Source organism: Haematobia irritans, chromosome 5 (genome assembly GCF_050003625.1).
Source record: "Haematobia irritans isolate KBUSLIRL chromosome 5, ASM5000362v1, whole genome shotgun sequence".
Classification (NCBI taxonomy): Eukaryota; Metazoa; Arthropoda; class Insecta; order Diptera; family Muscidae; genus Haematobia; species Haematobia irritans.
In genome coordinates, this window is record NC_134401.1 from 104,614,320 (window position 1) to 104,743,522 (window position 129,203).

General features: G+C 32.6%; 1 protein-coding gene across 1 annotated transcript; it reads right to left on the minus strand.

The window, feature by feature from the left end:
• Positions 1–23,778: 23,778 nt before the first annotated feature.
• sca (scabrous) lies at positions 23,779–112,427 on the minus strand. Its single transcript, XM_075312808.1, has 4 exons — positions 111,361–112,427; positions 86,108–86,525; positions 32,981–33,571; positions 23,779–25,204 (listed from the first exon to the last, which is right to left on the minus strand). The coding sequence occupies exons 1-4, from the start codon at positions 112,068–112,070 to the stop codon at positions 24,245–24,247; spliced, it is 2,679 nt and encodes an 892-aa protein (XP_075168923.1). The 5' UTR covers positions 112,071–112,427; the 3' UTR covers positions 23,779–24,244.
• Between the last annotated feature and the right edge of the window lie 16,776 nt (positions 112,428–129,203).

Below are 129,203 nucleotides of genomic sequence, written 5' to 3' on the forward strand. Positions count from 1 at the left end.
TATGAGTCGATATGGACCAATTTTTGTGTGATTGGACCAATTGTTGTATGGTTGTTAGCGACCATATACTAACACCACGTTCCTAATTTGAACCCAATCGGATGAATTTTGCTCCCCCAAGAGGCTCCGGAGGTCAAATCTGGAGAACGTTTTATATGGGGGCTATATATAATTATGGACCGATATGGACCAATTCTGGCAAGGTTGTTAAATATCATATACTAACACCATGTTCAAAATTACAACCGGATTGGATGAAATTTGCTTCTCTTGGAGACTTCGCAAGCCAAATCTGGGGATCGGCTTATATGGGGGCTATATATAATTATGAACCGATGTGGACCAATTTTTGCACAGTTGTTAGAGACCATATACCAATACCATGTACCAAATTTCAGCTGGATCGGATGCAATTTGCTTCTCTTTGAGGCTTCGCAAGCCAAATCTGGAGATCGGTTTATATGGGGTCCATATATAATTATGGACCGATGTGGACCAATTTTTGCACAGTTGTTAGAGACCATATACCAAATTTCAGCCGGATCGGATTAAATATGCTTCTGTTAGAGGCTCCACAAGCCAAATCTGAGGGTCCCTTTATATGGGGGCTATACGTAAAAGTGGACCGATATGGCCCATTTTCAATACCATCCGACCTACATCGATAACAACTACTTGTGCCAAGTTTCAAGTCGATAGCTTGTTTCGTTCGGAAGTTAGCGTGATTTCAACAGACGGACGGACGGACGGACATGCTTAGATCGACTCAGAATTTCACCACGACCCAGAATATATATACCTTATGGGGTCTTAGAGCAATATTTCGATGTGTTACAAACGGAATGACAAATTTAATATACCCCCATCCTATGATGGAGGGTATAAAAATGCATGAAATTATACATATTTGTTGATGGGAAAAAGCCCAAAGCAAATTTTCACAAAGTTTGTATTCCTTAAAATGGATTATTAAAGAAAAGTAATCGTGAAAAAATTACGTTTTTAGCGGCTAATCTCGAACTTAATACCCACCTTTAACATATAATAAAGGGTGATACGGTCAAAATTTGGTCAAGGGAAAACGCGTGTAAATCGGTGAAATCGTTTATTTAAAAATCAAATTAAATTTCTTTTTCAAGTTCAATTAGTATAAAATTCAGGAAAAATATTCAGTTAGGCTTTCGCTTTTCCAAATCCGAATTGCCGGGCCTCACGCTTGACACCTGCCATCAGATTTTGTACAGCCACCTTGTCCACCTTCTTTGCCGCAGAAAGCCAGTTTGCCTTGAACTGCTGCTCGTCCTTAGAAATTTTTTTAGTCTTCTTTAGGTTCCGCTTGACACTAGCCCAGTATTTCTCAATTGGGCGGAGCTCTGGCGTGTTGGGAGGGTTCTTGTCCTTGGGAACCACCTGCACGTTGTTGGCGGCGTACCACACCATGGCCTTTTTACCGTAATGGCAAGATGCCAAATCCGGCCAAAACAGTACGGAACAACCCTGTTTCTTCAGGAAAGGCAGCAGACGTTTATTCAAACACTATTTCACGTAAATTTCTTGGTTGACAGTCCCGGAAGCTACGAAAATGCTGCTTTTGAAGCCACAGGTACAGAGGGCTTGCCAAACCAGATATTTCTTTGCGAACTTTGAGAGTTTTATGTGCTTGAAAATATCTGCTACCTTTCCCCTTCCTTTTGCCGCATAAAACTCCTGTCCCGGAAGCTGCTTGTAGTCGGCTTTGACTTAGGTTTCGTCGTCCATTACCACGCAGTCAAACTTTGTCAGCATCGTCGTGTACAGCCTCCGGGATCGCGCTTTGGCCGTCGTATTTTGTTTATCATCGCGATTTGGAGTCACTACCTTTTTGTAAGTCGATAGTCCGGCTCGTTTTTTGGCTCGATGCACGGTTGTAGACGATACACCCAGCTTATTTGCGGCATCGCGGAGAGAGAGGTTAGGGTTTCGCTTGAAACTACCGGCAACTCTCTTTGTCGTCTCAGCTGCTTCCGGTTTTCGATTTGCCCCCGATCCAGACTTCCCGGCTGTCGACAAACGTTCCCCAAACACTTTAATTACATTTGTAACGGTTGATTTGGCAACTTTTAGCGATTTTGCCAGCTTTGCGTGCGAGCAGCTCGGATTTTCGCGATGCGCGAGCAAAATTTTGATACGCTGCTCTTCTTGCTTGGACGGCATTTTGACAACTGAAGAGTGAATTCCAAAATAAAAATAGGAGCAACATTCTACACACACACCTTCAAAATGACCCCTCAGTTTTTTAAATGCAAAATTGAAAGAAATACGTCAAGTTTATATTGACCAAATTTTGACCGTATCACCCTTTAGTATCCCCTTCGTCGCAGCGGTTTACTAGAATTTTCGGAATTTTAAGAAAACACTACCTCAAATACTACCTTGCCTATAAAAATATATTCTGTAGATTTTTCGCCCATTATTCGAATGAATACGAAATGTAAAATCGGGAAATTTTACTTTTAATTTCAAACAATTTGGATGACCTTCTATCAAGGTTGCCACTCGACCCATAAATAACCTACCAAAAATTGGAGAAAATGTTACTAAAAAATTAACAAACAAAAAAAAATGTTATTTTGTAAAATTTCATTTATATTGAAAATTTTGTCAAAATTTTATTTTTATAGAAAATTTTGTCAAAATTTTACTTTTATAGACAATTTCGTCCAAAATTTTATTTTTGTAGAAAATTTTGTTAAATTTTATTTCTGTTGAAAATTTTGTCAAAATATTATTTCTATAGAAAATTTTTTCAAAATTTTATTTTTAGAGAATTTTTCTTTTCAAATTTCTATTTCTATAGAAAACTTTGTCAAAATTTCATTTTTGTAAAAAATTTTGTCAAAATACTATTCCTATAGAAATTGTCAAAATTATATATTTATAGAAATTATATATCTATTTGTGAAGTACCTCTTAGTTGGAGAGGAATATTCTGCAAAATCTACGAAAGCATCAAGAATACTACCAATCTGCCAAACAGTAAAAAATCTACAATTTCTGGTAGAATTCTACCTATTGTGGCAATTGTAACAGGTTAGCTGATAAGTCCCCGATCTGACACAAAAAATGCATATTTTTATATAGTACCAACTTTCAAATCATTCGTGTCAAAATTTGACGTCTGTTAGTCAGTTAGTTTGTGAGATAGAGCGTCTTTTGTGAAGCAACTTTTGTTATTGTGAAAAAAATGGAACAAAAGGAATTTCGTGTTTTGATAAAATAGTGTTTTCTGAAGGAAAAAAATACGTTGGAAGCAAACACATGGCTTGATAATGAGTTTCCGGACTCTGCCCCAAGGAAATCAACAATAATTGATTGGTATGCAAAATTCAAGCGCGGTGAAATGAACGCGGAGGGCGGTGAACGCACTGAACGCCCGAAAGAGGTGGTTACCGACGAAAACATCAAAAAAATCCACAAAATGATTTTGAATGACCGTAAAATGAAGTTGATCGAGATAGCAAAGACCTTAAAGATATCAAAAGAACATGTTTGTCATATCATTCATCAATATTTGGATATGCGGAAGCTCTGTGCAAAATGGGTGCCGCGCGAGCTCACATTTGACCAAAAACAACAACGTATTGATGATCCTGAGCGGTGTTTGCAGCTGTTAACTCGTAATACATCCGAGTTTTTCCGTCGATATGTGACAATGGATGAAACATGTCTCCATCACTACACTCCTGAGTCCAATCGGCAGTCGGCTGAGTGGACAGCGACCGGTGATCCGTCTCCGAAGCGTGGAAGGACTCAAAAGTCCGCTGGCAAAGTAATGGCCTCTGTTTTTTGGGATGCGCATGGAATAATTTTTATCGATTATCTTGAGAAGGAGAAAACCAGCAACAGTGACTATTATATGGCGTTATTGGAGCGTTTGAAGGTGAAGAAGAAAAAAGTGTTGTTCCACCAAGACAGCGCACCGTGCCACAAGTCATTGAGAACGATGGCAAAAATTCATGAATTGGGCTTCGAATTGCTTCCCCAACAACCGTATTCTCCAGATCTTGCCCCAACGACTTTTTCTTGTTCTCAGACCTCAAAAGGATGCTCGCATGAAAAAAATTTGGCTGCAATGAAGAGGTGATCGCCGAAACTGAGGCCTATTTTGAGCCAAAACCGAAGAAGTACTACCAAAATGTTATCAAAAAATTGGAAGGTCGTTATAATCGTTGTATCGCTCTTGAAGGGAACTATGTTGAATAATAAAAACGAATTTGACAAAAAATGTGTTTTTCTTTGTTAGACCGGGGACTTACAGCCAACCGGTTAGTTTCCTTCAAGAGCGATACAACGATTATAGTGTCATTCCAATTTTTTGATACCATTTTGGTAGTACTCCTTCGGTTTTGCCTCAAAATAGACCACAGTTTTGGAGATCACCTCTTCATTGCAGCCAAATTTTTTCTCTGCGAGCATCCTTTTGAGGTCTGAGAACAAGAAAAAGTCGCTGGGGGCCAGATCTAGAGAATACGGTGGGTGGGGAAGCAATTCGAAGCCAAATTCATGAATTTTTGCCATCGTTCTCAATGACTTGTGGCACGGTGCGTTGTCTTGGTGGAACAACACTTTCTGTCTTCTTCATATGGGGCCGTTTTGTTGCGATTTCGACCTTCAAACGCTCCAATAACGCCATATAATAGTCACTGTTGCTTGTTTTCTCCTTCTCAAGATAATTGATTAAAATTATTCCATGCGCATCCCAAAAAACAGAGGCCATTACTTTGCCAGCGGAGTTTTGAGTCTTTCCACTCTTCGGAGACGGTTCACCGGTCGATATCCACTCAGCCGACTGTCGATTGGACTCAGGAGTATAGTGATGGAGTCGTGTTTCATCCATTGTCACATACACGCAAAGAAAAAAAAAAACGTTTGGAAAACGTGTACCGAAAACGTTTTTCGTTTGTTAGACTTTTTTGAACTGCTTCGAAAATTTTACACTTTTATCACCAAAACAATTCATTTGTAACAAAATTTTTATTTTTTCAATAAAAAAAGTTATTTTTGAAACAACCACACAGTCCATTTCGTTTATATAAAACACTGTTCTTTTCTGATTTTAGGTCTATAATAAGACACATTTTACAGTTCAAAATTTAATATACTACAACGTAATGTTGAACATTTTTTCGGAATCTTCCGAACATATCTGAAAATGAAAACTTTGGTCGAAGCAGGGATCGAACCCACGACCCTTGGCATGCAAGTCGGACGTAGCAACCACTGCTCCACGGTGCCAAACTAAATGTTTGTTTCTGTTAAATAAACTTTGTTTATTCGGTTCGTGGGCGCCGCAAGCTATGCTATATAAATGTAACTTATATGGATATTTATCTATTGATAACCATAACAGGTACATAGCTCAGTGGTTAGTGTGTTGGCTTACAAAGTGCATGGTCCGCGGTTCGATTCTCCGTCCAGGCGAAAGGTAAAAAAAAATTTAAAAATGTATAAAATCCTATAATTTCTTCTACATTGTTGGTATTACAAGAAAAGGTGTTAAGAACTAAAAAACCTCGTGGATGTGAGAAAGATGTGATGGAAAATGCAAGTTGCAAGAAACCAATTTTTTTTTGAGTTAGTCATTTTGAAATTGTTTTTACACCCTGGAAAAGAATATACGTTTATCACAAAAGTATGTTACTTTTCTTCCAAATACACTTCCTTACAGCAAAAAGCAAATGAGAAACGAACTTTGTTTGTCTAAAATTTCGTTTTGGAGGAAATAATTATTTTTTTTGCGTGTATCGACGGAAAAACTCGGATGTATTACGAGTTAACAGCTGCAAACACCGCTCAGGTTCATCAACACGTTGTTGTTTTTGGTCAAATGTGAGCTCGCGTGGCACCTATTTTGCACAGAGCTTCCGCATATCCAAATATTCATGAATGATATGACCAACACGTTCCCTTGATATCTTTAAGACCTCTGCTATCTCGATCAACTTCATTTTACGGCCATTCAAAATCATTTTGTGGATTTTTTTTATGTTTTCGTCGGTAACCACCTCTTTCGGGCGTCCACCGTCCTTCGTGCTCATTTCACCACTCTTGAATTTTGCATACCAATCAATTATTGTTGATTTCCCTGGGTCAGAGTCAGGAAACTCATTATCAAGCGAAATTTTTCTTCCACCGTATTTTTTCCCTTCAGAAAACAATATTTTATCAAAACACGAAATTCCTTTTTTCCATTTTTTTTCACAAAAGTTGCTTCACAAAAGACGCTCTATCTCACAAACTAATTGACTTACATACGTCAAATTTTGACACGAATCATTTGAATGTTGGTACTATATAAAAACAAGAAAGTAAAGTAGAAAGTCGGGCGGGGCCGACTATATCATACCCTAAATCACCATTACAGAATTAGTAATCATAAGCATTTGTGGGGTAACATATAGGTCTGGGAGATAAACTGCAGTTTCATATTTAAGAAAATTAAGGGGTACATGTCTATAGGTGCTTTGTGTCAATCTGACTATAGCTCATAGTCAATGTTGCCACGGAAAATGTTCGGTTTACCCTACAAGGACAAAAAAGTTCCCTACTTTCCCATACATTCCCAAACAATTTTCCCTACTATATTTTTCGTTAAATTTAAAAAATTTTATAAAACAAAAATGGTTCTAAGTACTTTATTATCTTAAAACATGAATATGCAACGTATAACATATAACTTAGAATATAAATTTGTATTACCACCACGATTGCCACAGTTGGTAGAATTCTACCCAAATTAGTAATCTTTTTGTTAAATCTCTATAAAAATAAAATTTTGGAAAAAGTTTCTATAAATAAATTTTTGTGAGAAATTTTTCTATAGAAATACAATTTTGACAATAAATTCTATAGAAATAAAATTTTGAGAAAAAATTCCACAGAAATAAAATTTTGAGAAAATTTTTTATAGAAATAATATTTGGAAAAAAATTTCTATAGAAATACAATTTTGACAAAATTTTCTATAGACATAAAATGTTGACAAAATTCTCTACAGGAATAAAGTTTACCAAACATTGTTAAAGATCAAGCCTTACCGGCTTCTAATTTCCTCCTCTAGAGCCACCAAAATGTAAAAATTATTACAAATTGTGTTGAGTGGAAATGTCCTACATTGTGGCCCTACGTCCCTACAAGACGCTAAATATGGGAAAAACCCTACATATAGGGAATTTCCCCTACTTCTAGTAACACCGGCTGTGTTGATATTGCGCCTACGGGGTTAGTATGCCACTAATATTGAGCCCATTTTAAAAAAGAGAAAATCGTTAAATTAGTGTAGGTAATAAATACAAATTTGTAAACATCGAGCAATAATAATAGTACGATCGGCAAGTACAGCAAAATTTGAAATTTGAGTAACATTGGTTAATAAATAAGAGTACTATGGCCAAATTTGGGAAAATCGAGCGGTGCATATACAGTATGTCAAGAAAGTCTTTTGACATTGCCAAATATTTAAAATTCCAGAAATAATTGAAGTAAAAATCGAGTTGTTAATTCGTTTTGAGAAAAATAAAATATGTATACTTTGCAAAATACATAATAAAATATTTTTTAAAATTAAATTATATTTAATTTTGGAATAAAACATAATTTTTATCCTATTGTCAAAACACTTTCTTGACATACTGTATATGGAAGCTATATATAAATCTGAACCAATTTGCATAATAATTTGCGAGATTGATTAATACCACAAAAGATTACCTTGTGCAAGATTTGAGTAAGATCAGTTAAGAAATGAGGCCTGTATGGTCAAAAATAAGGTTATTAGGGACGAATTTTTCAAAATCGGGTGATACATATATGGGAGCTATATCTACATCTGAACCGATTTCGATGAAATTTTGCACATATAGTTAGTACTATAGAGGACTGGATCTAGCCAACTTTTAGTAAGATCGGTTACTAAATAAGGGTTCTATGGCCAAATTTGGGAAAATCGGGCTATACATATATATGGGAGCTATATCTAAATCTGAACCGATTTCGATGGTTTTTTGCACATATAGTTAGTGCTTCAGAAGACTACATTGAGCTAAATTTGGGTAAGATCGGTTGATAAATAAGGGTTTTATGGCCAAATTTAGAAAAATCGGGAGGTACATATATATGGGAGCAATAGCTAAATCTGAACCGATTTCGATGATTTTTTGCACATATAGTTAGTGCTATAGAAGATTATATTTAGCCAACTTTGAGTAAGATCGGTTGATAAATAAAGGTTTTGTGGCCAAATTTGGGAAAATCGGGCGATACATATATATGAGAGCTATATTTAAATCTGAACCGATTTGGGTGAAATTTTGCAGACTTGAAGGGCGATGGAAAAGATTACCTCTTGCCAAATTTGGTGACGATCCGTTTGAAAAAACGCGCAACGTGACCCCATTTGTCGAAATCGGGCGATACATATATATGGGAGCTATATCTACATTTGATCCGATTTCTTCCAAATTCAATAGCTTTCGTCCTTGTGCCCAAAAAACTCCCTGTACCAAATTTCATCAAAATCGGTTAATAATTGCGACCGGAATCCTGTGAACAACAAATACATGGACAGACGGACGGACGGACGGACACCAAGCGCTAGATCGACTCAGGAGGTGATTCTGAGTCGATCGGTATATATTTTATGGGGTCTAAAATCAATATTTCTGGTAGACACATTTTTTGGCCGATCAAACTTATTATACCCTGACCACTATGTGGTTTAGGGTATAATAATATGCATTTAATACTAGCGACGCCATCTATGTGTTAGACCGGGGACTTATCAGCCAACATGTTATGGTGAATAATAAAAACGAATTTTGACAAAAAAATGTGTTTTTCTTTGTTAGGCCGGGGACTTATCAGAGTAGAAATCTCTTGGTAGTAGAAACCTCTTGGTACCAACATTTTCCTTGTAAAATCGAAAACTTGTAATAATCATTTAAGTTTTCCTATACTTCTAATACAATGTGGATCTTAGTCTTCCGAGTTTGTTTAAAAAGTTAATTGTATCAATTAATTTATTCTTTGAAAAAAAAAAATCAAATTCAATAAACTTTTTTTAATAAATTGGAAATATTTTGGTGATATTTTTTCTGTGTACGCAGTCGATGGTGGAGGGTACATAATATTCGGCCTGGCCGAATTTTCGGCCGTAGTTACTTGTTCTATGATTTATGAACTGACAATCAGCTTGTCGTAATTTGTAGTTACTTCGATTTATGACTAAAACATCATCATAAACACTCGTATCCCAGTTTTGTTTTTCTTCCAAAACTAACATTTGTGCAAAACTTTCCAAAAACCAATTTGGAATATCGATGTTCGAATTTGTTGTAACTTTTAACTCCATTTACAGTTATTTAGTCATGTATTTAACGATACCTAAAATAGAAGGAGACAAACTTTTACTACGTGATGAAAATTTTAGTGTGTGACAAGACTAAATATAACTCTCTTTTTTTATGAAATACTACAATAAGTTTTCTATTTTTACCTCAAATATTTTTATAAATTGTAGGAATTTTTTTAAGAAAATATTTATCTAAACGTTTGAACAGAATATGTTTGAAAAAAATGTACTAATACGGGCTACTTCTAACACGTGTGGATGTGTGGTAAGAAGTTTCAAAAATAAATACTCCCACAGCATATCCTTGTAAATATAAGCGAAGAAGAAAACAAAAAAAAAACTATCACCCAAAAGTGCATAGTACTCGAAAAAAAAAAAATATATTTAACTTCTGATTTCACTTCAAGGCAAAAGGGAATATAAAAACATCCCTGTAGTCCATATTCTCCCAAGTGGGCGCCACTGCTATTTTATAGAGTGAAACACACAAAAACCATTTCGATGTCTTGCAGCGGTCTTTGGCAAAAGTTTTCTTTTGGTAACAACTTTCTGTTAAACGGAAACGGAAACATATTTGCCGTCTGCTATGACTACAACAAACTTCTTTTGGGGCAATTTTACCATTTCCTTTGCTGTCTTTAGGAATTGTTTTCTTTGTTTTGCCATGAATACAAATAACGGGAAAAGAGCTCTTCTTCCACTTGTTTCTCTTTTTTTTCAACAAAAGCATCACCAGCACTAAGGATGTTTTACCGAGGAAGAAATACACATTGTAGATTATCAATTTGCTATCATTATTGGCTATTTTATGTTCATCATGATTACTTGGAATGCAAAAGAGCTTAGCAAAAATTCTTGGAACATTTTCTATAGGATGTTCAAATGAGCTTTTTGTATACAAAGTAACAAATACGAAGTACTACCAACTAACAAACAATTATATAAGGCCGTAAATTCGACGGATTTTGGGGGGATTATAAAGATTTTTATACCCTCCACCACTACTGTGTTACAGGGCATAATAAGTTAGTGAATATGTTTGCAACACATAGAAGGAGACGAGATAGACACATGGTGTCTTTGGCAAAAATGCTTAGGGTGGGCTCCTGAGTCGATATAGCCATGTCCCTCTGTCTGTGAACACATTTTTGTAACCAAAGTCTAGGTCGCAGTTTTAGTCCAATCGACTTCAAATTTGGCAAAAGTATGTGTTTTCGCTCAGAATAGAATCCTATTGAGTTTGGAAGAAATCGGTTCAGATTTAGATATAGCTCTAATATATATCTTTTGCACAATATGGACTTCTATGGCCCCAGAAGCCAGAGTTTTACCCTAATTTGCTTAAAATTTTGCACACGAAGAACAATTGGTACTATAGTCAAGTGTGCCAAATTTTATTGAAATCGGTTCAGATTTAGATATAGCTCCCATATATATCTTTCGCCCGATATGAACTAATATGGTCCCAGAAGCCAGAATTTTACCCCAATTTGGTTGAAATTTTGGAGTACAATTAGTAGTGTAGTCAAGTGTGCAAAATTTTATTGAAATCGGTTCAGATTTAGATATAGCTCCCATATATATCGTTCGCCCGATTTATATTCACATAACCACAGTGGCCAATATTTTACTCCGAACTTTTTTACAGGGAGTAGAATTAGTGTTGTAGCTATGCCTGCCAAATTTGTTTAAAATCGATCCAGATTTAAATATAGCTCCCATATATATGTTTCTCTGATTTCGACAAAAAAAAGGATCAAAATACCAACACTTTCCTTGCAAAATCGCCACTGCTTAGTCGAAAAGTTGTAAAGATTACTCTAATTTTTCTAAACTTCTAATACATATATATCGAGCGATAAATCGTTGTTTCAGATTTAAATGTTTCCCATATTTTTATACCCACCACCTTAGAATGGTGACGGGGGTATAATAAGTTTGTCATTCCGTTTGTAACACATCGAAATATCGATTTCCGACTATATAAAGTATATATATTCTTGATCAGGGAGAAATTCTAAGACGATATAACCATGTCCGTCTGTCTGTCTCGTCAAACTCGTCTTTTGTATGCAGGCCAGGTTTTGATATAGTGCCCATATAAACCGACCTCCCGATTTTACTTCTTGGGCTTATAGAAACCATAGTTTTCATCCAATTTGCCTGAAATTGGAAATCTAGAGGTATTTTAAAACCATAAAGAGGTGTGCCGAAAATGTTGAGTATCGATCCATGTTTTGGTATAGCCCCCATAGAGACCGATTTCCCGATTTTACTTCTTGGGTTTCTAGAATCCGTAGTTTTTATTCAATTTACCTGAAATTGGAAATCTAGAGGTATTTTAGAATCATAAAGAGGTTTTCCGAAAATGTTGTTTTGGTATAGCCCCCATATAGACCGATATACCGATTTTACTTCTTGGGCTTATAGAAACCGTAATTGTTATCCAATTTGCCTGAAATTGAAAATCTAGAGGTATTTTCGAGCCATAAAGAGGTGTGCCGAAAACGGTGAGTATCGCTCCGTGTTTTAGTATAGCCCCCATAAGAACGATCTCCCAATTTAACTCATTAGGTTTGTAGAAATCGTACTTTTTATCCGATTTGCCTGAAATTGTAAATATTCTGGTATTTGAGGCTCACAAAACGTGTATCGGATTAAGTTTTTATCGGTCCATTTGGTAGTGCCTCCATATAGACCGATTTCACTTCTTGAGGGTATAGAAGGCTCACTGATCATGAAAACTGCTTGAAACTCAATGCAAAATTTCCAGATTTTACTTCTCTGGTGAAAATCTACAGATTTAAGATTTCAAATCAAGACATTTTTTTATAATTTGCTTGCACACTTACAAGAGATGTTAATGATTCCTCTAAAACTCAAACAAAAATGGTTCTTATAAATCCAGAATCTGAAATAGTCTTCATAGGTAAAATCTTTAAATTTATCTTCGTGAAGTGTACTGGTTGAACTGCTCTGCTTGATCTGTCCTCAAACCCCCTGAAATTTCAAAGGAAACCCTAATATTTGATTCATGGTGGTGGGTATTTAAGATTCGGCCCGGCCGAACTTACTGCTGTATATACTTGTTATACCCTGCGCCACACTGTGGAACAGGGTATTGTAAGTTAGTTCATATGTTTTCAACACACAGAAGGAGACGAGATAGACACATGGTGTCTTTGGCAATAACGCTCAGGGTGGGTCCCTGAGTCGATCTAGCCATGTCTGTCTGTCCGTCCGTCCGTCTGTCTGTGAACACATTTTTGTGATTAAATTCTAGGTCGCACTTTAAGTCCAATCGCCTTCAAACATAGCACAAGTTCCTGTTTCAGGTCAGAATAGAACCCTATTGATTTTGGAAGAAATCGGTTTAGATTTAGATATAGCTCCCATATATCTTTCGCCCAATGTCACTTAAATGGCCCCGGAAGCTATATTTTAACCTGATTTGTTTTAAATTTTGCACAAGGAGTACAATTGACAGTGCCGTAAAGTGTGTCAAAATTCCGTTGAAATCGGTTCAGATTTAGAAATAGAGCGAAAGATATATATAGGAAATATCTTTCTCCCGATTTACACTCATATGACCACAGAGGCCAAACCTTTACTCCCATTTATGTGTACAGTCAGTAGAATTGACATGCTTACTATGCATACCAAATTTGTTTGAAATCGGTTCAGATTTAGATATATCTCCCATATATATCTTTGGCCTGATTTACACGTGTGTAACCACAGAGGCCAAAGTGTTACACGCCGAGCTATTTGCCACCATTTGAAACTATCATTTATAGCCCCCATATAAACCGATCCCCAGACTTCTCTTCAGGAACCTCTTGGAGGAGCAAATTTCATCCGATCATTTGTAATTCGCCGGAGGATCCAGAAGTTTAAATGGGGGCTATATATAATTATCGACCGATTTGGACCGATTTTTGCACGGTTGTTAAAGGGCACGTGCATATATGTATATAAACGTACCACATTTCAATCGGATCGGATGGAATTTTTTCTTTCAAGACGAACGCAATTCAAATCTGGGGATCACATAGTTGTTCCAAATCACTTTTTATACCCACCACCATAGAATGGTGATGGGGTATAATAAGTTTGTCATTCTGTTTGTAACACGGCGAAATATAGATTTCCGACTATATAACGTATATATTCTTGATCAGAGAGATATTATAAGACGATATAAGCATGTCCGTCTGTCTGTCTGTTGTAATCACGCTACAGCCTTCAATAATGGTCCCTAAAATTTGGAACAGATTCGTCTTTTTTCTACAGCAAGTTAGAAGATGGGTCATATCCAAGCAGGTAGGTAGTCATTCGCTGATGCAACAAAAGCTTTTATGGACACACACACACACATCGAATTATTTGGGTTGCGGTAACACTTGCCGATGACAAGGTATCTTAAAACTTCTTAACATCGTCTTCTAAATTGTATGTTAGTCCATGCGGGGTATATATTACACAAAAAAGGCCGATAAAAGGACGTATATTATTCAGTTTGACAAAATTTTCTATAGAAATAAAATTTTGATAAAATTTTCTATAGAAATAAAACTTTGACGAAATTTTATATAGAAATAAAATTTTGACAAAATTTCATATAGAAATAAAATGTTGGTAGATTATTTTTGGCGATTTGGACCAATTTTTGTATGATTGGCCATCGGCTATATATAACTATAGACCGATATGGACCAATTTTTGAATGGCTGTTAGCGGCCCTATATTAGCGCAATGTACCAAAATTCAACCGATTCGGATGAATTTTGCTCCTCCAAGAGGTTCCGGAGGTCAAATATGGATATCGATTTATATGGGGGCTATATATAATTATTGACCGATATGGACCAATTTTTGCATGGTTGTTAGAGACCATATACTAACACCACATACCAAATTTCAACCGGATCGGATGAATTTTGCTCCTCCAAGAGGCTCTGGAAGTCAAATCTGGGGATCGGTTTATATGGGGGCTATATATAATTATGAACCGCTTTGAACCAATTTTTGCATGGTTATTAGAGACCATATACCAACACCACGTACCAAATTTCAACCGGATCGGATGTATTTTGCTTCTTCAAGAAGCTCCGGAGTTCAAATCTGGGGATCGGTTTATATGGGGGCTATATATAATTATGGACCGATATGAACCAATTTTTGCATGGTTGTTAGAAACCATATACTAACACCACATACCAAATTTCAACCGGATCGGATGTATTTTGCTTCTTCAAGAAGCTCCGGAGTTCAAATCTGGGGATCGGTTTATATGGGGGCTATATATAATTATGGACCAATATGAACCAATTTTTACATGGTTGTTAGAAACCATATACTAACACCACATACCAAATTTCAACCGGATCGGATGAATTTTGCTCCTCCAAGAGGCTCCGCAAGCCAAATCTGGGGGTCCGTTTATATGGGGGATATACGTAAAAGTGGTCCGATATGGTCCATTTGCTTAGATCGACTCAGAATTTCACCACAACCCAGAATTATATCTTAGAGCTATATTTCGATGTATTACAAACGGAATGACAAAGTTAATGTACCTCCATCCTATGGTGGAAGTTATATAAATATTCCCAATTTCTTTTATTCAAAATTAGGGTTTCTACCTTAGGTTTACGACTTCTGCGACATACGTATTATACCGTCGTAAACGTATGTCTCAAAAGTCACAATTTGCGACAGGCCAACCCTGTGCACATGACGATCCTGCAATATTAGTTGGCGCACAGCATCAATGGTTTCCTGAAGAACAACTGAGTTTGGACGACCTTCACGAAATTTGTCCTGGAGTGAAGTACTACCTCGATTAGGGGAGTGTGCGTGAGTAAAATTTCACTCACGCACATTCACGAAGAAATATTTTTACTCACGCACATTCACGCAGGACATGTGGGTAGGAATTCACACTCACACACATTCACGAACTGAAAAGTCATACTCACGCACGAACAACGTTCAAGGCCTCTCTCTCACGTACGATTCACGACAATTTTCCTAATTAACGAAACAATTCGGAACACGACAATTCTCGTGACTCACGAAAATTCTAGTGATTAACAGAATTTCTCGTGAATGACAATAATTCTCGTGACTCACGACAATATTCGTGATTCACGAAAATGCATTTATAAATGCATGTTCGTGACACGAAATTTCGCATGATTCACGAAAATTCTTCTGATTCGCGACAAACCTCATTGCTCGCTCTAATTACTCATGAATAAGAAACATTTTTATTTTCACGGAACCATTAGCAAAATTAAAATATTGTTCACATGCGTACACTGTTAGAAAAATATGTTTTTCATATGTTCCGATATAAACAAAATGTGTTTCGGGCACAATTTTTAAACACAATATATTTAAGTGCAAACATGTAATGTTCCTAAACTAACACAAAATGTTTGGGACACATATGTTAATATGTTAGAATATATTATGTTTGGGGCATGAATGTTTCATAAAAATAATATGCGTGAATGTAAACATATATAAATTTACAAATTTCGAGTAAACATATATATGTTGTGATACTTTATTCAGAGAGCGACAGAGAGAGAGAGAGTTAGTATAGAGAAAGAAATAGAGATGGAAACCGGGAGGGTTGAATAAAAAGATATCAACATAACACAGCGAGAGAATGAAATGAGAGCAATTTCTGTGAAACCGCTTGTATGTTGTTTCGGAAAACTGTTTTATAATATGGCCAAAAATTTGGTATGCTTAAGTCTAAATATTATTTAATTTGAATAGTAGATTGAGTATTCGGAATAAAGAGAATAGACATTCGGAACCAAGAAAATAGACATTTGAAAAAAACAGCATATTTGTATTACAGAAAAAGATGCGAAGAACTCAAAAATTTCGTGGAAGTTAAAAATATGTGAGGGAATGAACACAATCTTCTTTGGGGAATTATTCCAAGCATATACTATTTTTGGACTCAAAATGCTTCCAAACATATAATATGCTCACATAAAACAAACATATTAATGTTTCGGCGGTATCCAATAATATATGTGCTTCCTGCAAAATATGTTTGGAACATATGTTAGAGAAGCGATTTTTTTTGAGTGTGTACCATTAAACCACTGACACTATTGAAATCTTAAGCGTGAGAATTAATTTAATCGTGGAAGTGAATATGTTCGTGAGTGTGATTTTTCATCATGAGCGTGAATTTTATGGTGAACATGAAGTTTATGGTGAACGTGAATTTTATCGTGACTACACACGCACATTCACGACCAGAATTTGATTTTCACTCACGCACACACACGACATATTTTTGTTTAGACCCATTCACGCACATTCACGAGATATATAGTTTAAATTCCATTCACGACTCACGTGATTCGTGTCACGAGCACACCTCTAACCTCTATAGAATTCACCTTACCATCGATAAACACTGGCCCTTAACGGAACTTCATCACCAAAAACTGAATTAAGTTCATCGATGCTCTGTTGTTGAATTACTCCACGTCGAAAGTTGCAGAAAATAATGACACGAACAGTTAATTCCATTTCTTGGGCGAAATAAATTCTTGAAGATGCTGTAAATAATACCAAAAGCGCTTGTCAAAACTTTCTAAAAAATGTCAAGCACTAGGGTTGGCCAATCCCGAAATATAAAAGGCAAGCCTCGTATAAACATTCCCACATTTTTCTCTAAACAGTCCATTCAATAAAAACAAACATAGGATTTAGATTTTTTTATAATTATTATAATTCCGATTTTTTTAGGTTTGCAATTATTTTTCATTTAATATTTGGCTTTGAATTTCATATTATAGTTTTTTGTTTATTTCTATTATTTATAAATACTATCAATATTATTGTTATAGTTTTAGTTTAGTTTTTCGTTTGTTTTTTTTTTTAATATTTTAAATTTTTTTCCATTAGGTTTTTGTTTCATACAATTTTTCTTTAATTTTTGTTCTTACTTATTCACTTTAAGTACAGATACACATAATTATAATTATTGTTTTTTAGTTTTAGTTTTAGATTTGATTTTTACATTCTACTTATATTTATATTTTAATGATATAAAAAAGTTATTAACTTAAATGTAAATACTCTATAATGCTATTTACAATGATGTCTTCCAGTGGCCCTAATTAAGAACTAAAACTTTGCATTCATTAAATATTTCACAGCACTAAGAAGTGTGTGTGCGTTAAAAATGTTCTGTGTGTGTGTGTGTGGCTATGTTCAGTTTTTCTTTGTATTTAGCATGTCCATGTTGTGTCTGCATCTATGTGTTAGTTTGATTTGTTTGCTTTCTTTGTGATATTTATTGTTTACGCTCTGTAGCACATTTAATTGCCGTGACAATGGTAGGAGGCTTAGTTCGTTAGAAAAGACTCTGCAATGATAATGGCAACAATTTCTATTAAACCATTTAAATTCTATCTAATATGTCTATATTTCTTTGATTTTTAATTTTCTGAATGACATGAATATCAAACGGGTTTCAAAATAAGAACTGGTTTCTACTTGCAGCAGATCATTAAAAGTGAAAGAAATATTACTGAGAAAAATTTAAGTCATTTGAAAATATTGCCAATAAATTTTGCAAAATAGATGGAATGGATGGGAAAAACAGCTTGTCTGTTTTCCCATCCTTACCAACATTGTGGTATGGGTGGGATAAATATGGATTCAACAGCTATATGTATGTATATGTGGATTTTGCGTTCTCATACATAAGCTTTCATTTCTATTAAAAGTTTTGCAAAATTTCCATTTGCTATTTAAAAAGTTTGTAAGAATTATGTATTTAAAATTTTTTATACATTTTTTTTAGAAATGAAAACTAACTTTCTATGGGAAATTTTGTTTAATTTTTTTTTTTTAATTTTTTGTCAAAATTTAATTTTTTTAAATTTTTGTCAACATTTCATTTCTATAGGAAATTTTGTAAAAATTTCGTTTCTTTAGGAAATTTTGTCAAAATTTAATTTCTACAGGAAATTTGATCATAATTTCATTTCTATAGGATATTTTGTAAAAATTTCATTTATATAGGACATTTTGTAAAAATTTCATTTATATAGAAAATTTTTCTTAAATTTTATTTCAATAGGAAATTTTGTCAAAATTTTATTTTTTTTAAGATATGCTGTAAAAATTTAATTTCTTTAAGAATTTTTTTAAAAATTTCATTTCTTTAGGAAATTTCTTCTATAGGATATTTTGTAAAAACTTCATTTCTATAGGATATTTTGTAAAAATTTCATTTATATAGGAATTTTTTGTCAAATTTTATTTCCATAGGAATTTTTGTCAAAATTTTATTTTTTTTTTTAAGAAATGCTGTAAAAATTTAATTTCTTTAGGAAATTTTGTAAAAATTTCTTTTGTTTAGGAAATTTTTTAACTAGCTTACTTATGATATTATTACTTGCATCGATTTTTATGATAATAAAATTAGATTTTCCTTTCCAGATTTCGAATGTTTATTATTTTTCGGAAACACCGGTTGAAAAATTAATTTATACATATATGGACATTATGTCAAAATGTTTTTTCCATACGATTTTTTTTTTCGAAATGTCATTTCTTTATGAATATTTTGTCAACATTTCATTTCTATAGGAAATTTTGCTAAAATTTCATTTTAGGAAATTTATTTCAAGGATTTGTTCTTTAAATGGAATCGGTCTTGCGTTATCTTATATATTATTTAAGTTGATTTCTATGATAAAAAAATAGATTTTACTTTTTATGTTGAACCGGCTAAACCGGGTATATATTAAAAAAAAAAACAAAAAAAGTATATACGGCCGTAAGTTTGGCCAGGCCGAAGCTTATGTACCATGGATTGCGTAGAAACTTCTTCTAAACACTGCCATCCACAATCGAATTACTTGAGTTGCGGTCACGCTTGCCGATGGCAAGGTATCTTAAAACCTCCTAACACCGTCTTCTAAATTGTAAGTAAGTCCATACGTGGTGTATATTAAACCAAAAAAAGATCGATTAAATACGTAAAGAATTCAGTTTGACAAAATTTTCTATAGAAATAAAATTTTGACAAAATTTTCTATAGAAATAAAATTTTAACAAAATTTTGTATAGAAATAAAATTTTCACAGAATTTTCAATAGAAATAAAATTTTGACAAAATTTTCTATAGAAATAAAGTTTTGACAAAATTTTCTATAGAAATAAAATTTTGACAAAATTTTCTACAGAAAAGAAATTTTAACAAAATTTTCTATAGAAATAAAATTGTGGTAGATTATTTTTGGGGAGAGTGGCAACCATGATTATGAACCGATATGGACCAATTTTTGTGTGATTGGAGATCGGCTATATATAACTATAGACCGATATGACCAATTTTAGTATGGTTGTTAGCGGCCATATACTAAAGCCATGTACCAAATTTCAACCGGATCGGATGAAATTTGCTCCTCCTAGAGCATCCGCAAGCTAACTCTAGGGGTCGGTTTATATGGGGGCTATACGTAAAAGTGGACCGATATGGCCCATTTGCAATACCATCCGACCTACATCAATAACAACTACTTGTGCCAAGCTTGTTTCTTTCCGAAGTTAGCGTGATTTCAACAGACGGACGGATGGACGGACATGCTTATATCGACTCAGAATTTCACCACGACCCAGACTATATATACTTTTTGGGGTCTTAGAGCAATATATCGATGTGTTACAAACGGAATGACAAAGTTAATATACCCCCATCCTATGGTGGAGGGTATAAAAAATACCATTGTCCGAGGGTTTGAAAAAGTAATCCGAGAAAAAACAACTTACAAAAGATCGGTGTTTGGATCACTCTACTCTACGTTGTTGCATTATTTCAGCTACTTATGCATTAAAATTGGCCGTTTTTGCTCCTTTTCGAAATTTTATCAAAATGTCATCTCTATTGAAAATTTAGTCCAAATTTTAATTTTACAACATATGTAAGTTTTTTGAAATTTTTATTTCTGTAGGAAATTTTGACAAAATTTCTTTTCATTTGGAAATTTCTTCAAAATTTCTTTTCTAAATGAGAATTTTGTCGTATTTTAATTTTTATAGGTTATTTTGTAAAAATTTTATTTGTATAGGAAATTTTCTTACAAATTTTATTTCTCTATAAAATTTTGCCCATATTTTATTTGTACAGAAAATTTTCATTTTTACAAGAAAATTTTTTAATGGGAAATTTTCTATATAAGAATTTTGTCAGACTTTAAACTTTTTTAGGTTATTTTGTATAAATTTCATTTGTTTAGGAAATTTTTTAACAATTTTTTTTTCTATAGGAAATTTTCTCCATAGTTTATTTGTACAGAAAAAAATTCATTTCTACAGAAAATTATTTTAATGGGAATTTTTTGTCATAATTTCTTTTGCATAGGAAATTTTGTCAAAAATGTTGAATTCTTTGTTTCTGTAGAAATTTTTTTCTAAATTTATTTTCCATAGAAAATATTGTCAAAATATCTTATGTTTAAAAATCTTTGCCAAAGCTTAATTTCTACAGATTTTTTTTTTTAATTTTTTATGTCTGTAGGAAATTTTATTAAAATTTCTTTTCAATAGGAATTTTTATCAAAATCTCATTTTTATAGGAAATTTTGTCAGATTTTAATTTTTGCAGGTATTTTGAAAATTTAATTTTTATAGTAAAATTTATCTGGAGTAATTTTAATGGGAAATTTTCTATATAAGAATTTTGTCAGACTTTAAAATTTTTAGGTTATTTTGTATAAATTTCATTTGTTTAGGAAATTTTTAAAAATTTTTTTTTCTATAGGAAATTTTCTCCATATTTTATTTGTACAGAAAAAAATTCATTTCTACAGAAAATTATTTTAATGGGAATTTTTTGTCATAATTTCTTTTGCATAGGAAATTTTGTCAAAAATGTTGAATTCTTTGTTTCTGTAGAAATTTTTTTTCTAAATTTATTTTCCATAGAAAATATTGTCAAAATATCTTATGTTTAAAAATCTTTGCCAAAGCTTCATTTCTACAGATTTTTTTTTTTAATTTTTTATGTCTGTAGGAAATTTTATTAAAATTTCTTTTCAATAGGAATTTTTATCAAAATCTCATTTTTATAGGAAATTTTGTCAGATTTTAATTTTTGCAGGTATTTTGAAAATTTCATATTTATAGGAAAATATATCAAAATTTCTTTTCATTAGGAATTTTTATCGAAATTTCATTTTTATAGGAAATTTTGTCAGATTTTAATTTTTGCAGGTATTTTTAAAATTTAAATTTTAAAGGAAATTTTTATGACAATTACCATTTTTACAATTAAAATTATATACCTATACGCAATTTCTCCCATATTTTATTTCTATAGGAAAATCTCATTTCTAATGAAAATTTTGTTTAAATTTGATTTTAATAGTAAATTTTGTCAAAAAAAAATCTTTTTCAAATGAATTTTGTTTCAAAATTATTTTCTTTTCTGTAAACATTTTTATGAAAGTTTTATTTCCGTATTTTTTGTAGGAAATTTTGTCAAAATTTCTTTCCCTTAGGATTTTGTAATATTTCTATAAGAAATTTAGACGATATTTCATTTATACAGAATAATCTGTTTAAATGTCATCTTAGTAATAAATTTTATCAAAATTTCTTTTTATTGTTTTCCTTGATTTTTTTCGACCTTTTTTATGTTATAATAATAAATTAATGATTTTTTTTTTCTTTTTCTTCTTCTTCTTCTTCTTTTTATTGAAAAAAAATCATTAATTTATTATTATAAAATTTCTTTTTTATAGGAAATTATGTCCGATTTTATTTCTATATGAAATTTTACCTGTATTTTATTTCTATAGAAAAATTTCATTTGTACAAAAAATTTTATTTAAATTTAATTTTAATAGGAAATTTTGTCATAGTTTCTTTTTCATAGGAAAATTGTTCAATTTTTTTTCTATCGAGAATATTGTCAAAATTTCTTTTTTGTACACAAAATTGTGTTTAAATTTCATTTTAATATGAAATTTATTCATAACTTCTTTTTCATAAGAAAATTGTTAAATTTTTATTTTCTATCGAGAATATTGTCAAAATTTCTTTTTTGTACAGAAAATTGTGTGTTAAATTTAATTTTAATAGGAAATTTTGTCATAATTTCTTTTAATAGTAAAATTTGTCAAAATTTTTTCTATCAAGAATATTGTAAAAATTTCTTTTCTCTAAAAATGATTGTCAAAGTTTAATTTCTTTTTTCTAGGAAATTTTACCAATGTTGCATTTCTATAGGACATTTTATCGTAATTTCATTTCTACAGGAAATTGTGCCAAAATTTCTCTTTTTCTTTGAAAAAAAGTTTAATTTCTATAAAATCTTTTGTCGAAATTTTGTGCCAATAGAAAATTCTATGGGAGAGAGAGCAAGTCAAGCTGTTAGGCATAAACAAAATACTCCCAAAACACGTAGACCGACATGTTTAAAATTTTTAAGGACCGCCGAAGCTGGTGTTTCCTCTGGTGTCAAAAAAAGTCCAAAAGGCGAATAATTTTATGAAAATTCCTTAAAATTATAAAAAAAATCTACTTCGACCATTTCAAAACTTGAAATCGAAAGTCAAATTTTGCAAATGTGTAAAATTGTATATTTCTAGAATTTTAAAAATATATTATATTTCCAGAATTTTTTAAAAATCAAAATAAACTTTCTCATGTTTCCAGGTGTCTTTGATTGATAACAAAATCTTTAATTTTTCTCAATAGCCACCACATAAAACTGTCCACCATCAATAGCTCTTATCCTATAGCCCTTTGAAATATAAATTGCTAAAAACCAAATCAAGTAGTAGCGAAATTTTTGGAAAATTTTTCTATTTGATATCATTTTCTGCTTCTAGTATGAGTAATGTAAATTTCAAAAGTATTGGCATAATTTCTACTGAACATTTATTTCGACATGATAATTGTTATGAAAAAAAACGAAGACCCAGAATGTTTTATGAAATTGCCTTTTCTTCGAATTTTGTAGCCTTTGGCATGTGCGCAGTTCTATTGAATGTCTGTTTATGTTACAAATTAAACACACAAAAAAGAAAATATAAAAGCACTTATCTTATAAGCATTCTTACATTAGCTCTTTTTTCTCTTACTATGCTATTATTTATATGATAAGAATGAAAATGAGAAGGGGAAGGAGAATGGGAAAAATTATGATTCTAACGGTTGTTTAAAATGACATGACTATGACTATGATGATGACATTATTGACTGTTAATGGACGCTTATGGTTATTATTATTATTATTATTGGCTTATTGTAAAAAATACATACATTTATATATTGTTTGTGGTTATATACGTGTAATTAAAATTGAAACAAAGAAAAAAAAAAGAAAAACATTTATCTCTTAATGAAAATTGATTTATATACAAAACAAAACTTGGAATATGAGTTATGCATTCAAATAAGCTTGTGACAATACATTTCAATGCATGCTTTAGCTGACAGAGAGAAAGAGTAAGAGAGACAGAAATGAAATTATTCCATTTCTAATTCTCCAACTCTCCCCAGCTTACGCTTCTCTTTCCTCCATCCATACTCACACTCACACACAATCGTACTGTACCGCGAACTATAATAAGGTATGGCTTTGGTGGTTCTAACTCTAACAAGTTTTACGACAAATATACGACTAAACGCTCATTTTTTGTTTGTGTAAAAAAATGCCCTTATCCTATAAAGAACTTAAGACAACGAGGAGGCAGATTTCCAGTTGGTGGGCATGGGATGATATGTCATGGGATGGGATAGGTTAAGGGAATTTGGAAATCCTCTGGATGGATAATTAGGAACATGTGTCATCTTCTACACTGACTCCATGGAAAAATCCAAACTCGGTCTTAAGCTATTCATCAAGGGTATCGACTTGTTAGAGTTTATTGTCGCCGATGTCGATGACGCTCGATTCGCTGTGATTGTCGCCGATGCCGTAGTTATTGTCGTTGGCGTCGTTGCCGGCATTGTCAATGATTCGGATGTTAAATCACTCACATAATTACATGTCTCAGATGACTGACGTTTGATCATCATTTGACTGGATTTTACGGCAATCCATTCATTGCGCTGGGCATCAAACCATGTCAGGCCCAGATTGTAGCGTCCATTTAAATTTGCATGCTGACAATGGGAGAACCACCACCCACCCTCATAGTTAGCAGCACAGTGCGTTTGTGATATGTCACGATCCACATCAATGGCCGAGAATTGCATACCCTGCTGATAGTCCAATGCATCGGAGGCATTGCCACTATAGCCCCCAATATGCAAACGATAGCCATCGGAGCGTGACGATATGTAAAACTGGCCATATTCGGCCAGCCACACATTGTCGTAAATATCTTGCATGAGCACGCGGAGTCGAGTGCAATTGTTTAAGGTCAAATGATGCAATTGTTCATTGCCTATCCAAAATTCACCGGCGGGCGAACCGAATCCATTTGCATAGTCCTCCCATGAGCGATTGAAATCGGCACTGCCATCGTAACGCCTCTGTACACTTGTCCAGCCATCTGGGGTACAATGTGCCATCTGAGGATGATGGTCACCAGCGGGAGCAATAAGATAGAGACCATCATTGTTTGATGGAGTTTCCGTAGGTGTCACCACCTCACTGCAGTCCTTGGGTAGCTTGGCTATTATTGATTCAAATTGTTGTTCGACATCTTCCAATTTTGCCACCAATGACTGGGCATTTTGTGATGGACTATTCTCAGTGGCTTTGTTGTTGAAAGTTGATGATTTATTGTCATGATGATGTTGGAATTTCTAAAAATAAAAGAACATAGAAAACACCAGATATGAGTCTAAGTTTCACACATATTTGCCATTACAAGAAATGGTTGTTTAGAAATTTCTTTAGCAGTAAACCAAAGTAAAATTTAAGTTTTTTTCTTTTTTGGATTTATGTAAGTACGAAACCAAAAGTAGATGAACATTTCTAGATACAAAGGTCAAAAAACCAAACATTATATTTTCCTAATTTACCAACCAGCCACATCCTTAACACTAACAGCTGAGCCTTGAAGTATGCCATACATTTTGTTCTAAGACCTTCAGCAGCATGAGCTTTATTCTTTCAAATGGATTTAATTTAGCTTAATAGGAACTTAACTCAGTTTAACAGACTCAAATGCTTTGTTACTGTTTCTATTTAACAACTTAATTTTGGGAATTACAAAAATTAACTTTTCTACACAATTGCCAGTAGAAATATTTTGGGATCTGGCTTAGGAAAGGATATTTAAGTACTTATTTCCAAAGGCTTAAAGTTTTCACAAATTTCAAAGTATCATAATTTTTTATATACGACTACTAGCAATATTAAAAGAATTGTGAATGAAATCAAACACCGAATAAAGTAAAGGGAACACCTCCCACTAAAAGTGCATTTAAGATTTTTTTTTTAATATTTCATTTCTAAAAGAAATTTTGTTAAAATTTCATATCTATTGAAAATTTTGTGAAAACTTCATATCTATAGAAAATAGCGTCAACATTTCATATCTTTAGGAAATTTTGACAAAATTTCATATCTATAGGAAATTTAGCAAAATTTAATTTATATTAGTAATATTTAAAAATTTCACTTTTATAACATTTCATTTCTATAGGAAGTTTCCAATAGAAATTTAATTTCAATTGGAAATTTTGTCGAAATGTAATTTCCATAAAAAATATTGTAAATATTTCATTTCTACAGACAATTTGTTAAAAAAATTACTATAGGAATTTTTGTCGAAATTTAATTTCTATAGGGAACTTTATCAAGATTTTATTTATATAGGAAATTTTGTTAAAATTCCATTCTTAAAATTTTTTTTTTTTAATTTGTCAAAATTTAATTTCTATAAGACTTTTTTTCAAAATTGCACATCTATTAAAAGTTTTGCCAAAGTTTCATTTCTATAGAAAATTTTGTTAAAATTTAATTTCTATAGGAAATTTTGTTGAAAAAAATTGATTTCTATAGTATAATTGGTAAAATTTCATTTCCATAGGATTTTTTGTCAAGATTTCATTTATATAGGAAATTTTCTTTAAATTCCATTTCTATAAGATTTTTTTCTTCAAAATTTCACATCTATAAAGTTTTGTCAAAATTTAGTTTCCATAAGAAATTTTGTCAAAATTTAATTTCAATAGATTTTTTTTTTCAAAATTTCATTTCTACAGGAAATTTGGTCAAAGTTTCATTGATATAAGTAATTTTGTAAAGATTTCATTTGTATAAAAAAAAATGCTAAAGTGTCATTTCTACATATTTTTTTTCAAAAATTTTACTTTTATAGGAAATTTTGTCAAAATTTAGCTTCTATAAGATTTTTTTTTTAATTTCATTTCTATAGAAGATTTTGACAAAATTTCATTTCTATATAAAATTTTGTAATTTTTTTTTAACAAAATTGAATTTCTATAGGAAATTTAGTCCAACTTTCTTTTCTATAAGAAATTTTTTCAAAATTAATTTCATTTCCATAAGGGTTTTGTCATATAAAATTTTGTATTTTTTTTTTTTTGACAAAATTGAATTTCTATAGGAAATTTAGTCAAACTTTCTTTTCTAAAAGAAATTTTGTCAAAATTAATTTCATTTCCATAGGAGTTTTGTCAAGATTTCATTTCTATAGGAAATTTTTTCAAAACTTAATTTCAATAGAATTTTTTTCAAAATTTAATTTCTATAGGAAATTTGGTCAAAGTTTCATTGATATTAGAAATTTTGTAAAAATTTCATTTCCATAAAAAAAAATTGCAAAAGTGTCATTTCTACAGATTTTTTTTTAATTTCACTTTTATAGGAAATTTTGTCAAAATTTAGTTTCTATAAGATTTTTTTTTTTCAAAATTTCATTTCTATAGAAGATTTTGCCAAAAATTTAATTTCTATAGACAATTTTGCCAAAATTTCATTTATATATAAAATGTCAATTTTTCACTTCTCTAATAAATTTTGACAAAATTGAATTTCTATAGGAAATTTAGTCAAAATTTCTTTTCTATAAGAAATTTTGTCAAAATTAATTTCATTTCCATAGGGTTTTTTTTTGTCAAGATTTCATTTCTATAGGAAATTTTATTAAAATTCCATCTCTATAAGATTTTTTTCAAATTTTCACATCTATAGAAAGATTTGTCAAAATTTCATTTCTATATGAGATTTTGTCAAAATTTAATTTTATAATTTTTTTTCAAAATTTCACATCTTAGAAAGTTTTGCCAAAATTTAATTTCAATAGAATTTTTTTTTCAAAATTTCATTTCTATAGGAAATTTGGTCAAAGTTTCATTGATATAAGAAATTTTGTAATCTATGTGTTTAGGAAATTGTGTAAAAATTTCATAGCTATAGGAAATTTTTCCAAAATTTTCTATCAATTGGGCACTTTGTCAAAAATTTATTTATTTATCCGGAAGCGGTGTAAAATTGACACAGAAGCGATGAATTTAACATGGGCTTGTCATTGGACGGAAGTCCTCCATTTCAACAGCCGTTGCACTGAATTTGCATCACTTCTTTATGTGTGATCCGAATTCAATGGTTTGGATGTAAATTAAAAAATTCTGTGATATTTTGCGAAATAAATAATTTTTATAGTTTTTTATAATTTTTAATGGATTCTAACGCTTGTCGGAAACGTTTGAGCTCAAATATTTTCAAAATTTCACAATTTTTTCAGAATGGATTTAGCATTTTTTTCGACAAAATTTAAACGATTTGTACCATTTTAAGAATTCTTACTCTGTTTTTAATCTATTTGAAACAAAAAAAGTTAAAATTACACATTAAAAGTATGAAAAAACCAAGTTATAAAAAATTGCATTAAAAGAACTTCCTGGGTAGTTAAAATAAAGAAATCATTTTGAGTGCATTTTCTGGAAGTGCTTTTAAAGTTGTGCCTTTAGAAGAACTTCCAAACTTTTTTGCTGGGTATAGAAATTTTTTCCAAATTTCATTTCTATAGGAAATTTTGATAGCATTAAAAATATGTTTAGTTTTCTTAGTTGACCTTTGAAATTTTATAGTTATTGGGATTCTTTTCGGCTTAAGGTCATGATAAATGAAAAATGCTGGTGTAGTTGCTTTTTTCAATGTTTTATTATTGAAATATTGCTATTTTGGATATTTCGATACACTTTCGGTGATCATCTTCAGCGAGATATTATCTATAAAAGACCATAATTTAAACATTTTACAATATTTACTTTAACAATGGTTTTTAACAAAAATATAACAAACATTTTTCATATTTACGTTTTACAAAGTAATGGACTTTCTCCTTGCAAAGTTCATATCTAACTAAAGCTATCCTACTTATGTTTGTGCCTTTGTATGAGATTTCTATAAATCTGTGCACAGAGGTCTGTGTCGGTTTTGTAATTCATACGTTCGTCAGTGGGAGTGTTTATTATATGTAACATCTCCAATGTGTATCTTCTCTTAGTATTTCCTTCCGTCGTCAGTATTTCAACATTCTTGAAATTTGGTATGTGTCCTGTATTCGTGCAATGTGCTGCAAGGGCCGTTTTTTGTTCTAGGGGCTTGTTTTTCATTTTTTGGTCGGACTTGTGGGCAGAAAGTCTAGTTTTTAGCTTGGACCTGGTAGTGCCAACATAAGACATTGTACATGGATTGGTTTCGTCCCCATCACATTTTATTTTGTATATCACATTCGATTTGTCTTCCATTTTTATCTTGGTCTTAGTTTTGCTAAATAAGTCATTTATCGTCCTGTTACACTTTTGCGCTAATTTATAATTCTCCTTTTTGTAAATATTTGATTTTTCAAATCTTTGGGAAAACTTCGGTATATATGTCGTCTTTTTGAAAACCATGGATGTGACTTCTGGTTTGTTGTGATTCTTATTTACTTTGTTTTTTTTTCACGTATTTTATGAGATCACTGATTGTGTTATTGGGGAAGTCATTTTGTTTTAGAATCCATCGTATTTTCTTCTCGTTAGTCTTGTGAAATTTTACGTCGCTTATGTTTAAAACCCTATTAATAAAATTGGTAGCAGTATTAATCTTAATACGACGAGGATGATTGGAGTGAAAATTTATTAATTAAAAATATTTTTTCTGTGTATATAGGAAATTTGGAAAAATATATTATCTAAAAGAAATTTGATAAAATATTATATCTATTAAAATGCGTTGTGAAATTTAATTTCATTACAGTAATAAATTTTAGCAAAAATTGCATATGTAGAGGAAACTTTTGTAAAGCTTTTATTTCTGTATGAAATGTTGTCTAAGTTTTTTTTTTTTAGAATTGATATTTGAACAATTTATAGATTTTTAATCGAATTCGTAATCGCCGATAATTCTAGGAATAGTGTTATCGCACAACATATCAGAATTCATTTAAAATTCCCTGAATGACACAATTAATATTTGCAATGGTTGTTTACTTCCCACTTCCCACAACCCATTTGCCTGATAGTCAAACTAATACAATGTCATATGGGAGCTTTGAAATTTTGGGGAGAATAGAAATTGGACAAACGTTGACACAACGTGACAGATTTGTATTCCATATGGTTTTAAAAGGTTTTTGGAATAGTCGTTTCTTCCATTTGGTATGTGAATTGTGCATTAAAATGAAAAAAAAAAAATCGAGAACCAAAGCGTTATGTATTGTTGACAAACCCAATGTTGTTGAGGGCTACATCAGTTGCCTGCCAACCAGTTGCAGTGGCAGAAGTAACAAAACGACAAAGAGAACAAAATCTGGGCTGCAGTTTTTGACGAATCCCACGACCAAACACATCAACAAGAAGAAACCCTAACAAAAGGCATATTGTTGTGGGTACATACTCCCACAAATACACACACACACTCCCTCGCATATTAACTTTGGCAAAAGAGAAAAACATAGTGCCGTAAGCGAAACATGTCTTTACAACGCTGGAATTTCGGGCATACTGCGCCAGCTTTGTATTCGTTTAATTGAAATACTACTAAAACCCATAACCAAAAGTGTTCATTTTCCAACAATGAAAAAGTTTGAAGGTGAAATTAGAAACGAATGAATTGGTGGACGCGGAGTAAGAGAGTCCGTATTTGATTTATATTGAACAGAACCAAAAGTTATGTAAAAATTTTACAAATTGGAAATCTATGGAGATGCATAGCATAGCATGGACCATTCTTGAGACACGTTTGCTATTTTAAACGTGAAAATTAACCTCTCATAACTGGACACCACCCAAATATGGACAAAATTTAGGCGAACGTGGGTGTCCAATTGTAAGAGGTCCCACTGTTTAAAATTCACTTATTACCCTATTTTATACAAATTTGGGTGATATCGGGGGATACATATACATGGAAGCTTTATGTAAATCTTTACCAATATTATTGGTATTTTTTTTTTACATTTACGCAAAGAAAGCAATATCACAAATAGTTTTCTAATTTAAGTCATAATTGAAGAGTCAACAAAAAGTTTTCAACTCAAACATTGAATGATTCAATTAATTTTTGAATTAAAACGAAAATCTTTCAGAGAAATTAATTAAATCTATTAAATCGTAAAAGGTATAAATTAATTTTGTAGTTGGCTTTGTGGAATTACTCTATCACTTCAAAGCTCCACAAATATTTTTCTGTGAAAATAATTGTAGAACATGACTACGCAAGAATTGGGAGTAATTTGGCCCTCTAACTACAGTATGAAACAAGTATATACGGCCGTTAGTTCGGCCAGGCCGAAGCTTATGTACCCCCCACCATGGATTGCGTAGAAACTTCTACTGAAGACTGTCATCCACAATCGAATTACTTGGGTTGCGGTAACTTTTGCCGATGACAAGGTATCTTAAAACTTCCTAATACCGTAATATATACCACATAGTCCATACGTGGTATATATTAAACTAAAAAAGGCCGATTAAATACGTATATAATTAAGTTTAAAGTTTGTATAGAAATAAAATTTTGACAACATTTTCTATAGAAGTAAAATTTGGAAAAAATTTTCTATAGAAATACAATTTTATCAAAATTTTCTATAGAAATAACATTTTGACAAAATTTTTTATAGAAATAAAATTTTTACTAAATTATCAAAAGATTTAAAATTTTGACAACATTCTCTATAGAATTAAAATTTTGACAACATTTTCTACAGAAATAAAATTTTGCCAAAATTTTCTATAGAAATAAAATTTAACAAAATTTTCTATAGGAATAAAATTTCGACAAATTTTGCTAGATTATTTTTGCTCGAGTGGCAAGCATGATTATAAACCGATATGGACCAATTTTTGTGTGATTGGGGATCGGCTATATATAACTATAGACCGGTATGGACCAATTTTGGCATGGTTATTAGCGGCCATATATTAACACCACGTACCAAATTTCAACCGGATCCTCTAAGAGGCTCCGGAGTTCAAATCTGGTGATCGGTTTGTATGGGGGCTATATATAATTATGGACCGATATGGACCAATTTTTGCATGGTTGGTAGAGACCATATATTAACACCATGTACCAAATTTCAGCCGGATCGGATGAAATTTGCTTCTCTTAGAGCAATCGCAAGCCAAATTTGGGGGTCCGTTTATATGGGGGCTATACGTAAAAGTGGACCGATATGGACCAATTTTTGCACGGTTGTTAGAGACCATATACTAACACCATGTACCAAATTTCAGCCGGATCGGATGAAATTTGCTTCTCTTAGAGCAATCACAAGCCAAATTTGGGGGTCCGTTTATATGGGGGCTATACGTAAAAGTTGACCGATATGATCCATTTGCAATACCATCTGATCTACATCAATAACAACTACTTGTGCCAAGTTTCAAGTCGATAGCTTGTTTCGTTCGGAAGTTAGCGTGATTTCAACAGACGGACGGACGGACATTCTCAGATCGACTCAGAATTTCACCACGATTCAGAATATATATACTTTATGGGGTCTTAGAGCAATATTTCGATGTGTTACAAACGGAATGACAAAGTTAATATACCCCCTATGGTGGAGGGTATAAAAAGGACTATCAATGCCATCCATGGTGCAGAGTACAAAAGATTCTTCCTGGGCGAACTTATGACCATATATATTGCTTTAAAATTTCGTTATTTTGGTATAAATTTATCCATAATTTTTCTCCAAATGTACCTGTATGTTAGGTAGAAAAATCTTTTATAAAAAGCCAATTTATATATCCTGTAGAAATTCAAATCAATAATAATGTCGTTATATATTCTCGAAAAATGGTTATACAAATGCATAAACTAGAAATGTCATGCTAAAGGATATACAAATAAGTAGTTTGACTTATCAAATGTTACCATGGTAATTTATTGAGAAATATCCCCTGTAATGCTCCGTGCTACTTTCAGTTATTACAAAATAATATCCCGCCAACAAACTATTTGCCTTTATGAGAACATTTCCAATTGTTCTCATCTTCATATTTCTTCTATTGTTCACGAAAATGCAAACAAAAATGAAAAGATAAAACAATCTTACGACACTCAAAATCCATCACTTGATACACTCCTCCCAAACCAACTTCCCTACTCACCTTATTGACAGGAGCCCCACGGTGCTGTCGGTGCTGTAAAGCTCTTTGTACATCGTTCACCATTGTTTGCAAACGATCCAATTGGGTACGCATTTCACCAACGCTTGATTGCATTCGCCGTACACCATCACGTTCATCCTGCAATGTACTTACACTAACTGCCATTGCCTGCAATGAACGTGCCACATTCTTGCCCTCCTCACGCACTAGATTCTGTTCGGACATGAGCTGGGCATGGCCAAATTCCAATTTGGAAATTTCGTGACGTAATTCGGGTAGATTCTTATCAACTTTCATTTGGACATTCTCCACGTCTTCGAGTAGCTCCAGCATGGATGAGTGTAACTTATCCAGAGAAGCAATTTGCCGCGATAGATTGAAGTTGGCATCCGCTATGCGATGCTGTTCAATTTCAATGCTGCGCACACGTTCACCAATGCGATGATATTTCAATTCATTGAATTGACGCCTCAGTTGACGCTGCGACAATTGAAGTTCATGCAATTGTTGTCGTTGAAAGCGTAGGTGACGTCTTTTGTGGTCGGCTAGGAGATCGCCAGATGTGCTAGTTACAGACGATGATGAGGTTGACTGCAAGTAAAAAAAAAGAGAATACGTATAAGAAAATGAAAAATTAATGCAAAAAAAAAAGAGTGTGTAATAAATGGCAGAAATCCCTTTCTTCTTTATTTTTTTGTTTATTTTCTTTAAGCCCCTAAAAGTAGGCTTAAGTTTTTTGCCCATCGTTTTTCTCCCAAAAGTATACAGTAAAATTTATGTGTAATGGCAAAAGCGTGAGAATATCCAGGAAAGGATAAAAATGTGCAAATATTCCCATTCAACGAACGAATAAAGAGAAAAAAATAATATTTATGAACATTTAAAATATATGGGAAAATTGCCTCTGAGAATGCTTCTAGTTGCCAAAAACAGATATTTTTGTTAAATTGAAAAATTTCCAAGACATCACTAAGATGAGCGAGGATTATAAATTGGATAAGAATTTAATTATTATTGCACTTTGTAAGGAATTTAATTTGAAATTAAATTATATTTCAATAAAAAAAAAACTTTATGAGAGTGTATCGAAAGGTGCTATATCGCACTATATTCTCGAAATATTTATTGTTGAAATGTCTGCTATATGGGTTACATATTTTGGCTTTTACAACGGACTTTTTATTTCTGTGTATCCTATATAAAAATTCTTTTTGCTTTACAACAATCAAATGATTATATTATTTGCTGAGCTAATTCGTGAAATTGTCACAGAGCAAACTTTAATTTGCTAACACTTTTTGTTTTGATTCAGATGAAATACTCTAGGGCGTATTTGATTAATTTCGAAGCTATTCAAATTGTATGAAACTTAAACGAATTATAAAGCATCACTTGAGTGCATGTTAAATACAATTGAAAATGAATTTGCATAAATTATTGCTGGGAGCATTTTACAGTGCCAGAGAGTATTTCAGTAAAATACCCAAAAGCACACTACACCCACATGGCAAACAACACTTCAATATAATGCATATGTACGAACGAAAGCACACACATGAACACCAAAAGAATAATATGTATTTTACGCGTAACAATATCAACAATCAGTGTTGCCAACAATTCCGAAACAAAAATAGCTAGAGCAGAGAACATTTATATAAAAAAGTTTCTGCTTTTTTAAAAGATATCCAGAAAAAAATGGCTAAATTAAATTTACTAAAGTTTCGTTTTAAAATTAATAAACACAATAAATAATATTTTAACACGATATGCTATATTGTCTCCTACGTTAGCATACTGTATTTCAATCGGATCGAATGAAATATGGGGTCTAAAGACTAAAGACATCAAATCAAGGGACCGCTTTGTATAGCGGCTTTATAGTCAGGGACGGATGTTATCTTGAGGAAAGATTCATTTCGCCCAAAAAATGGAATTAAATCGTAAACATATTCGTGCGATTATGTTTTAAAACTTTCGACGTGGATTAACTCAACAACAGTGCATCGATGAACTTCTTTCAATTTTTTGGCGATGAAGGTCGGAGAAGGATCAGTGTTTATCCAAGGTGCATTCAGCAAGACAGGAACAAACTCCCTTAATGTCATACTGCATCTATTGCCTTTAGACATTTTGGCAACAACGGCTGTGCGGTTGCGCGAGATATCGCTGTGGTCGGAAAACAGTTACGGTCACAGTTCGGTCCTCAAAATAATGCCAGATGTGCCTAACGTAGTGGATTACACTTTGGCGAGTCCACTTTTCGACAAAAAGTTTGAGACTCTAATTCCCAACAGTGAAGCGTGGTGTACACGGACCCCGGGAAATAAAAGATATATAGATTTCTACACTGATGGCTCCAAGATCTGGAACTTGGGAGCCACCGTGGTGCAATGGTTAGCATGCCCGCCTTGCATACACAAGGTCGTGGGTTCGATTCCTGCTACGACCGAACACCAAAAAGTTTTTCAGCGGTGGATTATCCCACCTCAGTAATGCTGGTGACATTTCTGAGGGTTTCAAAGCTTCTCTAAGTGGTTTCACTAGAATGTGGAACGCCGTTCGGACGCGGCTATAAAAAGGAGGTCCCTTGTCATTGAGTTTAACATGGAATCGGGCAGCACTCAGTGATAAGAGAGAAGTTCACCACTGTGGTATCACAATGGACTGAATAGTCTAAGTGAGCCTGATACATCGGGCTGCCACATAACCTAACCTAACCTAAGATCTGGAACTTCGAATAGCGAAAAGATTACCTGATCACTGTAGTGTTTTTCAGGCTGAAATATTAGCAATAAGAGAAGTGGTGAATTGCCTGAGAAGTAATGCTCCAAGCAATATTGGCATTAATATATACTCAGTAAGGGTTGTAACGACACCAAGCAAATATGGCCCCATTTAAACTTAAACCGCACACTAGATATGCTAGTGTTCTCGAGACGCCAGATATCACTCCTGATATCTGCTATAACGGGTCGCTGCCTGATAGGCGATTTTGGAAAAACTATTGGTGCGAAGTATAATGACTATTGTATGAGCTGTCATGATGCGTAGGAAAAGGAATCAATAATACACCTCTTGTGTGAGTGTCCTTCATTTTGTGTAAGGCGTAAGCAAATTTTAGGGGCATATAGCTTCAGATTACTGGCGGACCTGGAAAACGCTAACTTAAGCAGTCTGCTAATGTTTTTGGAACAATCTGGTTGGTTCAACAGAAGAAAATAATCGAGTAGGTTCAACGGTTAAAACTAGAAGTGCCCATATGTAATAGGTACTTTTAGTTAATGTGGTATCACAATGGACTGAATAGTCTAAGTGAGCCTGAATCTTAATCGGGCTGCCACCTTAACCTAACCTAACAAAAGTTGTGTACGAAGCACTTTTTTATACCCTCCACCATAGGATGGGGGGTATATTAACTTTGTCATTCCGTTTGTAACACATCGAAATATTGCTCTAATACCCTATAAAATATATATTCTGGGTAGTGGTGAAATTCTGAGTCGATCTGAGCATGTCCGTCCGTCTGTTGAAATCACGCTAACTTCCGAACGAAACAAGCTATCGACTTGAAACTTGGCACAATTAGTTGCTATTGATGTAGGTCAGATGGTATTGCAAATGGGTCATATCGGTCCACTTTTACGTATAGCCCCCATATAAACGGACCCCCATATTTGGCTTGCGATTGCTCTAAGAGAAGCAAATTTCATCCGATCCGGCTGAAATTTGGTACATGGTGTTAGTATATGGTCTCTAATAACCTTGCAAAAATTGGTCCACATCGGTCCATAATTACATATAGCCCCCATATAAACCGATCCCCCGATTTGGCTTGCGGAGCCTCTAAGAGAAGCAAATTTCATCCGATCCGGCTGAAATTTTGTACATGGTGTTAGTATATGGTCTCTAATAAGCATGCAAAAATTGGTCCACATCGGTCCATAATTATATATAGCCCCCATATAAACCGATCACCAGATTTGATCTCCGGAGCCTCTTGGAAGACCAAAATTCATCTGATTCAGTTGAAATTGGGTACGTGATGTTAGTATATGGTATCCACCAACCATGTAGGAATTAGTTCATATCAGTCCATAATTATATATAGCCCCCAGATAAACCGATCCCCAGATTTGACCTCCGGTGCCTTTTGGAGAAGCAAAATTCATCCGATCTGGTTGAAATTTGGTACGTGGTGGTAGTATATGATATTTAACAAACATGCCAAAAGTGGTACATATCAGTCCATAATCATATATAGCCCCTATATAAACCGATCCCGAGATTTGGTTTTGGAGCCTCTTGGAGGAGCAAATTTCATCCGAGTCAGTTGAAATTTGGTACATTGTGCTCGTATATGACCGTTAATAACCATGTCTAACCAGGTCCATATCGGTCTATAGTTATATATAGCCCTCAGATAAATCAATACCCAATCACACAAAAATTGGTCCATATCAAGTTCGTAACTCTATATAGCCCCCATATAAGCGACCCCCATATTTCAATTCTGACTCTCTACGTACCGTGCAAAAGTCCATGTCAATTTTTAATAATTATTTGTAGACTTACCTATACATAACATAACTTTTTTGTCTAATATATACCACGTATGGACTAATTTAGAAAACGATGTTAAGAAGTTTTAAGATACTACAACCCAAGTAATTCGATTGTGGATGACAGTCTTTCGTAGAACTTTCTACGCAATCTATGGTGGAGGGTACATAAGATTCGGCCTGGCCGAACTTACGGCCGTATATACTTGTTTTTAACTGGACATGTCGCAATCGTACCACTTGAAAAACGTAGAACAGTCCATTCTGAGTGATAGACAATCATTTGTTTGCCAGTATTCTTCCATGAAATCAAGAATAGACGGATCAATCTTCATCACGTATTTCTTTCGGAAATAAGCGTGATTTCAACAGACAGACAAATTTTGTAGCAATTGAACTAGATATAGCTATAAAATAGCTAAATTAGCATCACTGTCAACAATACAATCCAACTGTATGGCATATAATCACTGAGAACTGATTTAATTCTCTTGATAAATAGTGAGACATACGTAAACACACGTACTATACATATGGATATGTAAAAGTCTAAAAACACATAAACATTATACGACTCAATGGCTATGCGAATCTCTTACTCGCATCGCCTCCCTCTCTCTCTCTCTATCTTTCACCTCGAGACACACCATACAATGACAACACAATGCAAATGCATTACGTAGAACAACAATAGCAATGAAATAAATGAATGAGATATACTTTAAAAAATCCACAATGGGGTACAATGAAAATCAACAGAAGCCTTTCGTTTTGTTGACGGAGAGTACAAAGATTTTCAGGACAGAGTGTGAGGGAGTATTTCAAACAAAAAAAAAAAAAAAAACAAAAGTACAATCAACAACCGAGTGAAATGGCAACAAAAACTATATTAATGATCTGAATATGTCAACGAATGACAATACAAAAGAATGCCATTAATTTGGACACATAACGCCATCTCATGCATACCCATACACTACACTCACAGACACAGGCTTGTGACAATGGCTTCATACAATAAGGAGAGAACAAAACAAACAAACGTCAACAAATAACAAAATATCACTGTCAACAATGACATTGCTACAATACCACCATGCAAAACCAGCAACACTGATGTTGACAACAAAATCCAAGTAGGCAACGACCAATATTAATATAACAAGCAATATTCATTTGCCCATACTACTAACAGAGACAATATAAATTAAAATTGCAAAAATGCCAGGTTTGAAACAAATGAAAGAAGACAACGACAATGATTTTAAATGTAGGTACAATAATATTGAAACAAAATTGTAATTTTTGGGAATCGAAAAAAAAATCTAAAGGGTCAATGTCTTACAGCAAAAAATTTAAAAATCAAAAAATAACATTTTGAATTAATCTATAATAAAACAAATTAAATTTAAACTAAAATTAGAATTAAAATTAAAATCAAAATTAAAATTAAAACAACATGAATATCTATATCTTAACAAATCCCTAGCAAGAATATCTGTTTCTTAACAAATCCCAAGTCTCAATATTATTCTGCTTCCCATAGTTCCAGTCATATAGCCCAGTCACTAGTCGAAATGGTATATCCACATACGTTCCTACCTTATGCCTCTTATTCATTTCAAGAAGCTAAATCAAAATGAAATGGTTCACTAAACAACCAATTGAAAATGGAATAAAATTTAGTACGTGTATGTGAATGCCAGTGTGTATGTTTTTCATTTTTTATGGCAATTGTCAATCGCAGATAAACAACAAACATAAAAATAATGAACATCAATCTGTTGTCAATTGATAACAATGACAATATACTTGCGCATACGTACAATGGTTTCTCCGGCAGATTGATTGAAAACAGACCACTTCTCCAATTGAAAGCATACAACAGTGGTTATTGTGTTGAAATCAGACATTCATTTCCTAACATTGAGTGAACGGAAGGAAATCCATACAATAGAGTGATAGGAACAATGCCTCAAATTTGTATGCATATTCAGTAGAGATGAAGAAGAAGTATCCTTTTTTTTGTCATGACATAAGAATTTTTTTATGTCATTCTTGCCAAAGAAAATCCAACCGGTTCTATTTGGAATTCAATGGAAATTGTGAAATGAGTCTATTGAATCGAATCGAGAATTTCGATTTAAAGTTCTTGACCAACATTTATTAGATTTCAAGTACATTTGATGTAACGAATTAATGGTATATTTTTGAAATGTATGTATGTATTTCAATAAAAAGTTCAAACTGAAACTGAGAATTGTTATCTCCTTGATGTTTTTTTTATTACAATCGGTGCAATCCTTTAGACTAGTTTTTAAAATAGAAAATAGAAAACGTCCATTTGTTTCCAAGGCCTTAAATAAAAGAAAAGCGATTTAGGGAGATAGGCAATAATAAAAAGTGTCAAGACATTGCCTTTTTGTGGTTATTATGTGTCTTTATTATTTGTTGAAAAAGGCACTCATATGTTACATCTGTCACACTTTCTAGAACAAAAGGATTCGTGATAAGAAAGACAATAGAAGCCATAGAAACCATACAAACCATTTTGGTCTCAGAACTCGATTTTTCATTAAAGCAAACAAAAAGATTGTAGAAATATAAATAAAAGAGAGTATGTAATGCTAGGAAAAAGTCGTTGATATAGTCTATTGTATAATTATTTTCATATCATGATGATTTCCTTTTATGTTTTTAGTTCAAGAATCTATGAAAAAAGTCCCCATGAAATAAATCCCTAAAATTAAAAATGTAACATGTCCCTACACACAAAAAAATTGTTTTCTGATTCAATTACGAAATTAATTGATCCAATTAATTTTTAATTGAAATGTCTTCAATCGCAGAAATGATAGTATCAATTAAAAAATTAATTGAAGGTCAATTAAAAAGTTAATTGATCCAATTAAAAAATTAATTGATACTATTATTTTTGTGTTTGATTTTTGTTTCAATTAAAAAATTTTTTGAATCAATTAAATTTTTAATTGAATATTTTTTAAAACTCAATTAAAATTTTAATTGAAAAAATTTTCGAGAAATTTTTTTGTGTGTACTATGATCTACAGATATCAATAACAACGATTTACGGGGAGTATTTTGGAGATGTGTGTATTTTTTTTAATTTGAATAATTTTTTCATTGTGAAATAACCTCCTCAGTCGTCATAATTAAATAGTTCTCTACATTTGATTTTCGGGAGTGTTTCAACTACACACAAAAAAGAAATTCTGATTCAATTACGAAATTAATTGATCCAATTAATTTTTTAATTGCAATGTCTTTAATCACGAAAATTATAGTATCAATCATAGTTTCAATTGGACTTTAAAAAAAATACTTGATTAAAAAAATTAATTGATTTCTTCAGCAAATTTAAATTAATTTTTTAATTGATTCTTTTAAAAATTTAATTGATGTTGATTGCAAAACTCAATTAATTTTTTAATTAAAAACGTAACTATTTTTAATTACTTTCTTAACTGTCTTTTTAGTTTGATTAAAAAATTGACTGTTTGATACAAATTTTTAGTTAAAAATCAAAAAAAAAAAATCCCGTCACTTTTTTATGTGACTTAGTCTTCCGATTTAGATTAAAAAGTTAATTGTCTCAATTAATTTTTTAATTAGAAATTTTAAAATTTTCTGTCATTATTATTTTCTTCGATTTTCTTCGACCTTTTTATGTTATAATAATAAATTAATGCATTTTCTTTTTTGAATATTTTATTTATATTTCTCAATGTTTCGCGATTTTCTGTCATTGACTTAATTAACTTAATGTTTCTATATTGATTAAAAAGTTAATTGTATCAATTAATTTATTAATTGAAAAAATTTTCAATTTCAATAAACTTTTTAATTGGAAATATTTTGATCATATTTTTTTCTGTGTATCTTATGATTTTTAGGACTGACAAATGATTGATCAGTTCGCGAAAAAATATACATATGGTAACGTATGGATCACGAAACTTTATAAATTCAAATGCATTCGAAAATATATTATTTTATATTTTGAAACAAATAAATATGGCCGAAAATTCGGAAAGTCCGAATCCTATGTACCGTCCATCATGAAATGCGTACAAACCCTACGGGAAATTGGTGCAAATTGCCTCTGACGGACCTATCACAGGACTGGTACTGGTGATCCAGTTTGTCGCAGTGATAATTTAATGATTTAATGATAGTGATAATTTAATGATTTCCATACTCGCTTAAACAAAAAAGTCTTATTGGATCTACACATTTAGTGAAGTAGAATTACCAGAATAACCTATTGTTCAACATTTTTCAAAAGTTTTTAATTTCTGGTGTGATTCGGATAACCACACTGAAACAGATTTCTAAGAGTTTGTCCAAGACTGGTTCATGAAGACCTGTCTATGGAGTGCTACTACTAAAATGCCCCAGGACGTGTCCTTAGGAACGAGTCCAAGGCGTGTCCTAAAGTGTAAGTTTACCCAGTCAATGACAAACCCTTGTTAAAGTGACCGGTCTCTTCCATACGTCTCGACCAGAACTAGGACTGGTCTATGAACACCAGGGACTAGTCCTGTACCAGTCCTGTGTTTGATCCATTTCCCGTAAAGAAGTTTTACAATCGAATTACTTGGGTTGTGATAACAGTTACCGATGGCAAGGTATATTAAACCTGCCAATACGTGCTAACTTTCAACAGCATCGGATATAATTTGCTTTTCCCAGCGGCTCCGAAGGTCAAATCTGGGGATCGGTTTATATGGGGGTTATGTATAATTATGGACCAATATGACCAATATTTTTACATCACATACCAACTTTCAACAGGATCAGATGTAATTTGCTCTTCTAAGATTTTCCCTAACACAAATCGGGGGGCCGATTAGAAGGCATATACTAACATCACGTATCGAATTCCAACCGGATCGGATGAAATTTACTCCTCAAAAAGGTCGGGACATCTGGGCATCGGTTTATATAGGGGCTACATATAAAATTGGACAGATTTTTGAATGGTTGTTAGAGAGCATATACTAACATCGCGTACCAAATTTTAACATGTTCGGATGAAATTTGCTACTCCACGGCTATCCGCAAGCGAAATCTGGGGGTTCGTTTATAAATGGGCTTTATCTAAAAAAAATCAATGACAACTACAGGTACCAAGTTTCAAGAGGATAGCTTGTTACCTTCGGAAGGTGGCGTAATTTCAACAGACGGATGCACAGCTGGACGGACGGACGGACATCGCTAGATCGACTCAGAATTTCACCACTAACCACCAATTTTTAAATTATGACGGATTTTCTATAGAAGGGCCTATTGCTTTATCTTTTTTTTAATTTGTCAATAATTTATTAGGGATTTGTGTGGGGAATTTTTATTTAAATTGGTGATTTTTGGGAACGAAAGCATACCAAGAGCCAGGATTATACTGGCATTATTACTCGTTGCTCTCATTGAGACACGCCATTTTCGACTTGAGGAAGAAGGGAAATTTTTCCCATCCAAACTAAAATTATTAAAAAAATCTAAGCAATTATTATGAACTTTTAAAACTTCTTCATTTTGAAAGAGTCCTGGAATTAAAATTTAATATTCTTTTATATTAAACTAATATTTTTCAGCGTACAAAAAAACTCATTACTTAGCAATTGAAATGGCTTCTTCATTTTGAAAGGGTCCTGGAATTAAAATTTAATATTCTTTTATATTAAACCAATATTTTTCAGCGTACAAAAAAAGTCATTACTTAGCAATTGAAAATGGTCCCTGATCGTTCCATCCCCGAGCCCACATATATGTGCAATAAATAAAATCAAAATTAACATAATACACAATAATAATTCTATCTTCTTTCAACAGACTTACGAAAAACTGGCATGATTTACAATATCTCTAAATACCTCAAATAAATTGCTCTTACTTTTAAATTGACCTTGGTTTTGATGACTTATTACCACAAAATTGTCAATGAAGCGAAACATATTAATGGTTTTTACAATGATTTTGAAATATCTATCCACTCATGTGCAGTCCACCCACATACAATATCATGTGTCATCATGTCAAATACACATTCTCCTTTAACCATACTAATTTTTTTGTTATACCCTCCACCATAGGATGTGGGGTATATTAACTTTGTCATTCCGTTTGTAAAACATAGAAATATTGCTCTGAGACACCATAAAGAACATATATGTATATTCTGGGTCGTGGTGAAATTCTGAGTCGATCTAAGCATGTCCGTCCGTCCGTCTGTTGAAATCACGCTTACTTCCGAACGAAACAATCTATCGACTTGAAACTTAGCACAAGTAGTTGTTATTGATGTAGGTCGGATGGTATTGCAAATGGGCCATATCGGTTCACTTTTACGTATAGCCCCCACATACACAGACCCCCAGATTTGGCTTGCGGAGCCTCTAAGAGAAGCATATTTCATCCGATCTGGCTGAAATTTGATACATGATATTAATATATGGTATCCAACAACTAAGCAAAAATTGGTCCACATCGTTTCGTAATTACATATAGCTCCCATATAAACCGATCCCTAGATTTAGCTTGCGGAGCCTCAAAGAGAAACAAATTTCATCCGATCCGGCTAAAATGTGGTACCTGGTATTAGTATATGGTCTCTAAAAACCTTGCAAAAATTGGTCCATATCGGTCCATAATTATGTATAGCCCCCATATAAACCGATCCCCAGATTTGATTTTCGGAGCCTCTGGGAGGAGCAAAATTCATCCGATTAAGTTGAAATTTGGTACATGGTGTTAGTATATGGTCTCTAACAACCATGCCAGAATCGGTCCATAATTATATATAGCCCCATATAAACCGATCCCCACATTTGACTTTCGGAGCCTCTGGGAGGAGCACAATTCATCCAATCCGGTTGCGCTAGTACATGCCCGATAACAACCATAAACAAGTATATACGGCCGTAAGTTCGGCCAGGCCGAAGCTTATGTACCCTCCATCATGGATTGCGTAGAAACTTCATCTAAACACTGCCATCCACAATCGAATTACTTAAGTTGCGGTAACGCTTGCCTATGGCAAGGTATTTTAAAACCTCCTAACACCATCTTCTAAATTGTATGTAAGTCCATACGTGGTATATATTAAATCTAAAAAGATCGATCCAATACGTATATAATTCAGTTTGACAAAGTAGACAAAAAATTTTGACAAAATTTTCTACAGAAATAAAATTTTAACAAAATTTTCTATAGAAATAAAATTTTGACAAAATTTTCCATAGAAATAAAAATTTTGAAAAAATTTTCTATAGAAATACCATTTTGACAAAAATTTCTACAGAAATAAAATTTTAACAAAATTTTTTATAGAAATAAACTTTTGACAAAATTTCCTATAGAAATAAAATCGTAGATTATTTTTGGCTCGAGTGGCAACCATGATTATGAACCGAATAAAATTTGAACAAAATTCTCTATAGAAATAACATTTTGACAAAATTTTCTATAGAAATAAAATTTTGACAATGATGAAAATTTTATTATGAACCGAATAAAATTTTAACAAAATTTTCTCTAGAAATAAAATTTTGACAAAATTTTCTATAGAAATAAAATTTTGGTAGATTATTTTTGGCTCTAGTGGCAACCATGATTATGAACCGATATGGACCAATTTTTGTGTGATTGGACCAATTTTGGTATGGTTGTTAGCGACCATATACTAATTTGGTGCCTAATTTGAACCGGATCGGATGAATTTTGCTCCTCCAAGAGGCTCCGGAGGTCAAATCTGGAGAATGTTTTATATGGGGGCTATATATATAGTTTGCATTATTGTCTGTGCCTTTTACTGATCCTTTGCCTTCATATGAAGCTAGGTGTAGGCTAATTCATTTGGATTCTCTTCAATCGCGTAGATTAAAGTTTTCAGTTTTGTTTATTTATAAAATAATTAATGGATTTATAGATTGCCCGTCTCTTTTAGAGTTGATTGGTTTTAATGTACCAATACATTGTTTGCGAAAGCATGATTATTTTGCAATTCCTGCTCATAGAACAAACTATGGATCTTCGGAACCAATTTTAAGATCTCTTAAAGAATTTAATGATTTAAATAATAACTTTGATTTAGATTTTTCAATTTCCCTAAATAGTTTTAATTCTATTTTAGACTTAATTTATTTTAAGAATTGCTAGTCTGTAAGGAATGTATTCCATAGACTGAATAAATAAATAAATAAATATAATTATGGACCGATATGGACCAATTCTGGCACGGTTGTTAAAGATCATATACTAACACCATGTTCCAAATTACAACCGGATCGGATGCAATTTGCTCCTCTTTGAGGCTTCGCAAGACAAATCTGGAGATCGGTTTATATGGGGTCTATATATAATTATGGACCGATGTGGACCAATTTTTGCATGGTTGTTAGAGACCATATATCAACATCATGTACCAAATTTCAGCCGGATCGGATGAAATTTGCTACTCTTTGAGGCTCCGCAAGTCAAATCTGGGGATCGGTTTATATAGAGGGCTATTCGTAAAAGTGGACCGATATGGCCCATTTTCAATACCATCTGACCTACATCGATAACAACTACTTGTGCCAAGTTTCAAGTCGATAGCTTGTTTCGTTCGGAAGTTAGCGTGATTTCAACAGACGGGCGGACGGACGGACGGACATGCTTAGATCGACTCAGAATTTCACCACGACCCAGAATATATATACTTTATGGGGTCTTAGAGCAATATTTCGATGTGTTACAAACGGAATGACAAAGTTAATAAACCCCCATCCTATGATGGAGGGTATAAAAAATTGGTCCATATCGATCTATAGTATTGTATAGCCCCAGATAAACCGATTCCCAATCACAGAAAAATCACGATTGCCACTCGAGGCAAAAATAATCTACCAAAATTTTATTGACATAGAAAATTTTGTCAACATTTTATTTCTTTAGGAAATTTTGTCAAAATATAATTTTTGTAGAAAATTTTTTCAAAAATGTATTTGTATAGAAAAATTTGTCAACATTGTATTTCTATAGAAAATTTTGTCTGAATTTAATTTCTATAGAAAATTTATGATATTTAAAAAAATAAATAAAAAAGCAACACGCACATAATATTAAGAAAAATGCAAGAAATCTTTATTTAAATTGATAGTAAGGTTCATATAATTTAATATTTGAAGACTTTTTTGTGGAATTTCTATATTTTCTTTGCAACCTTTCGGCCGGTGCCTCACCAAAAAATGCTTTAATGTTGTCTTCAATGCATCAATTGAGACTTGTCTGGACTAAGCGAATGGACCTTTCGAGGTGCAGTCGCGGTCAATATTTGCATGAAATAATTTTCAAACAATAAAAAAACAACCAAATTTTTTATAGCCGATTCAACTTTTTGTAGTTTACGAAAATTGGTTGATTTTAGCTCAATTGTGCTAAATGTGAGAAAATGTTTTTTTACTTTATTTATTTTTGTGCTTTCTTTGTGACGCGAACTAAAAATGAGAAAAAAGTTTATACAAATTAATATTTTCCTACAAAGGGTGAAGTTTTCTGCAACTAAGTTTATAAGTTTCTCAAATGAGTACACTTTACTAGAATTCTGTCTGTCTAGAACATCATATAGCGCTAAAGACAACAATTTTTGATGCCAATTTTTCCTTCCAATATACGAAATTTTATTAAACAACAGAAAAAATCATTATTTTATTCAATTTGACACAAATAGTTAACTTATTTGTATCATGTTGCAATTACTAAAATATTTTTGTTAAAATTTTCTAAGATAAATCTACATTTTCTTTCATGGTCGGTTCATTTTTTTCCTGGGTATATGGACCATACTATCGATTCACATAAAGATTGGATTAATTTATCTAAATAAATAAAGGGTGATTTGTTAAGAGCTTGATAACTTTAAAAAAAAAAAAAAAAACGCATAACATTTGCAAAATCTCATCGGTTCTTTATTTGAAACGTTAGATTGGTCCATGACATTTACTTTTTGAAGATAATTTCATTTAAATGTTGACCGCGGCTGCGTCTTAGGTGGTCCATTCGGAAAGTCCAATTTTGGGCAACTTTTTCGAGCATTTCGGCCGGAATAGCCCGAATTTCTTCGGAAATGTTGTCTTCCAAAGCTGGAATAGTTGCTGGCTTATTTCTGTAGACTTTAGACTTGACGTAGCCCCACAAAAAATAGTCTAAAGGCGTCAAATCGCATGATCTTGGTGGCCAACTTCCCGGTCCATTTCTTGAGATGAATTGTTCTCCGAAGTTTTCCCTCAAAATGGCCATAGAATCGCGAGCTGTGTGGCATGTAGCGCCATCTTGTTGAAACCACATGTCAACCAAGTTCAGTTCTTCCATTTTTGGCAACAAAAAGTTTGTTAGCATCGAACGATAGCGATCGCCATTCACCGTAACGTTGCGTCCAACAGCATCTTTGAAAAAATACGGTCCAATGATTCCACCAGCGTACAAACCACACCAAACAGTGCATTTTTCGGGATGCATGGGCAGTTCTTGAACGGCTTCTGGTTGCTCTTCACTCCAAATGCGGCAATTTTGCTTATTTACGTAGCCATTCAACCAGAAATGAGCCTCATCGCTGAACAAAATTTGTCGATAAAAAAGCGGATTTTCTGCCACTGATTTTGGTAATAAAATTCAATGATTTGCAAGCGTTGCTCGTTAGTAAGTCTATTCATGATGAAATGTCAAAGCATACTGAGCATCTTTCTCTTTGACACCATGTCTGAAATCCCACGTGATCTGTCAAATACTAATGCATGAAAATCCTAACCTCAAAAGAATCACCCTTTATTATGTGTTTTATAATTTTTTAATCTCAGTGTACAAAAAAATAAACGCATGTTATATTTATTTGAAAAATTACTATTTATTTCATTAATTTGGAATTTGATTGCTATCGTATTAATCTTCCATCTCACTCATTGACATCCCCAAATACTATATGGATATCATTAAAAACCATCATTAGAACTTCATATAACGCTAAAGACAACACTTTTTAATTCCAAATTTTTCTTCCAAAATATGAAATTTTATTAAACAACAGAAAAAAAATTATTATTTTCTTCAATTTGACAAAAATTACAAATAAGTTGCATCATGTTGCAATTACTAAAATATTTTAGTTAACATTTTCTAAGATAAACCTACATTTTTTTTCATGGTTGGTTTGTTTTTTTTTCTGAATATATGGACCGTACTATCGAAAGGATTCACATAAAGATTTTTTTCATTTCAATGTACAAAAAAGAAAAACAAATTCACATTTTATATTTATTTGAAAATTTACAAAATTTTTCAATTCATTTAGAATTTGATTAATAACGTATATATTTTCCATCGCATTCTTTGACGACCCTAAATACTATATTGATATCACTGCAAACCATCTCAAAGAAATGTCATAAACATCCATGAAACTATATCAGAGTTCTTTTTTGCTATAAATATGAATATTTTCTTCTGTTGCCACTTTGGCTTTCATAATTTCATCCATTTCTAATAGATTTTCAGTTTCAAACTTAAAGCTAGCCAGTATGAATAAGAAAAGGTAAGTAAAAATTTAATAAATCCCCATAAAAATAAACAACAGGGACTTGACTACAAAGGACCCAATGAATAAGGTAACCGATTAAAGTTGATATAATAAACATCGAACAGATGTTGACTAATAATTTTCACAAAAGCCCTATACACAAATTCACATACAACGAACAACAAAAAAATCCCATTATAATTTATGGTCAAGAGAGAAACTCCTTTGGAAAGCATCAGGAGGAAACAAAAAAATAAAATAAAACTATATAACAAGAAATAAGGTCAGCTGTATGGACAAAATACATATTGTTAAGGGAGCATCGTGTTGGTCACCATAAGTGAATGGAGTGCTATGGTTTCGGGCCACAGAAGGCAATTTCATTGTGTGGGAATAAGGTGCATATGAGGGCAAACAACCAAAAACAAACAAACTGCTATGAATGCTGTTGCAACATATTGGCTTTTACAAAAGGAACATATTTATAAGTTCACACGCTATTTGTGGCTTCATTTTTCATTCTCATAGTGGTTATGCATATTTTACAGAAAAACTTTCGATGCATTCACTTAATGAAAAGATCTTTAAATTTTGGCATTTGTGTGTTCGTTAAAGAGTTGACTGATCAACTTGAAGCTTCCAGAAGTGATGGGACATGCTGTTGATTAACTAACAAAAATTTAACGCTATTTCAAAGACTTTGTATTTACCTAAATTATTTTGATATTGATTTTTAGTTAAAGAAGCGAGAAATTTCACTATGAATACATTTAAGATACAATTCATTTTTATAGCCATCACCATAGAATGGTGTAGGAGGTACAAGAAGTTTGTGTATACAAAAACAAAAATCAGATTTAATTGATCCAATTGATTTTATAAATTAAATATCTTCAATCACGAAAATGATAGTGTCGATCACAGTATTAATTGGGCATACAAAAATACTTGATTAAAAAATTATTTGATTTCATTAGCAAATTTCAATAATTTTTATTTTTAAATAAAAATTTAATTGATATTTATTGCAAAACACATTTAGCAAATTTCAATAATTTTTATTTTTAATTAAAAATTTAATTGATATTTATTGCAAGACACATTTAATGTTTTAATTTAAAACTTAACTATTTTCAATTACTTTCTTAAATAACTTACGGTCATTTTCATGTAGCTCCGTTAGGCTTTAACTGCCAGTTAACAGAAAGAAAATGGAAATATCTTTTCTCCGGTTAACTTTAACTGAAAAATGTTCAGCAGTTAAGTTTCTAACTGGCATATGGTATATATACGCAAATAACAAATAAGTAGATATTACGGTTTAAAAGTTCGTTAGCTAACGTAGCACTAACGGAGCTTCATGAAAATGGGGGTTAATGTGTTTATTTTGATTAACAATTAATTGTAAATTTTTAATTAAAAACTTTTCCATCATCAAGTCGTCCGTAAGAAAAAATCGATAACCCAAATTGACTTCTTGGGTTTTTTTATTCGGCTTGCCTATAAAGTGAAACTCTGGAGCTATTTGAGGTACACTGATAAGTCCCCGGTCTGACGCATAGATGGCGTCGCTAGTACTAAATGAATATTATTTTTATATAGTACCAACCTTCAAATGATTAGTGTCCAAATTTGACGTCTGTAAGTCAATTAGTTTGTGAGATAGAGCGTCTTTTGTGAAGCAACTTTTGTTATTGTGAAAAAAATGGAAAAAAGGGATTTCGTGGTTTGATAAAATACTGTTTTCTGAAGGGGGAAAAATACGGTGGAAGCAAAAACTTGGCTTGATAATGAGTTTCCGGACTCTGCCCCAGGGAAATTAACAATAATTGACTGGTATGCAAAATTCAAGCGTGGTGAAATGAGCACGGAGGACGGTGAACGCAGTGGACGCCCGAAAGAGGTGGTTACCGAGGAAAACATCAAAAAATCCACAAAATGATTTTGAATGACCGTCAAATGAAGTTGATCGAGATAGCAGAGGCCTTAAAGATATCAAAGGAACGTGTTGGTCATATCATTCATCAATATTTGGATATGCGGAAGCTCTGTGCAAAATGGGTGCCGCGCGAGCTCACATTTGACCAAAAACAACAACATTTTGATGATTCTGAGCGGTGTTTGCAGCTGTTAACTCGTAATACAGCCGAGGTTTTCCGTCGATATGTGACAATAGATGAAACATGGCTCCATCACTACACTCCTGAGTCCAAACGACAGTCGGCTGAGTGGACAGCGACCGGTGAACCGTCTCCGAAACGTGGACAAACTCAAAAGTCCGCTGGCAAAGTAATTGCCTCTGTTTTTTGGGATGCGCATGGAATAATTTTTATCGATTATCTTGAGAAGGGAAAAACCATCAGCAGTGACTATTATACGGGGTTATTGGAGCGTTTGAAGGTCGAAATCGCGGCAAAACGGCCCCATGTGAAGAAGAAAGAAAGTGTTGTTCCACCAAGACAACGCACTGTGCCACAAGTCATTGAGAACGATGGCAAAAATTCATGAATTTGGCTTCGAATTGCTTCCCTACCCACCGTATTCTCCAGATCTGGCCCCCAGCAACTTTTTCTTGTTCTCAGACCTCAAAAGGATGCTCGCAGGGAAAAAATTTTGCTGCAATGAAGAGGTGATCGCCGAAACTGAGGCCTATTTTGAGGCAAAACCGAAGGAGTACTACCAAAATGGTATCAAAAACTTGGAAGATCGTTATAATCGTTGTATCGCTCTTGAAGGGAACTATGTTGAATAATAAAAACGAATTTTGACAAAAAATGTGTTTTTCTTAGTTAGACCGGGGACTTATGGGCCAATCTGTTAATTTTCTAAAATGAACCAAATATTTTTCTTCCTGCTAGGATCACGGTTTTTTCAGTGCAAATTTGGCTATAATACTCTTATTTACTAAACAATGTTACTCAAATTTTAAATTTAGAAATAAGGTTTATTTCTCAGAAAGTAGAAAGTGGTTCAGGGCCCGACTTTCTACTCTACTCACTTGTTTATGCTTGCAAATAACCCACTACAATGAGGGTGTTGCAATAGAAACTATTATTTTTGATTCATGATGGCGGGTATTTAAGATACAGCGCTGCCGAACTTACGGCCGATATATATATTTGTTTCATATTTGAACATACCTGTCCCATACATCTATGTATATTGTGTTCACATATTTATCCATTTCATTAATGTTTTCTATGAACACAGTGTCAATAATTGTGATTTCATTTAAGGTAATTATTAAATCATATTCATATGTAGCTAAATAGGTAATTAATACATTACACTGCCTTGCAGGCTAAACATATGCAAATAATCCTGAAATGTATGCATGTAGAATTTATTTGCAATACATATCCCTAGGGTTATGCTTCAATTTTTGCTATAGCAAATAAATAAACACTAATGTGAATGGAGAATAAAATCCAAATAAATTTTATGTATTCAATTATGTCAAACGTATTTAAATTCTTAAAGTTGACTTTAAAATATATGAGTCATATCTGAGTTAACACTAAGAAATTTTGTTAAAGACATTAATGTATAATGGCAATTTATAAATTATCTACGTGTTCAAATCTTATTACTTGAATTGATTTTGTTTTGCAATAAAAAAAAAATCCAACAAAAATGGAAGTTATTCCATAAATTCTTTTTTTTATGAACCTAGGGATTATCTATCCAGTTTTTCCATTTCCGATTTGAAAAATACGGCTTTTCGTCATTTAAATTTTGGTGGCGAAAAAGAATAGAAAAATGGGTAAAAGTAAAACAGACAATGAAACTAATAGAAGTAAGTATATACGGCCGTAAGTTTGGCCAGGCCGAATCTTATGTACCCTCCACCATGGATTGCGTAGAAACTTCTACGAAAGACTCTCATCCACAATCGAATTACTTGGGTTGTGGTATCTTAAAAATTCTTAACATCGTTTTCTAAATTGTGAGTTAGTCCATACGTGGTAGAGAGCCAGAATTGAAATATGGGTGTCGCCTACATGGAGGCTATATACAATTATGAACTTGATATGGACCAATTTTTGTGTGATTGGGGATCGATTTATCTGAGGGCTATATATAACTATAGACCGATATGGACCTAATTAGGCAAGGTTTGGAACCAAGAGATTCCAAAACTAAATCTCGGGATCCGTTTATATTAAATCCCAGCAAAAAAATTTGGAAGTTCTTCCAAAGGCACAACTTTAAAAGTACCTCCAGAAGATGCACTACCAATGATGTTCTTTATTTTAACTACCCAGGAAGTTATTTTAATTCAATTTTTATATTTTGGTTTTTTCATACTGCTAATGGGTAATTTTAACTTTTTTTTGTTTCAAATAGGTTAAAACAGAGTAAGAATTCATAAAATGGTACAAATCATTTAAAGTTGGTCGAAAAAATGCTAAATCCAATCTGAAAAAATTGTGAATTTTTTAAAATATTTAAGGTCAAACGATTCCGACAATCATTAGAATCCATTAAAAATTATAAAAAATCATAAAAATTATTTATTTGACAAAATATCAAAGAATTTTTTAATTTACATCCAAAACATTGAATTCGGATCACACCTAAAAAAGTGATGCAAATTCAGTGCAACGGCTGTTGAAGTGGAGGACTTCCGTCCTATGACAAGCCCATGTTAAATTCATCGCTTCTGCGTCAATTTTTCACAACTTCCGGATCCAAAAAGAACATTTTAATTACTTTTTTGGCGACGCTTTTTTTGCTGGGATATCATATACTACCACCACGTACCAAATTTCCACCGAATCGGATGAATTTTGCTCTTCCAAGGGGCTCCGAAGGTCAAATCTGGGGATCGGTTTATATGGGGGCTATATATAATTATGGACCGATTTCGACCAATTTTTGCATGGGTGTTTGAGGCCATATATGGTAACACCACGTACCAAATTTCAACTGAATCAGATAAATTTTGGTCTTCTAAGAGGCTCCGGAGGTCAAATCGGTTTATATGGGGGCTATATATAATTATGAACCGATGTGGACCAATTTTTGCATGGTTGTTAGAGACCATATACCAATATCATGTACCAAATTTCAGCCGGATCGGATGAAATTTGCTTCTCTTAGAGGCTCCGCAAGCCAAATCGGAGATCGGTTTATATGGGGGCTATATATGATTATGGACTGATATGGACCACTTTTGGCATGATTGTTAAATATCATATACTACCACCACGTACCAAATTTCAACCGAAGCGGATGAATTTTGCTCTTCCAAGGGGCTCCGAAGGTCAAATCTGGGGATCGGTTTATACGGGGGCTATATATAATTATGGACCGATTTCGACCAATTTTTGCATGGGTGTTTGAGGCAATATATTAACACCATATACCAAATTTCAACCGGCTCGGATATACTTACACCATGTACCAAATTTCAGCCGGATCGGATGAAATTTGCTTCTCTTAGAGGCTCCGCAAGCCAAATCTGGGTATCGGTTTATATGGGGGCTATATATAATTATGAACCGATATAGACCAATTTTTGCATGGTTGTAAGAGATCATATGCTGACACCATGTACCAAATTTCAGCTGGATCGGATGAAATTTGCTTCTCTTAGAGCCCGCAAGCCAAATCGGGGAATCGGTTTATATGGGTGCTATACGTAAAAGTGGATCGATATGGCCCATTTGCAATACCACCCGACCTACATCAATAACAACTACTGGTGCCAAGTTTCAAGTCGTTAGCTTGTTTCGTTCGGAAGTTAGCGTGATTTCAACAGACGGACGGACATGCTCAGATCGACTCAGAATTTAACCACGACCCAGAATATATATACTTTATGGGGTCTTAGAGCAATATTTCGATGCGTTACAAACGGAATGACAAAGTTAATATACTCCCATCCTATGATGGGGGGTATACAAAATTGCAGACCTACGGGGTAACTCTGTAAGCCAAGACACTAACAGAATAAAATAATGGGCTAAATTACAATTAAGACGATTAAGCTCCATTGTATAACACATGGCATATTAAGTATTATTATTTTTTTCTTGAAGATATCTTTTAAAGCTGATTAAATTTATTAAAAATTATCTCTATTTTCATTTTCGTTTTTTCCTTTCTTGATTAAAATTAAATGATCATAATTAAATTCTATTTGCCGGGCATTGTAATATCCATTTAAATTTCCAAAATATTCCTTTAGTATGGAAAATGAAATGGAATAATCATTAGAATTTACATTTTTCAACAACTACCCAAGAGTTCAAGGAATATTTCTATTGCAACGAGTAAAAGAGTGGAGCCTTAGTAAAAACGACTCAGTAACATTTAATCCTATCCTAGTAGCTAACGAAACTGGGTTGTCTGATGAATATTTCATAAACCCTTTTATAGTAATTAAAACATATTTTTGTAAAAATGAACTACTCCTTTTTCGTCATTATCATCATCAACACCATAGCTATCATATTCTTGTTAGTTTTTTGTTTTTGCCTTTATTTTGTGTGCTTTTGTGTTCTGCTTCATTTCTCTAAAGCCTATTTAGTGTTGAGTGTCTTCAACAAAAGGTAAAGCATACTTTTAGACTGCCCCATACCAAAATGAATGATGACGAAGATGGTGATGATAAAGGAAAATTTTTAAATTGTACTTTTATTGGCGGCCCACAAAAACAACAAAACAAAAAGGGAAATAAGGAAGAATTCTTTTCACAGCCTTGCAATAATGAAAATGTTTTAATGAACATCTTATGATGATGTATGTTCAAGCAACAACCATCAGCAGCAGGAGCAGCAGTAGGGTAAATAGGCATATAAATGTGAGAAAAAGGAAATACTTTTGGGGATCCATACAAAACCCCAAGACTCATTATGGAAAAATAAAATTCATTTGTTTCCGGATTCCTTGGAAATTCTCCACACAAATTGTTTCCTTTTCCTTTTTGTCGAAATAAAAAGAACAAAAAAACATACACACAAAACAATAAAAATTTGTGCAAAAACTGAACAATAAAGAACCCAGGAAATTCAAAAGCAAAACTTTGTATGGAGTTTGAGTATTTGATTTTGTATTCTCCCACCCTTTATTACAATACCACAGGTTCTGGCACAATGATAATCTTGGTAAAATGGATTTTTTTTTGGAAAACTGACTAGCACGCATTCATTCAATAATGGTGTAGTGTTGGCATACTGAACACGACAAGACACTCCCCTATTTGGTTATACACCTCCAACGAATATCCTTTTACAAAAACCCGTTCTACTCGGCCTGCCTGCCTGTCTGCATGTCCTTTGAGCACACCCATATACGCTTACATTTATACGCCATTTGGATATTTTTATTGTTATGATTATTACTGTTATAAGTATCCTAATGTAACGCTTCGTTATAATGGTTTAATGTCTACTCCACTAAATGCACAACAATGGCTTAAAGAAAGCCAAAAATGAAAGACGAAACGATAAACCGACGTTTCCATGGCAAACATGCAAAGAAATATATGTACGTATGTATATACCAGAGAGTAAAGCCAAAATGAATAACATCAACCCAATAAAGGTTAACAGCAATTTCCTTAAATGCTTGGCATGGGAGTGACTGCAAGAACTCAAAATGGTCATGGCCATTTGGCCATATCAGGAAAAAAGCAAATGGCCTAAAAGTCATGTAGCAATACTTGTTTGTACAAATACAAAAGTAAAACGGAAATGATTTATGCCTTTGTTTATTGCATTCCACCCAAAATCTCAAACTACTCGTTCCCAGTTTCTCTCCAACTCCGAAACAAAAAAAAAAAAAATCACTCACTACTCAACAAAAAAATTCTAATAAAAATTCCTAAATGTATGCTAATCAAATGGAAATTATTCGTCGCCCACCCCCAAAAGCCCTCATCATCTCTGACAACATCAAATGGCCAAATCCTAACAGGTGTTACAGTCATCAAATGCCATTTGGCAGGTCCATAAAAGGTAGATGGTGAGTAATAGATATTAATATTCTTCTTCTTCTTCCTCGTCCTCGTCCTCTTCTTGTTCTATTTATGTAGTGTCAATGTTTTGCAAATGACTTTGAAAATGTATATTGTATATATGGCAAAAGATTTACAAATGTTACGGCGATTTCTTTATGGTTTATTAAATATAGATTCATGTTTATAATAAAAGCCGTGTTTTTTTTTTGTTCATTAAATTAAAGAAAAAAACGCAAACCATACTGAAAACAAAGTTTACTTGGGTTCAATGGTTTTTGATCTTCAATTATTTGATTGCGACTTTAAAATGCGGTTTCTTTACAATAAACGTAAAATATTTTTATTTTTAGGGAAGCATGTCAAATTCAAATCAAAATTCTACCAAAATCAAAATTAGTATACACCCAGAGAAGGAATATGATCACCTCAAACATGTTTTAAGAGCAAAATGTTATTTTTGGGTGGTGACCATGTAACATGGTTTTCGCAACCATGTTATTTTCTCGGAAATCATGTATCTGATTTCGGTAAGCAGGTTCTATTTGACGAGAAAATAACATTTTAGTGACAAACATGTTACATGGTCACCATACAAAAAAAAAAAATTTGCTCTTCTCCGCCGTGGCTGCATTACCCTCTAAGAGCTGCAACATGATTTCCATTTACTCCTCTCCGTTATGGCTCTCTGTTTTGCGGTTCCCATTATTAGGAGTATAACTTAAGGTGACAAGTAGTGAAGTAAATATACGATTGCAATATCGCAAATTGAAAGAGAGTAAATAGGGTTCAATCTATGAATTTGCCACCAAAGAAAACGTTCAATGTCAAAGAGGGCATGTTATTCTCAGCAGAAATAAAACTGATTTTCTTCGAATTCCTTCATTGTCCATACCTCGTCTCTCCGATCACTATGTGTGTATTGCTTAAGCTTGAATGTGTACATGTTCGCCATGGTAGAGAGATGATAAACGCATTTTGATACAACAACAATCCATATTCCATTTCTATTCTTTTTATCACTTCTCCGTTGTGGCTGCATTACCCCTCTAAGAGTTGCAACATGGTTTAAACATAAAATTGAAAGAGAGTAAATATGGTTTGTAACAATATTAAGGCGCAGTCGCGGTTAATGTTTGTCTAAAATAATCGTCAAACATTAAAATAAGGCCTTGCTATCGGTTCAAATAAAGATTTCATGCATTGTTCTTACTTTTATGTTTTTTTCCTATTGCTCTTAAAAAATCACCCTTTAGATGCAATAAAAGCCGTACTGGTCCAACATTTTTTCCAAATTTGGAAAAGTCGATTTTTCGACTCTTTGAATTTTTAAAAAAATTAAAAATTCGTCTTTCGACTTTTACAGTTATTGAAAAGTCTACTTTTGATGTGGCTACTTTCGGCTTTTTGATGAGTTGACAGCCCAAAGCATTCGCTATAATGAATGTAACACATACTGCAAGATGATCTAGGACTAAAGTCATACAAGTGACATTAAAGTGCTTCGCTTGCACGAACAAGGCCAATTACCAAATTTGGATTTCTCCTATTAGAGGATATTCTAAATGATGCAGTTCGTGAACAAGCAAATGATCGCAACTCAATCACCGCTGATGGTGATGCTGTATGCCGCCGTCCTAAAGACAGCATTGGACAGAGAAACATTTCGGCGGCAGGCCATGGATATTCCAATAGGACTTAGCACCAGCGTACTCAGCACGAATCAACCAAGAATGTCTTAAAAAGAAGGTTCCCCGCTACATTTCTACCGCATAATGCCAATGAAAATCTCAGGATCTCAATACGTTTGTGACTTTTGCGCCTGGGGCATATTAGAGAGTAAGATTTGTACTACAAAATAGTGTCTTTATCCCAAGAAAGTGTTTCGGATTTAGGGTGTCACAAATAACCTTTTTTTTTTGAAAAGCCGGTTCACGGTTAATCCGAAAATTCCAATTTTTTAAAAACCGGTCTCAGTTTTTCTATTTTGCTTCGAACCGAAAATATAAAAATTATTTAAAAAAAAATGAAGGAGAAGAAATTTTAGACAAACAAAATAAAAAAAAATTAAATCTAACAAGTATATACGGCCGTAAGTTCGGCCAGGCCGAAGCTTATGTACCCTCCACCATGGATTGCGTAGAATCTTTTTCTAACACTGTCATTCACAATCGAATTACTTAAGTTGCGGTAACGCTTGCCGATGGCAAGGTATCTTAAAACCTCCTAAATTGTATGTAAGTCCATACGTGGTATATAGTAAATCAAAAAATATCGACCAAATACGTATGTAATTCAGTTTGACAAAATTTTCTATAGACATACATTTTTGACAAAATTTTCTACAGAAATAAAATTTTAACAAAATTTTCTATAAAAATAAAATTTTGACAAAATTTTCTATAAAAAATAAAATTTTGACAAAATTTTCTATAGAAAGAAAATTTTGACAAAAATTTCTACAGAAATAAAATTTTAACAAAATAAAATTTTGACAACATTTTCTATAGAAAAAAAATCTTGGTAGATTATTTTTGGCTCGAGTGGCAACCATGATTATGAACCGAATAAAATTTTAACAAAATTTTCTATAGAAATAAAATTTTGGTAGATTATTTTTGGCTCGAGTGGCAACCATGATTATGAACCGATATGGACCAATTTTTGTGTGATTGGAGATCAGCTATATATAACTATAGACCGATATGGACCAATTTTGGTATGGTTGTTAGCGGCCATATACTAACACCACGTTCCAAATTTGAACCGGATCGGATGAATTTTGCTCCTCCAAGACGCTCCGTAGGTCAAATCTGGAGAATGTTTTTTTTTATGGTTTTTATATATATAATTATGGACCGATATGGACCAATTCTGGCACGGTTGTTAAAGATCATATACTAACACCATGTTCCAAATTCCAACCGGATTGGATGAAATTTGCTTCTCTTGGTGACTTCGCAAGCCAAATCTGGGGATCCGTTTATATGGGGGCTATATATAATAATGAACCGATGTGGACCAATTTTTGCACGGTTGTTAGAGACCGTATACTAACACCAAGTTCCAAATTTCAGCCGGATCGGATGAAAATTGCTTCTCTTAGAGGTTCCGCAAACCAAATCGGGGGATCGGTTTATATGGGGTTATATATCATTATGGACCGATGTAGACCAATTTTTCCATGGTTGTTAGACACCATATACTTACACTATGTACCAAATTTCAGCCGGATCGGATGAAATTTGCTTCTCTTAGAGGATCCGCAAGCCAAATCGAGGGATCGGTTTATATGGGGGCTATATACAATTATGCACGGATGTGGACCAATTTTTGCGTGTTTATTAGAGACCCCATACTAACAATATGTACCAAATTTCAGCCGGATCGGATGAAATTTGTTTCTCTTAGAGGATCCGCAAGCCATATTTGGAGGACCGTTTATATGGGGGCTATACGTCAAAGTGGACTGATATGACCCATTTGCAATACCATCCGACCTACATCAATAACAACTACTTGTGCCAAGTTTCAAGTCCATAGCTTGTTTCGTTCGGAAGTTAAAGGGTGACACGGTCAAAATTTGGTCAATATAAACTAGACGTATTTCTTTCAATTTTGCATTTAAAAAACCTGAACACCCCTCATTTTGAAGGTGTGTGTGTGTGTGGAGAATGTTGCTCCTATTTTGATTTTGGAATTCACTCTTCAGTTGTCAAAATGCCGTCCAAGCAAGAAAAGCAGCGTATCAAAATTTTACTCGCGCATCGCGAAAATCCGAGCTACTCGCACGCAAAGCTGGCAAAATCGCTAAAAGTTGCCAAATCAACCGTTACAAATGTAATTAAAGTGTTTGGGGAACGTTTGTCGACAGCCTGAAAGTCGGGATCGGGGGGAAATCGAAAACCGGAAGCCGCTGAGACGACAAAGAGAGTTGCTGGTAGTTTCAAGCGAAACCCTAACCTTTTCTGCCAGCGTTTGTAATACTGTTTAAAAATTTTCTAAAATTAACCAAAAGTTTTCTTCCTAGTGGGTTCACTGTTTTTCAGTGCAATAACGATAAATAGCTTATTTGCGGTATAATGTCTTCAATATGTTGGTATATTACAATCAATTAAAAATTTTATTCATAATGCCTCAGAACAAATTTATCATCACAATTAATGAATAACATTTTATTTTTTCATAACTTCCATCAAATATGTTATGAACATAACGTAACATATTGCCATAGGGTATGCTATATTTTATTTCATAATTTCACTTTAATTGCATATGGCAATGCAATAACAATGGATGAATTCATGAGAAATTCAGTAAAACCAAAAAAGAAATATCCATGCATTTGCAATATATCAGCGCTACTACCTAACCAAAAACGGATATATTGCAGAACTTTCATTTATATAAATTATTAAGGGTTTGTATTAAAAAAAAAAAATTTTTTTGATTTTATTTCTTAATTTGACCATGTCAGAGCTTTATATTTACTAAGCGAAAATTTTTCATGTTTGTGAAGTGTTTCATGTTTTTTGTTATTAAAAGTTTATGGCACAAGCAATGAAACTTAATATATGCCGTCATAATATAGGTATATGGTTCTCATAATAGTTATTAAAATTTCACTATATAGTAGTGATTTGCTTTATATGACCATATGTCTGTGTATGTGTAAATCCTAGCATGCTTGAGTACGGGAAAGAGAGAGGGACAGAAAGAGAGGGACAAATAAAGTCTAGTTGTTTGTTTAGCCATATTGTTGGGTGGCTATGTTTGAGAGTGAGCAGGCTTAAAACTATTTTATATTAAATTTGTAAAACTTTTTCCTTTAAAAGGGTATTCATTAAAAGCCCAAACAGTTTTATAAGCATGAAATTTATTTAACCATCCTCACACGATCCATATCCATATTAAAATTCAACAAAATTTTTCGATGTCAAGAGTTGTGTAAGTTTTTTTTTTTAATAGATTCTGTAAACATATGCATCACATCTGGTGCTTAGTTTATAAAACTTTATTAATTGAGATGAATGAAAATAGGGAAATAGCAAATACATAATAACAAAAAAAAAACTTTTTCGAATGAGGATTTGTTAGTGATAGTTTTGACAAGATTTAGATTAAATATAAAATATGACTAAGGTTAAAGTAAATTGAATTAAAATTTTAAATTAAATCATAAATAAAATTTTTGGAATATTGATTCCTACCTCCACTGAAGACAATGAATATCCTCTAAAAGATAAAAACAGCAATATTTTATACCCTCTAAGCGCCTATACGATATCGAAATATTGGTCTCAGTCTCCATAAAGTAGGTATATATTCTGAGTCGACCAGCGACCTTGCTAATTTTCGAACGAAGCAAGCTATCGACATGAAACTTGGCACAAGTAGCTGTTATTGATGTAGGTCTGCTAGTATTACAAATTGGCCATATCGATCCCATTTTAGGTATAGCTCCATATAAATCGATTTCCACATTTGAATTCCGGAGGTTCTTGAAAGGGCAAATTTTATATTTTTTTGCAATCATGCAAAAATTGGTCCCTATCGCTTACAGCTTTTTTCTCCATGTGCTATGAACGTCCTTTAAAAACGACCGACTCAACTACAAGTAGAAACTATGCTATGTTTCAAGTAAAAACGTCTTTAAAATAAAGTGTAGAAAAAACCTACTATTTTGGAAAGCTTGTCAAAATACAAACAAGTATATACGGCCGTAAGTTCGTCAGTCAAAATACAAACAAGTATATACGGCCGTAAGTTCGGCCAGGCCGAAGCTTATGTACCCTCCACCATGGATTACGTAGAAACCTCTACTGAAGACTGTCATCCACAATCGAATCACTTGGGTTGCGGTAACACTTGCCGATGGAAAGGTCTCTTAAAACTTCCTTACACCGTAATATATACCACATAGTCCATATGTGGTATATATTAAACTAAAAAGGCCGATTAAATACGTATATAATTATGTTTAAAGTTTCTATAGAAATGAAATTTTGACAAAATAAAATTTTGACATTTTCTATAGAAATAAAATTTGGAAAAAATTTTCTATAGAAATAAAATTTTGACAAAATTTTCTATAGAAATAAAATTTTGATAAAATTTTCTATAGAAATAAAATTTGGAAAAAATTATCTATAGAAATAAAATTTTGACACAATTTTCTATAGAAAAAAATTTTGACACAATTTTCTATAGAAAAAAATTTTTTACAAAATTTTCTATAGAAATAACATTTTGACAAAATTTTCTATAGAAATAACATTTTGATAAAATTTTCTATAGAAATAACATTTTGACAATGTTTTCTATAAAAATAAAATTTTGGTAGATTATTTTTGGCTTGAGTGGCAACCATGATTATGAACCGATATGGACCAATTTTTGTGTGATTGGGGATCGGCTATGTATAACTATAGACCGATACGGACCAATTTTGGCATGGTTATTAGCGGCCTAATACTAACATCACGTTGCAAATTTCAACCGGATCGGATGAATTTTGCTCCTCCAAGAGGCTCCGAAGATCAAATCTGGGGAACGGTTTATATGGGGGTTATATATAATTATAGACCGATATGGACCAATTCTTGCGTGTTTCTTAGAGACCACATTCTAACACCATGTTCCAAATTTCAACCGGATTGGATGAATTTTGCTCCTTCAAGAGGCTCCGGAGGACAAATCTGGGGATCGATTTATATGGGGGCTATATATAATTATGGACCGATATGGACCAATTCTTGCATGGTTGTTAGAGACCATATACTAACACCACGTACCAAATTTCAATCGGATCGGATGACTTTTGCTCCTCTAAGAGACTCCGGAGATCAAATCTGGGGATCGATTTATATGGGGGCTTTATATAATTATGGGCCGATGTGGACCAATTTTTGCATGGTCATTAGAGAACATATTGGTATACCAAATTTCAGCTGGATCGGATGAAATTTGCTTCTCTTAGAGCAATCGCAAGCCAAATCGGGGGATCGGTTTATATGGGGGCTATATATAATTATCGACCGATGTGGACCAATTTTTGCATGGTTGTTAGAGACCGTATACTAACACCATGTACCAAATTTCAGCCGGATCGGATGATGGCCCATTTGCAATACCATCTGACCTACTTGACTAACAACTACTTGTGCCAAGTTTCAAGTCGATGGCTTGTTTCGTTCGGAAGTTAGCGTGATTTCAACAGACGGACGGACGGACGGACATGCTCAGATCGACTCAGAATTTCACCACGACCCAGAATATATGTACTTTATGGGGTCTTAGAGCAATATTTCGATGTGTTACAAACGGAATTACAAAGTTAATATGGATGGGGGTATCCAATGGTGGATGGTATAAAAATCAAAAAATTTAAAGACAATTTCATTAATTTTTAAGAATTTTAGGTCAGATCACTGAATTATAAGAATAAAATGACTTCATTGAAAAGTTTATTGGCTTTTGGACAAGGACGGACGGATAGACGGACTTAAGTTCGGCCAGGCCGAATCTTAAATACCCAACACCATGAACCAAATAATGTAATTGTTTCCTTTGAAAACTCTTCGTCGGGTTACTTGGAAATATATAGAATTTCAGTTTGATTTTCTGCCAAGCAAATATATATAGCAATTCATGGAAATCGGGAGACTTAATATATTAAGATAGCCCCCATGCTATATCAGAACATGGACCGATCCACCATATTCGCTACACATATCGGGCTATATGGGGTTTACGAGTATACCAAACCATGGACCGAACTTTTATTTCCCATTGTCATCCCTAAAACGAATATCACCGTATCGATTTAGGACTTCACCGTCATTAAGATTATACATTTCTATGTTTTCCACAACGATTAAATTTTTCTTACTTGTATTTAATAAAATTAATGGTTTCATGTTTTTTTTTATACCCTCCACCATAGGATGGGGGTATATTAACTTTGTCATTCCGTTTGTAACACATCCAAATATTGCTCTAAGACCCCATAAAGTATATATATTCTGGGTCGTGGTGAAATTCTGAGTCGATCTAAGCATGTCCGTCCGTCCGTCTGTCCGTCTGTCCGGCTGTCCGTCCGTCTGTGGAAATCACGCTAACTTCCGAACGAAACTAGCTATCGACTTGAAACTTGGCAGAAGTAGTTGTTATTGATGTAGGTCGGATGGTATTGAAAATGGGCCATATCGGCCCACGTTTACGTATAGCCCCCATATAAACCGATCCCCAAATTTGGCTTGCGGAGCCTTCCGGAGCAGCAAAATTCATCCGATCCGGTTGAAATTTGGTACGTGGTCTAAGTATACGGTCTCTAACAACCATGCAAAAATTGGTCCATATCGGTCCATAATTATATATAGCTCCCATATAAACCGATCCCCAGATTTGACCTCCGGAGCCTCTTGGAGGGGCAAAATTCATCCGATCCGTTTGAAATTGGGTACCTGATGTTAGTATACGGTCTCTAACAAGCATGCAAAAATTGGTCCATATCGGTCCATAATTATATATAGCTCCCATATAAACCGATCCCCAGATTTGAACTCCGGAGCCTCTTGGAGGAGCAAACTTCATCCTACCCGATTGAAATTTGGTACGTGGTGTAAGTATATGGTCTCTAACAACCATGCAAAAACTGGTCCATATCGGTCCATAATTATATATAGCTCCCATATAAACCGATCCCCAGATTTGACCTCCGGAGCCTCTTGGAGGGGCAAAATTCATCCGATCCGTTTGAAATTGGGTACCTGATGTTAGTATACGGTCTCTAACAAGCATGCAAAAATTGGTCCATATCGGTCCATAATTATATATAGCTCCCATATAAACCGATCCCCAGATTTGAACTCTGGAGCCTCTTGGATGAGCAAAATTCATCCGATCCAATTGAAATTTAGTACGTGGTGTTAGTATATGGTCTCTAACAACCATGCAAAAATTGGTCCATATCGGTCCATAATTATATATAGCTCCCATATAAACCGATCCCCAGATTTGACCTCAGGAGTCTCTTGGAGGAGCGAAATTCATCCGATCCAGTTGAAATTTGGTACATGGTGTTAGTATATGGTATCTAACAACCATGCAAAAATTGTCCAATTTTATTACTATAGAAAGTTTTGTCAAAATTTCATTTCTATAGAAAGTTTTGTAAAAAGTTTATTTCTATAGCAATGTTTGTCAACATTTTATTTCCATAGAAAATTTTGTCAAAATTTTATTTCTATAGAAAATTTTGTAAAAAATTTATTTCTGTAGAAAATTTTGTCAACATTTTATTTCTGTAGACAATTTTGTCAACATTTTATTTCTATAGAACATTTTGTCAACATTTTATTTCTATAGAAAATTTTGTCAACATTTTATTTCTATAGAAAATTTTGTCAAAATTTTATTGCTATAGAAAATTTTGTCAACATTTTACTTCCATAGAAAATTTTGTCAACATTTTATTTCTATAGAAAATTTTGTCAAGTTTTTATTTCTATAGAAAATTTTGTCAAAATTTTATTTCTATAGAAAATTTTGTCAAACTGAATTATATACGTATTTAATCGGCCTTTTTTTGTTTAATATACACCCCTTATGGACTAACTTACAATTTAGAAGACAGTGTTAAAAAGTTTTACGATACCTTGCCATCGGCAAGTGTTATCGCAACCCAAGTAATTCGATTGTGGATGACAGCCTTTAGTAGAAGTTCCTACGCAATCCATGGTGGAGGGTACATAAGATTCGGCCTGGCCGAACTTACGGCCGTATATACTTGTTTTTTTTTGTGTTTAAAAAATTATTTTAAATATATATTATTGTTGTATTATAATTTAATTGTTTATAATACAATCAGCATTCAAATGAAAATTATATTATCATTCTATCATATCATGGAATTATGCCAGAATGGTAATACAATATGATTAATGGGAATAATATGGAATATATAATGATGTATTTATATGAAATATATACGAAACTAGCTTTGAAATTAGCAAAAAAACATCTATTTAAAAATCATAACAAATGGTTTGTTATAAATTAAAAGAGAAATCATAATAATAACAATTAATTAAGGGCCATATGCAAATACTATAAATCTTTTTTCAGTCAACTTTAAAAGGTTTTAATTATTTGTAGAAGGCATTCAAAAATAAATTCAATCGCTCATTGTTAATTACAAAAAAAAAAAAAAAAACTTTTAATATAGCATACCTTTAGGAAGCATTTTGTGAAAATAAATTGATTAGATTATTTTATTTATACATAATCATTTTTATGCAAATTAAATTGAATTCTATGACAATAAACGAGTATGAAACAAAAGTGATGTTGACGGACATGATAGCAAATTTCTAGCAAAATTTACATTTGCTTTTTGGCAAATATTAACAATAATTAAATTAGGTTTTTATTAAATTTGGTTTGGTCGAAGTTCGTGAATTGCCACCATGGCTTTGTACCATAGATGCATACACGCAGAAAAGGAATATAATCGCTTTAATTCTGTTTTAAGAGCAAAATGTATATTTTGAATGGTTAAAAAGTGTTGTTTTCTCGGAAAAAACATAAACATTTTGACTACTACAGTTACATAATTTCTTAGAAAATAATATGGTTGCGACCATCATGTTACATGTTCTCCATCCAAAAAAATTTTTTTTTTGCTTAAAACATGTTTGAGTGGATGTACACAGCTGGAAATATTTGTTGAAGGTTGATATTTCTAAAATTTTAGAAAGGCGACAATTTTAAAATTTGTTCATATTTATAACAAAAAATCGAATTTTTAAAATTTGGCAAAAAATGAAATGTTGACTTTTTCAATTTTTGAAAATAAGAAAAAATCGTTTTTTTCTCATTGTAATCCATACAATGCATATCACGTAAGTCCTTAGTCGAGACTTCACTCTCATTAACGTTGCACATCTCGATGTTTTCCACAACGAGGTGATCAAATGCATATATTATCCCCATCTTATGGTGGACGACATATAAATAGGCCATAAACAAGTTAATACTCGTTTACATATCCTCCATATAAAGGGTGTTTTTTTTTTAGCTGTTGTCTTTTCGAAAACACTCGTTTTTATTAAATTCGGCTTGGTCGAAATCCATGCCATTGCTTTATACTAGAAAGATGCCTACAAAATTCAAAATATTTGTTGAAGGTTGACATTTTCAAATTTTTAACAAGGCTAAAAGTTTGAAAATCGCTTTTCCATATTTGTACAAAAATCATTTTTTGTTTTATTTTGGCAAAAAAAAAAATAATTATAAAAGTTTACTTTTGAAAAATTAATTTTTATACCCAACACCATAGAATGGTGATGGGGGTATTAGGTTAGGTTAGGTGGCAGCCCGATGTATCAGGCTCACTTAGACTATTCAGTCCATTGTGATACCACATTGGTGAACTTCTCTCTTATCACTGAGTGCTGCCCGATTCCATGTTAAGCTCAATGACAAGGGACCTCCTACACCATAGAATGGTGATGGGGGTATTAGGTTAGATTAGGTGGCAGCCCGATGTATCAGGCTCACTTAGACTATTCAGTCCATTGTGATACCACATTGGTGAACTTCTCCCTTATCACTGAGTGCTGCCCGATTCCATGTTAAGCTCAATGACAAGGGACCTCCTTTTTATAACCGAGTCCGAACGGCGTTCCACATTGCAGTGAACCCACTTAGAGAAGCTTTGAAACCCTCAGAAATGTCACCAGCATTACTGAGGTGGGATAATCCACCACTGAAAAACTTTTTGGTGTTCGGTCGCAGGAGGAATCGAACCCACGACCTTGTGTATGCAAGGCGGGCATGGTAACCATTGCTCCACGGTGGGGGTATTAAGTTTGTCATTCCGTGTATAACACATCGAAATATCGATTTCCGACTATATAAAGTATATATATTTTTGATCAGGGAGAAATTCTAAGACGATATAAGCATGTCCGTCTGTCTGTTGTAATAACGCTACAACCTTCAATAATGGCGCTATCGTCCTGAAATTTGGCACAGATTCGTTTTTCCCAGCAGCAACCCCTATTACCAGGTATGAGTACAAGTATGCCTACGCCAAATTGGTAACAACTTCCTCGTACATATATCAGTAGTAATACGTACCAGAAGTCGAAAAATAAGTACTTCTTCGCAAGCATACGAACTCACCCCTGTTGTTTTGTAATCCAACACACTGGCTTGTTTGTTGGCTTTGTTTGCAAGCAGGTCAAGTTCGAAGATAGGCCATATCGGTCCAAGTTTTGATATAGTCCCCATATAAACCGACTTCCCGATTTGGGGTCTTGGGCTTATAAAAACCGTAGTTTTTAATCCATTTGCCTGAAAGTGAAAATCTAGAGGTACTTGAGGACCATAAAAAGGTGTGCCGAAAATGGTGCCCATCCACCCATGTTTTGGTATAGACCTCATATAGACCGATCTCCCGATTTTTCTTCTTGGCCGTCTTTTTCAATCCCATTTGCCTGAAATTGAAAATCTAGAGGTACCTGAGGACCATAAAAAGGAGTGCCGAAAATGGTGCCCATCCGTCCATGTTTTGGTATAGACCTCATATAGACCGATCTCCCGATTGTACTTCTTGGGCTTCTAGAAACTATATTTACTACCCGATTTGCCTGAAATTGTAAATCTAGAGGTATTTTGGGACCATAAAGATGTGTGTCGATGGTCAGTATTGGTCCATGTTTTGGTATAGCCGCCATATAGACCGATCTCCCGATTTTTATTCTTGGCCTCCTATATCTGTATTTATTACCCAATTTGCTTGAAATTGGAAATCTAGAGGTAGTTGGGACAAAAAGGTGTGCCGAAATTGAGGTGTTTCGGTCCATTTTATGGTATAACCCCCATATAGAGCGATCTCCCGATTTTACTTCTTGAGCTTCTAAAATCTGTAGTTTTTATCCAATTTGTTGGAAATTAGAAATCTAGAGGTAACTTGGAACCATAAAGAGGTATGTCGAAAATGGTCCGTATCGCTCCATGTTTTGGTATAGCCCCTGTATAGACTGATCTCCCGATTTTACTTTTTGGGCTTTTAAAAGTAGTAGTTTTCACCCAACTCGTCTGAAAGTGGAATTCTAGAGGTATTTGAGGAACATTAAGAGGTGGTAAGTATTGTTCCATGTTATGGTATAGCCTCCTTCTATAAATCGTAGTTTTTATCCGATTTGCACAAAAATGTAAATATACTTGAATTTTAGACCCTCAAAATCAGTATCGCATTTATTTTTACCGGTTCATTTGCTAAGGCATCGATATAAACCGATTTAACTTCGTGAGGGTACACCCAAAGAATTTTTTTCTTTCACCCTTTCATTTCCTCCAGAATGAAATTTTAGACATTTCGTTTGTTCCCATTTCGTATAAAGTATTTTCGTTTAGAACAAACTAATCCGAATTTTTGATAAGCGATTCAACGATTGTCTCTAAAATTTGTGTGAAAAGAAAACTTTGCCTGTCTAAAATTTCGTTCCTCAGAAAAGAAAACACTTCTTTCAATGTATAGCAGGCGCACTGATCATGAAAATTGCTTGAAACTGAAAGTAAAATTTCCAGATTTTACTAATCGTATTCATTTAAATAATGGCGGAAAAAATTTACAGATTTAAGATGCCAAATCAAGGCGTTATTTCATCATATATACGATATGTTTACAATTTCTCTAAAACTCAAACAAAATTGGTTCTCATAAATCCAGAATCTGATCTAGTCTTTTCACATTGTCATCCCTAAAACGAATATTACCATATCGATTTAGGACTTTACCGTCACTAAGGTTATAAATTTCTATGTTTTCCACAACGAAATGACAAAATGGATGATATATAGGTAGGCCATCAAAAAATTTAATACCCGTTTACATATCCTCCATTTAAACGGTGAAGCGAAAAACGCTTGCAAATTTTTGAATGTATGTTCAAAATGGATGCTCGTTTAATCCTCCGATGGGTGATAAGGTCCCTTTGGACTTTTTGGTCTGTTATTCATGCATTTAAATGTGCATAAAGGTAATTAAAGATTTCATGCATTTTTCAAAATTTTACGTGTTTTCTTTATTTTCCTATAGAACTTAAAAAATCACCCTTTATATTTCTAATGTCCTACTTTTCTACAGTTCTGCTATTATGTCTGAAAGTATACTTTACACTTCAATATTATTTCGCTCTTATTGTACATACATATATCTCACAAATTATGATACCATATAAAATGTAATTAGGTTTCACCACAATCTTTGCCTACCATCAAGCTATTGTTATAAATTCGGTCATTATTTTGGGTAAACTAAAAGTTTGTTAGTTTGAAAAGCAGTATGTAAATATTTTAAATATTCCCCTATTGAATATTAATTTTATTATCATACTCTTGATGTTTATTAATCTTAATTACCATTTTATTATGATTGGGTTTCAGGTGTTCTTGTAAGGGCTTGTGTTCATAAATATAATTAAATTTTATGGGTTAGAAAAAAAAATCAGGAAACCATTTGGTTTGTAGTTTATATGAAATCAAACATCCTTGGGGTTTATATATTTTTGCAGTGAATTTTTATTTAATGCCTAAAATTTAAAGCCAATGAATTGAATTTATGAAATTGTTTTGTATATCAGTGAGACACTGTTTTTCATTGAGTTCAATAAAATCATATACACAAAGAAAATTTTATTAAAATTGAATCAACGAAAGTTTTTGAATGACAGCAAAAATTGGTCATTATGTCAATGAAATTGGTCATTAAGGAAATAACGAAAAATTTCATTGTATTTTTGAAATTCGTACATTCAATTTGGTGACAAATTTTAGTACTAGAAAGTTTTTCTATTTGTGTAGTAGTCTCGAGGTTATTATCAACCCTCTTTAGAATTCTTGGAAAGTGACACAAAACTTAAAACTTGACAGAAAGTGGCAAAATAAAAGGCAGAAGTCATAGCTAATGACTTCCTAGGCACGTAGATTTTAGAGAGTAGAAATCTACTGCATATCCTATCGAATAATGTTGAGTCTTCGGCTGACGTTGACAAAAAAGGTAGATGGATATTTTATTCTTCTAATGAACTCTAACAATTATGAGGAATAATTGGAAATGAAATTAATGACAATTATAAATTATGCCAAATTCCTAAAATAATAGCCAGCGATAGATACACGGTTTTTTTTTTTTTTAATCTAGAATGTTGTTAAACTAGTTTTAAAAGGTTATACAAACATAAAAGGTGGTAGACCCATTTAAAAAAAGCACAAAAAGTTGCACACATTTGCATAAAAAAATTTAAAAATTTATGCATTTATATCAGTGTAGTGATTTTTGCTTAGTGATTTTTTTTTAATTTGGAATTTCACTAGTCTACCATTAATTTTATTTTTAATTAGTTGAAAATCATTGAAATTTAATATTGAGACGATTAACCAGGTTTATCTGCGATACAATATTTTTCGTGCATACTTTTAGGCTGTATGTGTAAAATAAATTGCAGCAAAAAACTGTAATTTATTTCAAAAAAAAAAAAAATCATCGATTGAAACGAAACATAACGGTAACACTGAGCCTAATTTTTTTTCATATATCCACATCGGGTAAATTTTAAAATATGTTTTATTTGAGCACCACAAACATTTGTTAATAAAACTATTAAAGTCAAAATTTGTCCATCAACATATATGGTTACATAACATTTTCTTTCAATGTCTTAGTTCTACTTTTCTCTTCTTTAAAATTTCTTCCTAAAAAATAAATAATTCAAATTGTCCAGTAGATTTAAGAAATTTACCCAAAAAGCCATAAAAATCAGTTAGGAAGGCTATTCCTCAAAAAAAAAATCCCTTCTGTAACATATACCCCAAACACATACATATATTTTTCAGGATTGGTGCAAACAAAATATTGTTTGTATTGTTCAAACATATTATGTTTCACCTTAGGACATACACTGGTAATAAAAAGTTTCAATCAAATTTTTTTTGTGTGGATATATTTTTAAGGTGCCAATTGGTTACATCCATTATTTTACATACAGCATACTCTCTAGGTCTCTCTTTCTAAACACATATATGTTTATAGGCAATTTCTAAATTAATATAGGTTTGCATCTAAGCATATTATATTTACAAACAATTTATGTCCCAATCATAATATGTTCTAACATTTTTAAAATATATATGTTCCAAACATGTTATGCTAGTTTATGAACATTATATGCTTCCACTTAAAAATATTGTATTAAAACATTTGAGTTCCAAACATATAATTTTTAAACCTAACATATGGAAAACAGTCTTTTTCGTCCGTGTATGGTTTCACATATTATAAAATATTCTATTGCCTATTTTCAGGCTAATTGATAAATTAAATTTCATCCATGTTATACATCATTGAAAAATGTATATTGTCAAATTGCTTTGTGTCGGTATTTTGTTGACATGATGGAAAAGAGATATGAGATGAATAATAAATAACCACAAAAGAAATTAAAACTTCACTAAGCATAGTAAAAATAGTTTATGTCAGCTCATGCATATTTGTATGATATATTGGTTTAAAATTTTCATTCCTGAAATGACTACAAAATTTTCTTCAAATATTGTAGTCAATGTAAAATCATCGATATCACTTTCAGAAGAAGACTCCGAGTCGTTAGGTGCTTGCTCAACAGTATATATATTTTTTTTTAATTTACCGAAAAAATCTTTCAAAGAAATGAAGAAATATTGAAAAATTTAAATTCTGAACCACTATGATCGTAATTCCAGTTAAATTAAATTGCATGCTTCGTTGATATATGATATCAAAAATATAAAGTGACTCTCGCTAAACTAAAATAATTTCAATGCTATAGCCTAGAAATAGCCTCGCTTTAACGAAAGTGTCCAGCCATTCAAAATTGAGCAGTTTGTGAACAAACAAAATTGAACGGGACAAGGACTGCTGAAAATGTACATTTTCGACTGGCTTCCATGGTGGTAGTGCTGTGGTCGATGGTCGCTTCCCGCTCCTATCACGGTTGCCACAGTTGGTATAATTCTAGCAAATATGGTAGATTTTTTAATGTTTGGTAGAATGGTAGAATTCTTGAGGTTTTGGTACATTTTCACTTTTTTATAGAAATAAAATGTTTATCAAAATTCCTAAAGAAAAAAATCCTCTATAGAACAAAAATTAGAGAACATCTTCTATAAAAATAAAATTTTTAGAAAATTTTCTATAGAAATAAAATTTTGCAAAAATTTTCTATAGAAATCAAATTTTGCAAACATTTTCTTTAGAAAATAAAATTTTCAAAAATTTAAGAAAATTTTCTATAGAAACCAAATTTAAGAAAATTTTCTAAGACACCAATTTTAAGAAAATTTTCTATATAAATAAAAATTTGCAAAAATTTACTACAGAAATAATATTTTGCCAAAATATCCTATAGAAATAAAATTTTGCTAAAATTTTTCTATAGAAATAAAATGTTGGCAAAATTTTCTATAAAAATAAAATTTTAACAAAATTTTCTATAAAAATAAAATATTGACAAAATTTTCTATAAAAATAAAATTTTGACAAAATTTTCTTTAGAAACAAAATTTTGGCAAAATTTTCTATAGAAATTAAATTTTGAAAAAAATTTCTTAGAAATAAAATTTTGCTAACATTTTCTATAGAAATAAAATTGAAACAAAATTTACTATAAATATAAAATTGTAACAAAATTTTCTACAAATATAAAATTGGACGAAAATTTTCTATAGAAAGAACATTTTGACCCAATATTCTATAGAAATAAAATTTTGACCAAATTTTCTATAAAAATAAATTTTTTACAAAATTTTCTATAGAAATAAAATTTAAAGAAAATTTTCTTTAGAAACCAATTTTAAGAAAATTTTCTATAGACACCAATTTTAAGAAAATTTTCTATAGACACCGATTTTAAGAAAATTTTCTATATGATTAAAAATTTGCAAAAATTTACTACAGTAATAATATTTTGCAAAAATATTCTATAGAAATATTTTTTTTGTTATTTTTCTATAAAAATCAAACTTTGCAAACAATTTCTATAGAAAACAAAATTTTCAAAAATTATCTATAGAAATAAAATTTTGGCAAAATTTTCTATAGAAATAAAATTTTGGCAAATATTGCTTTAGAAATAAAATGTTGCTAAAATTTTCTATAAAAATAAAATTGTAACAAAATTTTCTATAAAAATAAAATTGTACAAAAATTTTCTACAGAATTAAAATTTTAAGAACATTTTCTATAGAAACCAATTTTAAGAAAATTTTCTGTATAAAAAAATTTCAATATTCTATAGAAATAAAATTTTGACTAAACTTTCTATAAAAATTCATTTTTTACAAAATTTTCTATAGAAATAAAATTTAAAGAAAATTTTGTATAGAAACCAATTTTAAGAAAATTTTCTATATAAATAAAAATTTGCAAAAATTTTCTTTAGAAATATAATTTTCCAAAAATTTTCTTTGGAAATGAAAGTTTGCAAAAATTTTCTTTAGAAATAAAATTTTGACAAAATTTTCTATAGACATATAATATTGCAAAAAGTTTTCTATAAAAATAATTAAATATAAATATATATTCGTCAAAATAAATTTCGATAACAATTTGATTAAATACTTCAAAAAAAGATTTTCAAATTTGGTAGATTTTTAGTAAAATTTTCTTCAAATTTTGGTAGATTATTTTTGGCACGAATGGCAACCGTGGGATCAAAATAAATTTCATATATTATAATGAAAATGTCCTCCTTTTCTATAGAAAGAACATTTTGACCCAATATTCTATAGAAATAAAATTTTGACCAAATTTTCTATAAAAATAAATTTTTTACAAAATTTTCTATAGAAATAAAATTTTAAGAAAATTTTCTTTAGAAACCAATTTTAAGAAAATTTTCTATAGACACCAATTTTAAGAAAATTTTCTTTAGACACCAATTTTAAGAAAATTTTCTATATAAATAAAAATTTGCAAAAATTTACTACAGAAATAATATTTTGCAAAAATATTCTATAGAAATATTTTTTTTTTATTTTTCTATAAAAATCAAACTTTGCAAACAATTTCTATAGAAAACAAAATTTTCGAAAATTATCTATAGAAATAAAATTTTGGCAAATTTTTCTGTAAAAACAAAATTTTGGCAAATATTGCTTTAGAAATAAAATTTTGCTAAAATTTTCTACAGAAATAAAATTGCACAACAATTTTCTATAGAAAGAAAACTTTGACCCAATATTCTATAGAAATAAAATTTTGACTAAATTTTCTATAAAAATACATTTTTTACAAAAGTTTCTATAGAAATAAAATTTTAAGAACATTTTCTATAGAAATCAACTTTAAGAAAATTTTCTGTATAAATAAAATTTCAATATTCTATAGAAATAAAATTTTGACTAAACTTTCTATAAAAATTCATTTTTTACAAAATTTTCTATAGAAATAAAATTTTAAGAAAATTTTCTATAGAAACCAATTTTAAGAAAATTTTCTATATAAATAAAAATTTGCAAAAATTTACTGCAGATATAATATTTTGCAAAAATTTTCTTTAGAAATAAAATTTTGCAAAAATTTTCTTTAGAAATAAAATTTTGACAAAATTTTCTATAGAAATAAAATTTTGCATAAATTTTCTATAGAAATAAAATTTTGCAAAGAGTTTTCTATAAAAATAACTAAATATAAATATATATTCATCAAAATAAATTTTGATAACAATTTGATTAAATACTTCAAAATAAGATTTTCAAATTTGGTAGATTTTTGGTAAAATTTTCTTTAAATTTTGGTAGATTATTTTTGGCACGAATGGCAACCGTGGCTCGTATTCATCGATCGTGGGATCAAAATAAATTTCAAATATTATCAAGAAAATGTCCTTTAGGTGGTATTGAAGCCTTGAGCAAAAATATGTCAGCCGTAAACAATGGATATTCAAGGATATTTCGCGCGTCAACCTAGAATGGCTTAAAAATGAGGTTCCTCGCTTCAATTTTACCGCACAATAGTATTTTGGGGAGTAAGGTTAACACTGGATCATTCGACCTGGGAATAGGCCAAAATACCACAGGGACTTTCTGTATTTCGGTACATCGTGTGGTAGCTTTGTCGGCCGTTTGAATGCCACACTGAAAAAAATATTGTCGTGACGACAAGGATATGAAATCCTTAATATACGGATCAAGGTCAACTTGGCTTTAATAATTCCGAGAAATTCTTGAAAATTAAAGAAATTGTCTTTAAATTTATTGTTGTTTTTCATCTTGACTACAACGCACAAAAACCTTCAAAAATAGCAGTTGTCTGCAAACACTTTATTTTAACGTCGAGTTTCCTACTCGAATTTAAGTTGTCGTTAATACACTTTTAAATTACAAATAAATCAATTATATTTTTTTCCTGGAATCAAGTACACAAGACTCACTAACCAAATAATGGTGTTTTAAATGTATCCTTACTTCAATTCTCCGCTTCTTTGGCTCGTAATCAAAACCAAAATCATTAGTATAAAAAAACTTTTTGGAACCGGTCATGCTTTGTTTTTTCAGTGCATAATTGGAGGTAGTCAATTTGATTAAATATAAAGGGGTTCTAAAATTTCCGATATTTTTACTTCTAAAATATTGAAAAAAAATTAAATTAAATTAAAAATGAAAAACTAAAGCGCTTTACATTGTTGTTCGCCACAACATTTTTAAATTCAATAAGAAAAGTTTTAGATTTATTTAATTTTTGTATAGTATGGACGGAGAGTGAAATAGATTCTTCCCTACTGATTTTACTTGTTTGTGTCTACTTCTGCTGTTTTTTACATTTCTCGCATTTTTTTTGTCATTGGCAACATATTTCCATGAATCCTTGACATCACAGGATTTAAAAGAAATTTCTGACATAAATGTTGAAAATCCTTAGGTATATTCATATTTTACATGTGATACGTTTCCAACTATAAATATTTGCTTGTCATAAATTTTGCATTTCCTCTAATGTAAATGTGTATTTGTTAAGCTTGTTGTCATATCACCCTTTTCGTATTAACCTATAAAAAGGAGCAGATTTTGCTCACACAAGTAGGGTTAAGAGATATGACCGTAAGAGACTGAAAATAAAGGGGTGAAAAAATGAGGCGATTTAACTATTAAGAAAAACTCATTTATTTAAAGCTTTTTTTAATATTCAAAAATTTAAATGTGGATTAGTGAATAAAAATTCATATTTTATTTTACATATAAAAATTCTTGAAAGCCTGCAAAAGCAGTGTTCAATATGATATTTATTAAAAATTTATAAATTGTATTAGATTGTTCAAATTTTTATTATACAATATTTATTTATTTATTATTATTATTATTATTATTATTATTATTATTATTATTATTTATTTATTTATTTTTTTTTTGTTAAACTCGAAAATTACTTCTTATAGCTGTTTTTGTAACCCTCTTCTCTCGTATCATATTTGGAAAAAATCAAAAAAAAAATCTGAAATTTCATAGCATATATGGAAGGGGTTACACGAAAAAGAATTTTGGCAAATATGTACGCTAACGCTATTCAAGGTTTGTATGGTGTATACTTTTGGGCGTTAAAAAATCCCTGTTTTGTATTATATTTTATACACTTTACCATTTCACAAACACGTAAAATCCAAATGCTTCAATATATACTTCCATTCACTGTCATTGACATTTTGTTTATGGACTCGTTGCCATTGGCATTGTTGCTACATTTTCTCTTTTCCACCTTTGTCATAGGTAAACATTTTCTATATTGTTTATTATTCTTAGTATATATTTTTTGGTAGCATAAGCTTGCTTGTGTATAGAAAAGTAAGTGCTTATATTTTGGTTGGTTTAGGGAGTTGAGTAAATTGGGTATTTTTCTTGCTTTCTTTGTATTACTTTAGAATGGAAAATTACTAGGTATCCTATTTTCCCTTTGCATAAGAAATGTCGAACAAATATACGTACAATGTATCAACTGCATAAATTTAACAAACAAATCCTTTTGAAAACAAGTGTAACATAAAATTTCTATTTGATTTTGTTTTTTGTTGTTTTTTTTTTTTTTTTGTATAATACACAAGCTTACTTTCAAATATGTAGACTGTTTGCGGCTTATTTTTCAGTTGGATGGAATTTCTATGAAACAGGTAGAAAAATGAAATGAACCTTTTGTAAGCCATAACCTGAGGCAAATCATTCAGTGTTGTACGGAAATTAACATTTCTATATCTTCAACATTGTCATTATTATGATTGAAATGTAATACCCATGGTTGTTAGAAACTGAAGTATACTTTAGGGATTTGAAAAATACATTTTCATGAAAAATGTAATACAAGATACATTTTTGTTTACTTTTAATTTTCATAATTCACTACTAATACATAGGTAAGTACAACATTTCAATATTTTTATAACAACTTGTAAATAAATTTTACTCGTCAAGACATCATTCTGCGGGTGGCAAATTTCATTTAATTTTGTTTAGTTAATATTTTATTAGTTAAATTAAATTTAAAATTATATTTTAATTTATGAATATACTGAGTATAACTATGCAGCATTATGGTTCACTTTTTGGGTTGTAGTTAGTCGATTAGAAATCGATGGGAGAAAATTACTCCCCCAAGAAGCTCAAGGATTAAAAAAAGAATCATAAACGTAACCCAGTGTTTTTAAAAGGTATTGAATCTAAATACAGGTCCTAATAGATTCGCAAAGTAAAACGTATGGAACATTTTGACATTTCTAATGTCAATTTGTAAAGTTTGGTTTGGTTTTGCCACTCGTGCCAAAATAATCTACGAACATTTTAATAAAATTTTACAAAAAAATCTACCAAATTTAACAAAATCTTATTTTGAAGATTTTGATTAAATTTTTGGGGCTATTACTGAAAAAGATAAGAAAAAAATGTTTTTTTTCTTCGAATACTTTTTTATTTTAAAACTTTAAAATTTTCTATAGAAATACAATTTTGACAAAATTTTCTATAGAAATACAATTTTGACAAGTTTTAAAATAAACAAGTAAGGAAAGTCTAAAGTCGAGCGGGGCCGACTATATTATACCCTGCACCATATCATCCGTCAAATGTGTTGTGGGCTATATATAAAGGTTTGTCCCAAATACATACAATTAAATATCACTTGATCTGGACAGAATTTGATAGACTTCTACAAAATCTGTAGACTCAAAATTTAAGTCGGCTAATGCACTAGGGTGGAACATAATGTTAGTAAAAAACAAGTAAGGAAAGTCTAAAGTCGGGCGGGGCCGACTATATTATACCCTGCACCACTTTGTAGATCTAAATTTTCGATACCATACCACATCCGTCAATTGTGTTGGGTGCTATATATAAAGGTTTGTCCCAAATACATACATTTAAATATTACTCGATCTGGACAGAATTTGAAAGACTTCTACAAAATCTGCAGACTCAAAATTTAAGTCGGCTAATGCACTAGGGTGGAACACAATGTTAGTAAAAAAATATGGGAAACATTTAAATGTGAAGCAATTTTAAGGAAACTTCGCAAAAGTTTATTTATGATTTATCGCTCGATATACATGTATTAGAAGTTTATGAAAATTAGAGTCATTTTTACAACTTTTCGACTAAACAGTGGCGATTTTACAAGGAAAATGTTGGTATTTTGACCATTTTTGTCGAAATCAGAAAAACATATATATGGGAGCTATATCTAAATCTGAACCGATTTCAACCAAATTTGGCACGCATAGCCACAATGCTAATTCTACTCCCTGTGCAAAATTTCAACTAAATCGGAGCAAAAAAATGGCCTCTGTGGTCATATGAGTGTAAATCGGGCGAAAGCTATATATGGGAGATATATCTAAATCTGAACCGATTTAAACCAAATTTGGCACGCATAGCTACAATGCTAATTCTACTCCCAGTGCAAAATTTCAACTAAATCGGAGCTAAAGATTGGCCTCTGTGGTCATATGAGTGTAAATCGGGCGAACGATATATATGGGAGCTATATCTAAATCTGAACCGATTTCAATAAACATTTGCACACTTGACTACACTGCTAATTCTACTCCCTCTGCAAAATTTCAACCTAATTGGGGTAAAACTCTGGCTTCTGGGACCGTATTAGTGCATATCGGGCGAAAGATATATACGGGAGCTATATCTAAATCTGAACCGATTTCAATGAAATTTGGCACACTTGACTATAGTACTAATTGTTCTTCTTGTGCAAAATTTTAAGCCAATCAGGGTAAAACTCTGGCTTCTGGGGCCATATAAGTCCATATCGGGCGAAATATATATATGGGAGCTATATCTAAATCTGAACCGATTTCTTCCAAAATCAATAGGGATCTATTCTGAGCCAAGACACATACTTGTGCCAAATTTGAAGTCGATTGGACTAAAACTGCGACCTAGACTTTGATTACAAAATGTGTTCACGGACAGACGGACAGACGGACATGGCTATATCGACTCAGGAGCCCACCCTGACCATTTTTGCCAAAGACACCATGTGTCTATCTCGTCTCCTTCTGGGTGTTGCAAACATATGCACTAACTTATAATACCCTGTTCCACAGTGTGGAGCAGGGTATAAAAAGTATATGATTCGAAGAAAACATTTTTTTTTAATTTCTTTTTCATTTTTGGCTTCTAGAGAATTATTAACGTAACCCAGTGTTTTTAAAGCGTATTGAATCGAAATTTAGCTCCTACTAGGTTCACATAGAAAATTGTTGGAATTTTTTTTTCTATAGGAAATTTGGTCACAATTTTATTTCTATAGAAAATGTTGTCAAAATATTATTTCTATACACAATTTTGTCAAAATCTTTCTTCTGCAGAAAATTTTCTCAATGGACTTTGATAGTTCAAAATTAAAAAAAAAAAATAAAATGTTTAAATATATTTAATTTATAGAAAATTTTATTTCTATATAAAATTTAGTCAAAATTGTATTTCTATAGAAAATTTTGTCAAAATTTTATTTCTATAGAAAATTTTTGCAAATTTTTTTCTTCTTTAGGAAATTTTGTCAAAATTTTATTTCTACGAGTATACACAATTTTGTGAAAATGTTTTTTTCTATAGAAATATTTCTCAATGCACTTTGATAGTTTAGCCAAAATTAAAAACAAAAAAAAAAAAATTAAAGATATTCAATTTAGAGAAAATTTTATTTCTATAGAAAATTTTGTGAACATTTTATTTCTATAGGAAATTTTATTTATATAAAACATTTTAACAAAATTTTATTTGTATAGAAAATCGGGAAACAATTTTATTTCTATAGAAAATGTTGTAAAATTTTTTTTACAGAAAATTTTATTTCTGTAGAAAAATTTCTCAAAAAATTTTTTTTTGATAGAAAATTTTGTCAAAATTTTATTTCTATAGAAAAGTTGTCAAAATTTTATTTGTATAGAAAATTGTGACAAATTTTTATTTCTATAGAAAATTTTGTCAAAATTGTATTTCTATAGGAAATTTTGTCAAAAGTTTATTTCTATACATAATTTTGAAAAATGTTTTTTTTTTTTTATAGAAAATTTTCTCAATAGACTTTGATAGTTTAGCCAAAATTAAAAAAAAAAATAAAATTTGTAAATATATTTAATTTAAAGAAAATTTTATTTCTATAACAATTTAGTGAATATTGTATTTCTATAGAAAATTTTGCCAAAATTGTATTTCTATAGAAAATTTTGTCAAAATTTTATTTCTATAGAAAATTTTTTCAAAATTTTATTTCTATACACAATTTTGTGAAACTGTTTTTTCTATAAAAAATGTTCTCAATAGGCTTTGATAGTTTAGCCAAAATTAAAAATGTATTAATATATTTAATTTAAAGAAAATTTTATTTTATTTTTTATTTTGTCATAATTTTATTTCTATACAAAATTTTGCCAAAATTGTATTTCTATAGAAAATTTTGTCAAAATTTTATTTCTATAGAAAATTTTTTCAAAATTTTATTTCTATACACAATTTTGTGAAACTGTTTTTTCTATAAAAAATTTTCTCAATAGGCTTTGATAGTTTAGCCAAAATTAAAAATTTATTAATATATTTAATTTAAAGAAAATTTTATTTTATTTTTTATTTTGTCATAATTTTATTTCTATACAAAATTTTGCCAAAATTTTATTTCTATAGAAAATTTTTTCAAAATTTTATTTCTATACACAATTTTGTGAAACTCTTTTTTCTATAACAAATTTTCTCAATAGGCTTTGATAGTTTAGCCAAAATTGAAAAAAAAAATAAAATTTATTAATATATTTAATATAAAGAAAATTTTATTTTATTTTTTATTTTGTCATAATTTTATTTCTATACACAATTTTGTCAAAATTTTATTTCTATACAAAATTTTTGCAATTTTTTTCTATGTGAAATTTTGTCAAAATTGTATTTCTATACACAATTTTGTCAAAATGTTTTTTCTATAGAACATTTTCTCAATGGACTTTGATAGTTTAGCCAAATTAAAAACAAAAAAAAATTTAAAGATATTCAATTTAGAGAAAATTTTATTTCTATACAAAATTTTGTGAAAATTTTATTTCTATAGGAAATTTTATTTATATAAAAAAACTTTAACAAAATTTTATTTATATGGAAAATTGTGACAAATTTTTATTTCTATAGAAAAATTTGTCAATTTTGTTTTTCTACAGAATATTTTATTTCTGTAGAAAAATTTCTCAAAATTTTATTTTTATAGAAAATTTTGTCAAAATTTTATTTCTATAGAAAAGTTGTCAACATTTTGTTTCTATAGAAAATTTTGTTTCTATAGAAAATTGTGTCAAAATTTAATTTTATTTTTGCAAAATTTTAATTCCTTTTTTTCTTTTATTGTTGATTTGTATTTCAATCATATTTGTTGCTTTGATCTCAGCTTTAAAACCATTGCGTTGGCTAAACTACAAGAGTAGCTTAACCAACAGCGGAAAAGAATGTTTGTCAAATTTATTTGGGCAAATCCCTATAGACTGCAAAATGGTTGGATGGACGCACGTTTCGGAATTACCACATTCCTCATCAGCATCCTCTACTTGCAGCACAACTATTAACCAATTATTAGAATAAATTCGGGTAGTTCACTAAACCCAAAGTGAACCACACTCGAACCCTCCGAAAAAAGGTTTATGATAATTGGTCTTTGCCTAAATAATTTTTTATATCTATAGAAATGCCAAATGTAAAGAATTATTAATTTTATTTCTGTAGAAAATTTTGCCAAAATTTTATTTCTATAAAAAATTTTGCCAAAATTTTATTTCTATAAAAAATTTTGAAAAATTTTTTATTTATATACAAAATTTTGTCAAAATTTTATTTCTATAGAAAATCTTGCCAAAATTTTATTTTTTTTATTAAATTTTTGCAAAATTAGATTTCATAGAAGATTTTATCAAAATGTCACACCTATAGAAGATTTTGCCAAATTGTATATCAATAGGAATTTTGGTAAACATTTTATTTCTATAAAAAATTAAAAATCTGCCAAATCGTCAAGAATTCTACCAATCTACCAAATAGTACTAAATCTACAATATTTGTAGAATTCTTTCAACTGTGGTATCCGCGATACGAGCGTGGCCTTGTCGAGTAAACTCGATATTTTGTTTTGTTCACAAACTGCTGAGTTTTGAATGGCTTCTTATCAGAGGAAATCAAATTCGTTAATTGGGTATTTTCGTGCAACAGAAGCAACACGTTGGCTCTTTACGGTCTAAAATTTTTGGGCATCGTTAAGCTCTAGCAATTTTTGGAACATTCAATATTTATTACGTCCATTCTTGAGATATGGTTGGCACACAAGCAAATTTTCTTGTACTGCGGTGTGGATTACGATCAAATCTGGCCTTTACTTTTCGAATAATTTCTGGTGTTGATACCGTTACTGTTTCCACATTTTGGACTCGATGGAATACGGTAGCGAGCAGGAGTACGAGAAACAAAAAACGCTTTTCCAGAATTTGCGACATCACCGCGAGGTCAAAAACCAGCCGAAACCGTTCGGAACCGTTATCTACGTAGAAGATTTTTTTTTTGCACATAAAATAAATGGATGATCTGCATAATTCGAGACCATATGTAAGCTATAATGAAGGAGAATGGTCGCCACCAACCCAATGAAATCAACTTCAGTACATTGACATTTTCTCCCCTCACACTGAAAAAAAAAGCATGTCCGGTTCAAAAGATTTTGTGTTTAATTTAACAATTTTGGTATTGTTTCCGAGCCAAAGAAGCGGAGAATACAAGTAAGGATATTTTTAACATATAATTCCCTTTTAAATTTGGGTTTTGTGTACTTGACTCTAGGAAGCAAATTTTAATTTTTCGCTTTTTCAGTTTTTTTTCTTCATATGCTATTAAAGTCTTTTTATTTTCCAAATTCAGACTCGACTTCCAGTTGAAATTATGTTATATTTCAAGTAAAAAAGTCCTTAAAATAAAGTGTTTAAAATCATGTCATATTTTTGAACGATTTTTTGCTTTGTAGTCAAGATGCAAAAAGACAAAAAATTTAAAGACAATTTCATTAAATTTGGGGCGTTTTCTTTTCCATAATTTCATAGTAGCAATTCCTCTAAATTTTTTATCCAAGAAGCTCGTATAAAAATTTTAATAATACGTAGCATTTTTTTTTTTGTTTTGTGGCGTAAAAGCAACTTGCATTCACAACAAAAAATATATTTAATTTTAAATTGAATATTAATTTTAATTAAACTCGTTTAAAGAAAAAAAAATCCTAAAGAATTTCTGAATACGATGCATTTTTTTATTTTATTTTTAGCTAAGCATATTTTTAGGCTGCCCGTTTCTTCAATAAGACAATTTTCTGCTTCTAGAAACTTGTTCCCAAACAGAAACCTTTTGTTAGTATAACTTTAAATTTCATTCTCTGGTTTATGCTTTAAAACATTATTTCAATTATGCCTTACCTGATTGTTATGTTCAATGCCTTCGGCTACATCAGCACTTGACTGATCCTTGGCCATGTCCTTTTGCCATTGTTTGTTGTGCATAACTAAACGTTTGTAATCCTCCTCCTGTTGTTGAGTCTCTTCTCGCAATTCCTGTACATAAACTTCATTCTGCTGTTGACGCTCTTTTAGGGCAGCTAATTCTAACTTAAGCTGTTGGAAATCACTACGAATGGTGGTTAAATCCTCCCAACTTTGAGTTCGTGTTGCTATATCTCGCATGGCATTGCTGGCTATTTGCTGCAATTCTACAAGTTGTTTACGTAGTTCACTTACTGATTGTTGCAACCATTCAATTGTGAGACGTTCCTTGTTGCTTTGACTACTGGGAAAGGAATTTTGTAAGTGACCATTGCGTAAGTCTTGAACCTCTTGTCTGCAAAAAAGGGATAAACATGAGATGTTTTTTTTAATGTAAGTGAAGTACAAGAAATTTCTTTATTGTTATATGAAGGGGGAAAATGTGTTCCTATGAGAAACACTTGAATTTCCTTGGGGAATTTAAAGACACCGTTTAAATTTAGAAAATTCCCTTAATATATTATTTTATGGATAAAAAAGCTGTTTCCTATATATACAATACAATATAATAAAACAAGCTCCCAAAAGGCTGCTATGTTTTTGTGTGCTTGAGTATTTTGAATGACAGTCTTACGAAAAATACAAATACCTACCACCCTCTTCACTTTTTTATATCCCTTTTAGCGTAACATCAATCAATTAAAAATCCATTAATCAAACCATAAAACGGATGTAGAAAACCTAAAAATGCTTTGCAATGTAAATCCCTTAAGATATGCTTCACTTTAGTTTTTAAAAACCTAGAGAACAATAGACTGTCATCAAATGTTAAAAACATTTTTATTTTTTCGTCAATGGAATATCGTTTCAATGTTTTTGGAATTTTTTCTTCCATTTCCATTGGAAGAATTCTTTCAATATAATTGCTTTTGTCTAAAATTGAAGCATACTTTTCAATATTTTCATCAATAATAGAAAAACTTTTAACCAAAACAATTTGGGGTTTCCATTTTAAATTGATTTAAGATTGTAATCTGTGGCAATGGTCGTGGTATAGAATAAGATTTTGTTTTTTTAAATCTGTTATTTTTGCTTGAGCCAATTCTATTTCTTTCATTCCTTCTGGGTATATTGTAATAAATATAATAAAGTGACAAGAAAAAATGTTTTAACTTAAAGTGTGTGTGGTTGAAGAAAAATTTTGTTTGGATATAGCCACAAGCATTAGAATTTGATTTCTTCATAATGAAGATTAGATTTGGAAAATGATGTAGGACAAATTACAGTCAATTTAAAGTGGCTACAAAACTGATGAACATTTTGCAGTCACACTTTTGGTAGGCTCATGCCGAGCGTGTCATCTTGGAATAACTGGGACAATGAAGACCACATCAATCAGGGCATTGAAGATGATACTAAACTTAAGCCCTAGAGAGGTACAGATCAAACTCATCACCATGCATGTGATGAGATTGAAGATGTTGGAAGAACGGGCACGAAACACGAACCATGGCGAACGATCAAAGGATCATAGGGTCGACGGTGGTTGTAATAGCAAATGCCGCAACAATTCGTGATGTATAGCTTAGTTGGTCATATCTGACCAGTGTGACATTTTGACGCCAGTTAAATGGTCATGAGATATTGGAACCCCAGAACAGATACCACATTGGAATAGCTGCTACACCGATGGATCGATCATCGAAAGGGACTGGGCGTATACTCGTAGGTGCAGGACCCAGACACCGAAATCCTATTCTGATTACGGAACCCCAAAACAATCCTGTAGGCAAAAATGCCTGCCGTAAAGGAATATAAACATGAACATTCTCACAATTTGCGGGAGGGAAAATAAGACATTGCGGTTCGATCGCGAACCATATTAGAAGGCAAACGAATGATCAGTGAATACTTGGAAGGCGAATAAGGGCGGCCTACACGGCAACTGTTCAGACTGCTATATATTCCTACCAGTGCTGCGATGTATTGGGTGGAAGACCACCACCTGTCAGTGAGGACGAGAGACGGTCCACGTAGGTCATACCTCAGCTAATATGTAGCACGTGCGGGTATTTAAATAGTTACATTTTCCTTCTGAACCCAGCAATTCAAGATGTTTACAGGAATTGTGGACAATCGCCTTACACCACGAGATATATGTTCGCGTGTCCTGCGGAACCTATAGACCTGACTCTCATTCTGGTACAAAGACTCGGAATACGCCAAGATCTGCATAATATGAGTGCTGGAATATGTCGGAATAAGACGAAATGTAAAGGCAAATTAACTCATTGGGAAGTGAGCTTAGAGAACGCAAAACCCATAGAAGCAACGTGGGTCGAGTTCAACTAATGGGCACGAGGGACACATAAAGCCATGTGAACCACATGAATAAAGACGAAAAATGCTATGGGGTTACAGAGACATGAATACAACTGGTGCTCTACTCAAGGAGAGTAGGACGACTGACAAGAGGGCTTTAGGAATTGAGAGCACATCTGCGCCGAATAGGAAAGTATAGGATGGTGCATGTAGCGGATGTTTTGTTTATGAGACTTTGGAATACTATCTTCGTCACTGTCCTGTCTTTACTACGCAAAAAATTAACCATATCGGTGAAGAGGTGATTCGGGACCTGACGCAGCTTGGAAAAAGGGACTGCAAACAAATTAATAAGAACGGTGCTCTACTCAAGAAGAGTACAGACAGAAAACAGAACAGAGTGTACAACCAGCCGAATACTTGCTTGGGTGTATGCCAGTCAAAATGAGGTAAGGCAACCAGAATTCTTTTTCCAACCTAACCTAACCTAATAAGAAAGATTGCGACATTTAATTATTTCTATACCCTCCACCATAGGGTAGGGAGTAAATTAACCGTTTGGAAAACATCGAAATATTGGTTTTAGACTCCATAAAACATAAATATTATCTGGGGTGTGGTGAAATTCTGAGTCGATATAACAGGTTGGCTGATAAGTCCCCGGTCTGACACATAGATGGCGTCGCTAGTATTAAATTCATATTATTTTTATATAGTACCAACCTTCAAATGATTCGTATCAAAATTTGACGTCTGTAAGTCAATTAGTTTGGGCAATAGAGCGTCTTTTGTGAAGTAACTTTTGTATTTGTGAACAAAATGGAAAAAAAGGAATTTCGTGTTTTGATAAAATACTGTTTTCTGAAGGGAAAAAATACGGTGGAAGCAAAAATTTGGCTTCATAATGAGTTTCCGAGTTTCTGCCCCGGGGAAATCAACAATAATTGATTGGTATGCAAAATTCAAGCGTGGTGAAATGAGCACGGGGGACGGTGAACGCAGTGGACGCCCGAAAGAGGTGGTTACCGACGAAAACATCAAAAAAATCCACAAAATAATTTTGAATGACCGTAAAATGAAGTTGATCGAGATAGCAGAGGCCTTAAAGATATCAAAGGAACGTGTTGGTCATATCATTCATCAATATTTGGATATGCGGAAGCTCTGTGCAAAATGGGTGCCGCGCGAGCTCACATTTGACCAAAAACAACAACGTGTTGATGATTCTGAGCGGTGTTTGCAGCTGTTAACTCGTAATACAACCGAGTTTTTCCATCGATATGTGAAAATGGATGAAACATGGCTCCATCACTACACTACTGAGTCCAATCGACAGTCGGCTGAGTAGACAGCGACCGGTGAACCGTGTCCGAAGCGTGGAAAGATTCAAAAGTCCGCTGGCAAAGTAATGGCCTCTGTTTTTTGGGATGCGCATGGAATAATTTTTATTGATTATCTTGAGAAGGGAAAAACCATCAACAGTGACTATTATATGGCGTTATTGGAGCGTTTGAAGGTCGAAATCGCGGCAAACCGGACCCATATGAAGAAGAAAAAAGTGTTGTTTCACCAAGACAACGCACCGTGCCACAACACATTGACAACGATGGCAAAAATTCATGAATTGGGCTTCGAATTGCTTCCCCACGCACCGTATTCTCCAGATCTGGCCCCAGCGACTTTTTCTTTTTCTCAGACCTCAAAATGATGCTCGCAGGGAAAAAATTTGGCTGCAATGAAGAGGTGATCGCCGAAACTGAGGCCCATTTTGAGGCAAAACCGAAGGAGTACTACCAAAATGGTATTAACAAATTGGAAGGTCGTTATAATCGTTGTATCGCTCTTTAAGGGAACTATGTTGAATAATAAAAACGAATTTTGACAAAAAAAATGTGTTTTTCTTTGCTAGACCGGAGACTTGTCAGCCAACCTGTTAGCGATGTCCGTTCGTTCGACTGTTGAAATCCCGCTAATTTCCGAACGAAACAAGTTATCGACCTTCAATTTGGCACACGCAGTTGATATTGATGAAGGTCGGATGGTGTTGTATATGGGCCATATCGTACCACTAGTAAGTATGGCCCCCTTACCGACCCCTCAGATTTGATTTGCGTAGGCTTCTGGAGGAGCAAATTTCATCAGATCCGGTGAAATTTGGTATATAGCTCCCATATAAACCGATCCCCAGATTTGATTTAGGGAGCTTTCTGAAGGTGTAACTTTCATCCGATCCGGTGGAAATTTGTTACGAGGCTTGTTAGTATAACACATTTACACACCAAAAAAAAAGTGACCCCACCGTGGAAGAAAATGTAGGTTTATTTTAGAAAATTTTAACCAAAATAGTTTTCTAATTGCAACATGTTACAAATAAGTTAATAGTTTTTGTCAAATTGAAGAACATTTTTAAAAATAATTAATTTTTTCCTGTTGTTTAAGAAAACTTCATATGTTGGAAGAAAAAATTGGATTTAAAAATTGTTCAAATGTCTTTAGCGCTGTACGAAGTTCGATACAGGTACAATTTTAGTAAAATTTACTAATTTGAGAGACTTATGAACTCAATTTAAGCAAACTTCTGCTATTTTAGGAAAATATGAACTATTTTATTTTTTAGTAAAATTGTGCACTATATTTGTATACAACTTTTTTTTGCTTATTTTAAGTTCACGTCATTAAAGTTAGAAAAAAATTATTCAAATAAGGAACATTTACTCATATTGTGCAAAATTTAACTAAAATCAAGTAATCTTCATGAACTAAAATAAAGTTCAGTTGGCATTAGAGCCCCTTTTTTCTGGGTGCAACTACACGCAGAGAAGGAATATGATCACCTCAAACATGTTTCAAGAGCAAAATGTTATTTTTGTATGGTGACCATGTAACATGTTTGTCACTAAAATGTTATTTTCTCGTCAAATATAACCTGCTTGCCGAAATCAGATACATGATTTCCGAGAAAATAACATGGTTGCGAAAACCATGTTACATGGTCACCACCCAAAAATAACATTTTGCTCTTAAAACATGTTTGAGGTGATCATATTCCTTCTCTGGGTGTATGCAAAAATTGGTTTATATCGGTCCATAATTATATACAGCTCCCATATATAGACCTATTCCCATATTTGTTTCCTGTGCTTTCTGGAGGTGAAAATTTCAACCGATCCGGTATTATGTATATTTCGTTTCCAAAAATTTTACTTGCATGACGTTTTATATTAGGACAATACATTTGTTTCGATATACCGACTTATAAAAATACATACATTCAATACAGTTCACAATTGTAGATAAGAGATACGTACATTTCGGGTGAATCTATTTTCCCAGCTCTAAAGCTTGCCAAGAGGATCAACAATTTTTAATTAAAAAATTTTATGTCTAAATGAAAAATATTTCCGTTTAAGTTAAATTGCCTAACAAATCATAAGCATTTACACATGGGCTAGTCATTTGCATTTTACCGCTAATAAGCTAGCTACAGAGAATACAATTTTCCCTGAAGCCAGGAAATATGACAACAACAAATCTTTTTAATTTTCCTTAAATTCATGGGAATTCCTAGGATGCTTAATATTTGCAGGGCTCACCAAATCTAAGAAAATCGTTTTGTGTGTTCATTTTTTGGTTTTCTTTACAAATCAAATGTAAAATTGTAAACAACAGCCTTGAGGTATTATGTATACATATGTGTGTGTGTGTGTGTGTGTGTGTAAGAAAAACTTTGTTATTGTGTTCAAAGGTAACAGCAATTTAGGGCATGTGTAAATCAAATTGAAAATTTAAAGCATACTTTTAGGAGTTGTTGAAATATCAAAAAACGAAACAATTCATATATCTATATGGGATATACAAAAATTGTAATGCCTTTATGTGCAAAATATTATTGAATTTCTTTTACGGTATTTTTTGTTTGTTTTCTAAACAAAACAAAAAAATAAAATGTGACTCTGTATGGAGTAGTCATGGGAAACTGCAAGAAAAATGGTTTGGTTTGGAGATCGGTTTCCCAGTTCCACTGAACCACTTAAGGTTTGGAAATGTGAAATTGGGTTTTTTGCAAAAAGTTTGTTAGCAACCATTTTTCATTTGAAAAATATCTCATTCGAAAAGTAATATGGTGAAAAACTTTTGCTTTGTGTTCGCAAAAGGTAACTGTTGGCAAAAAAAAAAAAAAACAAATATTAAACAAGCTATAGATTAAAAATCCAACATTCATACCTACTTAACAGTCCCCCATACGGGGGCAAAAAAAAAAAAACAAAAGATCGTCTTAGAAAAATTTTGTGTTGGAAAATTCGTTTAACCCAAGGAATGAAGCTATGCTTTTTTCTTTTTGCTTTTTTAGGAAGCTATGTGTGGGTGTGTGGTAGGCCAAAGCATATAGCTCTGAAATCATTTCCCTCTAGTCCTGTTGCTATAACAAAATGAAATTGAAACAATTTAATACATTGCCATATAGCATAGGTAGAATGATTCTATGCCTGGGGATGTGGGGACGGAAGCCAGCTTTAGGGATATATAAACGGAAAGCAATAACGACTTCTACGAAAAAAATACCACCACTCATACTGCAACAAACATTCCTGAAATATCTAAAGCTGTATAGGCACTACCGTATTCATAATGAAAACACCAAATATAATAAACGGAAAATTATTGAGTTTTATTTGCACAAAAACCAAAAAGAACAAAAAAAAAAAAAAAACAATCTACACCGGATACAATACCATGGGGACATTTGTACCGAACAAAGGTTTAGTTCATTCAACCGAATGCTATGCAGAAAATAAACGAGGAAGGATATTAAAAAAAAATCATTGATATACTGGGGATACATTTAGCCGAAGCTATTTCGCAAATTATTGCTATGATTGGTACAAGGATAGCCAATCTTCTAAAAATATGAGTTAGTCCATGGGAATGTATATTTTCTCAGGAGGTTCTACATTGAAATAAGTGTTTTATTTTCTGAGGATCAAAATTTTCGACAAGCAAAGTTTTCTTTGGAATCTACACAGAAAAAAAATTAAAAACAACTATATACGGCGTAAGTTCGGCCAGGTCGAATCTTTTGTACCCTCCACCATGGATTGCGTAGAAACTTCTACGAAAGACTGTCATCCACAATCGAATTACTTGGGTAGTGGTACACTGAAAAAAATATTGTCCCGAGGTCAAAGATTTCATGTCTTTAAAATACGAATACAAATTTTGCTTAGCATAGAAGACGCATTTCCCTAAAATAAAGTTATTTTCCTTGTCCAAAAGTCGATAAACTTTTCAATGAAGTCGTATTGTCCTTATAATTAAGTGATTTGACTTAAACATGGGTATCTTAACATGAAAGAAAAAAATTGTAAGCTACGGTCAACTTGACTTTAATAATTCAGAAAAATTCTTTAAATTTAATGAAATTGTCTTTAAATTTGTTGTCTTTTTGCATCTTGACTACAAAGCAAAAAATCGTTCAAATATAGGACATGTTTTTCAAAACTTTATTTTAAAGAAGTTTTTTACTTCAAACATAGCATAATTTCTACTGGAAGTCGAGTCCTAATTTGGAAAATAAAGTTGCCGTTAACTCGTTTTTAAAGGACTTTGATAGCATATGAAGAAAAAAAGCTGAGAAAGCGAAAAATTAAAATTTGCTTCCTAGAAGCAAGTACACAAAACCTAAATTTAAAATAGAATTGTGTCTTAAAAGTATCCTTACTTGTATTCTCCGCTTCTTTGGCTCGGAATCAATACCAAATTTTTTAAAGTAAAGACAAAATCTTTGGAACCGAGTATCCTTTTTTTTTAGTGTATCTTAAAACTTCTTAACATCGTTTTCTAATATATATTAGACAAAAAAGTTATGTATAGGTAAGTCTACAAATAATTACGAATCGACATGGACTTTTGCACGGTACGTAGAGAGCCAGAATTGTAATATGGGGGTCGCCTATATGGGGGCTATATAGAATTATGAACTTTATATGGACCAATTTTTGTGTGATTGGGGATTGATTAATTTGAGGGCTATATATAACTATAAACCGATATGGACCTAGTTAGGCATGGTTGTTAACGGCCATGTACTAACACCATGTACCAAATTTCAACTGAATCAGGTGAATTTTTGTCTTCAAAGAGGCTCCGTAGGTCAAATCTGGTGATCGGTTTATATGGGGGCTATATATAATTATGGACCGATGTGGACCAATTTTTTCATGGTCTTTAAAGACCATCTACTAACACCATGTGCCAAATTTCAGCCGGATCCGATGAAATTTGCTTCTCTTAGAGGCTCCGCAAGCCAAATCGGAGGATCGGTTTATGTGAGGGCTATATGTAATTATGGACCGAAGTGGACCAATTTTTGCATGATTGTTAGAAACCATATACTAACACTATGTACCAAATTTCAGCCGGTTCGGATGAAATTTGCTTTTCTTAGAGGCTCCGCAAGCCAAATCTGGGAATCGGTTTATATGGGGCTATATATAATTATGAACAGATGTGTATCAATTTTTGCATGGTTGTTAGAGACCATATACTAACATCATGTGCCAAATTTCAGCCGGATCGGATGAAATTTTCTTCTTTTAGAGGCTCCGCAAGCCAAATCGGGGGATCGGTTTATATGGGGGCTATATGTAATTGTGGACCGATTTGGACCAATTTTTGCTTGGTTGTTAGAGACTATATCCTAACAGCATATACTAAATTTCAGCCGGATCGTATGAATTTTGCTTCTCCAAGAGGCTATGCAAGCCAAATCTGAGGGTCCCTTTATATGGGGGCTATACGTAAAAGTGGACCGATATGGCCCATTTGCAATACCGTCCGACCTACATCAATAACAACAACTTGTGCCAAGTTTCAAGTCGATAGCTTGTTTTTTTCGGAAGTTAGCGTGATTTCAACAGACGGACGGACGGACGGACATGCTCAGATCTACTCAGAATTTCACCACGACCCAGAATATATATATATACTTTATGGGATCTTAGAGCAATATTTCGATGTGTTACAAACGGAATGACAAAGTTAATATACCCCATCCTATGGTGGAGGGTATAAAAATAGAAATTTTGATCCAATTAGTCTTTTTGTCCACAAAGAGCTATGCCGAATATGGTGTACATCGGTTCAGTTTTTGGTATAAGCCCCATATAGGCCGATCTCCCGATTTTACTTCTTGAACGTCAAGAGACCCCAAGTTTTATACGATTTGGTTGAAACTCAAAATTTAGATGTACTAAAAAAATAAAAATGTACACTCACAAAAAAGCATGCCCGATTCCAAAGATTTTTTCTTTACTTTAATAATTTTGGTATTGATTCCGAACCAAAGAAGCAGAGAATACAAGTAAGGTTACTTCTAAGACACATTTCTCTATTAAATTTGGGTTTTGTGTACTTGCTTCTAGGAAGAAAATTTTAATGTTTCGTTTTTTTCAGCTTTTTTTCATATGCTACAAAGTCCTTTAAAAGCGAGTTAACGACAACTTTATTTTCCAAATTCAGACTCGAATTTCAGTAGAAATTATGCTATATTTCAAGTAAAAAACGTCTTTAAAATAAAGTGTTGAAAATCATGTCCTATTTTTGCACGATTTTTTTGCTTTGTAGTGAAGATGCAAAAAGACAACCAATTTAAAGACAATTTCATTAATTTTAAAGAATTTTTATGAATTATTAAAGTCAAGTTGACCTTAGGCCAAAATTTTTTCTTTCATGTAATGATACAAATTTTTAAGTCAAATCACTTAATTATAAGGACTATATGACTTCATTTAAAAGTTTATCGACTTTTGTACAAGGGAAAAACTTTATATTAGAGAAATGCGTCTTCTAAGCTAAGCAAGATTTGCATTCGTATTTTAAGGACATGAAATCTTTGGCCTCACGACAATATTTTTTTCAGCGTAAAAATAATTTAGGTTGTGGCGACTACGATGTGTATCGGTTCATGTTTTCGTGTAGCCCCCATATAGACTGATTTCCAGATTTAATTTCTTGGACTTCTGAACACAAAAATATTTTACCCGATTTGCCTGAAATCCACCAAGAGGTGTGCTGAATATGGTTTACATCGGTCCATGTTTTCCCATAACCCCCATATAGTCCGATTTCCCGATTTGATTTCTTGAGGGTATAGAGACCCCAATATTTGTATGATTTTGCTGAAATTCAAAATATAAAGGTAGTTTATATCCACAAAGTGTTGTCACATAAATGATTTGTATCGGTCCACGTTTTGTTCTTAGGTTCTTAGGCTTCTCAACATCGCAATTTTTATCCAATTTGCTTCAAATATGAAATTACTTTAAATACTTTAGGTCCACAGAGAGATATGCTGAATATGGTGTATACCTGTCCTGGTTTTGATATACCTAACATATAAGCCGATCCCCCGATTTGGGGTCTTGAACACCTATACATCACAATTTTCATGCGATTTAGCTAAAATTTGAAATCTAGAAATTCCTTAGAGGGGGGGGGGGCAAATATAACGTGTATCGTCTCATGTTGTTATGTAGATCGACCTCGGTCTAAGTCAGAATAACTATTCACTTGTACCTCTTGTACAAACAAAAAATGCTTTCCTCCGGAACGAAATTTTAGACCGCCAAATTCCCGCTTTCGTGTAAAGTGTTCCCATTCCAAGCTAAAATTTGAAATCTAGAAATTCCTTAAATGTGGGCCAAATATAACGTGTATCGTTTCATGTTTTTATGTAGATGGACCTCGGTCTAAGTCAGAATAACTATTCACTTGTACCTCTTGTACAAACAAAAAATGCTTTCCTCCGGAACGAAATTTTAGACCGCCAAATTCCCGCTTTCGTATAAAGTGTTCCCATTCCAAGCAAATATATTGGACTTAATGATTTATAAAAGTTTGCCTCTAATCTGTTCTATTTCCTTAAAAAAATATTTTTTATGGCCACAAGAAAACTTTGTTTGTCTAAAATTTCGTTCGTGAGAAACGAAATCTCTTCCTTCAGTGCACTAACTGAGTATGTTTTATGTACGTGGATGGTTGACTGCTTCCGACTTTAGATTTTACTTTTCTTTTAATTATCGCAAAATATATTTTGTACTACTAGGTTTTTTAGGATATCATTTTCAATTTGACGAATTTTCTATTTGGCCCTTTTTCATCCTGCAATAGCTCAAATGGGTCTACAAGGGAAAACAAATTTTATTTTATTTTTTTTTTTGGTAGTCATAGACACCACTTGTCCTGACCCACATCATCTAGTGGCATTTTAAATGAGACGTTTAATACAAGAAGAAACAAGAGCTGAGCCGCAGAGGATTGGGGATGGTAAACATTAAATTTATTGATGGAAGCCTTAAATGATTTGCACAAATATTTTTAAAATGAACAAAATAACCCAATGAAATAGCCTCTTGTCCTTTTTGGTAAATTGTCAACATATACAATTCGATTTAATTCCTTTGTCTTAAAATTATTTAACATTTTTCAACATAATCCCAACTCTTTGTGGATAAAAAGTTCAAGGAAAATGTTCTTTGCCCTTGTATATACATATTTATGATATTGAAATCCAACACGTCTTTACTCTTGGCAATGCTTGAATGAATGCATGAATGAATGAAAAAGGATACATCTTTGATAGTCTTTGTTTATATATTGGGCAATCAAGAGTACTGCAAAGCAAATATCCACTTCGTTCGAAGCAAAAATGTTGACACTGTATAAATGGGCAATAAGTTTTCCTAGGGTTAAGGTTAACTTAAAGGGTCGAATCGACTTCATTAATACCTGGTATGTATATAACTTTAGCTTTATTTGGGATAGAGTTAAACACAGATATGATGATGCCTTCTAGGGGGATAACATGTATAGATATTTGGAAAGTAAGAATCTCAAGAGAGGCCGACAAGATTCCCCTCTTGTTATATGATAGACTAGATATTATTTTTTATGAAAAAAAGCATACTTTTAGGGGTTGGAGTGTAGAGAGGAAAAAATCAGAAGAATAAATGACAGTTAAATGCTGTTAAACATGTTAAAAATCTTAATTGGATCCCATCATTTTGACTTTAAGTTTTGGTATTATTTGGTATCGATTACGAATCAAATGCACAACTTTTTTGAAAAAATCTCATTTGAGGAAGCAACCAAAAATTTTGGTAAATTATTTTTTTAAGCGTGACCATACCCTAGGGGAGCTACCGTGGTGCAATGGTTAGCATGCCCGCCTTGCATACACAAGGTCGTGGGTTCGATTCCTGCTACGACCGAACACCAAAAAGTTTTTCGGCGGTGGATTATCCCACCTCAGTAATGCTGGTGACATTTCTGAGGGTTTCGAAGCTTCTCTAAGTGGTTTCACTGGAATGTGGAACGCCGTTCGGACTCGGCTATAAAAAGGAGGTCCCTTGTCATTGAGCTTAACATGGAATCGGGCAGCACTCAGTGATAAGAGAGAAGTTCACCACTGTGGTATCACAATGGACTGAATAGTCTAAGTGAGCCTGATACATCGGGCTGCCACATAACCTAACCTAACCTAACCATACCCTAGATCCGATCTTTATGTCATTGATACTTGTTTTTATGCCACATAGTGGTTAGGGTTTAATAACTTTGATCTGCAAAAAATTTACCCATCATAAATATTGAGTTTTTAAGTACTATAAATAGGTCTGCTGAATATATTGTGCATCGGTACAGGTTTTTATATAGCCCCCCCCTTAAAAATCGGCCCTCTAATTTGGGGTCTAGATTCTAGAACCGCCATATAGACCGACATAGAAGCCACACTGATCATGAAAAATGCTTGAAACTGAATGTAAAATTTCAGGTAAAATTTTTTAATGTATCTTCGGGAAGCGTATAGGTTGAACTGATCTGCTTGGGAGTATATTTGTCATAAAAATCCCCTGAAATTCTATATATTATCAAGTAAGCCGCTATGAGGAAGAATTTTCAAAGGAAACTATTATATTTGATTCATGGTGGTGTGTACTTAATATTCGGCCCGGCCGAACTTACTTCTGTATATACTTGTTCATAAGAACATTTTACTCGGTCGCATGACATTAGCCGGTTTAAATTTTAAGTCTAGAACAATTTGGTTTTCAAATCGCTTCAGATTTAAATATATCGGATTATAATACTTTATATATAGCACCCAACAAAATTTGAAGGATTTAAGATGGCATCGAAAATGTACACCCAGAGAAGGAATATGATCACCTCAAACATATTTCGAGAGCAAAATGTTATTTTTTGATGGTGACCATTTAACATCCCAGAAAAAAATTGGAAGTTCTTCCAAAAGCACAACTGTAAGATCACTTCCAGAAGATGCACTCCCAATGATGTTCTTTATTTCAACTACCCAGGAAGTTCTTTTAATTCAATTTTTAATAACTTGGTTTTTTCATACTTTTAATGAGTAATTTTAAAGTTTTTTGTTTCAAAGAGGTTAAAAACAGAGTCAGAATTCATAAAATGGTACAAATCATTTAAATTTTGTCGAGAAAAATGCTAAATCCAATCTGAAAAATTGTGAATTTTTGAAATTATTTGTGGTTAGACCAAGTTTCCGACAAGCATTAGAATCCATTAAAAATTATAAAAATTATTTATTTGACAAAATAGCACAGAATTTTTTAATTTACATCCAAAATATTGAATTCGGATCACACCTAAATAAGTGATGCAAATTCAGTACATCGGCTGTTAAAATGGAGGACTTCCGTCCTATGACAAGCCCATGTTAAATTCATCGCTTCTGCGTCAATTTTGAACCACTTCCGGATCCAAAAAGAACATTTTCATTACTTTTTTGGCGACGCTTTTTTTTGCTGGGATGTTTATCGCACCCATGTTATTTTCTCGGAAATTATGTATATGATTTCGGCAAGCATGTTATGTTTGACGAGAAAACAACATTTTTGCAATAAACATGGTACATGGTCACCATCCAAAAATAACATTTTGCTCTTGAAACAAGTTTGAGGTGATCATATTCCTTCTCTGCGTGTAGGTCTACAAAGTGAAGCAGTTACGGCCCTATTCCACTTTAGACATTTAGACACGGTACGGTCACTCTAGACAAATATTTGACAGAAATCAAAAAAGAAATCGTCATCAGCAACATATTTAGCTAATATTGGCTATATTACGAGTGCATCACGAGAGAAGCAATTTCTAAAAACTGTATCCAGATATTTGGAAAATGCTCCCGGAAAAAAATTTGACACTAATTTTCGTAAAATATTTGCCTAGTGTGACCAAGACAGATACCACTGTGGTATCACAATGGACTGAATAGTCTAAGTGAGCCTGATACATCGAGCTGCCATACCCTGAAACTCACGAATTTGCTTCTCTATTAACTCTGTTGTCGTGTAGGGCATTGCAAAATAAACACAGTGATTTTTCCCTACTTGCGTTTTCTTTTAGTTTGTTTATTTATTACCGATAATTCACATAGGGTCAGTTATTGAAAATCATAACCAGAGAAAAAAAACCTCATTTTCAGTGCACGTATGTTCGTCCAGTCCTGAAATACTGCCACCACTATTTTATCAATGAAGTATTTTTGAACTACTGATGTCGATATCACTGACCCTCATGCATACACAATCAAGCTTTTGGCAATCACTTGATTTTTGCCATTTTTCCAGGGTTTATTAAATAAATTTCTCTTTGGTCTATTTTTGCCATTTCGACATTTATTGTGTATTTCATTTTCAGCACTGGCAATTGTATTGTGAATAACTGGACCCAATGAACTCCACAGTTATATGGACAACAATTTACACAACGATATCGAGTATCACCAATATGTGAATGTGTATTGCATGACAAAATAGCCTAAAAGGAGATACATACATCTCTACATATATGCCTATAATCCCTGTAGGCGAATGAAGACTGACATATGTATATGTATATGGATGATATTAGGGAGGGTTGTAATCGAATTTTCAAATTGGTATTGGGCGCTTACAACTAGGGCTAGTTGAATTTTGAATACTTAAGAATAGTTTATTTAAAAAATTTTAACCCACCCACCACCATAAGAACAGGATTATTCCAGCTTTGTCATTCATTTTTGCAAAGCATCGAAATATTGGCCTCAGACCCTATTAAGTATATTTATATTCTTGGTCATGTTGAAAACCTAAGTATATCTAGCGATGTCCGCTAAATTCATAAAAAAAATTATCGGCTTGAAATTTCCCAAAAGCGTTTATTATTGCAGTGGGTACACTCAAAAAATAGTTTACTTGGATCCAAAGACTTTGACCTTCCCTTAAAGATTTTGCAATTGATTCCGAGATTCCAAAGATGCAGCTTCTTTAAAGTAAATACATTTTCAGCGACCTATCTGGCTTTGAATCTAGGATTAATAAAATTAAAATTAGGATACAGATCTCAATTATCCCATTTTAAGTCTCCCTTCTTTTTTTTCATGTTCATGAAAATATTTACGTACAAACAAATGCATCTCCACATTATAACGAATACTCCAAAGTAGAACATTTTTTCTTAATCCCACAAAAAACCAACAACCAAAGATGCTAAATCCTCTAAATAAATTTTAGCCTATATTTTAAGTGTTTTTATCCTAAACCTAAATATTCAATATTTACGTGAATTTAAGGACGATTTCTTTAAATGAAAAATGTGTTTCTTTAAACAAATTTCCAAAATTTGTGCCCTAAATTTAATAAAAAACAAGTATATACGGCCGTAAGTTCGGCTAGGCCGATGCTTATGTACCCTCCACCATGGATTGCGCAGAAACTTCTTCTAAACACTGTCATCCACATTTGAATTACTTGGGTTGCGGTAACGCTTGCCGATGGCAAGGTATCTTAAAACCTCCTAACACCGTCTTCTAAATTGTAAGTAAGTCCATACGTGGTATATATTAAATTGAAAAAGACCGATTAAATACGTATATAATTCAGTTTGACAAAATTTTCTATAGAAATAAAATGTTGACACAATTTTTTATAGAAACAACATTTTTACTAAATTTTCTATAGAAATAAAATTTTTTAAAAAATTTCCTATTATATGAATTATTGTAATCCTAATTAAGATGTATATTATTTCAACTATTGAAATCTGCACTATAATTATAAGACATTGTCTTGCTGTGTAGAAATATACAAATAAATAAATAAATAAACAAATAAATAAGTAAAATAAATTAATTTTCTATAGAAATAAAATTTTGACAAATTTTTTTATAGAAACAACATTTTTACAAAATTTTCTATAGAAATAAAATTTTTACAAAATTTACTGTAGAAATTAAATTTTGACAAAATTTTCTATAGAAATAAAATTTTAACAAAATTTTCTATAGAAATAAAATTTTGACAACATTTTTTATAGAAACAACATTTTTACAAAATTTTCTATAGAAATAAAATTTTTACAAAATTAAATTTTGTAGAAATTAAATTTTGACAAAATTTTCTGTAGAAATAAAATTTTGATAAAATTTTCTATAAAAATAAAGTTTTGGTAGATTATTTTTGGTTCGAGTGGCAACCATGATTTGTGTGATTGGGGATCGGCTATATATAGGTTAGGTTAGGTTAGGTTAGGTTAGGTGGCAGCCCGATTTCTCAGACTCACTTAGACTATTCAGTCCATTGTAATACCACATTGGTGAACTACTCTCTTATCACTGAGTGCTGCCCGATTCCATGTTAAGCTCAATGACAAGGGACCTCCTTTTTATAGCCACTTAGAGAAGCTTTGAAACCCTCAGAAATGTCACCAGCATTACTGAGGTGATAATCCACCGCTGAAAAACTTTTTTTTTTTTTGGTGTTCGGTCGAATCAGGAATCGAACCCACGACCTTGTGTATGCAAGGCGGGCATTGCACCACGGTGGCTCGGCTATATATAACAATGGACTGAATCTAAGTGAGTCTGAAACTTAATCGGACTGCCACTTTAACCTATCCTAACTATACACCGATATGGACCAATTTTGGTATGGTTGTTAGCGTCTCGGATGAAATTTGCTTCTCTTTGAGGCTCCGAAAAAATCATGCTCTGTTCTAAAGATTTAGTCGTTACACTAAAGATGTTGGTATTGATTCCGAGCCAAAGAAGCGGAGAATTGAAGTAAGGCCACATTTAAGACACTATTATCTTTCAAATTTGAGTTTTGTGTACGTAATTCTAGGAGACGAACTTTAATTTATTCAGTTTATCAGATTTTTTTCTTCACTTGTTAACGTACAACATATATTTTCAAATTCATACTGGAAAAAAGCATGCCCGATTCTTATCTTATCTTTACTTTAAAAAAAATTTGGTATTGATTCCGAGCCAAAGAAGCGGAGAAGACAAGTAAGGATACTTTTAAGACACAATTCCCTTATAAAATTGGGTTTTGTGTACTTGCTTCTAGGAAGTACGATTTCTCAGCTCTTTTTCTTCATATACTTTCAAAGTCCTTTAAAAACGAGTTAACGACAACTTTATTTTCCAAATTAAGACTCGACTTCCAGTAGAAATTATGCTATGTTTCAAGTAAAAAACTTCTTTAAAATAAAGTTTTGAAAAACATGTCCTATATTTGAACGATTGTTTGCTTTGTAGTCAAGAAGCAAAAAGACAACAAATTTAAAGACAATTTCATTAAATTTAAAGAATTTTTCGGAATTATTAAAGTCAAGTGGACCTTAGCCCAAACATTTTCTCTTTCATGTTATGATAAGTCAAATCACTTAATTATAAGGACAATACGACTTCATTGAAAAGTTTATCGACTTTTGGATAAGGAAAAAAACTTTATACTAGAGAAATGCGTCTTCTATGCCAAGCAAAATTTGCATTCGTATTTTAAAGACACCAAATTATTGACCACACGACAATATTTTTTTCAGTGCAGGCTAGACTTCAAGTCGAAATTATGCTATGTTTCAAGTAAAAAACGTCTTCAAAATTAAGTAATGAAAAACATCTCCTATTTTTAAACAATTTTTTTTTTTTTAAAAAATTAGAATAATTAACGCCAAGTTGACGTGAGTTAAATAAAATTTTCATTTATATAAAAATACCCATTTTTAAGTCGAATCACTTAAGTATAAAGACAAAACGACTTCACTAAAAAAAAAATGTTTGAAAAGTAGAAAAAATGTATTTCTCTGATATACATTTTTTCTACTTTTCAAATCCGTCTTCAATGCTAAGCGAAATTCGTATTCGTATCTTAAGGACAAGAAATCTTTGATATCATGACAATATTGTTTTTTCAGTGTATGCGATGTAACCATACCATACGCTAACAACCATGGAAAATTTATTCATATCGGTTCATATATATACATAGCTTCCATATAAACCGATCGCCAGGTGTGACTTCCGGAGCCTCTTGGAGGAGCAAAATTTATCCGATCCTATTGTGCTAAAATATATCCTCTAACAATGCTGAACAAACTAGTCCATATAGGTCTACAATTATATATAGCCATAATTTTAAACGATTCCGTAAGATTTAACATCGGAAGACTTATGGAGCAGGTGATATCTGTATGTGCCCTCTAATAACACTGAAAAATTTTGCCCATATCGGTCCATAATAACATATAGCCTCCATAAAAACCAATACCCCAAAATTAATTTAGGCAAGTCTCATGGAGGATACAAAAAAAACTTATTTGCAGGATTTCGAATCATGCGCTTAAGGTTTTCCTTTTTGTTGTTTTTAATTACGAAAGCGGTTTTTACTTTGAAGTATTTGTTATACTTTGGATTTTTAAACTGACATTTAAAAAGAGAAGACAAATTCGAAAGACGAGATAAGTATCCTAATTTTAAATTTGTAGAGCCTAGATTTAAGGCTACATAGCTTCATAACAAATGTCTTTATTTTAAAGAAGCAGCATCTTTGACTCCAAATCAATACCAAAATCCTTAAGGGAAGGTCAAAATCTTAGAATTCAAATAAACTTCTTTTGAGTGTATTTATGTGACCATCATCATGGGAAAAAAATCTGTCCTCACTTTGTAAACCTTCTAACTATCTTTCCCCCCTTTCAGAGTTCTGGTTACTTTGATAAATGAACCTTTCGTTGTACAAATTGTCATTGTTGACATGGCATTCAAGAGTCCTTGTACAATTGTGACATGATACTACATGTGACCTATGCAGATATTTATGCTGATTATCATTCAAAAGCCCATATGCCATAGTGACATGATGCTAAGTGCGTTCAATGCAGTTAATTATGCTGATTAATAAATGCCAGCAATCGTTTTTGCAAACACATGAACATATTCAACAATCCCTTCGAGCTTTCTGGTTTCCACCTGTGTATATATAACCTAACTAATAATTCACCTACACAGACCCACCCCAATGTATGCATGAGCATATACCATTGGGGCATTGTAGAGAGCTAAGGCTTTAATTCAATTATGCATGATTTAACATATTTCCAATAAATGTCTATCAAAGTCAATATTACCACAATTTTTCTACATCAAAGTGAAGAGGAAAAATTACCAATAACAAAAATGGACCAAAGCAAAATAACAACAATAAAACAAAAAACAAAACAAATTTCTGATATGTATATATAAGCTAATATGTTTAACGATAGGTATCTAAGGAATGGTCATCTGCTCTTTATGGCCAACTTATATGAATCTGGGAATTTCTGGGAAAGAGTTCAATTGTTTTATGAATATTTGAGAAGAAGTTTCTTAGAAGAATTCTTGATTGACAGAAAGTAATTTTCATTAAATTGATCATATATGGATTATCTTGTTCTGTACCGTAGTCTTACTCTAAAACACATGGACACTAGCAATGTGAAAAATAAGAGTACACTCAAAAAAATTTACTTGAATCTAAAGATTTTGCTCCTATTATCCTCAAAATAAGTTTTAGAGGAAATATTTTTTTTTATATTTAATCGAAATGAATATCAACAACTAAGTTAATTTAAAGATTATTTCTTGTAACCAACATTACTGAGGTGGGATAATCCACCGTTGAAAAACTTTTTTGGTGTTCGGTCGAAATAGGAATCGAACCCACGACCTTGTGTATGCAAGGCGGGCATGCCATTGCACCATGGTGGCTCAAAACAAAAAATATAATAAATGTATCATTTAATTTTTTAATTTAAAATTTAAAAATTGCAATAATTGTCTTAATCTTTCTAGTTCGATTAAAAGGATAATAGTATCAATTAATTTTTTAATTGAATAAGTTTTCAACATTAATAAACTTTTTAATTGGAATTTTTTTGGTGATTTTTTTTTGTATAGCTGATTAATTTATTCCAGATTTGGGGAAGATAAATAAATGTATTATGGCCAAATTTGAGAAAATCGCGCGATGCATACCTGTAGAACCTATATATAAATTTGAACCATTTTTATTATTTTTTGAAGGCTAAGTTTATACTATAGAAGATTATATTGTGTCGACTTTAAAATTTAATTTAAATTTTAGAAATTTCGACAAAATTTTGCACAATTATGGGGTAGAGAATTAGATAACGTTTTGCCAAATTTGATACCGATCGGTTAGTGTAGAAGCGCAATCTGAACCAATGTATCGAAATCGGGCGATACATATATATAGTAAATTTTATTCGATGTTTTTCACAAATTCAATAGCGTGTGGTCTTGTACCACGAAAAACGACTAGTACCAAGGTTAGGTTACGTTAGGTTAGGTTATGTGGCAGCCCGATGTATCAGGCTCACTTAGACTATTCAGTCCATTGTGATACCACAGTGGTGAACTTCTCTCTAGTACCAAATTTCATCAAAATTGGTTAATAAATCCTGCGTACAACAATTACATGGACAGGCGGACGGACACCAAGGGCTAGAGGTGAATCTGAGTCGATCGGTATATATTTTATGACGTCTAAAATCAAAATATATGGTATGCACATTTTTTTTGCCAGATCAGTAAAAAAGCGTCGCCAAAAAAGATCCGGTAGTAGTGCAAAATTGACGCAGAAGCGATGAATTTAACATGGGCTTGCCATAGGACGGAAGTCCTCCATTTCAGCAGCCGTTGCACTAAATTGTCATCACTTCTTTAGGTGTGATCCGAATTCAATGTTTAGGATGTAAATTAAAAAATTCTGTGATTTTTTGTCAAATATTTTTATAATTTGTTATAATTATTAATGTATTCCAACACTTGTCGGAAATATCAGCCAATTCGGTTCAGATTTAGATATAGCTCCAATATATATCTTTCGCCCGATATGGACTAATATAGTCCTAAAAACCAGAGCTTTGGCCCAATGTGGTTGAAATTTTGCACAGGGAGTATATTTAGCATTGTAGCTATGCGTGCCAAATTTGATTGAAATCGGTTCAGATTTAGATATAGCTTCCATATATATTTTTCGCCCGATATGGACTTATATGGCCCCAGAAACCAGAGTTTTGGCCCAATTTGGTTGAAATTTTGCACTAGGAGTACAATTAGTAATTTAGTCATGTGTGCCAAATTTGATTGAAATCGGTTCAGATTTAGATATAGCTCCCACATATATGTTTTTCTGATTTCGACAAAAATGGTCAAAATACCAACATTTTCCTTGTCAAATCGCCACTGCTTATTCGAAAAGTTGTAAAAATGACTCTAATTTTCCTAAACTTCTAATACATATATATCGAGCGATAAATCATAAATAAACTTTTGCGAAGTTTCCTTAAAATTGCTTCAGATTTAAATGTTTTCCATATTTATACCCTTCAGGACTACTGTTGTACAGGGTATAATAAGTTTGTGCATTTGTATGTAACGCCAAGAAATAGTGGTCATAGACCCATCTTTTAGTATACCGATCGGCTTAGAATTAAATTCTGAGTCGATTTAGCGATGTCCGTCTGTCTGTCTGTCTGTCCGTCCGTCCGTCTGTCTGTATATGTAATTTTGTGCACAAAGTACAGCTCGCAATTTAAGTCCGATCGTCCTCAAATTTGGCAGAGGGCCGTTTCTTGGGACAGAGACAATCGCTATTGGTTTTGGAAAAAATCGGTTCAGATTTAGATATAGCTCCCATATATATCTTTCGCCCGATATGGACTTATATGGCCCCAGAAGCCAGATTTTTGGCCGAATTGGGTTGAAATTTTGCACTAGGAGTACAATTAGTAATATAGTCATGTGTGCCAAATTTGATTTGACATATATGTTTTTCTGATTTCGACAAAAATTGTCAAAATAACAACATTTTCCTTGTCAAATCGCCACTGCTTAGTCGAAAAGTTGTAACAATGACTCTAATTTTCCTAAACTTCTAATACATATATATCGAGCGATAAATCATAAAGAAACTTTTGCGAAGTTTCCTTAAAATTGCTTCAGATTTAAATGTTTCCCATATTTTTTTACTAAAATTGTGTTCCACCCTAGTGCATTAGCCAACTTAAATTTTGAGTCTATAGGTTTTGTAAAAGTCTATCAAATTCTGTCCAAATCGAGTGATATTTATGTATTTGGGACAAACCTTTATATATAGGATGTGATATGGTATCGAAAATTTAGATCTACAAAGTGGTGCAGGGTATAATATAGTCGGCCCCGCCCGACTTTAGACTTTCCTTACTTGTTTCATATTGGATTTGGAACTTTTTCGACAAAATTTAAATGATTTGTACCATTTTATGAATTCTTACTCTGTTTTTAACCTATTTGAAGCAAAAAAAAAAAAGTTAAAATTACTAAAAAATTGAATTAAAAGAACTTCCTGGGTATTTAAAATAAAGAACATTATTGGGAGTGCATCTTCTGGAAGTGCTTTTGAAAAATATAGCGCATTGTTACATTACATATTAGCCACGATGTATATAACAAAATATAAGTAAGGGAGCTATATGTAAATCCACCAAAGTCAATAGAGGATCGATGCCGTTTTAAAAAACTTGAAGTTTATAAAATTTTAAATCGTTGAGATTAAAAGCGGAACTACTTTGGATACAACATTTTGAACATTATTGCCAAATGTCCAATATATCTATCTCGTCTCCTTCTGGGCATTGCAAACATATGCACTATCCAAAAATAACCTATTCTACACAGGGGTGCAGTATTAAAAACTATGCTAATCTTTGTTTCAATGTTTTTTTTTTTTTGTAAACTTTTTGTCCTAAAATCAGTTTACAATGAATCTCTTTCTCTTTCATTTCCATGAAACTCCGTTAGTGCTACGTTAGCTATGGCAAATGTTCGATGGGAGAATTGCAAGGGCTGTAACGACACCAAGCAAATATGGCCCCATTTAAACTTAAACAGCACACTAGAATTGCTAGTGTTCTCGAGACGTCAGATATCACTCCTGATATCTGCTATAACGGGTCGCTGCCTGATAGGTGATTTTGCAAAAACTATAGGCGCGAAGTATAATGACTATTGTATGAGCTGTCATGATGCGTAGGAAAATGAATCAATTAAACACCTCTTGTGTAAGTGTCCTGCATTTTGTGTAAAGCGCAAGCAACTTTTAGGAGCATATAGCTTCAGATTACTGGCGGATCTGGAAAACGTTAACTAAAGCAGTCTGCTAATGTTTTTGGAACAATCTGGTTGGTTCAACAAAGAAAAATAATCAAGAAGGTTCAGCGGTTAAAACTAGAAGTGCCCATATGTAATAGGTACTTTTAGTTAATGTGGTATCACAATGGACTGAATAGTCTAAGTGAGCCTGAATCTTAATCGGGCTGCCACTTTAACCTAACCTAACCTAACCTACGTTAGCTAACGAACTTTTAACATAATCCGTACTATGGAGATATCTGTCATTTTGCCTATTGATTCCATACGTCAGTTAGGATCTTAACTATTGAAAATATTTCAGTTAAAGTTAACCGGAGAGAAGATATTTGCAGTTTATTTTCTGTTAACTGACAGTTACAGCCTAACGGAGCTACATGAAAATGGCCGTTAACTCATTTAACTTTTAACCCACTACACTCCATTCTCCATTAATAATTCATTTCAGAAATATTCTCAGATTCGCAGATGTCAATTAGAGCTCCGTAATGTATAGTTTATACAATAATATCCTTCGTGATGAGTATTAGCTCTACCTAGTATACACTGAAAAAAATATTGGCTTCAGGCCAAAGGCTTGTATCCTTAAAATACGAATGCGTTTTTTGCTTAGCATAGAAGACGCATTTTTCTTTTTCCAAAAGACGATCAACTTTTCAATAAAGTCGTTTTGTCCTTATAATTTAGTGATTCCAATTAAAAATTGGCATCTTAAAATAAAAGAAAATTTTGTTTGGCTAAGGTCAACTTGTCTTTAGTAATTGTGAAAAATTCTTTAAAAATAGTAAAATCATCTTTAAATTTATTGACTTTTTGTATTTTGAACACAAAGCAAAAATTCGTTCGAAATTAGGACATGTTTTCCAAACTTTATTTCAAAGACGATGTTTACTTCAATAAGAGCATAATTTCTACTTGAAATCAAGTCTGAATTTGGAATTTAAAGATTTCGTTAACACGGTTTCAAAGGACTTTAGCAGCACATGAAGAAAAAAAAAACGAATAAATTAAAATTTGTTTTCTAGAATCAAGTACGCAAAACTCAAATTTAAAAGAGAATTGTGTTTTAAATGTGTCCTTACTCCAATTCTTTGGCTCGGAATCAATACCAAAATTATTAGTGCAAAAACAAAATCTTTGGAACAGGGCATGTTTTTTTTCAGTGTACATATTCAAACATTTAACCGAAAGTGTCTAAGTGTATTCGTTTCTATGAATTTGAAGTCCATAACTTTACCAAAATGCTTTGTTTGGGAATTAAATTCCCCTTGTTGTGGAATTTATGTATGGAACGTACGAATGAATGAATTCTACTAACCTCAATGCTTCCAATTCACTGCGTAAATCCGAATCATCAGTATTGCCATAAACTTCATCATTGTTATCCTGGGATTGTGTGGCATCAGCACTAGCTACATGTTTTTTGGTTTTCATTTTGAAGGATTTATCCCGAAATTCGGTCTTTAGAGATTTACGTAAATTACGCTCCAATAGTTCGTAATCCTCACGGCGACGATTCATTAGGACATTCAATTGTTTCGACAATAATCGAACTTGATCTCTTAACGATAACGATTGCATGTAATCCTCATTATGGTCATTGTGATTATTGATGTCATTGGCATTGCGACTTTGTCGTTCATTGTCGCGACTATTACCACCATCCGTACTTATATCCTCCTCCATGGAATTGCTATCCTCATCATTGTCATTGACAAAGCGTAATAGCTCTGCACTGGGTTCATTATAGAAAGAATCCTTTTCTGTGTTGCCATCATCATTGGCTTTGTTAACGCTGCGTAAAATATTCTCGGTCATTTGCCTGTGGAACAAGGAGGCTGAGTCGGAGTCTGATGTTATAGAGGATATTGTCGAGGGCATTTCCGTTGAGGTATCACGCATCATCTTATTCATACCAACGAGAATTATAGCCTCTGCCGACCAACCGGTAATACCGGACGCAATTAAGAGTTGTAAAGTTATAATGGGGATAATTATCCCCAGTTTACCGGTGTTGACAACAAACATTTTGCCCTAAATTGTTATAATTATACTGAGTATTTGTTAATGAGTTAATTGTTTTCAATTGTTTTCAATTGTTTTATTATTCACTGGCTTATTTTTAATGATGGTTTCAGAAATGCATGAATTGGAATGTTTTATACACTTTTTTTGGGAATTTTTTATCTTAAGAATTTTTATCGTAATTTATTTATTTTTTGTTTGCGTTATTTGCAGCTTAAATAATTCACTTATACACGTTTCTCCCTTTATTTTGGGTTTGCTGCTTTCTTTGGTATTGTGTGGCACGAATGCTCACACTTTCTTTTCACCAGCACATACACACAGGCACACACTATCAGTATTTATCCTTTAGCTTATAAATTTTTTCATTTAATTTTTCATTTAATTCCCTTTTGGTAGAATATCCTTTTAGATAAACCGTCCGCTTGTCCACTGTTCGAGTGACAACACTTAACGTAGGACTAAATTCGTTTCACTGCAATATTCGTCCTTTTATATCAAACAGAAAGATACAATACTACAAAATCAGAGAGATTAAAATTCCCGGAGAGAGAGAAAAAGTGAGATAATGGGAGAGTAAGAGTGAGAGCAATTATAATTAGCCTACCAATAGCATTAGCGTTAAAGCAAACAGGTTGTTTCATTTCATAAAGAACTCCAGGGAGAAATGTAAACAAACCTGTTAGTTTGAGAGAAAGAGAGCACAAAATCTGAGAATAAGGCAAAATAATTTAAGAGTACTTCACCACCATATTCTCTTTAATTCGACTCTTTTAGTTTATATTAATTTTTCGTTTAGTTCCCATTATTGCAAGATTCTTTAGTTTTAGTTTTTTTAATGCAAAAATTCTGCACACGCCTTTTGTGAAATGCTAATCATTTTTGAACAACTGTTTTAATGATGGTGCATTATTTTTAATGTCATTTCCGAGGCATATGTATGAGTGTTGCAGATGTTCGGTCATCGTAAGGGAATTAATTTGTTGTTCTTTTTGTTCAGGAATCTTTAGTCGTTGAGGTTTTATTGAATTTTATTTTTTTGGTTCCATTTTATTAAGATAAAGGTATCCTGGATAACGGGTCATTATTATCAGAATTTTTAAAATGACCAAGGAACATGCTAAAATTAATGGAAACGCCAAGCCTACTCTAAATATAAAGGTATCCTGGATAACGGGTAATTATTATCAGAATTTTTAAAATGGCCTAGGAACATGCTAAAATTAATGGAATCACCAAGCCTACTCTAAATCTACAGATGCAGATTGCACTATAGGTACAGATGAGTCGAAAATCAAATAGAAGCTCTGCGCTTTGGATCCGCTATGAATCCAATTAATTACACTTTCTTGTATGCTATATAATAAAGATAACAGGTTGGCTGATTGGCCCCGGTCTGACACATAGATGGCGTCGCTAGTATAAAATGCTTATAATTTTTATATAGTACCAACCTTCAAATGATTCGTGTCAAAATTTGACGTCTGTAAGTCAATTAGTTTGTGAGATAGAGCGTCTTTTTTGAAGCAACTTTTGTTATTGTGAAAAAAATGGAAAAAAAGGAATTTCGTGTTTTGATAAAATACTGTTTTCTGAAGGGGAAAAAATACGGTGGAAGCAAAAACTTGGCTTGATAATGAGTTTCCGGACTCTGCTCCAGAGAAATCAACAATAATTGATTGCTATGCAAAATTCAAGCGTGGTGAAATGAGCACGGAGCACGGTGGACGCCCAAAAGAGGTGGTTACCGATGAAAACATCAAAAAAATCCACAAAATGATTTTGAATCACCGTAAAATGAAGTTGATCGAGATAACAGAGGCCTTAAAGATATCAAAGGAACGTGTTGGTCATATCATTCATCAATAATTGGATATGCGGAAGCTATGTGAAAAATGGGTGCCGCGCGAGCTCACATTTGACCAAAAACAACAACGTGTTGATGATTCTGAGCGGTGTTTGCAGCTGTTAACTCGTAATACACCCGAGTTTTTCCGTCGATATATGACAATGGATGAAACATGGCTCCATCACTACACTCCTGAGTCCAATCGACAGTCGGCTGAGTGGACAGCGACCGGTGAACCGTCTCCGAAGCGTGGAAAGACTCAAAAGTCCGTTGGCAAAGTAATGGTCTCTGTTTTTTGGGATGCGCATGGAATAATTTTTATCGATTATCTTGAGAAGGAAAAAACCATCAACAGTGACTATTATATGGGGTTATTGGAGCGTTTGAAGGTCAAAATCGCGGCAAAACGGCCCCATATGAAGAAGTAAAAAGTGTTGTTCCACCAAGACAACGCACCGTGCCACAAGCTTCGAATTGCTTCCCCACCCAGCGTATTCTCCAGATCTGGCCCCCAGCGACTTTTTCGCAGGGAAAAAATTTGGCTGCAATGAAGAGGTGATCGCCGAAACTAAGGCCTATTTTGAAGCAAAACCGAAGGAGTACTACCAAAATGGTATCAAAAAATTGGAAGGTCATTATGATCGTTGTATCGCTCTTGAAATGAACTATGTTGAATAATAAAAACGAATTTTGACAAAAACAAGTGAGGAAAGTCTAAAGTCGGGCGGGGCCGACTATATTATACCCTTCACCACTTTGTAAGTCCACATTTTCGATACCATATCAAATCCGTCCAATGTGTTGGATGCTATATGAATCCATACACATATATTCTGTATATCTGAGCAGATCTGTACAGAGTTCTGCAATACTTATAGATTTTACATTTAAGTGGGCCAATGCGCTGAGGTGGAACACAATGTTAGTAAAAAAATAGAGGAAACATAAATATGAACCAATTTTGAGGCAACTTCGCAAAAGTGTATTTATGATTTATCGGTCGATAGATGTGTAATAGAGTAGTAGGAAAATTTGAGTAATTTTGATAAGTTTTCGACTTAGCAGTGGCGATTTGATAAGGAAAATGTAGGTATTTCGGCCAGATTTGCCTAAATCGGAAAAACATATATATGGAATCTATATCGAAATCTGAACCGATTGCAATCACATGCATAGTTACTATGTTAAATCTACTCCCTGTGCAAAATTTCACGTAAATCGGATAACAACTTTGACCTCTGTGGTCATATGACGGAAAATCGGGCGAAAGATATATATGGGAGCTATATCAAAATCTGAACCGATTTCAACTAAATTTGGCACAATTAACGATACTATCAAACGTATCCGTTGTGCAAAATTCGAAGCAAATCAGGGCAAAACTGTCGCTTTTGGGGCCATATAAGTCCAAATCGGACGAAATATATATATGGGAGCTATATATAAATCTGAACCGATTTAGATGATATTTTGCAGTTTTTACGGGACTGACAAAACATTCAGATGTACAAAATTTGAAGAACGTCGGTTCATAAATACGTGAAATATGATCAAATCGGTGATAACTATATATGGCAGCTATATCTAAATCTGAACCGATTTTTTCCAAAATCAATAGCGATTGTCTTCTACCCGAAGAAAGACGTTATGTCAAATTTGAGGACGATCGGACTTAAACTGCGACCTGTACTTTGTGCACAAAATTACATATACAGACAGACGGACGGACGGACAGACAGACAGACAGACGGACATCGCTAAATCGACTCAGAATTTAATTCTAAGCCGATCGTTATACTAAAAGATGGGTCTATGACAATTATTTCTTGGCGTTACATACAAATGCACAAACTTATTATACCCTGTACCACAGTAGTGGTGAAGGGTATAAAAATGTGTTTTTCTTTGGTAGACCGGGGACTTATCACCCAACCTATTATGTGAGTCCACCTACACTGCAAAAAAAGCATACCCGGTTCCAAAGATTTTGTCTTTACTTTAAAAAATTTGGTATTGATTCCGAGCCAAAGAAGCGGAGAATTCAAGTAAGGATACTTTTAAGACACAATTCTCTTTTAAATTTGGGTTTTGTGTACTTGCTTCTAGGAAGCAAATTTTAATTTTTGGTTTTTTCAGTTTTTTTTTTCTTCATATGCTATCAAAGTCCTTTAAAAACGAGTTAACGGCAACTTTATTTTCCAAATTAAGACTCGACTTCCAGTAGAAATTATGCTATATTTGAAGTAAACAACTTCTTTAAAATAAAGTTTTCAAAAACATATATTTGAACGATTTTTTGCTTTGTAGTCAAGATACAAAAAGACAAAAAAATTTAATGACAATTTCATTAAATTTAAAGATTTTTTCTGAATTATTAAAGTCAAGTTGACCTTAACCCAAACATTTTTTCTTCATATTATGATACCTATTTTTATGTGACATCACTTAATTATAAGGACAATACGACTTTATTGAAAAGTTTATCGACTTTGGGCAAGGAAAATAACTTTATATTATGTTAGAGAAATGCGTCTTCTATGCCAAGCAAAATTTGTATTCGTATTTTAACCCTTTCACTACCGAAATAAACCTAATGTTAAAAACTTAAATTTTTCTTCTGTTTTTAATTGTACTAACAGCATGTAGAACAAACATTGTCATTTTGAGAACCTATCTAAATTACTTCAAGAGCTATATGAGCTAGTTCTGAAAATTTGATTCTTGAATTGTGACCAAATGGCCTTACGAAAATAAGCTCTATTTGGCCTATAATATCTTTCAAAGTATGAGAAAAAATACAAAAAAGAACCCGAAGAAGTATCAGCTATAGTTTTTGTATAAATGTCCATTTACTAGAAACATACAATAGGAAAATTGTCTCAAATTTTCATATTTTTCGTTTATTGTTAAAGAAGTTTATAAAAATGTATTTTAGTGCTCACCAATATGGAAAATATTTATAGTTTATTTAGATTATTTATATTTATAGTTTATTTTATTATTATTTATATTTATAGTTTTATTTATTATATTTATAGTTTATTTAAAATAACATCGAGAAAAAAATCGAAACTAAGTGGGAAAATAGAATTTGGTGTCTTTTTCGAATGTCCTTCTAAGTGGGCATCGGTAGTGAAAGGGTTAAAGACATGAAATCTTTGACCTCACGACAATATTTTTTTCATAGTACATTCTGAACAATTGAAACATTGCTAAAAACTCAATTAAGGAAGGTTTCAGTCCGCCACAGATTCCTTTTTATACCATCTACCATAGGATGGGATGCAATTCTGTTTATGACACATAGAAATATTAGTCTCAGACTCTAAGAAGTATTTATTTTGTAGGTCATGGTGAAATTCTGAGTCGATCTAGCGATGTTCGTCCCTCTGTTAAGATCACACTAACTTCGGAACGAAATAAGCTATCCACTTGAATCTTGGGACAAGTAGTTATTGATGTTGATTGGATGGTATTGCATTTCACGAAGTAAAATGTGTAGTTACTCACGCTCACGCACAATACGTTTGGTAGCCATTCGCATTCAAGAAATAAACAAGTACTCACGCACGCTCCGCACCAATTACTTTTAAATTGGTTCACGACAATTCGCGTGAGTGTGTGTGAGCATGATTTACCAACTAAATGTCTTGCGTGAGTCACGAAAAAAAATATCTTCGTGTGTGTGCGCAAGTACGAATTTTAGAAAATACGCTAACGAATTGAATTCATTTGCAATTTTAGTGACACCTTGGATGTTAAGAGTTTAATAAACCTCTCGATTTTAATCATGCTCATATTTTCAGTTGGGTTCCTCAGGTAAATTATTTTCAGTAGTCACGGGTCGTAGTCGTGAGTCACGACAGTTCTAATCGTGAATGTGATTCTCTAATAGATTTTCGTGCATGAGTACAACTAAAATAGGGTGCGTGAGTAAGATTTAACCCTTGCGAGTGTGCGTGAGTAAAATATCACTCACGTACACATTGCAGATATCAGGAGCGATATGTGACGTCTTGAAAACACTTGCATATATTGTGTGCGGTTTAAGTTAAATGTGGCCATATTGGCTTAGTGTCCTTGCTACTCTTCCAATTTTCCCATCTCACATTCACAGCTTTTTTTCACGCAGTCTGAGCTTCCAAGTAGCCGGAAACCACTGAGAGATTCTACTTCTTCTGGTATAAGCAGAATCAGTGTTACCGTTGGAAATTTTGAAAAAGACGCATATTCGCATAATGATAAAAAAGTCGCTTATATTTGTGAGGTATTTTCATTACAAAAACAAGTAAGTAAAGTAGAAAGTCGAGCTGGGCCGACTATATCATACCCTAAACAACCACCCTTACTGAATTAGTAATCATAAGCATTTGTGGGGTAACATTGATATAGGTATGGGAGATAAACCGCAGTTGCATATTTAAGAATACATATTTATGGGTGCTTTGTATCAATCTGACTATAGCTCATAGTCTGTGTTGCCAGGGAAAATGTTCGGTTTACCCTACAAGGACAAAAAAAAAGTTCCCTACTTCCCATACATTCCCAACAAATTTTCTCTACAATATTTTTCGTTAAATTTAAACAAATTTTACAAATCAAAAATGGTTCTAAGTACTTTATTATCTTAAAACATGAAAATGCAACGTATGTAACCGAGAACATAAATTTGTATTGGTTGCCACAGTTGGTAGAATTATACCAAAAATAGTATTTTTTTAATAGTATTAATTTAATTTTTTGGAGAAATTTTTCTATAGAAATAAGATTTTGAGAAAAAAATTCATAGAAATAAAATTTTGAGAAAATTTTTTATAGAAAAAACATTTTTATGATTTTTTATCTCATAATCTCGGCTATAGGTCTATAAATTAAACTTGAAATTGTTGGTTTCTTGTTTTTTTATTTTCCGTTATTTCGGTTGACTTCGTCAGAACCGTTTTCTAGGATTTTCTCCGCTGTCTTGTTACTTCGCTGTCTGTTTTTCTACTTTGGAAAAAATAAATTCTATAGAAATACTATTTTGACATAATTTTCTATAGAAATAAAATGTTGACAAAATGTTCTACAGGAATAAAGTTTTGACATAAAATTCTATAGAAATATTTGTTTGGTAGATTTGTGGTAATCTTCAAATATTGTTAGAATTTTTTTGGCACTAGTCGTAACTGTTGTTACCACACATTGTTAAAGATGAAGCCTTGCCGGCTTCAAATTTCCTGCTCTAGAGCTATCAAAGTGTAAAAATTATTACAAATTGTGTTGGGTGAAAATGTCCCTACTTTGTGGCCCTACGTCCCTACAAGACGCTAAATATTAGAAAAACCTACATATAGGGAATTTCTCCTACTTATAGCAACACTGGCTGTAGTTGATATTGCACTTACGGAGTTAGTATGCCACTAATATTGAGCCCATTATTAAACAAGTAAGTAAAGTAGAAAGTCGGGCGGGGCCGACTATATCATACCCTAAACCACCCTTACTGAATTAGTAATCATAAGCAATTGTGGGGTAACATTGATAGGGGTATGGGAGGTAAACCGCAGTTGCATATATAAGAAAACTAAAGGGTACATGTTTATGGGTTCTTTGTCTCAATCTGACTATATCTCATAGCCATAGTTTTTTTTTTTTGTCAAATCTCTATAGAAATAAAATTTTGGAAAAAGTTTCTATAAACAAATTTTTGTGAGAAAATTTTCTATAGAAATAAAATTTTGATAATAAATTCTATAGAAATAAAATTTTGAGAAAAAATTCAATAGAAATAAAATTCTGAGAAAATTTTTTACAGAAATAATATTTTGAGAAAAAAAATTCTATAGAAATAAAATTTTGACAAATTTTTCTATAGCAAGAAAATGTTGAAAAAATTTTCTACTGGAAAAAAGTTTTGAAAAAAAAAATCTACATAGAAATATTTGATTGGTAGATTTGTGGTAATCTTAAAATTTTGTTAATTTTTTTTTTTTTTTGGCACGAGTGGTAACTTTTGTTACCAGACATTGTTAAAGATCAAGCCTTGCCGGCTTCTAATTTCCTCCTCTAGAGCCACCAAAATGTAAAAATTATTACAAATTGTGTTGAGTGAAAATGTCCCTACATTGTGGCCCTACGTCCCTACAAGACGCTAAATATTAGACAAAGCCTACATATAGCGAATTTCCCCTACTTCTAGCAACACTGGCTGTAGTTGATATTGCACCTATGGAGTTAGTATGCCACTAATATTGAGCCCATTATTAAAAAAAGGGAAAATCGTTCAATTAGTGTGGGCAATAAATCCAAATTTGTAAAAATTGAACAATATTCTTATGTAAGAGCTACAAGTACGTATAAGTACGAACGGCTAGTACATCAAAATTTGAAATTTGAGTAACATTGGTTAATAAATAAGAGTACTATGGCCAAATTTGGGACAATCGAGGGATGCATATATATGGAAGCTATATCTAAATCTGAACCAATTTGCATAATATTTTGCGGGTTTGATTAATACCACAAAAGGTTACCTTGTTCAAGATTTGAGTAAGATCAGTTAAGAAATGAGGCCTGTATGGTCAAACATAAGGTTATTAGGGGCGAATTTTTCAAAATCGGGTGATACATATATGGGAGCTATATCTACATCTGAACCGATTTCGATTAAATTTTGCACATATAGTTAGTACTATAGAGGACTGAATCTAGCCAACTTTTAGTAAGATCGGTTAATAAATAAGGGTTCTATGGCCAAATTTGGGAAAATCGGGCTATACATATATATATGGGAGCTATATCTAAATCTGAACCGATTTCGATGATTTTTTGCACATATAGTAAGTGTTATAGAAGATTATATTTAGCCAACCTTGAGTAAGATCGGTTGATAAATAAAGGTTTGTTGGCCAAATTTGGGAAAATCGGGCGATACATATATATGAGAGCTATATCTAAATCTGAACCGATTTATATCAAATTTTACAGACTTGAAGAACGATGGAAAAGATTACCTTTTGCCAAATTTGGTGGCGATTCGTTTGAAAAAACGCGCAACGTGTCCCCATTTGTCGAAATCGGGCGATACATATATATGGGAGCTATATGTAAATTTGATCCGATTTCTTCCAAATTCAATAGCGTTCGTTCTTGTGCCCAAGAAACTCCCTGTACCAAATTTCATCAAAATCGGTTAATAATTGCGACCGGAATCCTGTGAACAACAAATACATGGACAGACGGACGGACGGACGGACGGACACCAAGCGTTAGATCGACTCAGGAGGTGATTCTGAGTCGATCGGTATATATTTTATTGGGTCTAAAACCAATATTTCTGGTAGGCACATTTTTTGGCCGATCGAACTTATTATACCCTGACCACTATGTGGTTTAGGGTATAAAAAGAGAAAATCGCTCAATTAGTGTGGGTAATAAATCCAAATTTGTAAAAATCGAGCAATATTCTTATGTAAAAACTACATCTAATTGCTCTTACATAAGAATCTGAACCAATTTGCATAATATTTTGCGGGTTTGATTAACACCACAAAAGGTTACCTTGTGCAAGATTTGAGTAAGATCAGTTAAGAAATGAGGAATGTATGGTCAAATTTCGATGAAACTTTGCACATATAGTTAGTACTATGGAGGACTGAATCTAGCCAACTTTGAGTAAGATCGGTTAATAAATAAGGGTTCTATGGCCAAATTTGGGAAAATCGGGTGGTACATATATATGGGAGCTATATCTAAATCTGAACCGATTTCGATGATTTTTTTCACATATAGTTATTGCTATAGAAGTCTACATTTAACCAAATTTGAGTAAGATAAATAAAGGTTTTGTGGCCAGATTTGGGAAAATCGGGCGTTACATATATATAAGAGCTATGTCTATATCTGAACCGGTTTGGATGAAATTTTGCAGACTTGAAGAACGATGGAAAAGATTACCTTTTGCCAAATTTGGTGGCGATTCGTTTGAAAAAACGCGCAACGTGTCCCCATTTGTCGAAATCGGGCGATACATATATATGGGAGCTATATGTAAATTTGATCCGATTTCTTCCAAATTCACTAGCGTTCGTTCTTGTGCCCAAGAAACTCCCTGTACCAAATTTCATCAAAATCGATTAATAATTGCGACCGGAATCCTGTGAACAACAAATACATGGACAGACGGACGGACGGACGGACACCAAGCGTTAGATCGACTCAGGAGGTGATTCTGAGTCGATCGGTATATATTTTATTGGGTCTAAAACCAATATTTCTGGTAGGCACATTTTTTGGCCGATCGAACTTATTATACCCTGACCACTATGTGGTTTAGGGTATAAAAAGAGAAAATCGCTCAATTAGTGTGGGTAATAAATCCAAATTTGTAAAAATCGAGCAATATTCTTATGTAAGAACTACATCTAATTGCTCTTACATAAGAATCTGAACCAATTTGCATAATATTTTGCGGGTTTGATTAACACCACAAAAGGTTACCTTGTGCAAGATTTGAGTAAGATCAGTTAAGAAATGAGGAATGTATGGTCAAATTTCGATGAAACTTTGCACATATAGTTAGTACTATGGAGGGTTCTATGGCCAAATTTGGGAAAATCGGGTGGTACATATATATGGGAGCTATATCTAAATCTGAGCCGATTTCGATGATTTTTTTTCACATATAGTTATTGCTATAGAAGTCTACATTTAACCAAATTTGAGTATAAAGGTTTTGTGGCCAGATTTGGGAAAATCGGGCGTTACATATATATAAGAGCTATGTCTAAATCTGAACCGGTTTGGATGAAATTTTGCAGACTTGAAGGGCGATGAAAAGGATTACCTTTTGCCAAATTTGGTGACGATCCGATTGAAAAAAAAAGCGCAACGTGACCCCATTTGTCGAAATCGGGCGATACATGGGAGCTATATCTAAATTTGATCCGATTTCTTCCAAATTCAATAGCGTTCGTCCTGGTGCCCAAAAAATCTCTGTACCAAATTTCATCAAAATCGGTTAAAAATTGCGACCGGAATCCTGTGAACAACAAATACATGGACAGACGGACGGACACCAAGCGCTAGATCGACTCAGGAGGTGATTCTGAGTCGATCGGTATATATTTTATGGGGTCTAAAATCAATATTTCTGGTAGGCACATTTTTTGGCAGATCAAGCTTATTATGGTTTAGGGTATAAAAATGTTCTATAAAACAACACAAAAACAATGAAGGAATAGTCCTTTAAGGTGGGTATTAAGTTCGAGTTTAGCCGCCAATCGTCGTTTTTTCACGATTACTTTTGTTTAATAATCCATTTTAAGGAATACAAACTTCGTGAAAATTTGCTTTGAGATATTCCCCATCAAGTTATAATGAAATCTGCAACAAATATGTATAATTTTATATAGTTTTCACTTTAGTGAAAATTAGCGGCTAAACTCGAACTTAATACTCACCTTTATCATAAAAAGATATTTTACCAACTTATTGCAATATAAAATACAGGAAACGTAAACTTGTAAAAGAGTAAAAATGATTTTTTTTTCTTTTCTGCAGAAATGTACGCAAAGACCAGCGCACCGTTGAAATCGGTTCAGATTTAAATATAGCTGCCAAAATTTCACTCCGATTTACTTAAAGTTTTGCAGGAGTAGATTCATATCACCATGGGGGCCAAAGTTTCTTTTCGCAAAGTTTGGAAGTTTTGCACTTTGAGTTTAATTAAATTTTTTGCAATGTTTTCCAAATTTTATGAAATATAAATATTTCCAACATTTTTTACTAATATGTGGTCCGTCTCGTTCATTAACCAATTTAAATTTTGAGTATAGACATTTTGTGAAAGTTTAAAAAATTTTGCCCAAATCGGTTCATATTTAAATAATTGTATAAGGGAATATAAACTTTTACATAGCTCCTAACAAATTTGAAGGTGTTAAGATGGTATCAAAAATTTTGTTATACATAGTTGTGAAGTGTATAATATAGTCGTCCCCGCCCGACTTTAGACTTTCTTTACTTGTTATTTGATTTAAAGGAAAAAAAAATTAGCGTTCCTCAGAAAAGAAAACTCTTCTTTCAGTGTAGTGACCTAAACATTGATTGCCAAACAATGAATTTGGACAGACTTCATGTATTAAATCGCCGCACAACCTTACCTTGAGGTGTTTTGTTATAGCTATCGTCAATCTATTTGGTTTCTCTTTGGGTGTTGGCAAACATTTACCGTAGCCTATAATACCCCGTTCCATAGTAGTGTTGCAGGATATAAAAATATTAATTTTTCTGTTCTAGTTTAAAGCAACATGTCTGGTACGCCTATATATGTTGACATCCTTATGTGTTAAGTCTCTTTGTTTTTGAAGAATAGTATATCCTTTGGATTAGGTTTAAGGTGACCATATCGCATACATGGCAAATACTAGGCCTTGTTGTTTAATATTTGGTTAAGAGAATCAATTCTAACTATTTCTCTTTCATGGTAATGTTCTCAAATAGAGAATTCAATTGAATTCACGCAGCAACACATGTTGTGAACTGAGAACAAATTTAAAGACTTCTCTCTCTCTCTCTCTCTCTCTCTCTCTGAAAAAGTATCTGCAAAATTTTAAATTCGTAGAACGACAGATGTTTTTACCGAATCGCAACCCTGCCACAACCGCCAGCCAGCATGAAAACAGTTTTGAATGTTGATGATGATGGCATGCCAGTGCATGAGGTTCTTAGCTGTTGCTCGAGTTGTTTTTTTTTTTTTTTTTTTTTTGGTAAGCCTTTTAATTCAGTTTTTTTTTATATTTCATTTCGTATTTCCTTTTGATTGTTTTCGTCAACAACAGCAGGGCTGTTTTGCATTTTGTCGGATTTTGGCCAGTTTTAGACAGGCAATTATTATGGCTAGCTAAATTGGCAACAGAACAGGGGCGACATTCAAACAAAACAAAATGCATTACCACTGCCAATACAGTTGCAGCAGTAGTGGTTGAGCAGAAGCCGAGGTAGTTGGTTTATTCATTAAAAATTCACCCGTGCAACAGTTGGGCTAGGTTTAGTCATTTGATTGAGCTATTTGGTTCAAACGATGTTTTATTACCCTTAATTGTAAATGGTGTGAATTGTTCAACCATGAAATATTCTCTAACATGAATCGGCGAATTGCATGGTTAACTTTGTATATTCATTTTGTGGCTTAGGGTGTGTTTTTTATTCCCTTCGCCACTACTGTGGTACAGGGTCTAACTAAGTCTGTGCATTTATTTGTAACGCCAAGAAGGAAAATTCAGAGACCCATCGTTTAGTATACCGATCGTTTTAGAATTGAATTCTGAGTCGCTTTAGCGATGTCAGTCTGTCTGTTCAAGTATTTTTGTGAGCAAAGTACAGGGGCCAAATCACCGCAGTCGAAATCGAGTACTTCGTCTTCGTAATGTAGTTTACGCGGATCACCGCAGTCATTATCGAATTGTTTCTACTCGAAGTTGAACACGATAGGTAGCATGCTATCGAAAACGAAGTATGTAGTGAAAAACGTGAACAAAAAGAAACAAGTAGTTGGTGAAAATGGAAGTATTTATGTATTTTGGCAAAATACATTTAAGAAAATATAATATTACTTGCATTTAGGGAAACGGAACAATGCACAGTGGGCCAAATGACAGGTTTTTGACGCATTAAATCAACGGAAGCACCCAGAGATCTGAAATTTTGTACATATACCACTGGGGATGAGAATAAAGTATGATTAAAATTTTGGACCGATCCGCCCACTGCCACGCCCACTTTAAAATGAAGGCCTATTTCAACCCAAAGGAAGCGCCTAGAGCTCTGAAATTTTGTGCATGTACCACTGGGGATGAGAATAAAGTATGATAAAAAATTTGGACCGATCCGCCCATTGCCACGCCCACTTTAAAATGAAGGGCGTATTTCAACCCAAAGGAAGCGCTGGGAACATATTCGTTAAAAAATGTTCAGATACCGTTTTTGCTTTCCCAGTCCAAAAGAACATTTTGTTCTTGAAACATGTTTGAAGTGATCATATTACTTCTGTACGTGTCACTACCTTGACACTCTGCTATATGTAAGTCTATATGTAAATATTAGCTTTATGATTAAGCATATTTTGTAACTGAACTTGTGTCGACGAATCAGTTACAGTAAGACACCCAGGACGACATTTTATTTTATATACCTATTATTAATGATATGGTAGATATTGCAGATTTACCTAAATTTCTCATTCGTTGCCATTGTTTTGTTCAGATGTTTCTACTATACAAAGTAACGCTACTTCATTCTATTTCCGTGCACAATTATTTTAATTTTTTCTTGATGGTAGACTTATTACTTTTTAATATTTTTGCATTATTATTACAGCACTGGGAGTTGTTTTCTATCCAATATTTAATAATTTCTGCGTTTTGATTGTAACACCATAATTATAATAGGGTAGCTTCATTAGCACTTATAAGCAGACAAATTTATGTTTTAAAGATAGACAACATCTCAACCTTTCTAACGCAGTATAAAACTCAACCAATACGTTCCAATATAGTAAGTTCTACTCCAGACAAAATGGACATACATTATATTTAGCAAAGAAAAATATGCTTTTTGTCACACATTTTTCGTAAACAACCAAACAATATTTACCATCGCTGTTAATTTTTACTAAAAGTACACACTTTGACTTAAATTTTACATTTTAAATTAAGTTTATAACTTTAAAAACTTTTTTTTTACCAGCAAAATCTCTAAAGCATCTTGCTAAACTATGAATTTAAGAAAAAAATCAATAGCAAAGAGTTGCCACTTCGTCGGCCTGAGACGGCCCAACGGGTTGCCATATTGTTTTACCATTTTGGATTTGTTTTTCGTAATGTGTTGTCAACTTTTTCGTACCACCAAATATTTAATTTTCACAAGTTCAAAAATTGATTTTATGCGTGAGATTTCGGTCATTTGGCCCAATGTGCAATGAAAGTAATGCTCAGTAGCCGCTTCAAAAAAACTAATTTTTTTCAAGATCATATTTAAAAGCTTCTTTTGACAGACGAAAGCATCTTTTAAATCTATGGATGCTAAAACACAACTAGTTAAAAGCACTCACTTCAAAATAGAACCACAGGCAATGCATTTCAGGCAATGCTAAACGACTGATTTTGTCTCGAATATTTTTCCTTATTAATGCCACTTTGTACTCATCCTCTGAATCCGAAGACGAGGAAAACAAAAACACATGGATTCATAATAATTTTTACACATATACATATTTTGATCACAAAAAGTTATTTTGAAATCATCTTTTGCTTCCAATTTCTTATTACCGTATGTTTACAGCAATGTAAAAAAAAAGTAGTAGACAAAATAAATTACGATCAAATGCGGTGATCCAAAATTTTACAGCGATCTATTTATTTATTTATTTATTTACATCTACCGAGCTATGCTCTTACAGATTACATTAAATTTTCATAATAATGTTGAAATATGATTGATACATTGCAAACAAATTATACAAAATTTCCGTTTCATTATCAAACAAAATTCTAAGCATTCTCTTGAAAATGTGTCGTTCTGTGTGATAATATATTCGGTTTGCAACGGAATTAAATAAATTGAGGCATCGTGTTAAGGGTTCATTTATCCCGTAACTTATTCTATGAAAAGGAAAATTAAATAAATGATATTCCCTTAAAAATCGATTAGGAACGTTGAATGGCAAGAAAGACAATAAATCTGGGCAATCTTTATTCGTATCCATAATATCTTTTATAAAAACAATACCTTGGAGCTTTCTCCTAAAATGAAGTTGCTGAATGCCAAGAATTCTACATCGTTCTATATATGATGGCATACTATCCCACGTATAAAGCATTCTTAAAGCAAATCTTGTAAAACGTTTTTGAACCTTTTCTATTCTGTTTATGCCTTCGTTATAAAATGGATCCCAAATAATACACAAATATTCAATATGAGGTCGAACCAAACTCTCATAAATTGTCTTTAGTGTGTTACTGGAGAATTCCTTTGAATTTCTCTTCAAAAATCCAAATTGAGAATTGGATTTTGAGATAATATATTCAATATGATATTTAAATGAAAGTATGGTATCAAAAAATATTCCAAGATCTTTAACTTTAACTTGATCGAAATGTTTCTCGATACGAAACAGAACTCGATGACTCGATGCGGTGATTTGGCCCCAGGTCGCAGTTTATGTCCGATCGTTTTTAAATTTGCAATAGGGTTTGTTTTCGGGACATAGACAATCGCTATTGATTTTGGAAGAAATCGGTTCAGATTTAGATATAGCTGCCATATATATTTATCACCGATCTGGTCATAATTGGCGTGTTTATCAACCGGTCATCTTCAAATTCCATACATCCGAATATTTTATGAGTCTCGAAAAACTAGCCAAATATCAGCCAAATCGGTTCAGATTTATATATAGTTCCCATATATATCTTTCGCCCGATATGTACTTATATGGTCCCAGAAGCCAGAGTTTTACCCTGATATGCTCACAGTATTGTACAATGAGTTCAATTAATATTGTCGTCAATTGTGGCAAATTTGGTTGAAATCGGTTCAGATTTAGATATAGCTCCCATGTATATCTTTCGCCCCATTTAGACCCATATGACCACAGAGGCCAAAGTTCAACACCGATTTACGTGAAATTTTGTACAAGGAATAGAATTGAATTCTACCAATGCGTGTTAAATGTGGTTGAAATCGGTTCAGATTTAGATATAGCTCCCATACACATCTTTCATCCGATTTAGACTCATATGACCGTGGAGGCTAAATTTTAACATCGATTCACGTAAAAATTTGCACAGAGAGTCAAATTGAAATTCTACCAATCCTTGCTAAATTTGTTTGAAGTCGGTTCAGATTTAGATATAGGTCCCATATATATCTTTCGCCCGATTTAGACCCATATGACCATAGAGGCCAAAGTTTTACTCGGATTTATGTGAGGCTATGCAGAGGGAGTAGAATTAATATTATAGCTATTCATGCCAAATTTGCTTAAAATCGGTTTAGCTTTAGATAAAGCTCCCATGTATATATTTCGCCCGATTTAGAATCATATAATAACCGTAGACCAAATTTTCATTTCGATTTACTTGAAATTTTTCTCTGAAAGAAAATTTTACATTTTATAACCATGTCAACGGAATTTTCTTGCAATTGATTTTATTTTACATAGAAGAAAGATTTAACATTCTATCTAACTGTGTGGAATTTTATCCAAATCGGGTCAGATTTAGATAAAGCGTCAGCGAAGATGT

Bases quoted from the DNA above. Each gene is read 5' to 3' on its own strand.
- sca (XM_075312808.1), bottom strand. From the start codon at position 112,070: ATGTTTGTTGTCAACACCGGTAAACTGGGGATAATTATCCCCATTATA. The intron at 33,572-86,107 runs GTAAGGCATAAT...TTTTACTTGCAG, and splicing joins GCATTGAACATAACAATCAG to TCAACCTCATCATCGTCTGT. The intron at 25,205-32,980 runs GTGAGTAGGGAA...TTTTATTTTTAG, and splicing joins GTGGGGCTCCTGTCAATAAG to AAATTCCAACATCATCATGA.